This window comes from Lytechinus variegatus, chromosome 3 (genome assembly GCF_018143015.1).
Source record: "Lytechinus variegatus isolate NC3 chromosome 3, Lvar_3.0, whole genome shotgun sequence".
NCBI classification, from domain to species: Eukaryota; Metazoa; Echinodermata; class Echinoidea; order Temnopleuroida; family Toxopneustidae; genus Lytechinus; species Lytechinus variegatus.
Window position 1 is genome coordinate 60309777 of NC_054742.1, and position 124409 is coordinate 60434185.

At 36.2% G+C, this 124409-nt stretch overlaps 1 protein-coding gene across 1 annotated transcript; it reads right to left on the minus strand.

The window, feature by feature from the left end:
- Positions 1–6148: 6148 nt before the first annotated feature.
- On the minus strand, positions 6149–99005 carry LOC121411541 (plexin-A2-like). The gene is made up of 37 exons (XM_041604326.1): positions 98895–99005; positions 81388–82538; positions 80507–80686; positions 79874–79999; positions 78908–79023; positions 78192–78324; positions 66464–66623; positions 61486–61582; positions 56878–56992; positions 44702–44809; positions 42733–42831; positions 41447–41537; positions 37349–37545; positions 36582–36736; positions 35041–35152; positions 34167–34303; positions 32210–32377; positions 29794–29899; positions 27467–27733; positions 26603–26773; positions 25292–25526; positions 24291–24436; positions 22875–22996; positions 22285–22350; positions 19284–19358; positions 18858–18924; positions 17749–17895; positions 16748–16904; positions 15976–16085; positions 15460–15562; positions 13333–13427; positions 12114–12239; positions 11466–11629; positions 10814–10961; positions 10228–10368; positions 9635–9709; positions 6149–8304 (listed from the first exon to the last, which is right to left on the minus strand). Exons 1-37 carry the CDS (start codon positions 98980–98982, stop codon positions 8206–8208), a joined length of 5853 nt encoding a protein of 1950 aa, XP_041460260.1. The 5' UTR covers positions 98983–99005; the 3' UTR covers positions 6149–8205.
- Positions 99006–124409: the final 25404 nt, after the last annotated feature.

The window sequence follows — 124409 nt, forward strand, 5'->3', positions numbered from 1 at the left end:
TTGTGTTGTCACCCACATCCGCGTACCCTGCAAGGTACCATGCATACGGCTCTTTGACAGGGTATATAAGGCCTGCTTTTACAAACTTTGCTCATTCTCCTGAAGACAACAAGAACACACTTGTCGAAAGGTCGAGATTGGGTGGTCATTTTCAGGACCAACACTTGCCCAAGAAAGATACATGGTGTACTGTGAAACCTACTACACTATTCTTCTTCGCCATGAAAACCATCAGAAGTTAAACCAAGAAAGGTTACACTGATGAGGGGAGGATCACATCCTATAATTTATAAAGCAACACCAAGGCATATTGCCTACTTAATACTGCCCTGTCTTACCAAAGGAAGCAAATCACATGTAAAACAGACATCTTCATTTGTTTAAGATTTTCATAACATACACAGTGTAATATTTTCCTTGTTAATTTATCTTATAACCATTCACACTGGAAGATGTTTTGTATGACATTCACCATGGTCTTTCACTGACATAGAACTGGGGCCTGCTTCATAAAGGCTTCCAACTTTAGTAACTTTGCCATATGGCATGGTTAAGTAGCCAATCACCATCAAGGTTTCAATGGAAGTTTAACTAATGGCTAAGTAACCATAGCTGTAAGTGTTCATGAAACAGGCCCTTGGAAAATGAGACATTTTTGATCCAGGAAATTACTTTGGCACTTACTACCTTTTGCAATAAAGTAATAGACATCACATCACCCAAACACCAAACCAAATCTTAACCAACGGACAAAAAAAATCTTTGGTTGCTTGTACTGTGTAATTCTTGGATCCGTATTTAGGCTTGGCCAAGCTTCACAGACAAAGATTTATGACAATCCTACTCTGAGCTAAACAAACATGAGGAATTCAGTAGCTCATAACAATAAGATTGTCTTATTATTGGCAACAAGGTTCATGAAATGGGTCACTGGAGTCTGAGTCCATCACTTCAAATTGGCAACACAATGAAAACAAGACAATCACTGTTTGAAAATGCAAAATGGCTATTTTCAGTAAATTTAGTCATTTATCATTCATTTGGTCTGATGTTGGATCAATATTTTATGACTCTGAAAGGATGAAAATTAATAGAAAACTGATTGTTCCCAATTCGAAGAGCAAAATAAGACTTAAAGTGATCTCATGAAAGCTGATGCAATGTTTTCTCAAACTACATGTATAGGGTGCTGTAGTTGCAATTACATCCCAGGCTTTGGGAGCATTTCCTAAAACATCTGGAGGCCGTTTCATAAAGCTGTTTGTAAGTTTAGAGTGACTGGTGATCCTTTCTTGTGGTAAATGATATTCACCATTCATTGTTGATTATTTAGGGCAAAAGAAAGGTTCACTAGTCATTTTTTTAAAGTCACTCTTAAACTTCCGAACAGCTTTAAGAAACACCCATCCGGTCAGTCATTTTGAACATAATCTGTTACAAGGTACTACTGAAAACTTGCTTCCTAGCGGACAAGAACTCATTTTGCCAGTGAAACTTGTTCATTTATCAAGACAGTAAAATACATACTCTGTGAGCTACACAAAAGTTCTGAAAAGAATTTGATGAGAGCCCTGAAACACAAAAAGATAAAATCAATATTTACAAGCATTTGAATCTTTTTGTACATGGTTGGCCAACATACTATAGTTATAATTAATGGTAAAATCAATTTTATCTTTTCTGTTTCAGGGCCGAGGCTACATAATCCAAACAGATGCTTTAGAGGCAGCATAAGAAAAAAAATAGTACTTTTAAAGAATGTCTTTAGTACAAATCTTGTACAATTCAAGAAAAACAGAGAATCATTGTAGATCTATCATACATAAAATAAGGAAATTAAGATTAAAAATAAGTCTGCATATAATATATTCGCACCTTAGAATCATTTAAAGCTTAGCTTTTCCATAATCCCCACTATCAATTGAATAATAAAAGCATCAAATATTTGGAGTTTTCATGAAAAGTAACAGGAGTATAAGAAACAATTCAATCAATAATTTATGGAAAAAAAACCAAGACTCCAATCAATAATTTTCACAAGAAAGATTAAAAGAGATGCTTGTTTACATCATGGGTAAATGCAATCATCATACATGTATTCAAAAGCATTCATGGAACAACTAAGCAAAATAAACTGAAGACACCTGATCCCAAAGATTTCTTGTGTAATAACAAGAAAATCTTCACTTCAAAAAAAAAATATATATACATACAGAAGGGGAGTTGAATGAAGACAACTTCATGGTCTGCTGAAGAAAAGGAAGTTCATAATTTAACCCACCAATATTTTGCCATTCGCAATATGACATAATGGGAAAAGATATCCAACATGAATTAAAGATTTTCACCACTACTATATAGATGCATTTTAACTATTCCAGGTGGCACCCTTGTCAAAAAAAACACACAATATTTAGGAACTGCTGTAATCTAAAGCTGGGTTGGGTGATACATGACTGAAGTCTGTTTGATACATGTAGTTCATAATTGAATTAAAAAAAATCATTTCAATATCAACATGTGTCTTAAAACTGCATTAAGAACTCTTTTCAGTAATAAAAACAATGCAATGGACCCTACACTCTCTGTTCAGACTCTTTAGAAAAATCATTTCAATATCAACATGTGTCTTAAAACTACATTAAGAACTTTTTTCAGTAATAAAAAAAATGCAATGGACCCTACACTCTCTGTTCAGACTCTTTAGAGACAGAAGGCATTATCAGGCTTCTACTGTAAGAAAGGAGTTTGAGCAGAGTAGCACTGTGCGTACAACACTCCTATATTCAACCCACTAAAGTAAGGAGTAATGATAGTGGTGTTTTGAGCTTTATATGAATAGAAAGAAAATGACCAACTTCATATTGAACAGGTTATGATGAAGTGTGACCCCTCTTTTTCAGAATAAGACATAAAAGTAACATATGACTTGAGGTTTTCCAGACGTTTACTACCTTCCGCAGATAATATTTTAAAATGTTTTCTCCAACAAAGGCATGTACCTCTATCATTATGGACAGAATGCTTGCATCAGGGCCATGTCTTACAAAGAGATACGACTGATCCAATCAATTGTAACTCTATGGAAATCCATCAGTGTCATAACTTTTTATATAGGAAATTTGGAAAGTGTCCTTTGTGTACAAAGGAGAACACACCAAGTTGTCAAGAAATCAATGAATTTATGGATATACATTCATATCTAGAAATATTTTTGAACAAACATGCATTTTATATGTTGACTTTGCTGGCTTTCCATAGTCGCGATTGATCGGATCAATTGCAACTCTTTGTAAGACGGGCCCCTGAACTACATATCTTTCATAAGGATTGAATGATAAGCCACAGTCACACCCATGAAACTGAGTCCAGACTGACCGATGGTATGCCCCTGAAAACACAGTGATAGCTTTTGTCACTCTCGAGTCAGTCTCACTGGTTTGACTGAGGCACAAGAGTTTAGGAGGATAACACTCCATGGCCCGTATTCTGAAGTCGGGTTGAATTGAAACCCTGGTTTATTAAAGTTGCGGTTTAACTATGGATAGTCAATAGTCGCATAAATCTCTAATGGCATAATGTCAATGCATCAGCTCATTTTTTTTTCTCGAATCATTTTTACCTGTTGTGGAAGGAGAAATCATGATAGCTTTCTTTAATCTTCACCATTAACAAGTTAGGAAAGAGCACAGTAAACATAAGAAATATACAATGCAAGGAAACTTTTGACATTTTTGGCTTTCCATAATTTTGGCAGAGTCAGACCATGGTCTCGGTGAAACCTGACTTCAGAAATATAAGGATCCATATGTTTCATCCATTGATTTATTCAAGTAAAACAATCTATAACAGTCATTCCAGAATATGTGGGACTGGGGATTTTAAGTATTTGCCTTCAAAATGTTCAATTGTTTACATCTTTGACATTAGTTGCAAAAGCAAAGTATCTAAAAATCCAGTGCTTCCATTTATTTTTTTCTACAAGTGCAGACAATTCATATCATGCCACCTGTCACATACCAGTTAAATTCACACCTATTTTTTGCTATTACTCTTTGCATATGATTATCCAACATTCATGTTTCCCTACACAGTCATTTCACAGAGTGCTTGCAGATGTGCAACATTTGGACTAAAGTGACGATTGGTTCAAATTTAGATTTCATTAATGCATATTAGAAAGTGAATATTCACTAATATTTACCATAATAAATACAAAAAAGCTAAAATTTGCAAGTTTCAGCACAATAAACTAGAATTCTATTTTGTCAAATAAAGATTTTCCTTGTGATTTCAGGTCAAATCGGAATGAAAAATGTTCTATAATAATCTAGCAGTGTTCAACACAATATCGGGCAGTTCTATGTGAAACCTTAACCTATGAAACAAGTTTCGAACAGGAGGTGAATACTACGCTATATAGGCAGATAAAAACTGGTCTAATCAAATACCTATATTAATATACAGACAACAAAAATCATTAAGGGCATTAGTAATAATTATACACACACAATACCTTTGGAACATGCAGGCTCAGACCTAGCTGAAGTGGTTTGGACTGTTTCAAAGGTAACAGGTGTGTGGATTATTATCATACTAGTGCCAATTTAAGTGCATTATTTGTTTTATAAAATAGTAATGTGGATTCTTGTTACAAACAATTCTCATCTCGACCATAACCAGTCATTATAACTTGCTTATGCCTGCTCATCACAGGGAATTTATACTTTAGGGGAAAAGCAATTAAAGAATGCAAATGCAATCCATCAATTTATTAGGATCCACTGTGCCATCTTACATTATTTAACTATCTTTCCATTGGAATAGGATGAATGATCTTTTTATTGAGAGTTTGTGCAGAGTGAGCACAGAGGATTACATTGTACATTTGTGAGATGGCAGTTGCATTTATAGTTTTCTTTTACATTATAAGCTTTTAGATTTATCTCAATATATCGACCTCTGGATATTGTGGTGATTTGACATTTCAGCTAAATTTTAAAACTACACAACAAATAAATGCTACAATATCAAGTTAATGGCAATTTGACTCATCGTAATGATATTTAGAATATCAATTGAGCAACTTTCATTGAGAAACCCAAATCCATCCAACTACAATATAGATTACCATAAAAAGTAAATTTAATTCCTTTGATAAAACAAGCAACAAATACCACTGCTTTGCAAAAAAAAGAGAAGAACAGCACGCATCGGAAGAAGAGATATGACAAACATGTACAGATTTGACATGCAAAATTAAATATTGCAGTAGAAAGATAATGACTTTGTACATACAAAAAAACTGATTGTAATAGTAAGAGATATATAGTACTAGCAAGTAATTTATTAATCGAGAGTAAAAGCAATGTAACACACAAAACATAACACACGTGACAACAAAGATTCATACATGATAGAATATAATAATAATAATAATTTTGCAGATTATCTTCACTTTTCATGCACATGCATAAAATATCTGAATTCAGTGTCATAGCAAAAATATCAAGACACAACAGTGCATGGGTGAAAGATTTTTTTAAGTACTGAAGTACAAATTGCAACGGCTTGTTCTTAAAAATCATGCCTTGCGTAATTAACAACAATAGATTAAATGGTTAAGTAAGTTTGTTTTATACGATAAACACACAGAACTGAGTTGAAAGAAATTTGGTACATAGCCGCTTTATACACAGTATTTCTGGTTTACAAGGTGCATTTCACTCAAATTCCACAAAATCAACAGAAAAAAGAAGGTAATGCGATTTCTGTTTCATGCCTCTGAAATCCCGAATACAGAACAAATTTTTCACCAACATCTAAAAGCAAATAACAATACATTTCATTTCTCATACATTCTAACCCAACATAGAAACTTACAATGAGTGAAAGTATGAAAGTATGAAGAATAAATAGAAAGCATTAGAGTTTCAGAATCTGTTTTATCCGTCACAGAGTAATCAAACAGTCAAGAATAACTTAAAAGTACTTGATTTTTGTATTTTGAAGTAATTGAAGAGAAATAAATTCACTCATGACTTGAATAAAAATAGGATCATTCTAATAAAAATTAATGAAAAATTACAATCCATGGTTTCAACCATCATTTGGACAGTAGCTTTGCGTCCTTCACTGTTTTTGTGAAATGTTGTCAGGAAAATCACATGGAAGGATGGGCTGGACACTGCATAATGGCTTGAATAAAAATTGAATAGTTAACATCCAAAATGCACTCGTTTGTAATCTGGGGCCCCCATTTTATAGAAATTGTTATAATAACAAAGTTTTGCAACAACACTTTAAAGCTACTGACATCCGGCAATCTGATTGGTTGAAAGTAAATTTGTTATAGGAATTGTGCACTTGGTATAACAAGTCTTTGTGAAATGACACCCTGATCTTGCATATGGGTTGGGTTTCACAAGCCACCAAGATTGAATGCAGTATGTAGCTTCTCAATTGCTGTTGTTGTTTTGGTGGAATAGGGGTCAGGCATAGGTTTGGGGGTCTGATGGTTGAAACTTGATTGTCATTAATAGTGATTTTTTTTCTAGAATGACTTTTAGAAAGTATGAAAAGAAAATCATTTTCATCCCATTGAAATTCTGATATGAGACACAGTAGCCCAGAGAAAGATGAATCATAATAGCAAATGTATGGCTGTCGTAAGAACATATACATTAAAAAAAAATCATGTTGAATGAAGATTTGAAGCTATCCAACGAAGTCTCTTCAAGAATTATAGAGATTGCATCTTCTTTCATTGTGAGACAATCGTGAGACAAAGCAAACAAATTGTTCCATGAATTTCACATTCTTTGACAAAAACTTAATCATCTGTGAAAGATATGGCAAATTCTGAATGATTCTTAGAAAGAAAAGAGAGACTGAAATTGAAAAAGACATGAGATATCGCCAATGAATATAGAGAGAAAAAAATGAATTTCGTTTTGAAAGTAATGGCAGGTTTGTGAAAGTGAACCAAACAAAGCAGAAAGAAGAATCTGAATTACTCTGCATTAAAGGCAATCTATGACACATCCATCTACTAAATATCATCTGCGCGATTACTTTGCCCAGTAAACGTATAGCTACTGAATATAGAATAGGGTAACTACCTGCTAAATATACATATCATATGGCTAGCTCATTAAATATTCACAATTCTTAAATTTCATAGTCCATTCATAATTATTAGTAAAACCACAATACCTTTCACACTTTGAAACTCTCACATGCCCACTCTTGAATTCAAATCTTAGGCACAAAAACACAGACACTAACTCTTTTAAAAAAATTCACGGTGGATCATTTACATAACATGTATTATTTTACAAAACTCTTGAAACCATGTTGGAATTCTCCACTCACAAGCATACATAGAACACTATGATCACTTCAGCTGTGCTGTTTATAAGTGAGCTGCTCTGAGAAGCAGCTAGTCACATGATTTTTCTGCATTGTTATGTGACTTTAGAGTCTGGTCACATGATATTCTAACATTCACCAGGTGACTAGTTGGCTGCCACATGCTAATCAATGTAGACATTCAGCCATTGTTACATACACTTGAATCTGGATTACAGTGATAATATACATGGTGAGCTATGAATGCTTCATGTGCCAGACACAATATTTGAGTCCAATTACACTGTGTAGAATGCAATACACTGAACCTACTTCAGCTGGGTTACATAACCTCAATTTTTTAGATTCAAGGTCATTTCACCCGAACCAGCCACCATCATTTCATGTCTGCATCTTACAATATATTTCAAACACTCTTGGTTATCACAATGCAATAGACACATTTGATGCCTCATGACAAAGACAATGACAAAGACTTTGATGGCCATCAAAGACAACAATGCTGCACAACATTTTTTTTTTTTTGGTCACAAGAACAAGATTGGCAAGTCAATTCATTTGTTTTTCAACATTTACAGAAGAACAAGGTTTTCTCAAGATAAATTCACAAGGCAGCTGACACACCAATATCAATTCTCTGGTATCTCCTGCTGATTGGCACAAACCATCTGTGTGAAGACATCAGCAACAGTTCGCCTGGACACCCGGACAACTAGATCACCTTCATGCTGTTCAGCATAGAGCTTATCACAATATCCTTTAAGAGGCAGGTATATCCGATTGGATGGACCAACAAGGTCCTAGTCCTGGTCCAGGGTATGTCTGTTCCATCTTTTAGTCTCCACCTCGGGCTAATGTCTGTCCTATCTGCTCCAGCTTGTATCCCATACTTGCCCTCTGACACTGCTCGTCATCTTCTAAAGCCATTATCAACTGGAGGAATAAAAAGAAAGATTATGAGTTTTGTTTACTGAAGGAAAAATGGTCGAGATATCCATTTAATAAGCTTAAATCAAGGGTAAGTTTAATAAAATAATGAATGCTTTGCTAGAGCCATCCACAATTTTTTTCTCCCTTCTTACTCTACTTAACGAACTGCTTAAGTTCGTGGGTTCGAATCCCAGCCATGGCGTAATTTCCTTCAGCAAGAAACTGATCCACAATGTGCTGCACTCAACCCAGGTGAGGTAAATGGGTACCGGTATGAAGTAATTCCTTAAAAAGCTGTGTGCGCTATGAACGCCTAGCTTAGCCGGGTAATATAGGAGCGCCTTGAGCACTTAACAAGGTGGATATGTCCGCAATACAAATACCCTATATTATTATCATTATTATTATTAAGCAGGGGGTCGCACGTATACATTTTATTAAATTGCCCAGTGGTGATATTTAAAATCATGAAAAATAATTAAACAACACATCAGTTTCTGTTAAAAAAAACACACAATAAAAAATTTGCATTTGCATCCTAGCCAATCTGTCAACTTCATTCAGGAAGAAATTTATCCATATTTAAGTGGGCTCAACCCAGGTGTGGTGTGAATTATTTCCTTGAATGCATTAAAAGGTGGAAACATTGGCTCAGACTTATTTCCACACCACTGAACTAGAAGGTAGCCATGCTTGAAATGCTGTATCTAAGGGGAAGTTCACACTGGGGCCTGTTTCATTAAAACAGTTAAAAACTACTGAACTCTTTCAATCTGATTGGCCGATAGTAAGATTGTTATAGAAATTGTGAATTTGTTATTTATGAAATGAGACCCAGGTTTGAACGCAGAAAGACAAAAGGATAAATATAGCCATTGCTTTCATCATTAAATCCATCAAGATTGACAAAGTTGTGGATATTCAAAAGTTTTTGATTTTGTGATGTCACATATGAGCAGCTCCCCCATTCTTGCTTGTGATACAAATTCCATAAAATGCCACTTTCCATGAAAATTTAGAATAATTTTACTTGTGCATTTAACATATCATCAGACACATCATAACATAGCCAATTCTATACAAAAAATATTTTCAGTCATCATCAACCATTAAAAAAAGTGAAATTATGGAATCCATAACGCACATGGCATATGGGGCGACTGCTCACATAAGACGAAAGACCAATCTTTATATATTCACAATTCTCTTGTTCTTTGCTGGATAATTGTAAGAAATTCACCAATAAAAAAAATCATCTCCTTATATCAAAATACCATTATTTTCAGTATGAACTTCTCTTTTAAATTCAAACACGCACAACCTAAGGACTTACTGTATCGTTTCTCTTGCTGGCATACTCGTAAAGCTGATGGAGGGTGCCAACTTTACTGAATGTTCCTTGGAATGTCTGTTATTGCAAGGGAAACAAAAAGACATTTCAAATGTAAATACAGTATTATGGTGAGATAGCTTCGGAACTGGATACAAAGGGGTCAGTGGCATCACTGAGGTAAATCAATTACTATACCTTTTGTTAATTAACATGGTGATTAGGATCCTAATCAAATAACTGGCTGAAATCTACCATATGACCGGCAATTTATTTTAGCTAACAGAAAAAATTGCTAGTAACTGGTTCTAATGAATAGGTCTATTGATCAGTCATGGTTTTGGGACGAAGTTGTTCATCAAATTAAAATAAGAAGAATCCACATATCTTTTGAATAAAACATAAAATTTACATCATTTTTCTTGGGAATTAGAATAATTACACACACTTGTTACTTTTGAAATAGTTCAAATGTCCTTGGCTAGGCCTCGGTTGTGTTCAAACGGTTCCATTGGTACCTTGTGCACATAATTTTTTTTACTGCTGACCATAATGATACTGTGCATTATTTGTTTTATATGAAAAGGATAACCTACCTCACAAAGATCTGCAAACTCCTCATCAACCTCCTCCTGCCTAACCCTGGGCTGTTCTCTGATTGCATTGTAGAAGTTTGGAATCATATCGATGTACCCAGGCAACTCACTGGCATACAGCACTCGGCTAGGAGATGTCTCCTACAGGATTCAATAGAAATGAAAGGACATAAAGTGTGCATGACAGAGAGAGAGAGAGTGCGAGTGAGGTACAATAAGAAAGAGAAAGAGAAACAAAGAGAGGCGGAGAAATCGAAGACATGTTGTGATGAAAGGCAAGTGTGGTATAAATCAGTGGCATATTTTCATTTTTTATCTTTCATTATCATCATTATCATCATCATCATATTGTTAATAATATTAATTATTTTTTTGTTAATCTTTTATTCATTCTTTTCTCAATTTTTAATTTTTAATCCATTAATTTATCTATTTATTCAATTTATTTCATTCAATTTAATTATTATTATTTATTTTTTTTTTTTTGGGGGGGCTGGGAGGAGAGGTTCCACCCAAAGGGAAGCATGTATCAGGGATATCCAACTTGAACACATTTCATTGATATAAAATGACATATTGTACTTACAAAGTTGTACTTTGGTACTATTCCCTTGCATGCATTGTCCAGCATCTGAGTGAGTACGCTGATACAAGCATCCACTGTCCTGGTTTGATTCATGTCAAAGACATAGGAGGGGTGGGTCAATACTGTCACCCAGAACCTCAGCGGAAGACTGTAGACAAGAGGGAGGGGGTGGGTTGAGAAAAAAAAGAGTATTAGTATCAGACTTCTCTCACAAATATGGCAAAAAGAGAGTCAAATACAGACGTAACCAAGAGTGAACACTCTAATCCCAACTGCTTATCATGCTGCAGCTACTGCTTAATACTGCTATCTAATACTGCAGATGACGCCTCAAGTACTTCTGATACTTCTACTGCAACAACTTCCACTACTACTACTGCTTCGGTTACTGCAATTGCTGCTGCTGATTTCTGCTAACTATTACTACTGCTACTACTGCTACTACTGCTACTGCTGCTGCTGCTACTATCCGCTGCTGCTGCTGCTGCTGCTGCTGCTGCTACTACTACTACTACTACTACTACCATTGCTGCAGCTAATTTCTATAGCTACTGCTACTTCTACATCCTCCTTCTACTAAATCCCAAAGAACTGATTCTTCAGTCAAGAATCAACCAAAGTACACAAATACACATAAAGAGGCCACACTTACCAGCTATTCTTCCAGAGTTCTGCAGTGTCTGGTTTGAGTTTGTGTCTGTCTGCCTGACGATCTAAGAAGTCAAACAGATACTTGAGGGACTTGGGAAGAGGCCTGTCATCGGAGACTGATAACATCACTTGCAAGGCTTCGTCTACAAACGTCTGGATGGATTTCTGTGGGTTCACAAACACAATATCATCACATATTACTATAAAGGCATTTCTAAAAATAATCATAATTTTTGTACTTATGACCCACCATCCCCCCCTCTATTTTACTTCATGAATTGCTCAATCCATTATAATTTGAGAGCATTATACCCTTTCATACTGACTTGAAACGGAGGCAGATCAAAAGTCACGTTAGGCACTCACAATGCTGGACAAGCTACATTGACTGTCACATCCCACCTGGTACTAGGGCCCTGTAACACGAAGATTAGTGATTAGTCGCTAATTTGAAAGAACAATTTTGATTGCTTCCTTGTCAGTCTACTAAATAAAATGCGCATGCAACGATGAGCTTGATAGGCCATTTCATTTAGCGATTAATCGCTAACCTTTGTGATACACGGCCCAGGTTACCACTTGTGTGGAGAGTGGCAAAATGTAGGTTGATGCCTTGCAAAAGAAATTGAAATAACAAAAAACAACCAACCTTAGTGGATACTAATCTTCTGAGATAGATCTCTCGTATCTTCCTATGTTTGATTCTTGTGCTGCTTGATGACTTGCCTCTGCGACCCATCGTCTTCTTCGTTGCATCATCTTCATACAGATTTGACTGAAAGCAGGAATCAAGAGGAAGATTAGTGACATATCAATCCACAGACTGAATAAGTACAATAAATGTACAATATTTGTATACCACTGTAAAACCAAGCAAGACTTTACCCTATAGTTTATATAATCTAAACACTGTGAAAAAAATAGAATCTACTGAAGCCAGAGTAAGCTAAATATCACCAACAAAGAAAAGCACATGTGAGCACATGTATTATCACTTAGGAAAAGATGGGTTTTCAAATAGAAAGCATACTTCTGTGCTTCACCAATCATTTATTAATTTTTTCATTAAAATCATTTGACATTTTTTTTGAAAATCTATGCATACTAACACTGGTTGTCATCTTGTTGGAATGTGTTTTAATTCATTTTATGATCGTCACCATGACTGGAATTCATTTTACAATTGTGCATTAAAAGCCCAAAGACAGCATTGTTGAGCTATAAAAACCTCATATCTTGAATTTGAGGAAAGCACAGAAAAATCGTATTGAGAGGAATTAGAGTGTTTTCAGACAATAGGAGGTTGCCAGCATTGCCATATTTCTTAACACAGCCTTTTCTGAGCTGACTTGATTTTAATCTTTTTTGCAAAACAAGTTTTTCACAACCGACCGACGAAATTCATGATCCAAGTGATAATGACAGTATGGCAGTATTGTGGTGCCTTGATGCTCAACCGTGGCCTTAAAGCACCTTCAGGCCTACCTTTTCAGTGCTTTGACCTTGACCTTGAGGGTTTGAGTCTTGACACCTCAGCATGGTATAGCAAGACTAGCATCAGGGCCCCTTCTTACAAAGAGTTAAGATTGATCCAATCAATCACAACTCTATGGAAATCCATCAGTGTCATAATTTTTTCTACAGGAAATTTGCAAAATGTCCGTTTTAAACGAAGGAGAACACACCAAATTGTCAAGAAATCAATGAATTCATGGATATACATTCATAACTAGAATTCTTTTTGAACAAACACACATTTCATATGTTGACTTTGCTGGCTTGCCATGGTTGCGATTGATCGGATCAATCACATCTATCTGTAAGACGGTCCCCAGTACTATAATGGATAATATGGGGTTGATTCTTACTATATGATAAAACTGGAATCCTTCTTCTAGATCACTCTCTACGTTGGTGTTTAATCTTTGAAGAGGTTCAGAGAATCTCTTTGGACTGGCAGCAGCTGCAAAGGGAATATATTGTGAATAGATTGTCAGGTTCATTACTCAACCACATTAGTCAACCTATTAAAGCCAATTTTTCGTTTGGTAAATCCCCCCAAAAGCGCATGTCACTCTTCCAATTCAGCAATGAATGTGCCCCAAAATGGTTGTAATGTGAAGAATATACATTCAAAATGTACTGGATACATTCAAAATGTACTGGATACATTCAAATGTACTGGATACATTCAAAATGTACTGGATACATTCAAAATGTACTGGATACATTCAAATGTACTGGATACATTCAAAATGTACTGGATACATTCAAAATTTATTGGATACATTCAAAATGTACTGGATACATTCAAAATTTATTGGATACATTCAAAATGTACTGGATACATTCAAAATGTATTGGATACATTCAAATGTATTGGATTTCTTTACAGATTTTACATCAGAATCTAATTTGATTGGGTGCCGGATCAAAATAGAACACCTGTGTATTTTGTCATAGAAAACACTTTCTCAAGCATTAATTGGGCTGAAAATTTCAGGATAAAAATCTTTGTCAGCAGCTTTCCAATATCCAACTAGTACTAAATACAAGTGGAATGCCTCTGGCCGTCTCACCTGCATCACGCGGTTCAATATAGCAGCAGTGCTCACTTTGAATACTACTCTAACTCGCACAAGATGTTCAGTGATACATGGTTACTCTTATTTCCCTTTTTTATGAACTAGACCAATAAACTTACAGAGATATGATGGTTATTCAACAAAAAACCCCAACATGGCCAAAGTTCATTGACCTTACATGACCTTTGACCTTGATCATGTGACCTGAAACTCGAACAGGATGTTCAGTGATACTTGATTACTCTTATGTACAAGTTTCATGAATCAGATCCATAAACTTTCAAAGTTATGATGGTAATTCAACAGATACACCCAATTCGGCCAAAGTTCATTGACCTTTGACCTTGGTCATGTGACCTGAAACGCGCACAGGATGTTCAGTGATACTTGATTACTCTAATGTCCAAGTTTAATGAACTAGACCAATAAACTTTCAAAGTTATGATGGTAATTCAACAGATACCCCCGATTCGGCCAAAGTTCATTGACCCAAAATGACCTTTGACCTTAATCATGAGACCTGAAACTTGCACAAAATTTTCAGTGATGCTTGATTACTATTATGTCCAAGTTTCATGAATCAGATCCATAAACTTTCAAAGTTATGATGGGAATTCAACAGATATCCCCAATTCGGCCAAAGTTCATTGACCCTAAATGACCTTTGACCTTGGTCATGTGACGTGAAACTCATGCAGGATGATCAGTGATACTTGATTAACCTTATGTCCAAGTTTCATGAACTAGGTCCATATATTTTCTAAGTTATGATGACATTTCAAAAACTTAACCTCAGGTTAAGATTTCGATGTTGATTCCTCCAACATGGTCTAAGTTCATTGACCCTAAATGACCTTTGACCTTGGTCATGTGACATGAAACTCTAATAGGATGTTCAGTAATACTTGATTAACCTTATGGCCAAGTTTTATTAACTAGGTCCATATACTTTCTAAGTTATGACATCATTTCAAAAACTTAACCTCAGGTTAAGATTTGATGTTGACGCCGCCGCCGCCGTCGGAAAAAGCGGCGCCTATAGTCTCACTTTGCTTCGCAGGTGAGACAATATATGTAGGGTACATGCTCAAATGACTTTTTGTATGAAAATTTAAGAACATTACAAAAAAAATGACATATTTCAACTTTAATGGGTAAAAATGCATTCAAATACTACTACACTCTTGTAACATTATAATGTTCGATGATACTTGAGTATAGTACATATTACTTAAAATTATTACCATAGTTTTAGACTGGCTTTTGAGAACAAATCAAAGTCAAATCTCACACATCCTGAAACACAATTTAATCACATCTTTACTGATCAGCCTGAATTCACCATTTCTTATTGTGGATCAAAAATCTACAATACAACGAACAGGCACAAACAAAGAATGAGAAACTTACGACTTGGTGCGAGCAATTCTGTTTCCTCATCCAAGGGAGTTGCAAGGCTTGCATTAGGATTGTCTTGCTTGTAAACTAGAGCTACGACGGAACCATCGGTAATCTGAAAAATGTGTTGAAGTTAAACCATTACAACCTAAGAACCTCTTGGACAGTGATATTACAAGTTTGGCTGACCTAAAATCAAATGGGTAATCTACAACTATAAACAAAAAATCACTTCTCTGCTGTCATCATCATCATTATTCTTGATAAACATGTACTTGCTTCATAGAGCTTTAAGTTTTGTATATTGGCTTGTGATTTTAAACCCCTTCTGTGATATTCAATATCTGCACATTTATCAAGGATGTTCATGTTTAAGCAGTAAAGATTGGACAAAGACAACTTTTTTCTTTTTATACTTTTTTAAAGAACATCTTTGTGTGATTTGCCAAAGAAAAAAAATGCCACAAGCCGTTTAACCTCACTAAAATGAGAAATTTGAATGAGACAAGGAAATATTTTAGTTCTCACCCTGTAATGTTGGATAGTATTGACCTTAGCCCATCTAGGTACGTCTGGTTTCTCTGTAGTGTTGTCAGTATCTCTCAACACTAGCTGACCAAGCTTGCCACTCCTCAAAACTGTAAATGAAATATAAATGAAAATAAGAGATATATAATCATAATCATCTTCAATATTTGTCCTAATGCACTGAAATAGTGAAAGCAACTGGCGACATAGAACTTTTCTTGCACTGCTGTAAAATTCTCAGTTTTGTGGTCTATTGGTTCTGACTCTCATGCTTCAAACAGAGGGTCATAGGTTCAAATCCCAGCCATGGCATGAAGTCCTTCAACAAGAAATTTATTTACATTGTGCTGGCCTCAATCCAGGGGGTGAACTGGGACCTGGCAGGATTAACTCCTTGTGCAAGGAGCGTTGCTGAAGACGCAGTTGGAGCTAAACCTGGTGGGTGGATCACAAAGCTGTTTGTAGATTACATGCGACTTTACGAATGACTAGTGATCCTTTCTTAGACGCTCAAACAACATCAATGAATTCTGGTGCGTATCATAATACTATCATTTACCCCAAGACAGGATGACCAGTCATTTGTAAAGTCGCTCGTAACAGCTTCAAGAAACATCCTCCTGGGATAATAGTTGTTGTTTTTGTATCCTCTTGAAAAGACGCAAAACAAATCCAGCTTTTATTATCATTAAGAACAGGACATCAGTCATGCATACAGCTACACAATACTGAACAGCTACACTAATGAGAACCCAGTTTGTTATCCACTTACCTAGATCAACTTCCGATGCAATCTTCCTCTCCGACTGTGGCTTGTTGCGGAAGACAGCATCCAGGACCTTCTCCTTGACCTGTGTGATGGTGTCTACATCCAGGACCTTCACTGTGTTGGTCTCACTCTTCAGGACCTGGTTCTCTACCTCAAGACCCTGTCAACATGGGTAAATTGAATGGGTTTATATTTGATTTTAAAGCTTTTATTTCTCTTAACAACATTTGCAAAATTATACAAGCATAAACAATATAGCTTCATCAAAATAATGACATGATCATGAAGAGTGTGTATATAATTTGTGTACAAATATGAACAAAGCAACCATTACAAGATTGGGAAGAACATGAGAAATAATAAGAAGCAATACTTGTGTAACATAAGTCCCTCGTCGGGTTCAATACATATTGCAAAACTATAAAAGGGAAAGGAATGATGTAACAGTTACATTTAATTGAAATCATTAAGAGGGCAAATTAAATAGAACACACAAGAAAATATTAAATCTAAAATATCCCACTTGGTCTTCAAGCAACTGGTGTACTCCTCAGATAGTCTAATACCACAAGGTATACAAGGTCTACTACCAAGTTGGTCTAAAATATACATAAATAATCCATAATGGAAACAAATTCATCATAACTGAATAAACTTGAAATCGTTGGCAGCCTCACAAAAAGAGCTTGACATAAATTATAAAAATATCTTCTGATCGAGTGGGTACAATGCAGGGATGGGTGGCCCAATTGATAGGTGTCTGGACTTTGAAACCGATGGGTCGAGGTCCATATCCCAGCCAAGACGTGTACACTGCACGAAAATATTTCATGAAAAGCGTGTGCAATTTAAAAGCCTTGCCGAGGCCAGGGTAATATCGTCTATTGGATATCATAAATATCATATCATAAGGCCTTTAAATATCTTACATGATATGTGCTACACAAGAACAAAATAAGCATAAACGTCTTAAAATTGTAGCAAGAGCCAATAAAGTAATTTACCACTTCATTAAATATAACATCCTCGTCCAAAAGGTACTCATAGTTGAGTGAGAAGTGGGCGTGTCCAGTAATGACGTCTATAGGACCCTTCTCCACCTGATACTTGATGGCTTGGTACAACATGTACAGAGGATAGGCAACATGTTTCTGGGTGGCAAAATTGAAAAGCATAAATTATGTGTAAATATTTTATTAAACCAACAACAACAGCAATAATAATAGTAATGCTAATAAAAAAACAATAATAAATGATGATGATGGTGATAATAATAATGTAATAATAATAATAATGATGATGATTATAATGGTATCAATAATAACATTAATAATAATAATAACGATAATAACAATAATGATATCAATAATAACAATAATAATAATAACAATCCCTCCCCGCTTGAGGTCTTTCTTTGGCCTTTCACCAACTTCCCTTTGTGTCTGCCTACTCCTTTTCTTTCATCCCCTTCATTAACCTGATTGGTCATCTCTTCTCCCTAATGCCCCTTTTGTCTCCTTGTTTCTAGTGTTGCTGTTGTATGTCTGGTCTATATTATGGTTGTTCCACCTTTTATGTTTGTCATTTTGCCTCCGAAGAAGATTCTGCTAGGATCGAAAGCTTAGGCCCCTTTTGACTCTCTTAATAATAATAATAATGATAATAACAACAATAATAACAACAATAATAATATCAATTACTACTACTACTAAATTGGACTTAAATCACATCAAATCAACTCTGTAGATTGTGGTCAAGGCACTTTTCAAGAAATTTAAAAGAAATTATGAAGAATTGAACAGAAATGTTTTAGGTGTTTATTGAAAGTCTCAGAAGCTTAAACATTTAATGTCTTCAGAAAGGCTGTTCCATAACTTAGAAGATGAGTGGACAAAATGATATTCCCCCAGGTTTTGAAAACTTTGGGGGGAAAACAGAGGAAGAAATAGATCTACATGTATCCTAAAAATATAAGTGATATTGAAAGCAACACAAATTTCCGAGACTAGTTTCAGTTCATGCGGAATGTTTCTTGTACATTTCTATTTTTACGTAAACCAACGTCACCTCGGGGCGGATTTCCCCTTAACGGGTAGTCACGATTCAGACTCACCTGTATATATTTGTACATACACAGAGATATCCAGTTGGCTAAGAGTTTCTCCACAATGGTCTCAACACTGCAATGCAATTACATATATAGACTGTTAGAATATTTGTTAATCACAGAAAGTCTCTTCTTAAATTTGCTAAATTAATAACACGTTGTGAACTGTTTTTTCTCTCTTTTTATTTCATATGAAAACGTTCTTTTCCTTTCTATTTCATTCCATTTATTCCCATATTCCGATTCAACAACAAAAAAACAAAGCATATACAAAAAATGATAAAATACATAGAAGACAATGTAAAAATTATAAAGATTACAAAGAGCAACAAGCAAAAAAGAAGAATTTTGAGGGATAAGCATGTCACAGAGGCTTATTATATTGAAATAAAATGATTTGTTCGTTCTACTCATGCCAGTTTTTATTCTTACCTTCTAAACTGCTGTCTGTATCTATCTACATCAGCAGCATTGGTGATCTGTTCTGACATCATTGTCAGCATCACACTGTGGAGAATGAAAATAGGAATGTTTTCTCACAAAAATAGATTCAGTCAACAGTCAAAAAACATTTGACATAAAGCTTAGTGATTGATCAATGTACATAAAGCACGAAAGTCGGCGCTATGATTAAGCACCAAGTGCACTGATACAAGGCCGAGCAATCAATTTCACATTAGAATTCAATTGCAAGACTTATATTATGGTTGATTGGTGACCGACATATAAAGAGAGACTTGTCATTGGTTTGTTAAAGTTCCCCTCAAAGCCCCACAAGGCAGACGTCTTGTATTAGTTACAGATTTATAGATTCAAGGTTTATTTGAAATTGATGACTGACTCATCCATCAATACATGCATCAACTCTGATGGTCTGTCGGGTCCTCAGTTGTTGAGACTGTTTTCGGGGGGTGAATCAAGGTTTATTTTGCTGAAAACGACAACACAAACAGTCTTGGTAATGTGATGCCTATTCAATATATCAAGGCAAGTGCATCCTCGAAATCCCCATCACACATTGCCACAATTTGGCTATAAAGTGCACCTGTATTCTTTTGTTCATCTGTGTAAATGGCCAGTAAATCTTGTGCCAGGCAGGAACCTTTTGTCTACAATCTGTCCTAAAATTGAGAGGATTTATTAGCAGAACGAAACAAGGCATAAGCGATTTTGTGTCTCGCCCACTAATGAAAATAACCAGAAATATCGTTATTTGCGAGGACACGCAACAGAATTGTATCGCAACTTCATTGTGAAATGACTGGGATGGAATAACACTTGTCATAAGAGTCTTGCATGTAAACTTTAAAGCCTGTGTATAGCTTTGGTAAAGGGTCAATAATGTGATTGATAATCGAATATCATCTAATATGACAGTCTTACTGAAGCGTAGAGACCGTTAGATATTTTTCCAACTGCACTTCTCTGAGAAAATTTCAAATATTCAAATCTTGGATATATAGCGCCCTCTCTCGGCGATGCTTGTTTTAAATAAAAAAATGGGCATTCAAGCACTTATCTTATAAATTTAGTGATTAGATATCCAAAAGTTACAGACAAAGAACATATCTTGAAAGTTTCAGCCCATTCCATGATTTTGGAATAGGATTTAATTGAAAGACAAAAACACACAGATATTTTAATTTGATCGGGTGACCCGATCAAGTTAAATTTCCATGTAAAATCGCAAAATTTATCCTGTAAAACACATTTTCATTTCATATCCTCCACATCATAACTGTTATAGGGCATATCAATTCATATTAGCTAGCAATGAATTGGAATAGTGATAGGTGCATTTTGGTGGATTTACCAAAACTATACACAAGCTTTAATGTTGACCTCAAAATGAATTTTGACCAGAACATGTGACCTCCCAACACAATAGCATGCTGGTCCCCTGAGTACATCTACCATCCAAGGTTTAGTTGAAAAGTGACATACGGTTGTGGAGTTAGGTGTCATAAGAGCATACTTGCCAACTTTAGAAGAAAAAAAAGAGGAATCCATTTTTCACGCAGAGTAACGAGCGTGTGACATTTTGCGCGGGAAGGGTGTGGGGTACCCCCCTGCCACGGTTAGAAATTTTTGGAATTTTAGAACATGAAATGGGGGGCTTTCCTTCACTTTTGAAGTGCCTTTTACCTGTCCACAAAGAAGAAAAATATCTTAATTTTGTCCCAAAGTAATGAAATATGAAACAGGAAAATCAACAGGATTCATTTCATGAAATTGTACCATATTTTTTTACTTCAAAAACATGTATTTCCATTACAATAATAACTGGATATTTCTCAGAATACTCCTTGTATTTCTAAATAATTTTGACTTTATTTCACGAAAACAGACTAACAGTCTAAATGCATATGAAACTTACACATGAACTTATTATGCAATTGCAAATGCACCGGTACGGTACTCACTAACCCAGGGAGCTCCGACCGGGAAGCGGGCGGGCCGCGACTGGGCTAGGTACCGGTAGTACTCAGTCACTGCCCACTGCACTCATGCACTGTCTGTATAACGATCGGAATCACAGTCACAACTCACATTCACAATCCAAACGACGCATTGGCGACGGTATCCAGTTTCCACACACTAAATTTGTAATTTTGGCTTCAAAATTTCACGGAAAACTATATCCTTTGGCCATTAATCCGACGATCGTTGAGCTGGATCTTACGTTTGCACACGTATGCACTTGCAGCGCGGTACCCACGGAGCTCCGGCCCGTCAGTAATCCGGCACAGGCCGAAGCTCCCTGGGTTAGCAGCGAGGTATACTCGCGCTCGCGACGTCGCAGCATGCATTGTATTTGCATGTGTTGTCGCTCTAGCTGTGTTTGCACGCGCTTCTGCAATGTGCGCGCCATGTGAGATAGGCAAAGTGAAAAACTACGTACAAGAGTGTGTTCAGTTAGTGGAAAAATAATGCTATTTGGGATATCGCGATATCCAGGTGTCCACAAGCTTCAGATTGGTCTAACCTTCGCTCCAGCCGTTTTTTCAATATTATCAATGTAAAAATTAATGAAAATCAGAATTATGGAGTTGATATTCGTAATGCGGAATTGGCAATAAAAAATCGGGATGATTCCGCCAAAATCGGAATGGTTGGCAAGTATGTAAGAGTCCTGCATGTACACTTTGAGATTGATATGAAAATTAGCTTTGACCTTACCATGTGACCTCCGACTGCAGCACAACATGCAGTTCCCCAAATCCATCTACAACCCAAGTTTGGTTGAAAATTGATTTATGGTTGCAGAGTTATAGGTCATAAGGTTTGTGACGGACGGACAACGAACAACATTTGGATCCCTAAGTCTCGCCCTCACCTCTGGTGGGCGAGACAAAAATGGTAACTTTCGAAGGCTTAAACAACTGTCAACCATCGGAAAAACATCCCAAAACAGAAGTTACTTATTACTTACTCTGAGAGGTAGGAAAGTTTGCCTTCAAGAACCAAACACACCGTCAAAAGAGAAGCAATGTTATTCCTGGGTGAACAGAAAAAAAGAGGAAAAATAAAAAATTAATGAAAATCAGAATTATGGAGTTGATACGAAAAGTAATATATTGGCGAAGAGGCTCAAAAATAATTTGACACCTGAAAAGGGACAAAACTTTTATTAAGAGGCATATCGCACATACTGTATTGCATACACAAATTCACTAACACATTCTCTTCAATAATCGAACATATTCCACTCCTTTCTCTGATTGCTGTCCTCAAGCAATCTAACGGTTTAAATCCGCCAAAAATCGCTGTGAGGGTTAGCAATGACCGTTACCCTATAAAATTACTAAATGATTTTCACGAATTCTGAGGACCATAGTGAGGCTCAATCAAAGCTTTCACAAAGAAACAAGGAAGTACAAAAATACAATGACTACATTGTACAATTGAAATTTTAGATGACACTCCTTGAAAATTGGCATTAATACTATATTTCCAAAGCTTAACATGGCTTTATAATTTGAGATCCTGCCATCCGAAGCATAAATATAGTGTATAAATTACCTTTCTCTCATACTGAGCTTCTTATCTTCGTCTAGACACCGGATGAAAACAAGAAGAAAGTCCTTGTTGTTCAAAAGTTTGGAGAAATCAGTCATGGCCTTGTCCAGGTTTTCTTCAGGACGCTACATCGAAAAACAAATAAAGAATGTCTCAATCTCCCTTTATAATCATGCTCAGATTATAGAGAGAATTTTTTCTCACAATAGTTTTTTAAATTTTTTTCAAAGAAACAAACATAATGTTAACTGACCTGAAATATTCTAGTTGTGATTCTTGTTGTAACAAAAATTGAACTTGAATAGAAACTGAGTTATTTAAATGATTGCAGATGATAAAAAATGTCATGCTGCACTCTTGCATTTGTAATTAATAATCAGCAAAATCCTACACAAAACTAAGTCATCATACATTGAAATCAACAGCTTCATGAAATCTCAATTATATTCAAGTATTATAAATCTACAATTATCATACAATATTCAGAGGAAAGGCCAAGATAAGTTGATTATACAGTGGGTGATTTCAAGTTCGGTGTTGGCCTTGGTGTTGGTGTTAGTGTTGAAATTTCGGTTGCTTTCCCTAGCTCCAAAACTTATTCAGAGCTTGTAAAACTGATCCAGATCACATTATTGACATCTCAACAACTAGTGAGTGACTTTTCGGGACCATCCTCATCTTATGTTTGGTGTTATAATCGTGTAAAAATTGACCCAACACCAACACCAAAAGGTCAACACTGAACTTGAAATCACCCAGTGGTGCTCAAAAGTTAGTGAACCCCACAGTAAATGAACATAATTAGTAGTCTTTGATATTTAATTGGGAAGTCAGGTGATTAAATATTACTTTAAGAAAAATTGTTTGCGTGGGCTTTGCCCAGCATTGCAGTGCTGTTCTGTGAATCAACACTTGGCATGACGGACTGCATTTTGTGGTGGGGTTCACTAACTTTTGAGCACAACTGTTTATCATTGTCTCAGAAGCTACAATTTTTATTGGAATTTCCATAATCCTAGGATACATGTAGCTACCAAACATTGCTGAAAGTGAGGAATATTAAGGATTAAGTTAGATAAAGAAAACGGTGCGTTCTAATAACACCTGTATTAAGTGCTTTTTATGCAATTCCAGTCAAATATATGTTACACGTATATTATTGTCTCAAAAGCAATAAGAATGGATTTTCTACTTGCTGACCAGGAGGGTGTTTAATAAGGCTGTTCGTATTAAAGTTAAAAATGACTTAACGCTTGACTGGTAACTCTTCCTTTCTCCAAAATGACACAACTCTATGTAACTGACTTAATACTTTAGAGGACGTTCCAGTCTTGCGAACGGTTGTGCATGAAGTTATGCATAACTTTACAAACAGCGTAACGAAACATCCATCAATTTTGTATGATCACTATTATTAACCTGTGGGTCTACCATCATCGGCTGGACGTCTAGTCCTACAAAGAGCATGTTCCTGATGTAGTCTTGAGGGGTGACGAACGGCATTCCACCAAGATCATGAAGTTGGTCCTTGATGCCAGACATGTCTTGCTGAATGTCAAAGAATGCTGGAAAATACAAACATTTTATGACAAAACGTGCTAAAACAAGTAATAATGAAAGATATAAAGTATGATGCAGGAAACATTCAAGATTGATATTTGATGATGAAAGCATTTCATGTGGGTGCCCAAACGTACTAATCACAGAAAAAGTTTGGACAGAATTTTACACTCTATTTGCTTAAGCATAAAATATCCTTGAATAGGGAGAGCATTGTAGAAAAGTTAATCCCTCAAATGGTTTTTCATTATCTTGAGAACCAAATAGGGACAGACAAAAGAAGGATGCAATAAACACAACCTCTCATGCAACCTCCTAACAGCAGGCAGAGGAATAATACATTGGACAGAAAACATAATGCTCCACTTGAAAGAAATTAAAACTAGCACATAAATGATGTGGTGCTCATCCAGCATCTTGCAACAAAATTTAACACAATTTTTAATTCCAGCCCAGTTGACACTGGTGAATTATATTGGCAACATAAATTGAGAAAACAGAATTTCAAAATTCTGTGGAAAAGTTTAAAGGACCTCATGAAGCTCTACCAGATGGAAGCATACAAAATCAAAATTGGTCAACAAAAAAAGAAGAAGTGTTTTTTTGTGAATTTAAAAAAATGTGTATAAATTAGCATATTTGATAAGTTTCAAAATTCTGTGTAGAAGTTTTGAATCCCCCACCTAGTGCTTTCATATAAAGCAAACAGAACTCAAATCAGACTTGAAATGACAGATTTTTGTTTTAATTGTGGACTGATGACGGACGCCATGACACGGCATAAGCTCATCCGGCCCTTTGGGGCGGATGAGCTAAAAATAGCACAGGGGAATGGGTCATATCCATTTTGTTCCTTTTACCTTTTGTAGCCTCGTTCTTGACAGCATCTTCGAGCTGATCCATCTCCATCTTGACCTCCTGGAGCTTGTCCTTGTAGCGCCTCTGAGAGGACCAATAGCAAATCACCAGGATAAGCACTATGATGAGGATCAAAGCTCCTACAGCACTCAAGATGATGATCATCATCATCTGACTGTCCTTCACGGCAGAGTAATCTATCCATCCGATCTGGGTGACGATGTGACCATGCTTGACCTGAAAGAAAACCAGAATAGATACAATGACGGGTGATGATATCTACAAAGGTCAAGATCATGATGATGATCATCATCATCACTGGACAGTCCTCTACCGCAGAGTAATCTATCCATCCGATCTGGGTAATGATGTGACCATGCTTGACCGAAAAGAAAACCAGAATAAATACAATGACGGGTGATGATATCTACAAATGTCAAGATCATGATGATGATGATGATCATCATCATCAGACTGTCCTCTATCGCACAGTAATCTATCCATCCAATCTTGGTGATGTGATCATGCTTAAACCTGAAAGAAAGAAGGAACTAGGACAGACATAGCGATGAGGTCATGGAACCTACAGCATTTAAGATGATAGTTTACAATATGATTATCCTCCATAGCAGAGCGATATATTCATCCGATCTTGATGAAGATGTGACCACTGAGAAGGAAGGCTACGAGTATGAACACAAGGACCAAATTCTTTTTACCTTTTATAGGAAATACAAAACAAAGACAAATATATTCTAAGAGGTCCTACATAGGGGATTGGATGTCCATAAATTTACAAAATTTCCCAGAAGCTTTAGAGCTTAATTCTGTCACCCATGGACTGTTGGGAGAATGAGACAGTGAATCATCCTTTGCTGTGCACAAACGTACCATGGGTGTGTTTCATAAAGAGTTAGGTATGACTAAGAGACCCACTTAAATGCAGACGCATACATGATATGCAACACGCAATCATTGCACAATAGTGTGCGTCCTCTAGGCATGATATGACCAATGCGGTCATGCCTTTCATATCGCATGCAACTAGACATTTACGTGCGACTCTAAGTCATACTTAAATCTTTATGAAACATCCCCTAGGTGTGTGTTTCATAATGCTTTTCGCAAGTTACAAGGGTCTTTACACACCACTGGTGATCCTTTTTCGTGGTAAATGATATACACCAGGCCCCTGTCTTACTTCAAGGAGAAAACAGTAAGTGCTTAAAATAGGAATCACTTTCAATAATTGGTGACAATAAAAACACATATTCATGGAAGCAGAATCTTTTAAGTCCCAAATTCGTACTTACCACTACAAGTGGCATGCCTTTGCTGCTATTATCTTGTGTTCCTAAGCCTGGTTTGACCTTTGGTGGACTGAAAATGAGCAGTTCTTTAGCCAGAGAGGTCACTGTTCCGTTCTGGTCTCCAACCATCACCTCCACATCTGCCTTGGTGCTGGCCAAATCAAGATTCTTACCCTGTATACACAAAAGGCAAGTTGACATAAAAACACTTTCTATGAAAAAACAGTAGGCCTATTTTTGGTACCAATGTGTTTTATACTGTAAAATTTTGTGCAAACCCTTCAAAAGGGTAGATAAAACTCACAATTGATGCATCACATTTTATATCTGTAGAACTTTCTCTATGATTATCCATCATCATCATCATCATATCACCCTTTATCATACAAAAAATATTCTGCCATAATCATTAAGTATAGCAAAAAGCAATAAGGTAATAGAATAACAATCTTTTTGTAAGTATTGTTTAGAGGAAGGTGGAGGTGCCATGGTCGAGTGGTCTCAGGCGCTTAACTAGACATAGAAAATCCAGGGTTGGTTGCCAGCTACATGTAGTGCACCATTGCCTGTGAGCATTTGATCAACATTGCTCTGTTTAATACACTAAAATATATAAATACACTAAACTAATTGGAAATACTGCAGTCATTATCAGTACCAATGTGTGCCCTCCTAAATGAAATGAATAAATAAAAGAAAACCTTCTTTAAGAGAAAGAAAAACTTGCCAATCAAATAAAAAAATAACTGAGGTTGAAAATTTGTTAACTATGTTCATGCAGAGGGATAATTTAATGAACTAGGACAGGTAAATACACCTAATTTAAGATGTCAATGAAAACATTTGACTCAACAAATGTTGACTAACCTGGATGATAATGTCCTCTTCATATTTGTGGATATTATCCTCATCATCGAAGCGTTCATATTCTGGGTTAGGATAGTAGACTAGATCTTCACCATATGTGAAGTTGTAGCCATCCAAGAGGAAGGAGAGGGTGGCTGAAGCCAGGGGATCCGTTTCAGAGGCACGTCTCTTCCTGGTGCTATTATTATCGGGAGAGTAGGTGAGGACACCGCCTGGGAGGGACGGAGATGTGCAGCTGATGGCTGTATCATCCCTCTTCATACATGACTAGTAGAGTAAAGATCAATGAAACGTGATGTGTATTTCATTTAACAGAGTAATAGGTCCATTAAAGGTCAAGTCCACCTCAGAAAAATGTTGATTTGAATCAATAGAGAAAAATCAGACAAGCACAATGCTGAAAATTTCATCAAAATCGGATGTAAAATAAGAAAGTTATGACATTTCAAAGTTTCGCTTATTTTCAACAAAATAGTTATATGAACGAGCCAGTTACATCCAAATGAGAGAGTCGATAATGTCACTCACTCACTATTTCTTTTGTTTTTTATTGTTTGAATTATACAATATTTCAATTTTTACAAATTTGACGATTAGGACCTCCTTGCCTGAAGCACAAAATGTTAAAATAAAGGAATTCCACGTGTTCAGGGAGGAATGAAACTTTATTTCACATGACAATGACGAGAAAATAACAATATTTCATATTTCATATAATAAAATACAAAAGAAATAGTGAGTGAGTGATGTCATCAACTCTCTCATTTGGATGTAACTGGCTCGTTCATATAACTATTTTGTTGAAAATAACGAAACTTTAAAATGCCATAACTTTCTTATTTTACATCCGAATTTGATGAAATTTTCAGTGTTATGCTTGTTGAATTTTTCGTTTTTTATTCAAATCAAGTTTTTGTTGGGGTGGACTTGTCCTTTAATATAGTGCAAAGTTCTACTACTACTACTACTATTGCTGTTCCTCATACTACTACTACAACTACTGCTACTATGCATAACATAATGACCATCATATCAACTTCATGGCTGTTGCAAAATTACAAAAATACTAGTCATTTATGAAACATTTTCTTGTAAAAATAATTTTAAGGGACTTCATCGCTATTTTTTCAATTTGTCTCAACTTTTTACCAGGCATAAAGAAGAAATAAAAAGTCTTAAAAATTGATATGTTTACATATTTGTTTCAAAACCAATGTTGTTGAGCAATTCTACAAGTCACAGTGACAGGAAGCCCTCCCACACAAGGCCAACCAACAAGCCCACTCCATCGGAAGGATGCTTTGACATTAAAGCCATAATCAAAAGTATTACAATACCATAAAAACACAATTATCCATCAGAATTGAGGACCACAAAGAGGATATTTACACAGAGCTGTTTATTATGTTACATTTTGGGGTTTACATGAATTATTCCTATTGCAATGCTTAAAGGTCAAGTCCACCTCAGAAAAATGTTGATTTGCATCCATAGAGAAAAATCAGACAAGCATAATGCTGAAAATTTCATCAAAATCTGATGTAAAATAAGAAAGTTAAGACATATTAAAGTTTCACTGATTTTTCACAAAATAGTTATATGCACAATTTGGTTACATGCACCTGAGAGAAATGATGATGTCCCTCACTCACTATTTGTTTTGTTTTTTTATTGTTTGAATTATACAATATTTCTATTTTTACAGATTTGACAATAAGGACCAACTTGACTGAACCATAAACTGTTAAACAATGGTGATTCCACAAGTTTAGGGAGAAATAAGACTTTGTTTCACAGGACAATGAGGAGAATATTAGAATATTTCATATAATAAAATATAAAAGAAATAGTGAGTGAGTGATGTCATCAGTTCCCTTATTTGCATACCGACAGGGATGTGCATATAACTCTTTTGTGAAATTAAGTGAAACTTTAAAATGTCATAACTTTCTTATTTTACATCCGATTTTGATGAAATTTTCAGTGTTATGTTTGCTGGATTTTTCTTTTTTTCTTCAAATCATTTTTCTGTTTGGGTGGACTTGTCATTTAATTATCATCACATCTCATTTTTCTTTTAAAGGGGTGCTCCGGGCTGGAAATAACATGGTTTGAAGTTATATTAACCCTCTACCTTAGCATTAAGACAGGTGGCTTTGATTAATTTCACAATATATTTGGTCACAATATTGCTGGTACCCAACAATAAATCTACACAACTTGTTAATCATGCTAGAATAAAGAATAAAAGATGAAGATAAGATTGAAACAGGGATCAACAGAAATGGATATTGTAAACTCTAATAAATTAAAGTTAAGTTAAGTACCTCTTCAGCGACATATTCTCTTTCATTAGCTGATATGGATACTCTCATTATTGGAGACTGAATCACACCAAAACCGGTTCCTGTTACTTCTATACGAGATCCTCCACTGTCAAATAGAGATGAAAAAAGGAGAAAGACAATAAATAATTACTAATATACAATTAATATGTAAGAATCTTATTATTAATTTGGCCTGTGAAATATATTCATATCAGTTACAAAATCAATGTCAATACATCAATTGACATAGATCATCATCGAGGAGGCGCGATAGCTCAGTCGGTAGAGCGGGGGATTTGTAATCCAGTGACCTGGGTTCGATTCCCACTTGGTGTGCTTAGTGCCTTTGGTAAGGCATTAATCCTCAGTACCAGGTCCTTTGGAGAGGACCTTAAGCATCAGTCCTCTGGTTGCTTGCTTACAAGCATTCATGCTTTCATAGCAATCATGTGAAAAAATAAAATCAAATCACCACCATCATACAAATGCAATTTGTAACAGCAGTTGGTGACCTGAGAAGAGGAGAGCAGACTTGATCACTGCAATATGATGGTCCCTCCGTAGAACTTATCCGATGCACTAGGAATAGTGGTAAAAATATAGCATGAGGAATATCAAAATGACAATTATAGATAAGGAAGTACAAAGATGTGAATGGAAGGAACAATTAATGACTGTTCATTGGGTTTCAAGAGCCTAATTATGACAAGGCAAAAGATATTAATTTGACCCAACCCAAGATATTTAATTTTATATAGCTGATTGACGAAAGTGTATTATGATTCGCCAACAATGATTCTAGGGAGGGCAATCACTGAACTTCCTTTGTCCAAATGGGGAAGAAGTATCACTCAGTATTTTAAAATAATTCACTAGTGGAAGAAATAGGGATATTTACCATTTCAGGTGATGAATGAGATCTCCTCACGCGTTTTTTTAATGTCGATTTATTTTCGAAATGAGTCAGTCAACACACCCTTTATTGGTCAGATATGAAATGTTAGATATGTTTCCTATCCACTGGTAGTAATCATTCCGCTCTCTTATTTCATCCTTATTTTGTATGATTTTTTTTAAAGTGCCATTACAAATTCAGATTGAACAGAATGAGTTCCTAAAAATAGGTGAACTAACAGTTTGAAGGGATATTTACCAGAAGTGGTATTAGCAGGTAAATGCTTTCACTTGAGGTCAATTCCGATAGCTCTTTTTCATTAAGAACTACCAAACACTCTTTATTTACTAGATTTAAACGGCAGTTTATCTGACAGAACAAAGGAAGTGAAAGTGCTGAAGAGGAAACAACCACGGGGCTATTCAGGAAGGATATAAGAGCTGATTGACAAAACAGTCAGGTTTACAAGACCTTCTTTAGACATATTCAGCACTGGTATAGAGAGAAAAATAAACCCAAGTATTTGGAAACTGTTTGATTTCTGAGAATCTATGATATAATGTATTTTACAGTTTCTATGTAAAACTAGACTAAAGAAGTCTTGTTCAACAGGCTCATGTGATGAATCGACGCAGTTTGTTTGAGCAGTATGGGATTATTGATAGTTTTTAGAGTAGAGAGCTCACTTATTTTTACCAGTTTTTTGGCAAGGAGAAATGCTGCAGGGAATTGCTAGTTACCTCATCCCTCCCCTTTCTAACTACTTATGCCTCTCTTTTTTTTTATGGTCTTGAATGTATAAAGCTCATTTATCTCAGGATTTAACAAGGTGAAGAGCCACAAAGAATTCCTATTTATCTCTCCCATCCTTCATCTCTTCCTACCAAACTCCCACACAAATTAAAAGTCTTCAATATCGATAGCTAGGATATCTCGGGATTCAACAAGAAAGTGAAAAACCTCAAATAATTCCTAAGCAGCTCCCTTTTCCCATTCCCTCTCTATTCCCAACCCCTTGTCTTGTCTTCCTGTTGTTGCCTACAATCTTAATAGTTGATTATTATGCCAAGACTCATCAGTTTTACCTAGTCTGTAAAAAGCTACGGGGAAATCCAAGTCCCCTCTCCCAAATCCTTCCCTTCCCTCTCCCAAATACTTCCCTTCCCCAACCCCACTACTTACGCCTTGATGGTCTTCAGTGTAGAGAGCCTGGTTATCCTAGGATTTGGTAAGAAGGTAAAAGCCGCAGGGAATTGCCAGTTTTCTTCCCTCGCTCCCACAATCTTACTTCTTACGCCTTGATGGATGGTCTGAGCGTAGAGAGCTGCGTTGTCTCAGAATTCAGCAAGTAAGTGGAAAAGCCACAGGCAATTTCTAAATAAATTCTTTTTCCTATTCACTCTTTATTCCCATCAGCCCCTTTTCGCTTAACACTACCTACAGTATGCTGTGAAAAGCTAAAAGGAATTCCTAGCTACCTGTCCATCCCAAATCCTTCCCTTCACAAATCCCACTACTTACGCCTTGATGGTCTTCAGTGTAGACAGCCTGGTTATCTGAGGGTTCGGCAAGAAGGTAAAAAGCTGCGGGGAATTCCTGGTTGCCCCATCAAAGACCATGGACAGATATATACTTATCTGAGGCTTAGATGGACTTGTGGTGCACACGCCCTGCGTACTTGTTGGAGGGCTAGACATTGATTTTAAATGAAAAAATAGCAACATTCATATTTAAGGATTAATATAATCATAATAATCATAAAACTGATAATGACAATGACAAAAACAACAACAACCACATAATATTGTCTATTGATATAATGCAGCACCATCTAAACCCTCATCCTATGCTTCACAATGTACCGGTATGACATCAGAAATACAAGAGTTCTGATTGAGGTATATAGTAAACATAATAACCTAGGGTATTTATATTGCGCACATATCCACCTTGTTAGTCGCTCAAGGCGCTCCTATATTACCCGGCTAAGCTAGGCGTTCACAGCGCACACAGCTTCATTAATCATAATCATTAAAGAAAAATGTTTTCTGGCTATTTTGAAGTTAGTCCTGGTATCATACAGACTTACAAATAAACGTAACTTTGCCATTAGAGCACCTACACCATGGTGACACGGCTCAGCAGCAAATCACAATCAAGATTTCCATGGTAGTGGGAATAATGGCAGATACCATGACTCTTTGTGAAACAGGGCCCAGGTTTGTTATACTCCCAGAGATACAAGTTCTGCTCATATCACAAAAGAGCAATACAAATGTTTTAAATCTTAATGAATAAATAATAACAGTAATACAAGTGGAATGCCTCTGGCCGTCTCACCTGCATCACGCGGTTCAATATAGCAGCAGTGCTGACTTTGCATACTACTCTAACTCGCACAAGATGTTCAGTGATACATGGTTACTCTTATGTCCTCTTTTTATGAACTAGACCAATAAACTTACAGAGATATGATGGTTATTCAACAAAAAAACCCAACATGGCCAAAGTTCATTGACCTTACATGACCTTTGACCTTGATCATGTGACCTGAAACTGGAACAGGATGTTCAGTGATACTTGATTACTCTTATGTACAAGTTTCATGAATCAGATCCATAAACTTTCAAAGTTATGATGGTAATTCAACAGATACACCCAATTCGGCTAAAGTTCATTGACCTTTGACCTTGGACATGTGACCTGAAACACGCACAGGATGTTCAGTGATACTTGATTACTCTAATGTCCAAGTTTAATGAACTAGACCAATAAACTTTCAAAGTTATGATGGTAATTCAACAGACACCCCCGATTCGGCCAAAGTTCATTGACCCTAAATGACCTTTGACCTTAATCATGAGACCTGAAACTTGCACAAAATGTTCAGTGATGCTTGATTACTATTATGCCCAAGTTTCATGAATCAGATCCATAAACTTTCAAAGTTATGATGGGAATTCAACAGATATCCCCAATTCGGCCAAAGTTCATTGACCCTAAATGACCTTTGACCTTGATCATGTGACCTGAAACTTGCACAAAATGTTCAGTGATGCTTGATTACTATTATGTCCAAGTTTCATGAATCAGATCCATAAACTTTCAAAGTTATGATGGGAATTCAACAGATATCCCCAATTTGGCCAAAGTTCATTGACCCTAAATGACCTTTGACCTTGGTCATGTGACGTGAAACTCATGCAGGATGTTCAGTGATACTTGATTAACCTTATGGCCAAGTTTTATTAACTAGGTCCATATACTTTCTAAGTTATGATGTCATTTCAAAAACTTAACCTCAGGTTAAGATTTGATGTTGACGCCGCCGCCGCCGTCGCCGTCGGAAAAGCGGCGCCTATAGTCTCACTTTGCTTCGCAGGTGAGACAAAAATGAAGAGGCTTCAATATGAGGAAATTATCTTTTTTTTTAATGAAAGTGCAATGAAATACATTCTATTTTCTATCATCAACCTACCTGGAAAAGATGCATGGAGAGTCCCCAAACATGGCTATGGCAGAATTACCAGTGTTAAGATGCATTCCTGTGACTGTGACTTTAGTACCGCCGGCCTCAAGACCTTCAGTGGGGAATATACTGGTGATTGAAGGGTCCTAAAGAGATATGATCGTAAAGATAGTATTAGGAAAAAAGGAAACCCAACATTAGTGGCTTTTCATTAGAAAAATGTAATATGACTGAGAATGAGAATCATATATCTCCTTAAATGACATCTTATTGGCATTCAAAAGGTTCCTTGATGGTTTTTTCTAGAACCACACATCACTGCATGCCATTGCTTTAAAAATACTATTCAGAACTACATTTGATTCACTGCATGCTAAACATAGTGAAAAGGAATCCTTATCTTCCCTTCTCCATGTCTCATAATCCTGCTTTGAAGATGTTGTATAAATTCAATTCAAACACATAAAAGTAACTCTTTTTGGAGGTTAATGGTGAGAGAGTAAAAGCACAACTCAGGCCTGCCAGTCAGTTTTACTTACCAAGCCTGATAAGACGGGTGGGCGTTTCATAAAGCTGTTCGTATGATACAAATGACTTTACGCATGACTGGTGAACCTTTCTTGTGCTATGTCATACACCTATATAATTGATTTGTGATGGAAGAACAATTTCCAGTCGTTTGTAAAGTTGTGTGTAACTGAACAGCTTAATGAAACACCCACCAGGAAACATTTAACCCTATCTAGGCCGGGGTATTTTGTGTATTTTGGGAGTTCATATGGCCATAATAGTGATGATAGCGATTTGATAGTGATTATTTGATAAAAAAAAGACTAATCATCACACTGGTATTAAGAGTCATAATACCATACATTGTTCATACCTCATAGTTGAAACTTGGGCCACCTGTCCCTTCTACTGTTTTGCCATTCTGATTCAAAACGATTGTAGCACTGACTGGACCGGCGACTCCTTCGGATGTCCTACAACTCACACTGAGAGGAATACAATAAAAAAAGACAAGAATTATCCCAACTAGCCTTTCAACAGGGTTCAACCAAAATAAATTTGTTTTTACCATGGCAAGGATATAAAGACATTGCATTATCAAGAGCTGTTGAGCGAGCCTATTGTATCTTCTCAACAGGGTTGATACACAAATATTCATTGCTCTGCACTGGATCACAAAATAACGGTGACTGACCAACTATCTGTGCTATTAATAATTTGCATTGTCCAAAGTGAATGTGCATGTGTCTGAGCAGTAATGAAACAAGGCTCCTGATTGGCTCCTACCAAATTTGAATGAGTTGCCAAATATAATTGCACTCCATCACTAACAGATTTGCAGCTCATGAGCATAGTCTTTGCGCATCGGAGCCTATTACGCACTTCTAACCTTTCACACTAATTAAACATCAGAAGGCCTTGACAAAAGGCTATCGTGGCAGATGTCGCACAACATTCACGGAAGTAGGGAAATACAATAAGCAAATTCTTTCTTTCTTTTTTTATGCTTCCATTCTCCATTATTTTAATCTAACAATAACAGATTCCCTTGTCAAAGTCTGCAACCGGGGGAGCGTTATGTGAAACAAAGAGTCAGTGATTATCACTGACTATTGTTATAAGCTACTGAAAATCCTTGCATATGATAGGCTAAGAGAAAATTAGTAAATGAAAAATAACCTACTCTCTTTGCTTTTTCTTCAAAACAAGCATCCTATGAAAAATTATATTTGAAACAATTTCAATAGCACAAACTTTTAAATTTTCATAGCAGGAAAGTCATTAACACCTTCTATATTGTAGATTTGCATGAGTCTTCAGACCAGGAATAAAAGTTCTACGTAACATCCTTCTTGGTGTTTGTTGATGTTACAAATGTCCGCTGGGACTAGTTTACATTATAAACACTACTTTTTTCACCACAAGGAAATGATCAATATCATAAACACAACAAGTTCTCAATGATATGAAACCACTTGAATTAGGAAGATGGCTTCTTGAAACCACTTTTCGAGACATTTATTTTTATAAATGCTTTTGCTCCACAAAAGCAAAACATGATTAATGACTAAACTTCAGACTCTGGAAAAAAACACAGCTTTCCTCAAATGATCCGTGGATTGTCTTCCCTATGGTCTTGAAGAAACCCCAGAAAAATTTATCATGAACCAACGAAAAATGTGAATTTATAGATTTTACATTACATGACATATGGGGCAGCTACTTCGTATTTGATGTCACAAATTCATATTTTTTCAAATTTGCTTTTATTTTTTGATGGATTTTTGTCAAACCTTGACATCTTATCAAAACACATTTACCATCAGCAGCAACTTTCCCTGTACAGATGGTGACTCTCCTCTACAAGTGGCCTCCAATTAACATCCTATCCGAGGGACATTTTTTTTTACTAACCTCCTTCCTGGGTTGTAGGACTCTTCCATGCCTTCAAAAGAGCAATCAGATTCGCCTAATGACACCCTGACCAGTTCATTAAACGACTGACCAATGTCTGTTCCGAAAATCATCACAACCGTGTTGCCTTCTATTGGCCCACTTGTTGGAGATATCTAGAATAAATTATGCAAATTTAGTTTCAAAATCATATCCTGAGTGTGATCTGATTACGAAACAATTTAATGTAAAATAATGCAATCACACAATTTTATGTTCTGTTTTATATCATTTCTTATACTAATCTTTACCAAAAATGTATGTTCTTTTGTTTAATTTGTTTCCTGTCAAGTTAATTGGCAATCTATTATCTGAAATGCAAATATCTTGCATTATACCAAATGAAAATCCAGTTTGTTGATACTTTTTTTAATCCTGGCTTCTCAAATAATGTAAAATTATTCTACATTGTATGTGCGCTTTAGTGTGATTTATTGATGTTCAAACAGGTACTATTGTTATCATTACTACATCTAAATTGTTTACAAACATTACTACATGTAGAACTAGCAGCATCCATTACTGTTGAACTTCACATAATTTTCTGTATGGTAAACTCAAGATGGCGCTTCATGCCGCAGTACCCAGGGTAACGAGTGGTGCAACATAAACATAAAGCTTTGAAATTTGATTATGTACAGGTACATGTATACTTGAATGTTGATGTCACTTTGCATTTTACATCAAATGATAATTCACCACAAATTAATCAAATAGAAACGACTTACATCTGTGATTCTTGGTCTACCACAAGACACTCCCGAGGCCTGCGAGATAGGCGTGACACCTGTGGCAGAGCAGAAGCTGCTGCCCATCACCGCGCAAGTACTTCCGCACCACTGACACGACAGGCCAGCTGGGGTGAAGAGAGGGGACAAGCAACGACTGCAGCTGTCGCGGTCCACCGAGCAGTTGTACAAAGTCACTGGATTGTAAATTAAAATGATGGACAAGATTTCAATATCAAGTGACAGCACAAATAAACAGCTTAGTTATGGGGAGCATTTCATGAAACAAAGTAGTTGGACTACTGTCATAAGCTACTGAAATCAAGTCAGAACAAATAGTGCACCCTTACATAAGACCCCCTCCTCAGGTCAACCTGCCAAAAAAAAAGAGAGAGAGATGCTAAATGCAGCCCTTTTTAAAAGCATGTTTGTGAAGGCCTTTGGAGGTGTTTCTTACTGGAGAAAGTTGATAAACCTAGCCTATAACAGGCACTGTCAGCTTCATTATAATTATTTAAGACAATCTTTACAATTGACCTGAGGGGCAATGGCGATATCAAGTCAATAATTATAAATAGCATACATGTAGCACAAATATAAACGGGTCTGCAAGTGGTTTAATCCCATTAAAATCCCTATCTGTGTTGCTTGAGTCATACAGTAGGACATATCACCAGTTTTCCAAATTAATCATTTTGACTCAAGTTGTCAGAATATATTTTTTAAGATTTTCTCTGATGTATGTCCAATTTTTAGAATGCAGACCTAAAGGTGGCTCATTAGCACACACACACAGATGACACCATCAGTAATAAAATATCCACATGGGTTTACATGTATATCTGGGTTACATTAATTATTTTGTGTACAATGTACACTTTTAACAGTACATGATAGTGGAGAATAAATAAATTTCTTTCAAATTGGTGTGAATGCAATAAAGAATATTATCACCAGAAATTAGCAGTCTAGTAGCTTGGTTTCAAAACTCATCCATGGATTGTGGTACCACAGATATACCGTGTTTACACAGGGACACGGCTCGGGGGTTCGACACGCGAGCCGTGCTCAACACGGCAATTTTATGCTGTGTAAACGCGATCAGTGTGATCCGCGAGCCGTGTCGAACACGGCTTTTTCGATCCTCCAAAATCGTAGGTTTCAACCCGCGAGCCGAGTCAGACTCGGCAAATTTTTCGTGTGTAAACAGAAAGCCGTGTCGAACTCTCTTGACCTAGGTCACTGCGCGCGCTTTCACTTTTGGCATTGTTGTTGTTCGCACGGACAAGATTCGATTCCGGCGGTGAATTTCCCGCCTTTAATTTGCGACGTCATAATTCTTCCGTTCGAGATACGCGAGCCGTGTTGAACTCGCCTTTTTATTATGTACGTATAAACGCGATCTCTGATCCCTTCTTCGCAGTGTTCAACCGGCTCGCGGATTCAACACGCGCGAGCCGAGTCAATGTGTAAACACGGTATTATTTTTCTTTTTCAAAACATGAGACCATGTCCTTTTTTCCTCTTGCACATCCACAACCCACTGGCAAGGTCAAAGGAACTATTAAGTTTGACACATGGTAAACACATACAATACATTGGGAAAATTGTGAATGACTGATAGGAATGTAAACAATTCCTGTAAATTTAAAGGAAAAGTCCACCCCAACAAAAAGTTAATTTGAAAACAAGGAGAAAAATCCAACAAGCAAAACACTGAAAATTTCATCAAAATCGGATGTAAAATAATTAAGTTATGACATTTCAAAGTTTCGCTCAATTTCACAAAACAGTTATACATGTATGCACATCTGGTCGACATGCAAATTGGCAGACTGATGATGTCATCCACTCACTATTTCTTTTGTATTTTATTATATGAAATATTCTAATTTTCTCCTTCTTGTCAAGTGAAACAAAGTTTTATTTTTCCCTGAATATGTGCAATTACCATTATTTTAACAGTTTATGGTTCAGTTAAGTTGGTCCTTATTGTCAAATCTGTAAAAATTGAAATATTGTATTATTCAAACAATAAAAAACAAGAAAGGGTGAGTGATGGACATCATTGACTCTCTCATTTGCATACCGCTGATTTACGCATTGAACTGTTTTATGAAAAATAAGCTAAACTTAAAAATGTCATAACTTTCTTATTTTACATCCGATTTCGATGAAATTTCTGGCTTTATGTTTGTTTGATTTTTCTCTGTCAATTGAAATAAAAAAAATTCTGGAGTGGACTTGACCATTAAATTTAATCAGATGAATTGCCTATCATGGAATATCTTAGAATTGCATACATTTCCAAAAGTATTAAGTGTTTGCCTATTATATATTCCTGTTAATTCCAGTCAATTTGCTTTTTTTTGGAAGAACATCTGCATGTGTACTATAAAGACAATACAATTTTTGAATTGTTAATTTTTTGAAATTCATATAACTACATTCTTTCATCTAGCAATAAAAAACACAAATTTGGTTGCAAAGAATTTGCAAACAGTAAAACAGTCCCTTTAAATGGTATGACATTTTTAACAAGTCATGGTGACGGAGTACTTGTGGTTACTATCACACAATATCTTAAAAATATCCACGTTATAATGAACCTGGGTTTAGCCGCAGACAACCATGGAAGCTTTATCAAGTACCAAGTATCTGCCCACTCCCGATTAATCTACAAGAATCTTTAACACCGAAGGAGGCAGAATGAGAACTCGTTTTTTTCACACGGGCTAATTCCATATTTAATAATCTGTTCACTAAAGCTGTGTGATGGGATAATTTTTGTTTTCTTCATGAAGTAATAAATTACATAAAACCACACAGGGGCTTGAAAATAAGATAAATAAGAATAAAATGAAGGCTAAGGGTGACATGCATCCAAAATAAAAATAAAAATAGCACTCTCTGTTACACAACTCCTGTTCATTGCAATATGAGTTCATTACAAAAAAACAAAAGTAGGAAATAAGCCTGATACAATATTGTCATAAATCTGGACCACATCCCCCCAAAATCGACAAAAATGTCCAGAATCTTGGCAATAGGCATAAAGGAACAAACAAAGCCCATTTTTCAATACCTTTTCTCCAAATGAAAATTCTTTCTACATAAGTATTAGGTTACTGAAAATTTTCCCCAAAATAAAACATCACATTTGGCAGAAAATGGATTCAGTTCCTTTTGGAAAGAAGTGCTCGTGATTGATAAAGGAAGTATGTAATGTCGAAATTGCATTTATCAGTGTTTCACAACATACATGTATGACATGGCACAAAACCACAATGCTGTTCAGAGTTGTAAACACAAGGTCCTGAATAAACAGATCAGATGCTGCCAACCCACAAAACCCAGTGTAAGCAGAAAGTAAATGATTAAAAAACAACTCATAAGTGGAGAGATCTTTTATTTAAAATGAAATGATGTATAAAATATGTACGACAATTTTCAACAAATAAAACTTCTTAAGACAAGGAGAAGTTAGGACATCATGATGAAACCTGGAGACAAGACTATATGAAAGCAGGCCATCATTCCGAACCCCCCCCCCCTGAAAAAAAAAAGAATCGGGTATTAGATAAGGTACATTTATGCTTCCAGCAAGACGTGCATTTTGTAACGTTCATCATAAATGTACTTTCACAAAGAATTGTTTTTTTTAATATTTTTTTTACATTGACCCATGGCAGAGGTAACAAAAAATTTCTTCGAAATGAATATATTGTTTTGTGATATTTTGGTCTTGATCAAACCAAAATGACCCCTTTTAAACAATTAGAAAATGTGTTAATGCTTCCTCACAAGCCATTTTGGGGGAGAAACACATAAATTTACAATTAGCATTTAAACAAAAATTCTAAAGGACGCGACAATGTTTTCAACTAAAATGTGTAATAAAAGCCAAATTTTTACCTGATAACAGAAAAAGTAAACTGACATAGATACGAGCAGAAAAAAATATAAAAGGGGGTGGGGGGAGGGGGGAAGTGATCGATTGTGTCATCCCCCTTTTCATATAAAATAAGTAAATATATACAGAATCATGTCGGCAAGGTTCATGATGATGCACTACTTTCAGGAGAGATTTTTACTAACCTTTGATGTCATCGTCATCAATAACGTTCGATCTGTTCCATCTTACAGATAGGCTGGCCTCGATTTCTTTAGAGTGGGCATTGTATGTATACTGTAATAATGACAAAAGTTGACATGAAATTACAAAACAAATTGAATTTTCAGTATACAGAATAAACATTACAGAATAATGAGTTTAAATAAATTTATCATCTACACATGCATGATAATGACCTTCAATAAAAAAAGATTTACAAAATTTAAAGGCGAAATATAAAGAATATATCACAATGACAATAAATATACATTTAAAAGCATGGAGTATTAAAGAATATAAAATTTTATGTAATAGAAGAATACAAACAAGTATAATTTTTCAATTTCTCTAAAAATAGAATTTCCAGATATTACAAATTTACTATTCAAGCATAAGGCCAGACCAATGTTGCAATGAACTAATGACTTTTCATGCTCACTACTTTACTATTTGAACAGATAATACAATTGTATCACTTTCATGTGCACAATAACTGAATGATTATCATTGTATCGAGGCATGATCTTTTTCCGCGTCCGATCAAAGCGGAAGGCTAGAGGATATATCAGGGGGATTACAGGAAGTAATTATTTACAAAAGTAATTCCAGTAGTAGAATGGAAGCTTTCATTTCTCATGGATGTCAATTGATTTCTCAAGGACTGTTCATTGTTCAACTATATCATGAAACTTTCCTGGATTACCACTACATGATAAACCACTCTGCCATTACATAGCTCTTTAATTTGTATTTCCAATGCAAGATAAGTCTGGAGTAGGCAGATCAGCATGGAAAAATAAAAGTTTTCCGGGTTTTTTTTTTGGGGGGGGTAACAGATTGTAATGTGTCAGTGTGGTAAGATGGTGAAAATGTTCTATGAGAAGGATAAAAATATTTTTCTTTATCCTAGAATCTTGGGAAGAGAGCGGAGAAATCAAGATGAATGCACTGTAAATAACTAAGTTCTGGCATTTTTTTACCTTCCTCATGAAGCTACAGATTTAAACCACTGTTGAAAGTTAACCATGGGTTCAAACATATTTCAGAATAAATATATGGGCAACACATATACCTACAACTGTTCCATCATATCTCTTAAACAAATCCACCCAAAGACAAATGAAGGTAAAAAACACTTTAAGTTTAACTCACATCTTGGCAATTAAGAACAATCTTTTAATTACAGAAAATGTCAAGGAATTTGAATAATTAGGGAGAAAAACAACAATATTTCAGACAAAGCATTTTCATTTTAAAACATGGTACTTACCACATTATTTTCACATCTAACTTGTGTAGGTGACTCCACAACGGCGTCAACAGGATGCTGTTTACCTTCGTATTCCAGTACACACTCATAAACTATGAACTTCATGAAAATAGAAATGATTTAGATATTAATATCCCAATATATATCATTACAATTGAGTATGAGGAGGAAATCAGGGGGGCGTTTCATGAAAGGACTTGTCGGACATTTTATCCGACAAGTCCTATTTTATCCGACAGTTACCATAGGAAAAATGCCTCCCAGCCAATCAAAATCATGGAAAGATGTCAGATCTGACAACTTGTCGGATGAAAATATTGATGAAACGCTCCCCAGGATAAATGAGAAAAATTGGATGTCAAATTTCAATATCAAGTTGGGTTTTCAGAGGAATCTATCTGGGAAAATTATGAATGTGGTCACCTGGCTGGTAGAAGGGCATTAGGATTTACGTGTTTATGTCAATTCTTATTCCTGTCGGTCTAGCGGAAGGAATAACTCTTGCCCGCACTAAACACTTGGGTAGCGCAGGCTTGAGCAAATGCCCTTATGCCAGTCATACAGGAATCGAAAATCACAGCACAAGCGCAACCTATACAGCACTTTTTCCAGCCAGGTTACAATTTCATCTCTCACAATCACTAATTTATTGACATCTACATTCAAGCACATTAAAAGTTTTTTGTATAGGGTCAATAATATGAATTAACTCAAGTGTCAGCTATATATCATAAAGGGCTGCCACGCCAGGGGGTGTTTAACAAACATTTAAGTATGACTTAGAGTCGCACTTAAATGCCGGCGCGTAAATGATATGCAACACGCAAACTTTTGATTAATACCAGTAGTGCGCTTCCTCTTGGCATGATCTGGCCAATGCGGTCATGCCTTTTATATCGCACGCAAATGGTCATTGAGGTGTGAGTCTAAGTCATACTTAAATCTTTATGAAACACCCCAAGGGTGTTTAAGTCAGCGTATGCGAACGTTCTGTAAGGTAGCCAGCCCGTTTTTTCCTTTAATCGTATTTTGTGATATCAAGAACTGTATTTTGATAACACCACAAAACATCAAGAATTAAAATTCTTTAAAAGAATAATTTGGCATACATCAACAAAAGGCAACTCTTGATATTAACAAAATGGAATTAAAAAAAACATGTGGGGCGCATCTGGCAGTCTCATCTGCATTATGCGATTCAATATAGCAGCAGTGCTGACATTGAAAACTACTATAAAATAATTCAGAAAAATTACCCCAACTTGGTCCAGGTTCACTGACCCTAAATGACCTTTGACCTTGGTCATGTGACTTGAAACTCAGGCAGGATGTTCAGTAATACTTGATTACCCTTATGGCCAAGTTTCATGAACTAGGTCCATATACTTTCGAAGTTATGACAAAATTTCAAAAACTTAACCTTAGGTTAAGTTTTTTATGTTGATTCCCCAACATGGTCCAAGTTCATTGACCCTAAATGACCTTTGACCTTGGTCATGTTACCTGAAATTCAGTGATACTTGATAACCCTTACGTCCAAGTTTATGACTAGATCCATATACTTTCAGAATTATGATGATTATTCAACAAATACCCCCACATTGCCAAATTTCATTGACCTTAAATGACCTTTTACCCTCGTTGTGTGACCTGAAATTCGCAGAGGATGTTCAGTAATACTTGATTAACCTTATGGCCAAGTTTCATGAACTATTTCCTTACACTTTTAAAGTTATGACAAAATTTCAAAAACTTTATCTTCGGTTAAGATTTGAAGTTGAAGCCGCCGCCACAGCCGTCACCGTTGGAAAAGCGCCACCTATAGTCTAACTCTGCTACAAGTATGCAGGAGAGACAAAATACACCCTGCCATGGCCTATATCTGCATACGCTGGATAAAAGTTTTAAATTTGACAGCCATTTCACAAACCATCAACTGAAGAAAAGGGGAGGGAACTGACAAGCTTACCTGTGTTATGGGAAGATTCCTGGCTTGTAATGGAAAGCCAAATTCTTTTCCGACTGGAACAAATAAATTTGGAGTGATGATGAATGGACACTGATCACTCGCATTTTCCTAAAATATAAACAAGAAAGAAAATACAGGAATATTCATAAATACCATTTTTTTTATAATGATTGCACATAAATGACATAAATACACAAAATTACTTATATTAGCTGAACCAGGGGGATACATATCATCCTGAGACTATATTTCAAACATTACAAGCATGACCATCCTTGGATAAACTTGAGTGCCAGAATTAAGAGGCAGCTCCAACTAAGGCTGGGGGTAACATTAGTTGTGCTTTATATACTCTGAAATAATACTCTAAAAAGGTACTCTGATATCAAGCTAGGCTGACCGTATCTGTGCATGATGAGATTGAAGTGCAGGATAATACTTTTAAAAGATTCTCAGCTAATCCTGAGAGATCACAACACTAATACAACTCAATATCTTTTGTGTGGAATATCAGCACTCGAGGTAAGATTTTAAAAAAATACATGCTTCCAACTGGAGTCAATGCGATTAAATATCTAAATATCCAGTGGCTTGTCTGAAATACACCTTTATGCCAGCCTGACACTTGCACGATTTTGTTTCACGCATAGTCGTGCCAGTGCGCAAACTAGTCGTGAACTGGCGTGAAGTGTGCGTAAACACGTCGTGACATGTCGTGACTGCGTGCCATGTCGGGACGAGAATTTTGAAATGTTCAAAATTTTGGTCACGACAAAATTTAGCCACCGGGTCGTGAACTATGCGCAAACTGTTCAAGAACTCGTCGTGAACTCGTCGGGACGATGCGGGAGGATGCGTGCCAGTGCGTGGCAGTGCGCGCCATGCCACGACTGTCACGAATGGTTCACGAACAGCTCACGTCGTGTTCACGAATAGTTCAGCACGACACCGTCCGAATTGCGCAAACTCGTCGTGCCAATGAGGGAAGTGCGTAAACTATGCGCAAACTATGCGTGAACTCGTCGTGCCAGTTCGTGTCAATGTGGACACTGACGGGCACGCATTCGTGAACTATGCGTGAACAAGTCGTAAAACAGTGCGGGAGCCTCCCAGTTCGTGCCCCAAAATGGCACGACTTGCCACGACAAAATCGTGGCCAAAAGTCGTGCAAGTGTCAGCCTGGCTTTACACAATCATGATGAATAAAAAAGAGTAATAGATGAGGATTAGAATGCAGCCACCCCCCAAAAAAGGGGGGTGGGGTGGGCTTCCATCTACTTTGATATCAATTCATCCAAGTGAGGTAAATCTGTACCAGCAGAAGGAAATTCCTAAAAAAACCGTGGGCACCGGAATCGGGAGACTAGCTTTAGCCAGGGTATTATAAATGTAGTAGCGCCTTGAGCACCTTCAAGTTGGATATGCTTGCTATACGAATACCTTATAACATTCTATGTCACAATATATTTCTGTATTGACTCCTGCCATTTGTTTTGGTTCTTCTCAAATACCACACCCGATTTCACCACATAGCTTTACCTTATTCTCTTTTCTTTGATCTCCCCTACAGAGCTTGATCAGTGTATTATGCCAATCCAAGTTATTAAATGGTCTTGACAGACGATAATCTGTGATAATCATACAAGGTACGTATGTCTTCCACTTTCTCAAGTCCCCCTTCTCTCTCGTTCTCTCCCCATAACATTCCCCCTTTTACATTTCTTTCTTGTCCATGTCATACTGTACATTCATTATCACACCCACCCTAGTTACAGTAAAAACCCAGTTTAGAGTAAAAACCATTTTCTCTATGTGAGAAAATAATCATACAATGTATGTCTCCCGCTCTCAATTAAAAGCTCCCCCCCTCTGGTTTCTCTCACCCCCCCTTCTCTCTTCCCCATAACCTTCTCCCCTTCCCTTCTTTCTAATCCATGCATACAGTACATTCATTATCACACCCATCCAGTTGAAGAAAAAAGAAGCACCACACGTTTTTCTCTAAAATGCGAGAAAATACAGCATCGATCAAGACCCAAACACACATACACTCAAAGAGGGTTGGTTGTTGCATCTACATCCCATTGCTGTGAAGTCATAAATATTCTGTCTTCGGCTGGTTGTGAGGGTGTCTTGTGTATGGGGGTGTGTGTGTGTGGGCAAACACTCGAAATGGTTCATGCTTGGCAGGCTAAGCATCGCTGGAGACTGTCTCAAAAGGTCTCTACGATTAATCATATCAATCACATTTGCTTTATTTATCATGGAAGAGGAGGGTGGTGGAGGGGGTATCAAATACAGAATATTTGCCTAACAGGGATTCCCTCTTCTCCTTTTACATTTGTGGGCAAAACATGTTGATTTTCAGCCCACCCTTGATTCATTCCCCCAAGAATATTGACTTTCATCATGCTCATAAATCCAGGCCGAATTGACACAATGAATGATGCACATGAATTCGTATGAAATATCAATCTAGATAGTTAGGCATGTATTGCTAGTTCACAGCTTGACATTATTATGTAGGTCTGTATCTTCAAATGACATAGGGCCTGTATAGGTTAACGTCATAATTCAAGACAGTGTGACTGACTTCAAGGTATATGCCAGGGCTCCACACTAACCCATTTTTTCTACTGGTCCAACCTATTCATGTCGGACCAGTAGATACCCAGTTTTTTTAAATTTTTACTGGTCTGAACCTAAAAATCTACTGGTCCCAAAAAGTAAAGAAAACATAAAAAAAGGTGCAAGTATATTTTTCTAGCCTTTCGTGACCCCCCCCCCCCCCGTAAAACGAAGGAATGAAGGACAAAAAGAAAGCAAGACAGAAACGAAGAGAGTAAGACAGACAGAAAGAAAGAAAGAAAGAAGGAAAGAAGGAAGGAAGGAAAGTCAGAAAGAAAGGATGGAAGGAAAGAAGGAAGGAAAGAAGGAAGGAAGGAAAGAAGGAAGGAAAGTAAGAAAGAAAGAAAGGATGGACGGAAGGAAGGAAAGTAAGAAAGGATGGAAGGAAGGAGGAAGGAAGGAGGAAGGGAGGGAGGAAAGAAGGGAGGAAAGAAGGAAAGAAGGAAGGAAGGAAAGTAAGAAAGGATGGAAGGAAAGAAGGAAGGGAAGGAGGAAGGAAGGAAGGAAAGAAAGAAAGAAGGAAGGAAAGTCAGAAAGAAAGGATGGAAGGAAGAAAAGAAGGAGGGAAGAAAGGATGGAAGGAAGGAAAGAAGGAAGGAAAGAAGGAAGAAAGGATGGAAGGAAGGAGGGAGGAAGGAAGGAGGAAAGAAGGGAGGAAAGAAGGAAGGAAAGAAAGAAAGGATGGAAGGAAGGAAAGAAGGAAAGAAGGAAGGAAAGAAGGAAGGAAAGAAGGGAGGAAAGAAGGAAGGAAGGAAGGAAGGAAAGAAGGAAGGAAGGAAGGAAGGAAGGAAAGAAGGAAGGAAAGAAGGAAGGAAAGAATGAAGGAAAGAAGGAAAGAAGGAAGGAAAGAGAGGAAGGAAAGAAGGAAGGAAGGAAAGAAGGAAAGAAGGAAGGAAGGAAGGAAAGAAGGAAGGAAAGAAGGAAGGAAGGAAAGAAAGAAGAAAGAAAGGAAAGAAGGAAAGAAGGAAGGAAAGAAGGAAGGAAAGAAGGAAGGAAAGAAGGAAGGAAAGAAGGAAGGAAGGAAAGAAATAGAGAAAAAAAATTAAAAGAAAGATTGAAAAGAAAGAAGGAAAGAAAACAGGAAGAAAACAGAGGAAGAAAGCTAAAACTATTATCATAAATAATTTGTTTCTTTTTTGGCTCAATTAAAATAGCTACGAAAGAAAGTCAGAAACCAAGTGTATCAACACACACATAAATGCATATGTGGGGCTAATATGTATTCAGACAATACCACCCGAGACCCGATCTGTTTGAACCAAACAGAAGTGAAAATTTACCCTTTTACTGCTTACTTACGGATGACAGAGTTACTCCAATTTTTAGGAAATATGGACATTATAAGAGCCTTTCATGAGTATGAACCGTGAATTTTGACAGTTCTGTGAGAGAGTTTCTGCCAGAGTTTAGCCAGGCTTCGTTCGTGCGGCCAGTGGAGAATTCACCATGTGGATTGTGTGGCTGACTACATGTACACTGTGCATGCTGTATACTAGTAGTACTCTAGTAACATGTGCGATTCATTCTGTGTGTATTCTGTGTGTGAATTGCAGAATTTAACGGGGGGAAATGGTTTGCTGTGAATTTGACCATTTCTGGAAAAGTTATTGGCCCAACAATGGTTTTTATTACTGGTCATGTCGGACCCTTAAATCTTGCTATTTTTGGAAAAATTACTGGCCCGACAATGATATTTTTTACTGGTCATGTCGGACCAGTAAATCTTCCAATTTCTGAAAATCTACTGGCCCAACAGCGATTTTTACCGGTCTGGGACCGTCGGACCGCCGCTAGTGTCGAGCCCTGTATATGCTTACGATAACCCCCGACTATCCACATTGATATCATTTGCAAAAAACATAACTCTTTCAAATAGTATTTTTGGAAAGGAAGAGGAATAAAAATAAGCCTAAGGCTATTGCCTATTGAGTTTTAGTTACCGAGGATCCTATTTACAACTTTGTCATGCTTTTTAGTTGAGTGCCCCCCCTTCCCCGAAATATAGCTATCAGTATGCGTATTACATGTAGTTCACTGTAGTTCATCCTTCACAGCACTGATAAAAACAGATGATAAAAGTAATTACGGTAACAGATATGTTTCCCCAACTGGTTTCACATGAAAGGATTTCAAGGCCATAGTATTTCAGTTGACCTCTTTAATAAAAAGAATTTCTGAAAACAGACAAGTGCCTCCTAAATACATATAATATAGATTGACAGGAAGCCTTCAAAGAAGAATTATAGCTTTTCGGGAGATAACTATTTATCATTTACACATACCTTGTTACATTTCGAATGTGTAGTATTTTTTTCTTGTCTTATTTGCTCTGAAGTGCCTTGAGCATCTAGTTAAGATGGAAAGTGAGCTATATACAAGTCTTATGTACTATCATTAGTATATACATGTATGTAGTAAAGTTGGAGTGGTTTTCATACTGTGTTATAATTTGTGTTTCATTAAAACTGAACCCAGCTGTAAAAAAAATATAAAAAACAAGCAATATAAGGTCTTGATGGAATGTTACGTACATAAAACCAAATTTCATATACATGCCTATAGAGGCCATAAGGTTGCTGTTATGCTAATAACATGAGCAGTACTTCTGATGCATTAACTACCTAGCCTATAAGTATCGTTTTGTCTTGAAGGACAAGTCCACACCCCCAAAAATGTTGATTTGAATAAAGAGAAAAATCAAACAAGAAAAACACTGAAAATTTCATCAAATCGGATGTAAAATAGGAAAGTTATGACATTAATAAATTTCGCATAACAGTTCTATGCTTATCCTAGTCAGTATGCAAATTAGGAGACTGATGACACCATCCACTCACTATTTCTTGAGTATTTTATTATATGTAATATTCTAATTTTCTCCCCATTTTCAAGTGAAAAGAAAATAATTTCCTCCCTGATCATGTGGAATTGGCATTGTTTAATATATTGTTCAGCCAAGTTGGTCCTAATTGTCAAATGAAATATTTTATGATTCAAACAATAAAGTGAGGAACATCATCGACTGATTCATTTGCGTGAAACTGACTTGTGCATATCACTATTTTGTGAAAAATATTTTTAAAAAGCGAAAATCTAAAAAGTCACAGGTTTCTTATTTTACATCCGATTTTGATAAAATTTTCAGCATTATGCTAGTTTGCTTTGCCACTATTTATTCAAATCAAATGTTTTCCTGAGGTGGACTTGACCTTAAAGTCATTTTCTCTTTTATTGGCTATGACTTGGTCCTAATTTTTTTAAAATCTACAACAGCAGTTGTTGGTAAAAAAAGAAAAGAAAGCAAGACAGGAGGGTTTAGGTGGTGGGCTGCACAGCAGCAAGTGATTGTATTCTCCCCACACCAGAAGTATAGATTACATTTAGCGTAACAGCACCATACTTGTAATAGCAAAGACGATAGCCACAGCATTCCCCTAAAATGATAGGTTAGCACAAGCCGCGAACCACACTGCGTTTAAATTGACACCCTTACTGCATCAGCAATAGAATTGCATCAAAGTTAACAAGGACCAGGACTCAATTGATACAAAACAGTGGTGAATTTACAACAGATGCATGATATTGACAAAATGAGACCTCAGTTAAAATGTACAGAGCTGCTCAAAGGCCCAATAAGACCCTATAAATAGCCTATGAAAATATGTTAACAGTGCAAAGTTCTTTCAAAGGATGCATTTATCTTTCTTATTCACTTTTAATTTAAAGGACCATGACCGAGCAGGTGAACAAAGTGTGTGACATATTTCCATCAAGTCTTGAGCGCTGCTCAGGCGCCACCAAACACTGACAGAGAACTTGGTATAAATTTGATGCACTTGTTATCATCAAGTCTTGAAATGAAGTGATTATCAATTATGGCTTGAGATGAGGGCCAGTTGCCATGGGTTCACCTCAAAAGCCATCTGTCCAGTCAATACAGTGCATGTAGCTGCTTCTCCATCAGCCTGCGTCCAATCAGCAGCATTTCGGTCTACTTCTCAAATGGCGACACAACATTTGCACCTGCGACAATTGCTCCGGGCTTAATTTTGTCTAAGATGTAAGGTTATGGTTAGGGTTGCAAAAGGGGTTTTATGTTGGCTTAGGTTTAGGGTAGGGTATAATGTTGACCCCAGGGTTTAAATTGGTCATTTGATTAATACTGTGTGGAATTTACAGCAGAGCAATTGTTGCCAGAGCAACTGTCAGGAACCTTTCAAATAGTCTTATACCACATGGGCAATAAATAAAACCCATTTGGACAGTCCTACATGTCATTTGGTCCACCATCAATTTGGTCTAATTGCCATGTAGTCTACACTACACTTGGTCTAATTTCACTTTAATTACATTAGCATAATGCCCAGATGGTCTTATTTCCACTTCTAATGATCATTTTGCACCTTGTCCTTGTCAAATATAAATTTGATTTTATACAAATACATGTAGTTCAACTTATTACAAGTGGTGTTAGACCAAGTGATTATGAGATAAAATGGGTATATTGCCACCAGGGGGGCCACTCAACTCCTATTGCTGTCTTCACAAGCGACCTCAGGTTTTACAAACCCACCCTATAGTATAAAACAAGTTTTATCCATCGGTAAAATCTACACCCCTCTCAAATATTTTTGCATGCATTTTTTGACAATTTTGTCCCCGTAACGAGTAGGGCCTATACCCCGTAAAAAGTATGTGTTTACCCTACAACCATACCCCTTTTTGCCTGATTTTGGCCTTCTTCTACAACTTAAATGCATCATGTGCGTGCTGTGCCATGATCAGCCAAATCTATCCTTTTCAGATGTTTTTGGTCGCGTGTGTGTAAGAGTGCCCCCCACCCCCGGAGATTGCATAATGGGAAATTCAAACAAAAATGTAAATGGGCTTGTCTTGCTGTATGTTTGTAAACATACCCAACATGGCAACAGGAGGAGGTAGAAACCTGTAGCAGGAACAGTTGACTAAGCAATTTTTTCTGATCGATCACCCCATCAGACATCATGCACGAAATACATCCAAATGACTGTTTATGCATCAAATAATGTCCCTCAGGCCCTATGAATCATCCATTTAAGAAAGCCCGACACCCCCCTTCTTCCAACCTCATGACATCACCACAGCTTTATATATTAGTTTTATTTTTATATATTACAGTATAGGTAGGTACATACATGGACTAGAGAGCTCAACCAAGGGGAAAAAAGAGAGAATATTTCGGATTAATAACCACTCTTGGACAAAAGTACTTATTTTCTCACCTCCTTATACCTTATGTTAGAGAAATCAATCCCCAATGTTCGTGTTAAAGTGAATACCCGTACGTACAGGTAGGCCTACATACACTGTATGGAGCTGTAGGGCCTACAGGTTATAGAGTTGTATTGGAGGCAGGCAGATCATCATTACCCATCAAATTTGTGGGAGAGGGAAAATATACCCTGGAGATGTACTAGATAATGAGATCATCGGCTACTTCACATCACTCCTCATACTCACTCTAGACTCTCCTACTCAGACAAAAATTCAGATTATTAAAGTGGAACACCCACCCTGGAGAGTATTTCATCAACCTTTTCAAATACCATACATGTATACCGTCTTTACACAGTGACATGGCTCGGGGGTTCGACACGCGAGCCGTGCTCAACACGGCAATTTTATGCTGTGTAAACGCGATCAGAGTGATCTGCGAGCCGTGTTGGACACGGCTTTTTTGATCCGCCAAAATCGTAGGTTTCAACCCGCGAGCCGAGTCAGACTCGGCAATTTTTTCGTGTGTAAACAGAAAGCCGTGTCGAACTCTCTTGACCAGGTCACTGCGCGCGCTTTCACTTTTGGCATTGTTGTTGCTCGCTCGGACAAGATTCGATTCCAGCGGTGAATTTCCCGCGTGTAATTTGCGACGTCATAATTCTTCTTCCGTTCGAGATCCGCGAGCCGTGTTGAACTCGCCTTTTTATATGTACGTATAAACGCAATCTCTGATCCCTTCTTCGCAGTGTTCAACCCGGCTCGCGGATTCAACACCCGAGCCGAGTCAATGTGTAAACACGGTACATGTACTTGACATCTTTTCTTGATTTTGATTAGCTATAAGGGCTGTTAATATGATAAAATTTGAATTTAATTGAACGCTCCCCTGTTGATCTTATTTAAAGCACATGAGAAAGTACATTATGTAAAAAAAATACCTGTAAATTTATGTTTTTTCTATTTGAATTTTGTGATGTCACATTATGCAGTCATGTCAATATAAATTGTACCTATATGCCCTATAATACACTTGTTATTGGGCTTCACACTATAAATAATGAATTTAGTGGCTCATCATGATCAATAACATATACATTTATATATTTTTTTAATGACATGTTTTGTATGAAAAAAAGAAGTACAGCATACTCTGTATGATAGATCAAATGCAGCCATTTTCTATTTTCTGAGAATTATGCAATTCATGGATGTAATACATGTAGGGTAACAGGTCACTTGTGACACCCCACACTAAAAGTTGGTAAGAATTCATAACTTTTGCTGATCATCTGTGAAGGGTATTCGCTGTCACATTTCTCTAGCTTTGAAGTGTTCATTTGTGAACACGAATTTGACTTCAGGGTGAACTACCCCTTTAATTATATGACGACAGAGCTCTGCGATACATACATGTACATGTACTACATAGGCCTACAGGACAGAACAAATTACGGTAATTTCTTCTTACATGTATTACATGTAGCAATTATATGTTGTATGGAAACTGAACAAGAATGTCTCAGTATCCAATCAGGCGGGCCTTTCAAATCTTGTGAGTGCATGGCCCCTCTTCAGAAATACTTTTGAAGACTTTTTTAATGATATTGGTATCCGGGGGGGGGGGGGGGGCACTTCCATTCACGAGTGGATACCATGCGCGACCATGGGGTCTCGAAAAGCACCCTAAACACGTAATTTCAATATTCTGAAAATGCACCCCTTAACAAGTATTGGCGTGTGAAACCTTACCCTTAACAAGTATTGGAAACAAAAGATACTCTTGGCAAATGTTCCCTGAAATGAACCCCTAAACAAGTACAGGAATGTTTTATTGTTAGGGGTCCTTCGGTCGTCGGTTTTACCTTATTTGGTTTAGTACGACCCCACCTTCTACACCTCGCGCAAATCGGACTCTAAACACGAAGTCATTGGGGTAAAAAGGACATCCTGTTTAAAATATTTTAATTTTATTTTATTATCCCCGCAAATTCGACCCTAAACACGTAATTTTCCTTGCGAAATAGATACCCTTTTTTCATTATTTTTGTGTTTTTGACACCCTTATCACGTTACGTACGTAACGTGCCCTATCGTGAAAAAGACATCCTTTTTACGTGTTTTTTTGGTCGCCCATGGTATCCACCTCGTCAATGTAAGTGGCCCCCCTGGGATTGGTATTGAATTCCCATATCGAAAGCTCTAGATATATCACGGCTTTTGTTTGTTTAATATATGATACTAAATGCTTCTTAAACACTATGTTTAGTTTCTTTTGAAGACCTTTTTTATGATATTGGTATTGAATTCCCATATCGAAAGCTCTAGATATATCAGGGCTTTTGTTTGTTTAATATATGATACTAAATGCTTCTTAAAAACTATGTTCAGTTTCTTTCTTACATTATGAATTTTAATATTTCATAAATCATGTGAAACTACCCCTTTCAAACCTACATGTGTATCTCATTTTTCATTGTAGGCCTACTGGTTCTTTCTAGTATATACATGTAATGTGATTTTGGGAAGTTCTCTCTTCAAAAGATTTTTCATTTTGTCTCCTCTTAAAGCCTATTAAAAGATTTGGAAGAGCTCAATAATGTGATTATAATTTGTTATCATTTTTCGTTTACATACATGAACCATTCTTATGAAATTAAATTTCTGTTAAAAAGGACCCTTTGAGCAAGTCCCAGTGCAAGAGCCAGATAAACACTGTTACAGCTATGAAAAGCTTTTAGGTAACTCAACTCTTGAGCTGAATGGGAAAAGGGGTATACCAAGTTTTTGTTTGTAAATTAAGTGAATGGATCAAAACCAAAAGTCATTTGTAATCGATATTTAATTAATACTATAAAGAACTGAAACAGGTATCAATCATGGTAATCAAATAAATCAACTAATTACAGGTGCATGTACTTATCTACTCTTCAGAACTGGACTGCGAAGAAGTCTGCTCAGATGCATCAATATAAACATTCAAATTACTGACGATTAATTGTCATGAAACACAACTAATTTTAATAGAAGGTGATTTACAACCCTCTATAAAATAATGATATGGAATTCTACCAATTGATTTGACGACCATTTAGGCCTATGCAAGAGTTACTAATGGACAATTATCATAAATCAGTCATACCTCACACAATCTATTAATGATTTAAGATGAAAACTGAAAGCAAATTTATTACATTGTCCATTACACAGCTTAACACAGGGTATATTCACATGTAAAAAATAAAACCATTCAGATCTGAATAAAAGAATCAAATCACAATTTTTGCAGCTTCCACAGCTCGTCTAAAGCTGTGGTCAGGGACTGGCTGATTAGCAGATTGGACATTCACCAGTGGAATTAAGACATCACCCATTGGTTGTTTTAAGAAAGTCAAAGAGTCTGTGGAAACTGAGTGACATTCTGTCATTCAGCGTGTTTCTACAGAGAATCGTTAAAACGGTTTATCTTTTCCGGGAATTGAAAAACAGTATCGCGCTTAAACCAACCTATTTCTACAGCGCGAATAATCCAATTAACTCACATTCTGCGTCGTAAATGCAGCGTCAATCGGAAATTGGGAAATTCAACCTATAGGCCTACCTCGCAATGCATTGTGGTATGTCAGCTGGTGAGAACAAAAAGGCCAGAACGTGTAAATGAACTGCAAAACTGCACTTCTCGGTTCACACACTTCCGCCAGACACGATATGCTATTTTTCGCCGTGTGTTTCTACAGAAAAGTTAAACGTATTAACACAGCAATAACCACCGCCCAGAGGTGGTTATGAGAAAGGGTATTTTGCGCGATGCGGTTTATCAATAAACTGCATCGCGTCTGTTTCTACAGGGAAGTTTTCCGGAATTCTTGATACTTGCGTGGGTAATACTGCTACAAGATTCTCTGTAGAAACACGCCGATAGTCCCATCACCCAGTCAATTGATACAAACAAAGTGCATTGGCATTTATGCAAGACTTATGCCCAAGATATTCTTTGTCATATATCACCCCTTCCCCTTCCTCCACTCCCTGATATTGAAAGGTTTAATAACTATCAAAAGGTGACAGGAAACTCAAGCTTTCAACAAAAATATATATATATATATACATGTATATATATATATATATATTATATATATATATATATATAATTAACTTGGTCTCTTCATAGATCATTCTTGTTCATTCATCATTCTAAACATTCAAACTAAAACATACTACTGCTTTATACCATGAGCACTATGCTTCGAGTCCTCAATGGAAGATAAAATAAAGAAATATTCATTTCCACTTACATCATTTGAAGATATGACGATGTCATTTTGCTGGCAGGTCGATTGGTCATGAGTACACTTGTTGTCATAGATACACCAATCACAGGCCCAGGGGCTATTCATACATGCCGTACAGCTGGAAAGAGGGAAAGCGATACTGGTCATTTTGGGTACCCTTATGTAAGTATTACATTGCTATCATGTCCTTTTCAAATACCATACATGTACTTCTAACAATCTCATGGCAATGTGTGTAAGTTTAATCAAATTTCTTTAAGGACAAGTCCACCCCAACAAAAAGTTGATTTCAATCAGAAATGAAAAATCCAACAAGCATAACAGTGAAAATTCATCAAATTGGATGTACAGTAAAATAAGACAGTTTTAAGTTTCCCTTTATAATTTCACAAAACAGTTTGCACATCCCAGCTGGTATGGTATGCAAATGAGGGAACTGATGGCATCACTCACTCGCTATTTCTTTTGTATTCTATTGCATGAAATATTCTAATTGTCTCCCTATTGTCCTGTTAAACAAAGTTTTATTTCTCCCTAAACATATGGAATTTCAGTCAAGTTTGTCCTTATTGTCAAATCTGTAAAAATTGAAATATTGTATAATTCAAACAATTAAAAAAGAAATAGTGAGGGGCATCATTGATGTGACTATTTTGTGATATTATTGTAAAATAAGCAAAATTTCATAACTTTCTTATTTTACATCCAATTTTGATGAAATTTTCTGTGTTATGATTGTTGGATTTTTCTCTTTTTATTCAAATATATTTGTTGGGATGGACTTGTCCTTTAAGCTAGAACCACAAAAATAATCACAGATTGAAATGCATACACAACAGGGGAAAATAAAGAGCCCAGGGGCAATTTAGCCCCCCCCCCCTCAAATGTTCAAAAGAGCCCTGGAAATGATCATCTCAACGTCAAAGCTTATGCAATGTTGCAGATTAATTCAGTAAGTTGTGAAAAATAGCCCCCAAAATAATTATTTTTCATGAAACACTACTCGGTTACTTTAGGAGAGCATTCAATCTCATCAGTTGTTTTCCCCTCTTCATTCCACTCATCTGTTTAGGGCCATTTTCAGGAACAACAAATATATTTATTTTTTTTTTCTAGGTGGGAATATCTAAATCTATCTATACATATTTTTTTTCTGATTTCATAATCAACCTAACCATGTATATTACATGTATATATATATATACATGTAGGGAGTGATAACTCACAAAATGCACAACAACACAGTAGGTGGTGATCAACACAGAAACTTTTTATATGTATTTAAGCATTGATATATATGAATCTGATGTGCCAAGGGGAAGGAAATCTATTTCATTCATACATTGTACAAAATCAATTGGTTCTAAATAGGCAAATGATTTAAATTCCTCTTTGTTGTTTCCTCGATGAAACAACAAACAAATGCCACAAAGTATAGATGAGTTTCCTTCCTTTTTTCCAAAGAGGAACAGTCAACAGAAATTATAGACTGATAACTTTCACATACAGTTGAGGCCAGAAGTTCACATACCCACGAAATTCAAAGAAAAGTTGACAAATTTTGCCAAACATCATAAAATTTACTGTATCTTATAAAATATTTGTGCTATCATGACGAATTTGATATCAAACAAATGGGTATGTCATGCCCCTTCATCACATTGCTTTGCCGTCAGGAGCTGAAAAATATATGTTATTTTTTCAAAAAAATCTTCAAATTTAAGACAAACTAAAAATTAAAACTTGACAAAAACATTTCATATTTGTGCTGTTACTTCTCAACACAAACATTTGAGATAACACTTTTTGGTTCAGTGGTGACATATCAAGATAGAATTTTACAATGTTTCCCAAGCGAACAAATTTCACAGAATTCCATGGGTGTAATTAAACTTTTGGCCTCAACTGTATACCACAAAAAACACATTCAGCTGAATTAGAGCAATAAATTCTCAAATCAACACTATTTGCTCAACCTCAAAATACATATATTCTGTAGCAGGTAAAATCTTTGGTACATATCCAGTATTACTTAAGTTTATACTGCATGATTTTCACAGGGCTACATCCTGATGTTACATGTACATCAGCAGGGAATAATTTTGCTTTACAAATTTCTCAACTGATTAATGTACAGTCCTATGTAAAAATATGCTACACAAAAGATTTTATGCATAGCAATCTTTCAAAAATGTGGAGCAAATTGCGATGCGAAACCAGGAAAAATTATTCCCTGCATTAGAAAAGGTGTTTCAATGTAAAATGTATTTCCTCATCTCTCTCTTATTTTTTATTTGAAATCTGATACCGAGTACTACAAGTAGGGTATTAGGGCCTACATGTAGATCTACTTGTAGGCACATTTTTCACCAGTACACAATTAAACAAACAAAAAACATGGAAGAAAAAATTATCATTACCTTTCCTTCCCTTTAGAAAGGTACTGGCACTTCCTTATAGATGTACCAGCAGATCTCAGAATAATAGCTCTTGTTAAAAAATTGATATATACTAAAAAACTTAAAATCAAAGAAACTGCCTCAAACTACAATTTGAAATTATTGATGAGAAATTGATTAAATCAATTACGGCCATATATCTCTACTACTAAACATCCTCTCATGAAATATTTTATTTCAAAATTCCTTCCTCTTGAAAGTACACACACAAAAAAAATAATCATTATCAGAATTTTTACAATTCCTTGTTTTAAAAGGTACTGCCACTTCCTTTTAGACATGCATGTACCAGCAGATCTAAAAATAGTAGCTTCCGTCAATAATAGATAAAATCAAAGAAACTGTCTCAAACTACATACATGAAAATATTGAAGAAATATCAGATATCAAAACATTCTTTATAGAATGGAATAAACATTTGTAGAAAAAGATTCCATATTATATTCTACTATGATTTATTTTGTTAAAGACAATTCTTGAAGGCCTGAAGTTGAAACAAGAGCATCTTTATTGTAAAAAAATACCAACATGATAGATAAAACATAAAGTGGGGCGGCTCACATGTGTAATGAATTAAATCAAGTTTAGTGCAGTATTTAAGCACTGACTGAAAATCATTTGCACACACCCCTGGAATTGGAAATAATAATATTTGTTCTTTAATTTTGCAATACTTGTACATGTATTGCTAGAATGTAGACCTACATGTATACCATGAGTAATTTTTTAGTGTGCATGTGGGCCTACAATATGATAAGAGAAAATTTACGTTTTCTGGACAAGGCCCATCCCCTACTGATTTTTTGTTTTCTTTGGTCCACTCAAAATAACATTTTGTATCAGTTGACCCATATAAGCATTTCGAGGGTGGGGGGCTTTTGCAAATCACATTGATATTTTTACATTCTGGGGGCAATGATCCTTTATCTCCATGTATGAACACCCCCCCCCCCCTGTAAAAAGTCTGACCTTGACTTATTTCAAGACTTTCTAACCTTTCCCCATTTATTAAAATAACATCATCATCGCCAGTGCATCATGATCTACACTGAAATCACTTTATGCAGCAGGCTCCACACCATCCCAAATAAAAGACTGAAAACCATTCATATTGAGAAAACTGAAAATCGAAAGATAACCAGAAAATCAATTTTACCTGAATTATTACAGATAATTGCAGAAAATGTGATAAAGAGATTATAAATGGAATCCCTCACAGCCAAATTGATTAATGAACTGAACAAATCAATATGAAAACTAATGATTGAAGACATGTGGCACCGTGTCTAATGAGGGATTCTCATCAATATTGGTCTTAAAACAACAAGAAAAGGGGGAATTTACAAATCATGTAAGGAAACTAAGGGTATTTTATAGTATATTAGTAAATAATGAAATACACATGTATAGAAATGACTTTGAGAATGTAATGAAAAAACACTGAAAAAGAAGTTCACAAATATGGTGACACAGCATTTGCTCCGGCCTTGCTATCTCAGAAGGCATAGGGTTAGAGTGAGGATTGTAATAGAGTTTTTATTTCAGAATAATGTAAAGAAAAGGATAGGGTTTATTTAGTTTTGGAGGTTCAGCTTTATGGTTGACTTAATAACATGCAGATTTTCCATTGGAGCAAATGTCATGTGACTCACAAAAAATAGATGGTATACTGCATGGCCAGGGCCCAATTTAACACAAAGCACAACATCTCAAGTTTAATACAACTGAATTATTATTATTATATTGAAGTATTTTCAAATGATGGTGACGATGAAGATGATGATGATGAATATTGTAGAGCTAATGATAAGTGATAGTAGAAATTTAAGAACAATGATTTCCAAATCAACAAATTGTCTTTTCCATTCCTGAAAATTCTGTTTAGTCATAGAAAATGTACACAGCAAGAACACGAATTGCATTGTGCAATGGTAAATTCAATGAATTTTCACAAGAGCGAACCGATTTTCAATTTTTATCATTTTACCAGTAAAACAAAAAAAATTGTCCCTAAACATGGGAAAAAAATTTAAAAATGAAAATAAAACAAAATAGAAGAATATCCATTTATAGTGTGACAAAAATTAACAGTCCAATAAATATAGTTAGAAGCAATTTCTCTGTAGTCTATTCAAGAATAAAAAAAAATTACCTTGAGATTAGAGAGCAATCGTAGTAATTCAATTCAGTCTCGACAAAGGCTACTCCGGTCTCGTTGGAATAGATGCTCAGGGCAACTGTTACAGCAGCTGCAATCAATACAAGCCAAGACGGTTAAACAGCGGAGAAATTATATGAAAGGCCAATTGAGGGGAACAGCAATAATAGTAATACAAAATGAATCTTGAGTTGTGGTAATGGAATTCCATTCAGACAGAGACTAGCCTAAAAATACATATGTACATGGATTATACATACATCTCTCAGAAAATCAATAATTGGATATTTGCTCATTTGTTCATGAAAAAATATGTTAGGAACTGTCAGTGCATTTTCAGAGGTAATACTCATTTTGGGAGCAGACATCCATGTGCTTGATCTTTAAATGAATGTTTGTTTATTAAAATAAAATGAGTAAACGGGGAAGTACAAAGAAGTCACAGATTATACAATATTGACTTCATTTTATGAAATCAATAATGTATAATCTGCGACTTCTTTGGGCTTCCCCGTTCATGAATCCATTTATCGGGATACCAGATTCCGAACGGCGCAACACCGGCAGATTCAGGAACAAAAAAATTCTGACATGACTCAGGCCTACATGTATGTGGGTGTGAAGGCACATGCATGTATGACAATGATAAGAATAATCTAGTTATTTATGTGTTTTAGCAATTTTGCAGATTTATTATTACCCTGGTCATCCGATTCAATCACTTATTCCCGCACACAATGTATGCACAAGCTCCACTCCCTGGGGAGTATTTCACGGAGTCGCCATTGACAGGCGCGTAGACAGGGGGGGGGCGGTCGCCCCCCCCAAAAAAAAATGTCCCCAAAAAGAAAAAAAGAAGGGAAAAAAGAGAGAGGAGAAAAAAAAGGGAAGGGAGGAAAGGGAAGAAAGGTAGCTTTGTGTTTTTCATTCTTTTTTTTTCTTAAAAGAGAAACTCCATCACTCTTGCTCTAAATTTATATATGAATTTTTCTTCCACGCTACACGCCGTTAAATGACAATATTGCAATTCTCCATTGTTTCACCCACCCTTTCTCTAACCCTGTTTTTCCACCTCAGGTATATGTGTTTCTTACCGGTTAAAGTTTAAATGTATCCATTAGGGCATGGAATTAGAGTGAGGCTACGCCAAAGTATATGAAGTTTTTTTTTTTTAAATTGATCGCGCAACTTCTGGTCGGGTCGGCTCCGGGCGGGTAAAATTTTATATCAATTTCTGCCGCCACCTCCATAAAGTCAACTTCTCCTGCTTTTCAGCTCATTACCAAACAACCATAATTCTGGGGCAAACAGGTTCCTAAAATTCGCGTCGTATTAAATAAAGAAGTACAATATTTTTTTTTTTATTCAATTATATTAAACTTCATGTCATTTCCCTTCACATTCATCTCCTGCCCTGTTTTGCGCCCTCAGTTTGAAATTTTGAATGACACTTAAGTTTCTTTATTATTCAAAATGAAGCACTTCAGGATAAGTCAAAGAAATTAGGAATCCTCTTTTTTAAAATTTAATTTCAATAAATCACAGAAGTTTCAACTTTTTGCGCACTATTTCCTCATAAAGAAGTTCAATAATCTTAGAAAATCATTTTAATTAGAGCCGACGGTGGTTTAGACGTATCTGCATTATTTTGATGAAACGTCCGCCCTTTGAAATTTCAGAGTTTCATTGCTCTGCGCGGGGCTGAATATCTTTCTCCCGGCATATATACACTTCTTCTCCTCTGTTTTGCGAGTTAAAGATATGCACTGTCGCTAAATTGTTTGTAATCAAATCTGATCTTTCCAAGGGAAGTATTCAATATATCTTTGAGAAGACCCTTTAGTCGGGACCCTTTTCATGGCAAAAAAAAATGATAAAATCCTTTAGCTTCCGCGCTTTGCGCGAGGGTTTTATTACTTTAATTTCCTCCAATGTATTCCTTTTTTGTGCGTTCACAATCACTTTTTGAAAACAAATTAAGGTTCATGAAAACAATGTTCAAAATCACAATGAGTCAACTGAATTGGAGCTGAAATAGGCACTAGAGACAAGAGAGAAGGCTCCTTTTCATTTTAATTTATGAAACAAAAGCTTCGCGCGGGAGGGGAAACTCCCCCTCGCTGCACCCACCCCCTAGGTAGCGCGCTTTGCGCGCTCTGTAAGTGTTGTTACCGCCCCCTCCAAAATGAAATCCTGGCTACGCGGTGTCGCCATTGAGGTGCAAACAATGCTTGACATGCTACAATGACTTTCACATCCTAAAAGGTACCCATATTGCACCTTGAAGGAGAGTGGCAGAGTGTGGATTAATGCCTTGCCAAAGGATGTAAGGCTGTCATGGAATTCGAACGCATGACCATCTGATTACAAGGCGATAGACACCACAGCTCTTCCAATGATCATTCAAGTGCCATTGGGTCACACTGTTGTTCCTGTCATGTGCAGTATCATGTGACAGCACATTGTGGCCATGACAAGTTTATGTTCAACGTTTTTACGATGTTTATGAATGGGTTCTCCTATAAACATCATGGCCACTGTTTAAATCATAATCTGACAGAGACTATAAACAACAGTTTTATTATACACTGCCTGCATAATTATGATGTAGAAAATAATAAAATTCAATAAGCAAGAAGGTTTAATGTTGATAAATGTTTACATCTTAATCAAGACACACACAAAAAACATTGGATACTATTTTTCAAAAGTGTGGATGAGGAAGGGGGATGAGGGCAAAGGGGATTCAGTACCCCTCCCCAATATCAAATTTTGAGAGTGGGGATGTAAATCAATACCTTGATGGAGTGTAATGTAGACCTTTTTTCTTTATGTTATTTTATTTTTCATTTAGGGGAGCCTATATTTATAAGATTGTGTTCTTAGGTTTTTATATCTTATGATCTTTGACATACCTATCTACTCACTTTATCCTTTTATGGGGTATGGGGTAATTGTCAGTTTTGTAAGGATATAAAGTATGACAATTTTTGTACTTATTTTAAGAAAGTAATATTTACACAATTTCGGCAGTAATAATCTTCATTTGTTCGCTTTTCAAAAATCAATTTTCTATGCTCCTCACCTTTAAAGAATCCTGGATCCACAATTGACTTAAATAAAAAAAAATCCCAAACATTCCTGAAGCCTGTATTGTGTTTCGGTATTCAAAATCTATTCATTTTTATTTCAAATAAAAGAGTATAGACATACATGTACATGTATCCCGAAACATGATTCATATTTTCTGAAATTAAAACCAGGAATGGGTTTCTGCCAAAAAGGAAAATGAATGATCAAATCACTTTTCAAGCATGGAATTTGTATCTCACTTTCTAAAAGCAATCACTATTCATGGTAGAATATGTTTTTGAAATTGAATGCATTTTATTCAGATATATAAAACAAACTTAGTGAGGGCGTTTATTATTCTCAGCTGTAAAATTCAAATTTTATGCATTAATTGAAAATAGAAATCAATGTCAAACTATAAATCATACTTACTGACAAGTTTTAGAATAAAAAATGTATACTGTATATGTCTATCAAATACATATTGCCTATATTGTGAAGAATTATCCATCAAACTTTGAGAATATCTTTCTTTTCATCAGGAAAAGAAAATACAATGTACTTTGTATCAATACCGCAACTCAATTCCTTGTTTATAAAGAGACAAGGGACACTAATCATTCATTCAGGATACACTTATGGATGCCCCTAATTCAGTTTATAAGTGTACTTGACATTATGATAGTGAGCTCTTGTCTGCTATGGAGCCTTGAGGCTTTCACCTAGTATTCAACTCGATACTTGTGAATGACAGTGACAATGACAGATAAACATAGAAATGCTCTGGTTTATGAGAGAGATGTGAGAAAGAAACCGTTAATATTCCCTTGGTCAATCCACAAGCAGTTGGTCTTCTTCTGAGATAGTTATTACCACTTGGGTTAGACCCATTTGGTCTATTAAGATTGTCCTGTGCTCTAAACTACACTTGCTTTACTACCAGACCTGCAAACCTTCTACAACCAAAAAATTACTCTTGTAAGGAAAAAATATATTTGACAAAAAAATGAAGAGTATTTTTTTTTTAATTCTCAATGTAACAATCGCCAAACTGTTGTAGTGAGATCAGTGAAAAAAAAATGTGAAATGACTCACTTGAAAACTTGATAATTCACCCTTTTAAACATGGGTTCGTAGACAAGAATTTATTTTTCTTTTCATGCAAAAGTTACTGGCCCGACAGTGATTTTTAATGGTCTGGGACTGTAGGACCGGCGCTAGTGTCAGGCACTACATTCAATACATACTCCATGATTGGAAATAAAAAAAAAGTAACAAATCATACAAAAAAGGTATTGGTGTATTCATAGCAAAAAAGAGGTACAAATACTCAATAAATGGGAACGGTTGGCATGTCTGTACTACACACTTTGTCCAATTCTCATTTCGTCCAGAGCCCACTTCTTCTAATTTTTACCTTCTCATTATTTCTTACTTTGTCCAATTCTCATTTTTTCCTTATAATTCAGCTTGAATTATCTACTGCAATGAGGCTTATCGATTATAATTCTCATTTTCCTTATAATCAAAACATGATTTAAAACCATTCTGCTCACCATAAAGACTAAATGGTGGTAGACCAAATGGAAACTAGACAAAATGGTGAACAGGCTAGATGGCAGTCATACCATAAGACGGACCAACCAGATGGGTGTTTCATAAAGCTGTTCGTAAGATAAGAGCGACTTTAAGAACGACTGGTGATCCTTTCTTGTGGTAAACGGTATAATCATTGGTGATAGTTTAGCGCGTAAGAAAGGTTCACCAGTCGTTCTTAGCTGCTCTTAATTTACGAACAGCTTTATGAAACGGCCCCCCAGGATTAGACCATGTGGGATCAGATGAAACAGTATGTAGACCAAGCGGGTGTAGACCAATCAACGATCTACCATGTACTTACATTCACCCGGTTCTATATCAGGGATGCGATCAGGGGCAGGAGTCTGGCATGTGATCCGATTGCCCTGTATACTGGTTACTCTGGATGGCATCTCATCAAAGCGACATTCATATCCAGCGACCCTTGAGAGGGGTGGTAGTTGACTCACAGTGATCTCGATCTGGATAAATAGAAAACAAAATATGGAGTGATGCTTCCTTGACTACATGTACATGTGGGCTATTTCAGTGTCATACTGTATATGCACAGGTATTGCTATTGAGGTGTAAAAAAATTATTACACTAGGCAAACCACATCTCTTGCTTTAAACAAAGATAATCACATACATATATGTATAATTTCATAAAACACTCCACTCAAAGAGTAGGCCTACCACATGTACATGTAAATAAACCACCATACAGGTAAAACAGACGTATCCAAAAATTCTTTAAGAGGGGCAGATAATTACTCTGTCTTTGCAGCAAAGCTTGAAATTACATGTAGCATGCATAAGAATAGCCGGGCCTGCTGGAACCTCAGTTTTTGGAACTGAAGAGGTTCCGATTAATGCATCTCTGATTACATGTATGCACCCAAAACAAAGGTTCAGGGGAGCGTTTCATTAACGTTTTCATCTGACAAGCTGTCAGATCTGACATTACCTAATTTTAATTGGCAGAGAAGCACTGTTACTGTGGCAACTGTCAGATAAAAGGGGACTTGTTAGAAAACAAAAACGTCTCACAAGCCCTTTCATGGAACGCTGTCCAGCTAGGTGCCCAAAACTGAAAACTTTTACTTTTATAATTAGGATCATACCAACTTTTACGATTTTAATCCGTTGTGACCAATTGAGAGCACCATGGGAAGCCAGGGATTACATTTTAAAGGACAAGTCCATCCCAACAAAAACTTGATTTGATTTTGAATAAAAAGAGAAAAATTCAACAAGCATAACACTGAAAATTTCATCAAAATCGGATGTAAAATAAGAAAGTTATGGCATTTTAAAATTTCGCTTCATTTCACAAAACAGTTATATGCACATCTCAGTTGGTATGCAAATGAGGAACTGATGACATCACTCACTCACTATTTCTTTTGTATTTTATTATATGAAATATTTTTATTTTCTTGTCATTGTCATGTGAAATGCAGTTTCATTCCTCCCTGAAAACGTGGAATTCCATTATTTTAACATTTTTTGCTTCAGGCAAGGAGGTCCTAATCGTCAAATTCGTAAAAAATTGAAATATTGTATAATTCAAACAATAAAAAACAAAAGAAATAGTGAATGAGTGACATCATCAACTCTCTCATTTGGATGTAACTGGCTCGTTCATATAACTATTTTGTTAAAAATAAGCGAAACTTTGAAATGTCATAACTTTCTTATTTTACATCCGATTTTGATGAAATTTTCAGCATTGTGCTTGTCTGATTTTTCTTCATTGATTCAAATCAACATTTTTCTGAGGTGGACTTGACCTTTAAGCCTATTCCCCCAAAGTTAGTGTGAGGGCCTGTATTACATCATATACTTAAAAGGCCTTATTTCTATAAATCATTATGCAATAATTCAGGATACATGAGGCAACCAAATCGCCGTTTCCTGGGTTTTAGGATACACACTGATGCGAATAACATCCCAACCGGCATCACGGAACCAGAAACCACAGTCGCCATGACAGTTCACCAAATTAAAAAGAAAAAACCAAACAATTCGTTTTCAAGAAGAAGCGTAATGGACTATTCCCCTGATAGCCGGTTTCCTGTGGTTTTCTTTGTATCATTGATACGACCGACCAACGAATATACCAATGAACTTTTGTACATTTATATGATCGGATATGACATTACCACGTGTTTTGGTGATTGCTATACTACTACTTCAATGACACTTATAATATTTCACGGCATGATATTTATAATCCATACTTGTACTCTGCCTCACATCTTGAAGATCTATGTGCATTGTTATTACCGCGATCCAGACAAAATGTGTGACCTGGAAAAGATTAATTTGCCTGACATCTGACAATATCAACCGAGGTTCAAGAATTGTAGCTGTCATGATGGTTTTCGATCATGGCAGAACTCTGCAATTAGGAGTTCATCATCTAGATACAAGCACTCTAAATCCAGTATCTCTTCAATCTCTTCACAATTGATGCTTTCATACCCGACCGTTTCATGAAAAATACCTGATATTTAGACATATTGTTAAAGAAAAGTACAAAATCCCCAAAAGAAAAATACACGTATAATTATAACAACTTTTCAAAATAGGGAGAACTCTCGCTAGTCACAGAGATATTTGCAATGTGATAGCAAAGAACTGACACCATATCAAGGAAGTAATGAATGAATAATGCAATAGGCCCACTTAATTCTATTGAAAAATATGCTTTCACACCTCAAATTCACAACAGAATACCTTTTTTCCAGTTTGAAAGTAAAGTACTTGTATCAAGGGGCACACAAAGGGTTTTAAAAGGGGGGGGGGGGGAGGCGCTAACCAAGCAAAAAAAATCCACAATCAGATAAAAGTTTTTTTTATGTTTTGCACACAATTATTGAAACATTGAGGGAAGGGGGAGTTCTGAGCCCCTGTGTAATACATCCTTTCCATACAAAATCTAAAAAGAATAGAAAAGTGCATAAAATGTCTTAGTGCACTGTTGTTAACTGTGTTGACTAATCCCGCAATCCTTTTGGATAAATCTGAACATTTTTATTACCAGTATTTCTCCTGATCAGGAATGTATGAGAACACCTACTTAACTGCAGTATCAGTTCATTACGTGTACAGACCCTTTCCAACAGAACAAAATACACAAGAGGTATTCGCATTTTGTGGAACTCTCTGCGGAGATGGCCGATAATGAAACTGGCTATTGGGGGGCAGACAATCCACAGGCTATTCAATTACCCGTAGTTGACATTTTACGTTTCTGGGGCTCATTAATGATTTTTCCTTGAGACAAACATCTGGTTGTTCTAGGCTTTGTTCAATCGATGCTTCTTTACCATAGGAATATGTTTTTCAAAGATGTTTAATTCAAACTGCTTCTGCATTCCTCAAATTTTCATCAGTAAACAGAAAATTTGAAATAATGTCTAGCAAAATGCGAACATGAAGCGCTGATATAGGTGTGTTTAGAAAGGCAATTATGCTATTAGGTTAAAAGTCAACTGAATGTAGAAGGGATGGTACGGGATGGAAATAATCTAAATAAACAAAGTAAAATTCACAGAGCAAAATGCTGAAAATTTCATCAATATTGGATAACAAATAACAAAGAACTTTTTAATTTCAAAGTTTATCAATATTTTGTGAAAACAGTATGTACATTGTCATGAATATTCAGTAGGTGGGCTGATGAGGTCACATCCCCACTTCCCTAATATTTCATTAAATGAAATCACAACTGTTTAATTTTTTCATACTTGTGTAATGATGTGTCTCCATTATGATAAAATAAGTTGCAGCAATAAATAACTAATGTACTCAATCAGTTGTCAATCAAATTGTTTTTAATAGTTCTTGGTAGAAAATTTTTGAATAAACCTAATTTCATATACCGGTAATAAAATACAAAGGAAAAGTGGGGATATGACATCATCAGCCCACCTATAAATGCATATTCATAGAGACATGCCTAGAACTGTTTCACCATAATTTTGAAAATCTTTAAAATTCAATAGCTTTGTTATTATCTGATTTTGATCAAATTTTCAGCATTTTGCTCTATGAATTTTACTCCATTTATTGAGATAACTATCTCCTGCCTGAAGGGGATTTAAAGCCCCAAAGTTGACCTTTTACTTCCGGTTGAAACTTACTGTTCTGCAATGAATGGGCTCCCGAAATATTACATTTTGTGCATGGATTTTGCTTTGCGATTCTTACATTGTGGTTCAAGCTTCAGAAAACTGGTTGAAAAGTATGAACACAGCTCTCGTGCAAGAAGACGTGTAGGTAGATTGGATGATGATAATGAAGTTAGCAGGACATGACAACACTGGTTGCCTGGTTTCTCATCTTACCGCATCTTTCAGGTTATTGAATTCTTCCTCCAACATCAATACAGTTCCTTAGTTTCATCAAACTCCCCTCAGTCATGGTATACAGTCAGGTAGTCATCCACACCATTTCAGGTCAAACTACAATCTCATTCACAAATTATGCAAACTAGATGGAATTCTGGTGTTTTTTTGTCATGCAACTTCCTGTAGGTAATTCATGACCATTTCAAGTTTCACTTAATTTCACAAAATCGTTTTCTTATACCCCTTTCATAAACCTATCCTCCAATTAGCCGTCTAAGAGTAATGCGGATAATTCAATAAAAATTGCGTTCATAAACTCACAAAAATAATCCGCACTATTTTTACGAGTGCCCGTCCTGAAAAAGGAGGATAATCGTCATGGCAACCACACACACCCCCTCCGATGCGGTCGCGTTGGAAAAGGGTGACTATGTGACCGCTCCATGGCAATTATCCGCATTACTTTCGAAATGCGTTCATAAAGTCAAAATCTGGTCCCGATGCTGCTATTATGCGGATAATTGCAGCATCAAAATAATGCGGATAACTCTGGTCCTCCTCCGATTTTATGACCAAATTATGCTGCTATTAGCCGCATAATTGGGTTTATGAAAGGGGTATTAAATAGGTCTACATTTTCAAGGTCGGTATCAGCCACGTTCTTATTTTTTTCTTATCTGTTTACATGAAATTTCAGATATTTTTCTCATGAAAGATTTGAATCTGAATTGATTCCTCTCTATGAAATGACTTCATTGTATGATTTTGTTGAAATTTTAGGGTTATGCTGGTTTGACTGTTTCTCATCTATTCAAACTGACTTCTTGTTGAGGACAAGGACTTGAATATACATGTACATGAATATAGGACTACACAGTATATACAGATATACATAAATTTATCTAAAAGGCTTCCTAAACTTCTAAAGCCCCCAAAACAAAGGAATTTTGAACTAAAACTGAAACAAATGCTAATGATAATCAAAATATCTTTACATCAACATATTTCCTGGAGTTACGAATGTTTATCCACTATGCATTGTACAATATAACGTAAACTCAGTGGAACAAGAAATGAAAATGGAGTGTGTACTGTTTCATGCAGGGTTGGTAAACCAAGGTCATGAACTTTGTTGAAATTCGTTTTCCAAGTGATAATTCCAAAAATGTTGTTACCAGCACAGACAGTAATCAATCATCTTGTAAAAATTGACAGCCTTGAAATGTTTATCCCCCAAGGATATTCATGATAAACTTAATTTTGAGTCATTTCACATTTTCAGTGACTACATTGGAAATGTACAATGTACATGACTATATGTACAAGACTGAACATACATATTATGGACTACATGTATAAAATAGTAGTCGGAAATCCAAATATACATGTATAGTGGGAGATAAAAATCACTGTGCAAACAGGCCCCTTATATTTTCTTACACTAGTCTACAATGTACAAGTCCAAGATGATTTCATACATCATAGGCTACAGTATTAAAGGGGACGTTCACCCTGAAAAAAACTTTGTTGTAAAAATAGCAGAAAAAATATTTAAAAATATCGGTGAAGGTTTGAGGAAAATCCGTTAAAGAGTAAGAAAGTTATTAGAGTTCAAAGTTTTGGATTTGTGACGTCATAAACGAGCAGCTGCCCCATATGTTATGTAATATAAAATGCATGAATTTCAAATTTTGTATGGTTCCTGATGACTTAATTTTGTTTTCTATTCATGATCGGGTGTGAAATGATTCGTCTATTGATATACAAACTGTATAGTAAAAACCATTTTCAATTTTCTGAGAAAATGACATTTTATTGATTTTTTACAATTCGCTATGTAGGAATGCTGCTCGCATATGACGTCACAAATCAAATAATTGAAATTCTAATAACTTTTGATTATTCGATGAATTTTTCTCAAACCTTTGGCAATATTTTTTATTTTTTTTTCTGCTATTTTTACAATAAACTTTTTGTCAGGGTGAACTTCCCCTTTAATGTCTATGATCCAAAGTCTGATTTCAATTTGCAATACATGTCATGCATATGTGATGAATGTTTGTACCTTCATACACCATTCAGTAAACAAATTGTGTTGGTTGAGTGGCAGAAGGGCATGAGCCTAGACTTGAACTTTGACTCAAGGTGGTGAGGCAGGTGCTACAAGCAATGTACATTATATGTGCAGCAGAGTCGGAAATAAATTTTCATTTTTTGGGGTTTGTTTTTCAAATTGGGGCAATTGCAGAAGTATGGGGGCCAGGGTTGGGCTCAATTAAAAGGTAATTGATCAATTACTTAATTACATTTTTTGACTAATTATAATTGTAAATAAAATTTTGAAAGGGGAAAGTAATTGTAATTGTAATAGAAAAAATGTAATTTACTTCAATTACTGTCAATTACTTTTACATTCCATTACTTTACAATAAACTTAATTTATTATTTAATTTCATGACCTTTTCATGTCAACTGCTTCAGCATCAAAGAGTGTAATACTAATAGGCAGAATCGGTGCTCTAAAAACAATCAAACCTTCACTTTGTCAGTTTCTCTGTAACTTTAGAGTTATGTTGAAATAGGTGGTGCTAGTACATACAGAGTACAAGTTTTATTCGTGATTTTTTATGAAATTGTAATTGACAAAAGTACTTCGTAATTGAAAAAATGTAATTGAAAAGTATTAAATTGTAATTGAACATTTCTTTGATTACGTAATAGTATTTTATAATTATAATTGAAGAAAGTAACTGAACCCAACCCTGTTGGGGGCTATTTTTTCATTAAAGGGCTACTTTTTAGGGGCAACAAGCAGTTATGTAGAAAATGTTGATATCATTATTCTACCATTATTAGAAGACTGGTTTTCGAAATAATCTTGAATATTGTTGTGACGGATCTTGGGGCAACTCTAAATAGAATGTTTGCTCCGAAGAATGCATTTTGGGGGAAATTTAGGGGCAATTTTAGCTGTCATGAGAGCAAATCCTGTCGCCTCATGAATTTCCTACACTGATAGGCAGCTTGCACTTCGAACAATACCCTTTATACGACAGCAAAACAGAAACTGGAAACATGCTGCGCATACAAAATCTATCCCCCATCTGACACCCAGACAACAAAGTATACAATGGAGGTAGAGTACATTCATCATCTCCGAATCTCACTCTGTCTTAAGAAGAGTACCCTGACATTGGCATACAGACTGTGTGTCATTATTAAAGGTGCACGATCCCCGGATTCATAGGTCACTGTTAGACATTCGTATGTGCTGCGTACGGCACCGGCTGCCTATTGACATCAACGTATTCCGCATGTACACGGATGCAACATCCCGAATGCCCCAACTCTGATGAATCTTAGTTCACGTACGCTTCGGCCGCTGTTCAAAGATTTTGACAGGCTGGCTACGGCTCCTGCTGTGTAAAGTGATGACGTCAGCAGATCTTTGGGCTAATGCAGGTGTAGCCAAAAGCGGCAAGGCATATGCGTACTGTGCATGTGTGCACGTGCTGCGCAACTGCACTGGCTACTGATTGACAGCTGCATGCAAATTACGTAGATGATCTTCGGAATGAAAATGGCGGCAAGTACACAGCCGTCCAACAGCCCTGGGAATCGTGCACCTTTGATAAGTTATTCTACTCATTACAGATTCATTCTACAAGTCTTGCTTTATTCCATCTGCTTATCACAACAGACTGCACTGCATTGCAGTGATGCATTCCAATGTATTGTTAGTTGCCATGGTTACATGAGTAGTCTAGTGGAAGAATCTAGAAGTAATGCATGCAATCAATTCATCATGCTCCACAGTTGCATCATATTCTTCAGCTTATACACTCTAAGATGACATACTGTACTATAAGGAGTCAGGCTGTTTACTTCAATGATCATCAAATTTTAGGCATTATACGTCTCTTTTTTTTCCAATTCACTGATCTTCCTGATGCTCACAGATTATTTTCTTTTTTTAAAGAGGAAAAGATTTCCATAACTTTCCATAATTTTCCATCATGAATAAAATTTTCACTTCAAATCTCCTTTGCCTTTGTATAATTTACATAATTGCAAAAAATTATCATTTCTTCACTTGATCTTTAAAGAAAAGTACAAATAGGCACTAGACACATAATGTCAATTACGGTATCTCTTTCTTAAAGCATTTCCTTTTTTATTTGATTTGATTTGGACAGCAAGCATTTCCCTTTTATAAGATTTGATTTGGAGAGCAGTTGTACTTTTTGTCTGTCTTTGGTTTCTCTTTCTCCATCACATTTTCATTCAGTTCTCTTCCACTGAGCATAATTCACTTGAGATGAAGATTTTGCACAAACGACCTCGAGCGACATCACTGCCAACATGTGCAATATAAAATATATAAATATAACATGAAAATGTACACTGTAGTCTACCTGTACCATTCGCTTACCTTCACAAAGTTCAAGGTTCACTTCTTTGGAAATTTGCCAGCTTTTGTCATTTTTGGATTGTACATGTAAAAGGGAAAGACTTGCTCAGGATGCAATGGAGATTATCCTATAATAATCAATAACCTATTGTTGATCTTCCTTTCATACATGTAGCCATTTTCTAGACAGACTTGGAGTAATGAGCGGTTCATACACTTCAATTACAATCAAAAAGCCAGACTGATATAGAAGTGTACTTATATACATGTAGACTTGTACAAATTTTCTGTTCCAGTTTCTGAGGGGTTGGAATAGGCCTTTCATCATGGCTTTGTATTGTAATAAAATGTATATTTATTTTTAAAAGGGCTTAACCCTATCTAGGCCGGGGGGGGGGGGGGAAATTATGCGATATTTTCGCCGTGCGAAATTTTTTGACCGCGCGCTCACTGACTTTTTACTTTCAAGTCTTGCGCAACTTTTGAGATCAATTTTGCGTCACCCGGGTACGTGGTTCCGAAATTACGCAACATTATGTAAGTGCATGTCAGACCAAAAATTGCTCAAAAACGTGATTTCGTGTACAAAGTCAATGCAAATTGTGTTTTCAACCAAAATTCATAAATGCATGATTGTTTTTAGTTTTGCTGGTCTAAATGTAATTATTTTATACTTTTATGATCACAGAAGAGTCCCCAACAAATTTCATTGAAAAAAGAATGAAAAACAAAAGGTCAAAAAACAAAGAAATACATAAGAAATTGCAAAAAACAATATAATACATAAGAAAATGATTTGATATCGCAATTTTTTTCATGTACACTTGCTAAGAACAGCACAAAGAGTTTCTAACTTTCTATACCAAGAATTAGTACATTTGGAGCTTTATTTAGGGAGTTAGAGGAAAAAGTATGATTTTGCATACTAATTACGCATGAATTAGCATAATCGCGTAATAGCAATTCGCATGAAATAAATTACTATACGATCTTGTAGATTATGTCCCAGGCAACTCGCGTGCCAATTTTCGGCGCGGTCGACGGCCAAGATCTTAGGGGGCCATTTGAACTCCCAAAATACCCCGGCCTAGATAGGGTTAATTTGCACATCTCATACATGTACATGTATCTCACTGAATATAAGTTCATACATGAATCTCACTGAATATTGACTGGATATTTCAAAGCTATCTACAGGCAAAGATTATATCCTGAAATTCTCAGCTCATTCTTTGCTTCTGTAGTGTTTTAATATCAGAGAGAAAAAAAGGAGATATTCTATTTTCATCATGCACTCAATCAAGAGTTTTGTCCCCTGAAGTGATCATCGAGAACATATACAAAAGAAAGTACACCCATTATAGACTATAAAAAGTTTGTTCAGAACAAAAAATAGCAAGTACTGCCATGCAACTCAAGTTGAACTCTTTATAGTATGCTGTAGAGTACAACTGCATGTTCAGCCCATAGGAAACTCAATCGAAAGCAAATTAAACGTTTACAATGATTGAATGAATATTGAAGAGGTGGCATATAACTACCGATAATGACCATTTTAATCATTGAGTGCCCAAGAATATCAAATACATGTATACACTCTCGAGCCAAACAGTGAAATGCCTGGTTGCAATAGTAGTATTAGTACCAGTTTTGAAATAGTTGTACAAGAACCCGGGATTTCTCGGATGAACCTGTCCAATGCATGTACTGTACATGAATATGCACAGTGTATGTACATGCAATCTGAAAATATTTGTTTGAAATGTAAATTCCTATTCCTACCTGAACAAAATCCGATTGAAAAATGACAAAGTTATTGAATTTTAAAGTTTAGCAATATCTTTTGAAAAATTTGTAGACATCGTCATGAATATTCATTAGGTGGGTTGTTGGCGTCATGTCCCCACTTTGGATTTTTTGGTTTTATTTCATACTTTCATACATGTACATGTGTTTTTGATAGGTCCGTCTTGTAGCAAAATAAATTGTAACAGTGATCATCATACTTATTTAATCAGTAGTCGATCCAATATTTCTTTCATTATTGGGGATAAAATCTGAATAAATCTTTTTTTAAATTAAAGTGGAGATATATGACATCATCTGCTTGCTCATTGCAAATTCATGGAGACATGCACAGAACTGTTCTGTTTTACTTTAAAAAAAAATGCAAAAGTTTGTCATTTCAATTCCTTGTCCAACTGAAATGATGAAAGTTCCATATTGTACTTCATCTGTTCAAATCATATTACTTTCAGCCTGGTGTACACCTTTAACCCTAAATAGACTGGGCTATTTCAACGCCTAAGAAGACTGGGGGGGGGGGGCTGAGCCCCCCCCCCCTTATGATCTCGGCCGTTGATCGCGACGAAAATTGGCACACGCGTTACCCATGGCATTATCTACAAAACTATAACATCAAATTCTGCAAAAAAATCTCATGTCTCATTAATTATGCTAATTTATGTGTAAAATCATAAGTTTGCTCTAATTAATAAAATAATGCCCCTGAAATGCTAATTTTTGTTTCACATACTCTAGATAGGCATCTGATCAAATTGATTTTAAAAAAATCTCAAAATCACATTTATTTTCTTATGTATTCTATTGTTTTCTAAATTTCATATGTATTTCTCTGTCTTTTGACTTTTTGTTTTTTATTGTTTTTTCAATGGAAATTGTCGGGGAATTTATTTTGACCATAAAAAAGATAAAATTGATTGATTTTAAGCAGTAAAAGGAAAAATAATGATACATTTATGAATTTTGGCTAAGAACACTATTTGCATTGGATTTGTACACAAATTCACGTTTTTGAGTAATTTTGGGTCTGCATGCACTTACGAAATGTTGCGTAATTTTGGAACCACGTACCTGGGGGTCACAATTTTGGTCTCAAAAGTTGCGCGAGACTTGAAAGTAAAATGTCAGCGAGCAACGCGGTCAAAAAATTTCGCGCGGCGGATTTATCGCGAAAAATGTTGATGTTTTTAGGGTTAAACATAGGACTTTAATTGGAATTTGAGGGGGTAGTTTTTAGTTTTCCATGGCCCGAGAGCACATTTTGAGGGCGGATTCGCCCCAAGCCCCCATGTCACTTTTCCCTCTAACAATGCATGCATATCACAAAAGAGCAAAATATTCTCGTCACAAAAAAATTGAAATCCTGCTGATTCATACATAAGAATATATATTCTTGCCAACACGAAGAATTACAATATTGCAATCAATAATGGAGCAAAAAAAATGTAACCCTGAAGATAAATAAAGTAGACACTAACCTCTTGAGATGGGGAAGACTTGGGGATACTGAAATCCACAGATGTATCTGAGATACTGATGCACTGCTGTGAATCATAGGGAAGCCATCGGTTTGAGACATCCCTTTTCTCACATCCCTGATAACGTGTACATCTGAGAAAGAAATACAAAGAATACTTAGAATACTTCATTAATAAATGAATATATAAGGATAAATTTACATAAAAGTTACCAATTTGATTTTTTTTTGTTAGTCTTATTTTGTTTTTATCTTATTGCTTATTTCAGAGAGTATCATAATATTATGATAAGCTCAAGTTTATGGATTTCAATTTTCATTCATGAATGGCACCATCTGCTATATTGGGAAAGTGGGAATGGTATCAATTTCTACAGTACATTTTTCACTTTCAAACTACAGATATATTCCATTTGTTATTCCTAAGATACAGGACTAATAAAAACTAGACATTGTATCCCTAGGAGTTTAGCATCAAATAAACAAAACAGACCATATTCCAAACTCCCGTTTAAAACAAAAACTTTTGGTCTACACTAAACTATGGATAGCCAACTATGACAAACATCTCTACATGTTCAATTTGTCAGCTCATTTCCCACTCAAATCATTTAAATCAAATATGAATTAAATGCAATTTCCAAATATTTGGCTCCCCATAATTTGGACACAGAATTAGACCATCACATACTCCTGACTTCAGTCTATGAGCCATACCTTGCTTCTAGTGTACACCATCCACAGTACGGGTCTCCATCGCCATCGCCATTGGATCCAATACATGTTTCACAGCTGGTGTACTGACTACAATTGGCCACCAAGAAACGTACAATCTTGACATTTAAAGAAAATCAAAAGGGTAATGTTAAAAGCATTAGACCCCCCAAATTAACAGGAATAACTGAAAGGATTATACATGTGTATTCAAAGGTTTCACAAAGTTTAACCTAATAATCCCTTTATAAAGGATTAATAAGGATATTTGGTTTGGGCTCTTACTGTAGTCATAATGTCAGAGGTCTAATGCTTGAATGAGTCCACTCTTGAAAAGAACTTTCTTGCTGAAAAAACCTGGCTTTACAGGGTCATTCCATGGTCATTCAAACAGGCTAAATTAGCTAATATGCTCAGTAATCTTCAGCTGACAAGAATCTTAAGGATATCAAAAGGATATAGAGCGAATAAGAGGTACATGGGTAGAATTTCTTAAGAGCGGAGGTACAGGTAAACCTTTAAGAGCACTCAGTTCTGCCATAAAGTGTTCGTGGCTTTAGTGATAAGTGTTGGGTCAAAGTTCTACACTGCACTAACAGAACGACACAGGTTCGAATCCAGCACTTCTTGACTAATATTTTTTTCAGTTGTGAATGAAAACAATAGCGTTCATTCCATTGAAAAAAAGAGATATCATATCACCATACAAAATTTCAATAATATTCAGGAAACTAGATTAACTATTCACTTGGTCTTGCAGATTTTAATGGTGAATGGGTATACAGGTAGAAATCACTTTTGACTAGAGCTAAAAAATGTCACAATTAATTGTCTCTCAACCATCTATAAGTCTTCAGCTTCACACCATTACCCAGTGTCTGTGACAATATCATACATGTAAATGAGTAGGTTAGCCCCCCCCCAAAAAAAAAAAAAAAACAAACAAACAAAGACAAAACAACAACTTACCTTTTTTTCAGTGAGAAGATATATTTGATCATCGATTGGGTTGAAGTATGTATCCTGTTGGATTCTGGTATCTCCTACTTTCAAATCTTCATACAGTCTAGCATTTGTGGAACTGCTGATCTGGACCTTTAACGTAATGAGTGTATGGTATTGGGAACGATATAAGTGTGCTTCACCAGGGGCCAGTAACACAAATAGCACAAAGCTTAGCAATGATCGCAGAACATTTTTCGATAATTGATTGCATTGTCTATGTATGTCCAATCAATCGTGAAAATCAAGCATAAGATACATGTAATTGCTAACCTTTGTGTTACAGGACCCTGGTTTCATAAAGTGCATTAAGGCTCAATATTTTGCAGGCAATATTGCATTAAAAAAATATATTCATTCATAATGTGGCAATCCAGCCAGCATTCATAAACAGTTTTTGTGGACACAGACAAATCTGAGCATCAAATGCTGCATGCATGCTACCTGTTGCTTATCAACAATGTTCACACACACGCCCATATAAAATGTACTGTACAACCCAATATTAGGTGAATGCATATCTAGGATTATTAAAGGAACATGATATTGATTACCAATAAAAAGAAATCTAGAAAAAATAAAAAAGCGCAAAGAACCTACCTTAAGAAGATTTCCATTGCCTGTACCTATGAGGGCTACTGTGTTGTCTTCTTCAGTCACTGTAGTGATTGAAGTCGTCAGTTTATCATCAAATGTAATGACAGGATCAACCTCAAGGGGTGTGGTTCCTCTGGCGTACTTGTACCACAATGTGTTACACACGTCAGGGTTGGTGGTAGACTGCAATAAATGACAGTATTGGAATTACCAGGTCAAAATCATAATGTGTGAATCATCAAGAAATATCAGATCACCAAGAAATGATGAAAAACAGTTAATGGGCATTTTCACGCTAAATGGCGTTACATGGCACAATTTTACACACTTTTCATTGTGTGTATGATTATCTCTTATACAACAAATGATTGGAGTTTGCTTAAAAGCAAACTCCCATCATTTGTTCTTTTAGAAATAACCATACACACAATGAAAAGTGTGTAAAATTGTGCCATGTAACATTAGTTACCGTGAAAATGCCCTAATGATGATTAATAACTAGACAATGTGCATTTAATTAAATATAAAATCTTATATCTGGATCTCTAAAAGATACATGTACTTTGTACATTTACATTTTTACCAATTTAAACAGATTTTAAAATTTAAAGGCAATTGAAGTCGTACCTGACATCAAGTACATGTAGCACCTGTACATGAATGTGAATAATCAGAGTATCCATAGACAAGAATAACCTTAACAATTTCATCAAAATCAGCCGTGAAAGTTACAATGTTTGCTATCTCATGCATGAACTGAACGATCCCACTTACATGTACAGTTGAAGTTTAAACTCTGGTAAATTTATTATGATCTATTTAGTCATTATAAAAAATATCTAATAAATGCCTTTCTCATGTGGTTTCTATGTGGTTTCACTTACAAAAGAGCTGCATCTGGATTGTAAATGCCGTACTCCATGCATCTCAACATTTCCTTTACTCATACAATCAATCGCTGCCGTTCGAAACTTTTCAATGATATCAGACATCTTGTATATACACAGAGCAGAGTTAGCAGGATCAGCAATTCGATCTGAGCGTCCATCGGCCTCGGTAAACACAGCATACAGCAGATGATCATCTTCACTGATGTTGAAAGATTCACGAAGATCTTTCCCAGGCAGACTCACCTCAATGGCCTGAATAAGGTTGTAGGTTCTGCCGTTACCTGAAGAGCACTTCAGCTGAACTTCCGTAAATGAATCTAGGCTGTCGGCCCCTTGACAAACCCTGTTGATCTTAGATATATAATCATGATCTTCCGTTGGATCATTGCCGATAAGCTGCTGCTGATATGTCACAAAATAAGTGAACCCATCCAGTTCAAATCCATCAACAAACTTTAGTGCAAATGAAACCGCTTGTGCGGTACTGCTCTGCGCACTGAGTTTTTCCTGCAGGGTGAAAGGATTCAGGCCTAGTTTGGTGATGTATGTGAGAGATTGATCAGGTAAATCCGGACTTACTCCGACGTACATGGAACTCTCGTGGAGAACAGCCACTGCTGGGGTCTGTGGGTTGATCACTGTCCTCTCGTACTCGTCAAAATAGGATATGTTGGAAAGATCATGAAACCGGCATTGGCGTGAAAAACTGTCACAGCTGATCAGCTTTTCTGTAGGAAGGGGCGCAACGACCAGGATCTTATTGAAGTTATCACAGGTTTCCGAGGCTAGACATTCTGGTGCAGTACTCACATTCTCCCGTAACCTCAAATCTGACTGCAGATGAAACAAGGAGTTTTTAGCTCCTATGTAAATATCCCTTGTACTTACATCCACCGCAAGGTGGGAAAATTGTGGATTGTCTTCTCCGCTGGTGAACTCTACGGGTCCGTATGCATCCAGAGACCCGACAACACCATAGGGGTGCTGTGTAAAGATGATGAAACATAGAACCATGCTCATTAGCATATAAAGTTTGGTAGTTCTTTCATTGTGTGTTGCGTGTAGTAATAAACTGCGCCGCACTCTTTGCTCCAGCTCCATGATGCCTTCTAGCACCTCCTCTTGTTTTCTCTGAAGATTGTTTCCTGGGTTGAAAAAGAAAAAAAGAAGAAACATTAGTTTGTACTGTTTTTTTTTACTCATAGCTGCATGTAAGATGAATGAGATAACTAGTCGGCCTTCATGTGACTCTGACCAAGTAGAATCTCTTGGGACCAAAGAAATCTGTTGGACTCTCAATAGGTAAAAAGAAGTTGTTTGATGTGCATAATTTCTGGTATGAATATAATGTTTGGCAATTATGGCTTATTACAGGATGCCTAGACTACCCTATTAAAAGGCACAATCATGCATGTACAGTATTAACTTTAAAATCATTCATTGTGAGTTACATGTACTCAAATATTTGAACCAAAAATTATACATTAGCAAGAATTGTTTAATTTTTGAAGGGGGGGATTGATTTTCAATCAAAATCAAAACTGATTTTGGAAAATTAGGAGTTTAGACATGGTCTTATAAAAAAAGATTTGAGCCTGTACAAGTAGGTTATTAAGGGGCTAACATCCTACTTTCAACATCCTACTTCTGTCCACTACATGAGCAAAATCGTTTTTTCTTATTTGGTGCTCAGATTTATCTGTGTCCCCTACAGTGGACATACAATGAGTCTCAAAAAGCTTTTTTTTGGACCAGATCTGTATACAAATACATATACATGTACATGCAGGTGGTTTAAATAAAGAATAAATAAATCAGCTGTTATTTACTCCCCATGCTGGTACATGTACCTCAGATGAAATGTGACTGCAGCATAATGCGCTGTTTCGGCATGGGCATTACACTAGAAAGTAGAAAGTAAATCTGATCATTTCAAACTGAAAAGTTAGTGATAAGCCAGGGTGAGTGACACTGGCTGGAAGGATACGGTCATGGTACATGTACCTCCATGCATACACTGTACATCAGCGCGCCACACAGGCACTAGTCTGACGGTCCCAGACCAGTAAGAATTGCTGTCCGACCAGTAACTTTTCAGAAATAGCCAGATTTACTGGACCAACATGACCAGCAAAAAATATATAAAAATTAGATGATATTTTCTGCTCTTTCTTTTGTAAATCACAAAAATGGCTCTCATGAATGTTGCGTGTGCATACCGTTGGCATAGGTTGTTTTTTTTTTTGGGGGGGGGAGGGCAAGGGGTAATAAAAGCAATAAAGACAGCAAAATAAACTCAAAGTTCTTTTTTATGTTTTTCTCTACTTTTGCGGACCAGTATTAAAATTGAACAAGTGGAATGCCTCTGGCCGTCTCACCTGCATCACGCGGTTCAATATAGCAGCAGTGCTGACTTTGAATACTACTTTAACTCGCACAAGATGTTAGTGATACATGGTAATTCTTATGTCCACTTATTATGAACTAGACCAATAAACTTACAGAGAAATGGTTATTCAACAAAAAACCTCAACATGGCCAAAGTTCATTGACCTTACATGACCTTTGACCTTGATCATGTGACCTGAAACTCGCACAGGATGTTCAGTGATACTTGATTACCTTTATGTACAAGTTTCATGAATCAGATCCATAAACTTTCAAAGTTATGATGGTAATTCAACAGATACACCCAATTCGGCCAAAGTTCATTGACCTTTGACCTTGGTCATGTGACCTGAAACGCGCCCAGGATGTTCAGAGATACTTGATTACTCTAATGTCCAAGTTTAATGTACTAGACCAATAAACTTTGAAAGTTATGATGGTAATTCAACAGATACCCCCGATTCGGCCAAAGTTCATTGACCCTAAATGACCTTTGACCTTAATCATGAGACCTGAAACTTGCACAAAATGTTCAGTGATGCTTGATTACTATTGTGTCCAAGTTTCATAAATCAGATCCATAAACTTTCAAAGTTATGATGGGAATTCAACAGAAATCCCCGATTCGGCCAAAGTTCATTGACCCTAAATGACCTTTGACCTTTGTCATGTGACGTGAAACTCATGCAGGATGTTCAGTGATACTTGATTAACCTTATGTCCAAGTTTTATTAACTAGGTCTATATACTTTCTAAGTTCAATGTCATTTCAAAAACTTAACCCCAGGTTAAGATTTCGATGTTGATCCCTCCAACATGGTCTAAGTTCATTGACCCTAAATGACCTTTGACCTTGGTCATGTGACATGAAACTCTAATAGGATGTTCAGTTATACTTGATTAACCTTATGGCCAAGTTTTATTAACTAGGTCCATATACTTTCTAAGTTATGACGTCATTTCAAAAACTTAACCTCAGGTTAAGATTTGATGTTGACGCCGCCGCCGTCGGAAAAGCGGCGCCTATAGTCTCACTTTGCTTCGCAGGTGAGACAAAAACCCCAACATGGCCAAAGTTCATTGACCTTACATGACCTTTGACCTTGATCATGTGACCTGAAACTCGCACAGGATGTTCAGTGATACTTGATTACCTTTATGTACAAGTTTCATGAATCAGATCCATAAACTTTCAAAGTTATGATGGTAATTCAACAGATACACCCAATTCGGCCAAAGTTCATTGACCTTTGACCTTGGTCATGTGACCTGAAACGCGCACAGGATGTTCAGTGATACTTGATTACTCTAATGTCCAAGTTTAATGAACTAGACCAATAAACATTCAAAGTTATGATGGTAATTCAACAGATACCCCCAATTTGGCCAAAGTTCATTGACCCTAAATGACATTTGACCTTAATCATGAGACCTGAAACTTGCACAAAATGTTCAGTGATGCTTGATTACTATTGTGTCCAAGTTTCATAAATCAGATCCATAAACTTTCAAAGTTATGATGGGAATTCAACAGAAATCCCCGATTCGGCCAAAGTTCATTGACCCTAAATGACCTTTGACCTTTGTCATGTGACGTGAAACTCATGCAGGATGTTCAGTGATACTTGATTAACCTTATGTCCAAGTTTTATTAACTAGGTCTATATACTTTCTAAGTTCAATGTCATTTCAAAAACTTAACCCCAGGTTAAGATTTCGATGTTGATCCCTCCAACATGGTCTAAGTTCATTGACCCTAAATGACCTTTGACCTTGGTCATGTGACATGAAACTCTAAAAGGATGTTCAGTAATACTTGATTAACCTTATGGCCAAGTTTTATTAACTAGGTCCATATACTTTCTAAGTTATGACGTCATTTCAAAAACTTAACCTCAGGTTAAGATTTGATGTTGACGTCGCCGCCGCCGCCGTCGGAAAAGCGGCGCCTACATGTATGTGACATGAAACTCTAATAGGATGTTCAGTAATACTTGATTAACCTTATGGCCAAGTTTTATTAACTAGGTCCATATACTTTCTAAGTTATGACGGCATTTCAAAAACTTAACCTCAGGTTAAGATTTGATGTTGACGTCGCCGCCGCCGCCGTCGGAAAAGCGGCGCCTATAGTCTCACTCTGCTTTAACAGGTGAGACAAAAACTGGGTATCTACTGGTCCGACATGAACAGGATGGACCAGTAGGAAAAAAAGGGTTAGTGTGGGGCCCTGCATACTATTAAAGCAGCGATTGAAAATCCCCCCCCCCCTCCCCTTCCTCGATGTCCAACTATGCATGTGGGCCTATACAAAATATGCAGATGCTTCAGAGGTCTCAATGAAATACATGTATATATATACAGCACAGTAGTTCCGGAACAGTATCAACCTTGGTCATCAACTCACACATAACAACAGAACTCAGTGCATGAGGTTTGAATCATGTACATGTAGTTTAATGTTCGTCAAAGAAGTGAGTTGTTTGGTATTGGCCTAGTACATGCAACATGGAGTTACCGTTTTATTCTGATTGATATAAACTCCATGCATACATGTACTTTTGCAAAAATTGTACAAACTGTGGTGTTTACTACATTTATTTCCCCCATTTAAAAAGTTACATGGCATTTTTAGAAATTCCAGTGAAATACTGTATGAGAGCTTGTGCTGATCACAGTGCACACATAATGCATAGTCTATGGGATTTTTTTAAGGACCCCCCCCCCCCTTCTTTCCCTACATGTAGCTACTTAAAGTCCACCTCAGAAAAATGTTGATTTGAATCAACAGAGAAAAATCAGACAAGTACAATGCTGAAAATTTCATCAAAATCGGATGTAAAATAAGACCCCTGTTACATCTGAAAGTTTCCTACCCGAGACCCGACCGAGTCCACTTGCAACCTTGACTGGATTATTGGTGGATTAGCTTCGCGAACGGACCGAGTCCGAAATGTGGTCTGTTTACATTACAGTGTTCATTCCCTCCCCTTTCGCCCTATCTGTACTGTTTCGAGCGGCATCCGATTGCTGACACTTTTAAAAGGCACTTTCGATCTAGGCTCCGAATAATTCGAGCGCGCTAATTGAAGTTACCCAAGATTCTGAAAGAATGCTGATGATCCCAGCAGTCGTTGAAGATATGATCGACTTGAAAAGGAAACGTTTAAAATGCTTCTTTTCACTAAATCAAAGACTTTATCAATCACAATTCACATGTCGCATGCCGCAAAAACATTCGAAGAACGACGGGGCTGGGGAGGGGAAAAGCGCGCGCTATGACGTAATTTGACAGCTGGCGAACGGACCGAGATAGGTTCGAAAGCTTGTGTGCGTTTACATCTACGAATCGGTGGACGGGGCCGGCCCGATACCTACCCGAGACTACCTCTGGATGTGGTCTCGGGTAGGTTCGCTAAAAGGTGGCCAGAGGTACATGTAGGTTTGGGATGTTTACATCTGATTTCTTTCCCACCCGAGGTAGGCCCCGGGCCGGCCCGAGGTAGGGAATCTCTCAGATGTAACAGGGGTCTAAGAAAGTTATGACATTTCAAAGTTTCGCTCATTTTTGACAAAATACATGTAGTTATATGAACGAGCCAGTTACATCCAAATGAGAGAATCGATGATGTCACTCACTTACTATTTCTTTTGTTTTTTATTGTTTGAATAATAAAATATTTCAATTTTTAAGAATTTGACAATTAGGACCTCCTTGCCTGAAGCACAAAATGTTAAAATAATGGAATTCCATGTGTTCAGGGAGGAATGAAACTTCATTTCACATGACAATGACGAGAAAATAAAAATATTTCATATTTCATATAATAAAATACAAACAAAATATTGAGTGAGTGATGTCATCAACTCTATCATTTGGATGTACATGTAATTGGCTCGTTCATATTACTATGTTGTTAAAAATAAGCGAAAATTATTTATCATAACTTTCTTATTTCACATCCGATTTTGATGAAATTTGCAGTGTTATGCTGTTGAATTTTTCTCTTTTTTTTCAAATCAAGTTTTTGTTGGGGTGGACTTGTCCTTTAACAAACATCCTGATTTCTTGTTACCAGTATTCAAATTGACTTGATTCTAAGAACCAGGAGAATCCACCTGGGATTCAGAGAAAATTCCAAAGAAACAAACAAACTCGCAAATCATATCCACCTGATGGCTTTGACCTCATTTCTCTGTTAGTGGGTAAATCCACAAGTCAATGTTAATGACCCTATGATCAGGACCTATATTTCACCCCCCCCTCCCAATATAAAGAGGTCTTGTAGGTTCCCTATAAAAGGGGAATCAAATTTATATGAAAAAATTGTCTTAAAAGAAAAAGAAAAATAAATGTAGCAGATGAGTGTGGAGCGGACATGAATTCCACTTTATGATTATAAAAGTTTTGATTTTGTTGAATGTCACTCTTTCTTCAAGCATCAGGTCAGTAGTGGGCAATTCCATGGAAAATGTTCACTTTAGAGAAAAAATGAAGTTTCAGATTTCACTTCAGCAGTCAAATTTTCTTAAAAAGTAATCTATAAAGTCTCAATTTCCAATAGAAAAATCGCAATATTGATAAAATTTTGTCGTTTTTTCCATCATCAAAAAAATAGAATAGTAAATTGCAAAATGTAAAAAATGTGGCTATTTTTAAACAATTCATCTTTCCTGTCTTTACTAAAAGCAAACAAGGTCCCAGAGGTCTCTTTTAACTTTTGAATAGTTGATTAATGTTTAAATCAACAGAAAATAATCGTTAAATTTTATGCCATTCATCAATTTTAGAGAAATCTGTCTTCAGATTTGTGTGATTTCTTTACCATTATCAGTGTCATGTCCGTTACGTTTTTCACTTAAAGTTTTCACAGCTTACAGGAAATTTGTCTAAAGGTACTGCAGATTCAGATTCTATGTTAGAGTTAAACCCCCTACCATGTGTAGCAATCATTTTCCCTTACCACTTCTCATTTTCATAAAAATGGCGTAACGGACATGACAATTCGCGTAACGGACATGACGCCTTATATATGGCAAAAGGCAGCATTCACAAAAACAAAATATTAGGCTCAGTGTCACAGACTGAGGTCAGCCTCAATTGTTTGAGGATAGCTGAATGTAATATTTCCTAGAATCTGCATGTCATTCAAGCTATTTTTAGAAGTTGGTGAATGATGAAAGTTCAGCTCTTGTTCTGGTAGATTTTTCTGAGAATTAACGGTATGCCACATAATATTAGGATAAGATGCAGCTAGATCTGGCAACATACTCAGATCACAATCTGCATCATTTGTGTTTGAACAAACATTTGATTATCTTAGGTTTTTGCACTGACAGTTTGGAGCATTATAAAACTCCAACTTGTGAATTCATGATCATTGATGATATTACTTCAAAGTATCTGACTTTCACCAACCTCGACATACTTCTTCAGTGATGGCATGGGCTCACATTTAAAAGCAAGTTTGTATTCGGATATCTGTGTTACATGATGTAGCTCTATGAATCCATGAATCTACAGTGGCACTTCTTTGCAGTATCACAAAGCAAAGGGGCCGTGGAAAGAATGTGGCGCGATCAATAAAGTATGTCATCATAGTAGTATTTTGGTCAGCCATAATCAAGATTTGAATGATGTATCTTCAATTGTACACAAGCAGCGCGGACAATACAACAAAATTAGATACAGCCACATTTGTCAGCAAGCAAGATCGTGCGATTAAGAACATCCAAGATTTGATGAAAGGATGATTATACTCAGGATGATAGTTATTTTGAATGAAAAAAAAAATCTCAGATAGCTATTTACAAATATTCCGATTACTTTTAGACTCATACATAATCGATAATGAAAGACTGGTTTCCAGGTACTGCTATTTAATTTTTATTAAAATACTTTTTAATACCATTTTTTGTAATCTTAAAACTGACATTAATACGAGTACATGTTCTTTTAATATCATACAATACATTCCATAATATGTTCATCTTGGATTTATACAGGTCTGGTATATTTTGTTTTCTTCTCACAAAAAATGAGATTTGGTCTGCTCAGTGTGCAGTAGTGGTATGATAAACATTGTATTCAATATAAAATTATCACTTAGGCTATAGCTATTAAATTAATGATACCTGCTAATAATATCTACATATTTTTCTTTAGAGTGTTAGTAAAGGTACTTTGCTGTTACATAATTACTTTCATTATTCATATTTCTTTCATTTTCAAACTAAGAAGTGCTGATGAAGTTCACTTCATAAGGGTGTCATGTCCGTTACGCTAGTATATTATCAAATATTAAGGCATGAATAAAAAATAATCTTTTCTATCAACTTTTTCTCCTTTAATTAGGTGTGGTGGATGGTAGTAACTTGAAAATACTCATTAACTGTTGTTAACCGGTGTAAAATTAATTTTTCTAAATATTTTTTTGTTTTATAAATATTGTACAAAAAGACCCCCTCTCAAATTGCAAAATAATAGGAGATATTACAGATTACCAGTTATGATATGTCTCTCTAACCTCTAGCCTTAACATGTAAACAATTAGACTTGTACCATATCTTGTAACAAAATAATTATATTCGCTTACAAAAAGTGGACGAAACTGTCATGTCCGTTACGCTTCGTGTGTCATGTCCGTTACGCTACATTTTGAGCTAGGAATACAGAATGCACTGCAAAACTGTTGTTTAAACACCATTTTATGGATAGAGCATGATCTTAAGATTAAATTAACACTAACGTCAGGTGCATGCAATCTAAGAATTCACAGGAATTTTGATAAGCAATAGGAGGTAAAAATGCTTCGTCCATTTCGTGTCATGTCCGTTACGCTCACGAAGAGTGCAATTTCTCCGCAACTGTTCAACGAAACGATTTGACATTTTATGTGTATGTAACAAATACTTAAATGTGTCTGATAAGCTTAGTAACAATTATCAAAAGACTGCTAATTCTACTGTATAACTCTTTGAATTACAAAAATTTGTCTGAACGTCATGTCCGTTACGCTGGAATTGACCTAGTACATGTACTCTGGCTTATTGTAAAAAGTTCTACTGTACATGTGGGCATTTCAAATACATGTTGGTGCTTTCAGACTGTTCAAGAAGGAATTCTCTATAATATATCAAAAGTTTTCCTCTGTCTGATGTAACCCAAATCCCCCATCACTAAATACCCACTTTTTGGCATTGTGAAAATAAATCACTTGTCATGTACACAAGCACTCCTGGCAAAATTATGAAAACTTCGCAGGACGTGGGTGCTGTAAAATACTGTACATGTAGGTTGTTTCCCTGAGCTGGCGATTTTTGATTCACATGCCTGTGACTTCTGTATTGACCTGTTTCATACATACACACCCTTCTCAGTGTGGAAATGTTATATGTACACAACCATGTATTGAACTTTTAATTTCTTGAAAATTGATTCTTTATTAAAAATGGTGCTTGGACTGATGTCTTTCATACAAATGTAGATCAGTTTGCGGAACATGGAGAATTCATTTAATAAAAAAAAAAATGGTGAGTATTGTATGTGACGTTATTGTTTCCCTCGTTTGCATATTGTCCAAGTTGTCCACAATACATGTGAATGTATTCCTTACTTGCTTTGTAGGCCCATCACATATTTTACATTAAATACACTGTTCAGCTTTTTCTAATTTCATTTAAAAAATGAACTTTTTGATATGGTGAACTTCCCTTTTTTTAAATAGAATATACTTCCATTTGAATTGTGCCTGGAAAACACCTGCCTGCAACTACATAGACCCCCCCCCATCTCTCCTCTGATTGTTCAGCCCCAGCAGCTGTACAGTATGAACAATCACAGAAGTCTGCATTTTATTGGAATGTCTAGAATTAGCTTGTACTTTGTAACCTCCTGGAAGAAAAATACAAGAAAACTCTTTGAAAGAGCGACCCTGGGTCTCTTTGAAATATGTCTGTCATTATGAAGAATTGTGTTCATCCATTGTTAAAACCTATTCTGATTAGCACAGATTTCATCAACCTTGAACTTATTGACAAGATTCAAGCTGAATGATGGCGGTGACTGCACTGTACTTTTTAAAAAGCCAAGCTAGTCTAGCCTATGTCTGTGTGAAATAGAACAGACTTTCCTGTGACTGAATGCATTCATTTCGACCCCCTCTCCTTGCCCCCCCCCCCAACAAAAAATAATAATTGTAATTAAATGTACACTAAAATTACATTGACACATTCTCTTTTTCAATAAACTCTACAAAGTCTGCATACATGTAATTGCACAGGGTCTACAAACATACATTGAAAGTGAAAATACCTGTGGGCCTATTTAATATGGGTATTGCTTTATCTTCAAGAAACCATACATGTACAACATGTCTACAAACTGTTGTACACATGTATGACAATGGTCAATTTATGCTGGCCTTCATGATGGCTTCATCGCATGAAAACACATGCAGGGCTACTATACATCATACCAAGGAGATACATGTATTTCCTACATGTACCTCTTAATAGTACAGCACATGATACAGAATGTACATGTACATGTAGGTCTGTTGGCACCAATATGAAGTGTGAGTGTACATATATACATGTACAATGTAGGCCTAAATGTAAATAGGATTTAAATTCTCTTTGCCTGAATCACCATGGATCCAAATTTAGAACAGCCTGGACTTGTCCATTGTTACAAACAGACACAAAATGAAGGTACACTTTAAAGTTTCATATTGTATTTGTATAAAGCAAGAAGCTCCTACTGTAGGCCTACATTACGTATTTTCCAACATTACAGGTACATGTATAGGCCTACACGTTTATCAAACTGACAAGTTCAAGGTATATGTGCAACTATACACTTCAAAATTCAGTATGAGCATGCCCAATTATAATGAAGACAACAATGATGATTTACTGAGAGCAAACAAGACGCTTGCACAATACACACGTGGGGAATTCCAAGCAAATCACGATAACAAGTAGACCTACATATTTGTAGGTCCCGGTTGGTGCACATTATATAGTCTGTAAAAATAATATTCTTTAAAAATTATGTAAATATAGGCCGACATGTGATCCTTTAGCCTTTTTGATATGTTTAGGATTATTTATATAGGCTGTTAAGGCATTTCAATACAGCATGAAATGATCACGACTTTCCAAACCAGTACCCACAGATCTACATCCATGGACATAATTTTTAGTATGAACACTATACAATCAACATTTGAAAATTGAGCATTATGTACAGTATTAGCCTACATTTTTGTGCAAGCTTATGTTCCACTACTACATGTAGTACTGCATATACATGGAGGCTCTATTTTTCAAGTGCATCAAGAAATTGAGAATATAATGTGGTTTGAAAAGGCAAGCCTGAATTTTTTTTTAGCTCTGCCAAATCTACTTAATGATTTATAATAGTTTCACAGTATTAACGTACATATAGGCTTGCATCTACATGTACAGTACATGTAGGCCATGTACATGAGATGATGTCATACATTGAACACCCCCCCCCCACCACTCAAACAAAAAAATGTTAAAATGTTGAGGATGATCTCCATTCTTCAACAAGTTTACAATTGTCCAAGGTTTTCAAAAGTAAGGTTCTGACTTCAGAGGAACTCTGCACCTGAATAGAAATGAGATATATGTAGGCCTAGATTTGAAAGTTCCATACATGTAAATCAAAACAGTCTACAAATGTTTTTGACAAAGTGCAATGCCCTCCCAATGGAAATGGACACAAATGAAATACTTCCATTCCTTGTCCAAACAGGATATTGGGTTGACCCACAAAATGAACAATACTGCATGTACATTGTACTTACATGTACTACATGTAGTGCTTATTAATTACATGATCAGCAGGGGCATTTCATATCATCAATTCAATAGTTATAAACATAGCCCTAATCTGTCTTCTGAGATGGTGAGCATGTACATGTAGGCCTTCATGTACGGAAGAGTCGAGAGTGGGGTAATTGAGGCCCTGGGGTAAATGAGGCCCCCATTGAGTTTTTACAATGTAGTTCACTGCTCAAGTGTACCAGTATCAGTGATTGCTATTTGCATGGTATTTGAGATAATTCCTTAGCTCATATCTTGAGCACATGGTTCAATATACTGGCCAGGAGGAGCGCAAACCCACCTGCATCTCAAAACCACAAATTTTGAAAAATTAGCATCACCACTTTATAGAGAGGCAAGTTCAGTACCCACCAAGTTTAACTTTTTGTATTAAGACATTATTGAACATGCCACTGACTACTACATGAATATATACATGTAGTTGTATGGTAAAATTCATCACTTTCCCTTTCTTTCTGACTGGAAGCCTATGAACTTAATATGCCCAATGATGGGGCAAAGGAGCCCCCCCCCCTCCTGACTAAAACGTTGTTAACACTGCATGGTATTACCGGTAAACAGTAAAATGCAGTGTAGACATCTCCACACTTGTACACTAAAAGTGTCCATTTCCAATAGAACATGTATTAAAAATGAGTGAGTGGCCTACTATCTACACAATCAAATCATTGAAACAACAATGATCATTTTTTCCAATGATATTGAATATATTAATAAATAATATTAATAAATGTGGGCCTTTGGGAAAATAATCAAATTAATCTTGAGATGTTTTATAAAACCAACTGAACTACATGTATATTTACTTTTGACAAAGCCTCATTTGCCCAATTTTGATGGGACAAATAAGGCCTTCTGACAACAATGTTTAATGCTCTTTAATAAGCAAATGATACCCCTTTCATAAACCCCATTAAAATGAATTAGGCGGCTAATAGCAGCATAATTTGGTCGTAAAATTGGAGGAGGGCAAGAGTTATCCGCATTACTCTGATGCTGCTATTATCCGCATAATAGCAGCATCGGGACAAGATTTTGAGTTTATGAACGCATTTCCAAATAATGCGGATAATTGCCATGGTGCGGTCACAAGGTCACCCTTTTCAAACACAACCGCATCGGAGGGGGCGTGTCCAGTTGTCATGGCGATTATCCGCCTTTTTCATTACGGGCGCTCGTAAAAATAATGCGGCTTATTTTCGGAGTTTATGAACGCAATTTTTATTGAATTATCCGCATTACTCTTAGGCGGCTAATTGGAGGATAGGTTTATGAAAAGGGTATGAGATTGACTACTTTTCATATTTCTATTGGATAATGTAGGTCTACTGTAGTGTAGAACAAGTATTAGACATGTTTCTCTTGCAGTCCTACTATGCATCTTGGAATTATGGAAAAGGCCTTTACCCCCACTCTCCCCTATACATGTACATGTACATCCCCCATAAATTGTACAGTGTACATACATGTAGCTGGGTTTAAAGATTTTTTTTTTTACATAAAACGTGGTTAGAATAGAGCAACAATAGAGGTGCCGTTCATTTACATGTACAAATGTATGTCTAGATCAACAGATGCTAGAACTTTGTATAGACAATGATTTGAAATCATATAATTGAATCTCAAATTAAATCTCTTAAACAAATATAATGACAACACAAAAACAAACGTACAACAAATAGACAGAACGAACAAATCACAAACATGCAGTAAAGATACACAAATGACAAAGGAAAATCAAAACATGCCACAGAGGGAAAACAAACAACTGTCTAGTGTCTAGCCTACAAAAGTATTAAAGTACAAACTGTACACACGAAGCAGTACAGCCTAACGTCCTTCTTCTCCCGAACTGTTTGTGAGTGAACCTGCAGGCTGCACTCCAGTGTAGTCCTACATCTTTCTGCACTCCCCTACAGGAGATCAATGCAGTGAACTTTGCACGAGAGACTCCCCGAGGAGACAGCTGCCTCACAGTCTGTGCAGTGCAAGCTTCAACTCCAGCAAACAATCACATTCCCTTGCTTACTCACGAGACATCTATTTGGCGTATGAATTCCAGCCCCCTTTGGAAAATACATAATGGGTTTTTCTCAGGCAATAAATATTGTCAGTTTATCCTTTTACAATGTTAGGGCCTACACTGTACATCAAAACATACTGTACAACATACACGTAGCAAGCTTTTTGTGGCAGCCAAGAACCCTACATGCTACATGTACAATGCAAATTAATTTTCAAGAATACATGTAGAATACACTACAGAGATTTTTGTTTGTAAACTTTTTTTAGGCCCTATAACAAATTTGAACCCAGTGCAGCTCCATGTACATATATATCACTGCACCAGTTGCACAGAACAAAAACAATTTCCAAATGGATTTTTCTCTCTTTACTGTATATGTACTACATCAAACTGGAGATTATTTTCACCAAAGCAGAGCTGCCAACCTGAACAAGAACATTTCAGTATTTTCAAGGCTGAAATCAGTATTTTGGTGAGGAAATTACATACTGTAATGTAGTATTTTCACAGGAATACCATAGGACAACACATAAACTGAAAATTAAGAAATTAGTATTTTGCATGAAACCATCAGTATTCTTCTCTATTTTAAGTACTAAATACGGAAAATCAGTACTACTTGGCAGCTTTGCCAAAGCTTGAATTTACCTTCAGGTACGTAATGAGGGCGATCTCATAAATCATGTGTTGTGCACAAGTTTCATTAAAAAACTGGTATGCAGAATAATATGGATAAACTCATTTGTGTGTGTGTGTGTGTGGTCTCTTGACAAACAAGTTTATTATTTTCTTTACAGTTCTAAAGAACATTAATTATGGTGCCATCGACTTAACATGTACCTTGCCAATATAGCGTTATACATGTACATGCATTTATTTCAAAATCAACTTTGCCCTTTACTTCATGTCTTGCCCCTAAAACTTTAAATAAGACTCATTATGCCACTGACCCTCCCCCCAATCTATTTTTAAAAAAGAGCCCCCCCAACAATGAATATCAATCAACACCCATATACCACCAATTTTGAGTGCCCCCCCCTCCCGGAATTTTAAAGTGGGTCATTGCTCTTTTAATAGGGGTTAAAGTTGTGAATGTAAAGCATCATGGACATTATGGTGCATTAGTATGTAATGTCCATGACGCTCATTTGCATATTTTGCAGTTGGTTATAATTTTTTTTTCTGCTCAAGAGATTGCTTGTGATAAACTTAAATAGATTTGAAGTATCAATAATATAATCCTTTTTGCTGAGGAGTAACAAAACTAATTACATGTAGCATAAAATGTTATGGACATTTATACATTATACACATTAAATGCATAGTAAATGGAAGAAAATTAACAAAGAAAAAATACCCTTCAAAACTAGTAATGGCATTTATGGAAAACGGGGGAAAAGAATTGAATTAAGTTTAGATATGAATGGCCCAGACATTATCTCACTTTATACCAGTTGAAAATAATGACTGGAAATAAATTTCTTTTTTTGTTTAGGTCAGGACCAAGTATCTTGGAATGGCCCATTTACAAATTTTGGCAAAATACACAATTTGCATTGATTTCTACATGAATTCACATTTTTGAGCAGTTTTAGGTCTGGCATGCACTTACATATGTACAGTGTAGTAACACTGCATAAATTTGTAACATCATACCCAGGCATCCAACAAGCATTTAACAGTAATACTGAAAATTTCATCAAAATTGGATGTAAGATAAGAAAGTTATGACATTTTAAAGTTTCACTTAATTTCACAAAACAGTCAAATGCACATCCTGGTCAGTATGCAAATGAGGAGACTGATTACGACAGAACGTCATCCTCATCACTCACTATTTCTTTTGTATTTCATTATATGAAATATTCAAATTCCTCCTAACAAGTAACTACAGAAGTAAATAAGGAATGATTATTTTATGATTATAAATTTAATATTACATGGTTCAGTCAAGTTGGTCCTTATTCATTGTAAAATCTGTAAAAATCGTCTAGATCTAGGACTAGGCCTAATTTAAACAATAAAAACACACAAGAGATAGTGAGTGAGGGACATCGACTCCTTCATTTGCATGTCACTGAGTTGTGCATATATTTTTATCACTGTTTTGTGAAAAAGAAGCGAAACTCTAAAATGTCAGAACATTCTTACTTCGGTCTGCACATCCGATTTTGTTGAAATTTCCAGTGTTATGCTAGTTTGATTTTTCTCTATTTTTCATTATCATCGATTGGACCGAAATAAAGATTATTATTCTGTTTTTGGCCTAAAACGCACCAAAACAGGAAAAAATAAACTGATATTAGGGGGTAAAACAGTGAGTTACTTTGGCTGTCACGCAACTCCCACTTCCCTGGCCTGGTTGATCTGATTTTGATACATAAACATAAAACATATGGCCATTATCCCTGTACAGATCGAGATAGAACTTCAGGGCCCCGTCTTACAAAGTTATGATTGATCCAATCAATGTTAACTCTATTGAAATCCATCTGTGCCATAATTATTTTTACATATTTTAAAAATGTCCTTTGACTGTAAACAAAGTCAAAGACGAACACACCAAATTGTCAAGAAAACAATGAATTTATGTAATTTACGTCATATCTAGAAAACATTTAGCCTAGAACATTCATGCATTTTTGATGTTGATGTTCATAGTTGTGATTGATCAGATCAATCGCAACTCTTTCCTTTGTAAGACGGGGCCCAGGGATTTGCTTCTCGCGCTCGACCTCTACTAGTATAGAGTTACCCACTTGTTGTGTGTCCGGATGATCAATTTTACTTTTTTTAAAGTCATTTGGAAAAATTTACAAGCTACAAGGGAATTTTCATCAATTTTTAGTACAAAATGTTAGGAAATATTAATATAGAGAACAAAAGAGGAGATGATTACAAGTATTGAATAATTGAATTAATATTTTTAGTGTAATCCAAAGACAAAAAAGGAAGGCTTCAAAAGGATAAAGTGTCCGGACACCCGACCCCCATCCCACTGATCCCTCATGCACCTCGCCTTGCCTAGCCTAGCTGGCGCTGGCTTGGCCTTGGCTGCCTGGCCCTGCTGAGTCTGGAGTGGAGCCGTTTGCTTCACGACACAATCACCTGCAACTTCAATTCTACCTTACATTGCTCTGTCACTTCAAGGAATGAAGGTTTATTAGGAATCAAGAGTCAATGACAATGAATTTTCAATGAAGTTACTCACCAGTGCGGTGTTCGACGGCAATCACCCTAAACAGACAAAGTAAATCCAAACTAGAGATCCTCTCATTCACGTTACTGTGCTTTGGCATTGGCTTCAGGGCGATACTAGCCGACTATAGTGCTAGCTAGCTAGCTAGCTAGAGCTAGAGATCGAGTATACGGTACATACAGTACAGCGTACGCGTACCGTACCCGCGTCATAGAGATAATATACATCTCTATGACCCGCGTACGTTCGTACGCTGCAGGGCTGCGAGCTTGCTCGACGTTCGAGCTATCTTCTCTCACGATGCGCGTGCGGGCGTCTGCTGCGCTGCTGTACAAACCCTTGAATCGAGTTAACTTAGGGTCTGAATATGAAGCCTACCTTATCATGCACAAAATTTTCACTAAATCTATCAGAAGTTTTGGATTTGAGGCCGGAATTTTAAGATACCTATATATATATATTATATAAATAGTGTACAATCTATTGTACAATATACTGGATTATATGTACGACAAATATAAAATTATCCCGAGTGCAGGTTTATTTCACCGAGGCCGAAGGCCGAGGTGAAATAGGCTTGCACGAGGGATAATTTTATATTTGGAGTTCATATAGTCCAGTAATATTGTATGATAGAACGTTCACTATTTATTATAGTAAATAGATCCCTTAATCTAAGCCCCCCATCATGGATTTTGCCATCCAAAAATCGAAAGTTATACATATGTACAATATAACTTTTTGAAGGGAGGTCACGTGGTACAAATCCAGCCAATCACAGCTCGTATTTTACTACCACTATTTACTATATATTTATAGGACTGATTCTTATATTATAAAATGCAGGGGCCGAGGAAGACGGGGGGGGGGGGCATCAGCACTAACCCCCACTTTTTTCCCTGAAATGCAACAAGAAATTAATCATAGATTCCTCATTAACGACAGTGAAAACAAGGGGAGAGGGTATGGTATATGAAGTATAGAAGGGGCACACGGGTATTGACCCCTCCCCTCCTCCCCAAGTCAAGTACCCTAAGCAATCCAAATATACACCTCAAAAAGGGCTTTAAAACTTTCTCACTTAATTGGTCATTGTTAAGATCCCTTGAAGTCTTAGAGGCCTTTATCTCTATCCCACAATTCAATTTTTAAAAGGTAATTTTTAAGCTTACTCACTTTGCTCTTTCGTAGATAGAGTTTGCCCGTACCGTACGTCACGGTGTGCCCTCTATTTCGCTAATTACGCTGAAGGGGGATGGGTGGATCGGAGGGAAGGTCACGCCCTCCCATTTGCACCCCTGCTTTAAAAAAATCCCACAGTGCTGCGCCATTGGTAGGCCTACACGAAACCAAAATGAGTATGACAATTCTGCGGTATTTCCCATTTCTGCCAAAACCAAGACCCTTTAGGACACGGGTGTGGATTAATGTCCATGGCATGGTGGGGGGGGGGGGGGGTGACTGACACAAATATTGTTCTCTGTGAGGCCTTTTTGAAGGGGTCAGTGGCATTACGGGTCTAACATTTTAGGGGGGCACGGCATAAAAGGAAGAATGTATGATTTTAAGCAGCTGCGAGCGAAGCAAGCAAATAAAAAAATTGACCATTTTAATACAAAATCTAATTTTGTGATAGATTTAGACATGATATTTTAAAACATATAACCTATTTCACACTTTTCCTTTCTTGGTCGGGAAATTTTCTTTCGGGATCATGGCCTCCGAACCCTATAGGGCCCTGGGAATGATTTTTAGATGGGGTTCATAAGTAAATTTGACAAGCAAGCAAGCAAGCAAAAAAAACCCCACTCTAAATGGTCGTTTTGGTCCAAAGAATTTTTTACAAGTAAAAAAAAAGGTTTTCACTCCAAATTGAAGGTCAATTGGTTCCCAAAAATTTGACAAGCAAAAAGGGGCCGGTCAACAAAAAAAATGTTAGTCTATTTACATACATTTCTCAAATTTGACACACCTACCAGAATTCCATGGGGTGTTGCCTATGGAAAATAATACGCGCATCACCCCCTGGGAAAATCTTAGGGGAGCTTCAACACAACGTCTGTATGCCAGCCAGTGGGGAGAGGTAGTTCTTAAAAGACTTAAGTTTTAAGTACAATGTATAACTTTATTTCTACAAGACTCAAACTTCTAAGTACTGTATCAATAATGTGAGCGCGAGTTCCAATTTTTGAAAAAAAAATTACTTGAAAATAAGTTATTTACAGGAAACTTTTGTCTTTTTTATACACTCTTTTAGATTTCAATTCTCATTTCATTTGTATTTTCTTCTCTTATTTAACTTGAATAAGGAAAACTAACAAACATGAAGTGAATTTCAAATGATGGTAAAATAAAGGAGGCACACCACATGCGTTTGGTTGCAGGATGGAGTAAAGTTCAAAAAAGATAATGTCAAGTATAAAAGCATAATCATGAACATGTTCATGTTTTACTATTTCATCCTGGATTTTTTTTCTTTCCCTTTTCCAAGCATCTGTTTGTAACACTTTCTGAAAGAAATTTGTTTCATTCACCAGCAATAAACGTAAGAAAGTCATTATACGTAAATAAGATATTATTGCTAACATCATTATGATAATCTTCATAACTATCATTGATATTATGATTATGATGATAATGATACTAATAATGATAACAATTATTATAATTATTATAACTTGTCATGATTATGATTTATCAATAAAAAATATCATATTCGACATCAATTATATTGGGGCATCTGTAGGGGGGTGATTGCACAGGCAATCCCATCCTACCTGAAATATATATATATATTTTTTTTTTTGTTGGGGGGGGTATATCCCCCATTCCCCCGGGATCGACAACCACGCTTTCGGAGTAGAAATCATCGACAAGTGAAAAAAATCTTCAAAATGCTACATGGCTGTAACCAAGGGCCCAAGGGCTGCTCCGAGGTGGAGATGGGGGGGGGGGGGTGTTTTACGACTTGCAATTTCTTCCTCCCTGTCGATGGGGGTGGAGTAATTTCTTTCAATCTACCGGAATTTATGCCATTAGAGAAAAGATTTTTTTTTAATGTTTCCAAAATACCATAATTGTCAAGAGATGGCGCTACACCACTAATTTAAATAAGAACCATCCACTGAATTCCAATTAAGGAGCCATTTTTTCCCTTTTTTTTAATTTCATGCATTTTGTCCTGAAATTGAACATTCTGAGCAACGTATAATCATGAACAAGATGCGTATGTAACTGAATTACTGGGAGCGAGGTGAAATTTTTCATATACTAGCCTGATCGAAAAGGGATTCAAAGGACAGTGCACTGTTAGAAAACTTATCCTTAAAATAAAAAAAGTTCATGCAGCAAAATCTCGAGAACTGTAATCTTACATTATTATAATGCAAAATTACAGGAAATTGGTATTTGGTGTATTTCCTTAAATAAAACACAATTTTCCCCCTTTAAACAGACCTGTTAACGTGTAGACGAATTCCTGTTTTATGAATTTCTGTATGATTCTGTAAAATCAGGTTCTTTTTTTTAAGTATATGCAGTTATATACCCAGTAACCCTATCCCAGGCCATATCTCAACATTCAAATAATACGATCGCGAATTGCGAGCTAAAATTTTTTGATATTCCGACCTGAAAAGTGGACATTCTAGGCACCTTTTTATAATCCCATACTGGATACGTACATAATGTGAGCGCAAATTGCGGGCAGAAAAAAGAGAGATTTAGACTTAACAAGTGGAGCGCCTTTGGCAGTCTCACATGCATTACGCGATTCAATTATTCAATACAGCAGCAGTGCTGACTTTGAAAACTAAATGATTATTCACAAAAACACCATACATATAATGATGAAATACGAGGTTCATTGGCCCTAAATGACAATTGACCTTGAACATGTGACCTAAGACTTGTCAGTGATACTTGATTACCACTATGTCCACAATTCATAAACTATATCCATAAACTTTCAGTTATGATGGCAATTCAACAAATACCCCCAACTTGGCCAAAGTTCATTGACCCTAAATGACATTTGACCTTGGTCATGTGACTTGAAACTCAGGCAGAATGTTCAGTAACATTTTATTATCCTTATATGGCCAAGTTTCATGAACTAGGTCTATATACTTTCTAAGTTATTATGACATTTCCAAAAACTTAACCTTAGGTTAAGATTTCGATATTGACATCCCCAACATGGTCTATTCATTGACACTAAAGGACCTTTGACCTTGATAATATGACCTGAATCTCGGGAAGGGTGTCCAACAATACCTGATTAATCTTGTATCTACGTTTTATGGACTAGGCCCACATACTTTCTAAGTTATGCTGTCCTTTCAAAAACTCAACCTTCCGTTAAGATTTGATGTTCATGCTGTCGTCGGAAAAGCGGCGCTTAAAGTCTCATTTTAGCTGATATGCAGTTGAGACAAAAACCGGACACTATTCACATTTCGTAATCATGAAGAGGATGGGTATTTTCCTATATACATTAAGAATGTGAGGAGAAATTATTTGATATTCTGATCTGAAACTGAACAATTTAAGCACGTTTTAAATTTAAGAAGAAGAAAAAAAAGAAAACAAGCTCAATAAACATATATGCGAAGAGGATTTGGATCGCCTAAATGATGCGAGAGTGATGTTTTTTTTTAATTATTGTATTTTGACCTATAGGAACAGGACAGTCTAAGCACATTTTGTCATTATATGAAAATTATAATTATCTTCATATTCCTCTTCCTAAGGGCAAGCTTTGAATTATTGATATTCCAAGGCTGAAAAGGGGAAAATTTCATGATATATATATTTAATGATTAAGAATTCATTAAAGGACATTATCTCATGTAATAATCTAACAGGCCTATATAATGAGAGTACGAAATTTGTTGATATAAGGCAATGTCCTTTAATGAATTCTTAATCATTAGATATCAATTTCTTGCGCGAGCCGAAAGTTTTCATAAAGTGACATAGTTTGTTAAAAGAAGTATACATATCTCAATCAAAATGCGAGCGCGGATGCAGCGTTAGCTGATAAGTTTTCATAATCATATACTTGAAAAGGGATATTTCCATTCCTAATCCTTTCCCCTTTTCTCACCCTTTATTTTCTTTTATTTTGTGCCTCCAATAAGGGGGGAGGGGGCTGGATCCACATAATATGAACAGACCACTTCTCCCTCTGCACTGTCTGTTACACCTGCACGACCTGTTATCCTGGACATGCTGGAAGGGAGTTTCTCTAAATTTAAAACAGGGCGTCAACTCGATCTGTCACGATTGTGCTCTGAACTGAACGGGATCCCCTATTCTATGAATTAACATTGCTCCACTGCCCCCACAGACTGCATGAAATGAAAATATTTCATAATGCATTCCCTCATTGTTTGGTGACATTGCCAAGGCACTCCATGCCTCTTTTACTTTTTGCTCACAAACGCATTCCACAATGATTATCGGTCGTATTGAACAAAATAATGCAGTATTTTTCACAATAAATGACTCAGCCATCCGTGAATTTGCAAACGATCATTCTAGCATGGTCATTATTTGACAATGTAGAATTTTTGTCGCATTGATATAAAATATGGCTTTGCCTGCTGTTTACGAGAAGCCTATTATGTTGGATCATGCAGTTAATCAAACACTGGTCTGACTCGTTTTAGTTTCGTCTCTGCCGAAGTGCGAGTGAGATTCCCCCCAAAAAAAATCATCCTCGCGTTCATAAAAAAACTTGTGTTAATTAACCATCTTCTGATTTCGATGAAGGATGACTTTTAACGTACTTCAAAGTTGAGGATAAACTTTGACTCCCGGTAGAGTTTCAGGATTCACTTTGAACATACTCACAGGGACAACGTTGACTACTTCCAAATTTGACGTGTGTATAGGTTTACTCCAACAACTTTGGCCATAATGTGTAACATCCATTACGAAACCGTAAGTCGACATATCATTTCGCATTATTATTATCAACAACTCGTTATTTAGTGTATTTTTTATGAATCTGAACGGTAAAAGGTATTAGTCCGGCAGCCCAGGAGGTTTATTCAACCGAAAGCGGACAAGCAAATGACCCCATAGCTGGATGGCATGGACCTTGAAGTTTACGTAAATGCATTGCTGCCGGGTTCTATGCGTGGTCTTCCCTCCGAAATGACGAAATAAATGACGTCACTACAAAATGGCCCTATTTCACAATTTTTCAGACATTCTACACATAGCATGAAGTCAAGGGAGAATATCTCAGCCAAATCATGCTTGTTTTGTATGAAACTTATATATATATGTTCAAGTAGTGCATAAGAGATATGCAAAATTTCACGACAGAAATTATTGTTTACATATGCAAATTACGTAATGAAATTTGCATATCATTAGTTTTGGAGATTTCTTGCATAAAAATATGTCAAAAATCGATTCAGAAATTTATTTTCTTTTTTAGTGTACTTTATTTGATATTTTTCCTCTCAAGCATAATATCATTGTCTTCATCTAAATCTCTACTTTAAGAAAATATATGTCAGTAATTGGAAATGACATTATAGACTGTGATTTCAGCCCCCTTTTCAATATGGTGTGCACATAGAAATCGTGCGTTTTTGGCCTATTTTCACCATATAGCTGAGGTGGGCGACCGATATGCCTACTTTATTAGTGCTTCTTGCATTTTGCATGATATTAAATCTTCCAAACAACATATTTTCATCTTCATTTTGACTCTGGTGATACATCAATGATTTCAGCACAGATTGATTGCCCATTAGGCAGTCTATAGGCTACGTTTTCAGCCTAGTTTTCAACAACGAACCTATACCATGTAAGACTGCATCGTTGTAGTCGAGTCCTGTGTCCTGTTGTAGTAAGAGGTTCCTGTGTACCATCAAAATATTTTTCACTAAATTTTTCAATCAACGTTTTGGTATTTGTCTAAACTGTCTCGTTAATGAATCTTGATGTTCCCTTCCCAAAATCGTGTCCAACGGGGTTCAAAATTGATATCTTTGGCGGCCCTCTTGGACTTTTTAAAAATGAAAATCAATTATTTTCATATTTTATTGCACAGAGTCTGACAATGGGACAATCTTTTAATCAATACGCATTTCTCTATGATTGGGATAGTAGAAATAGATTTAATTCGTTTTCTGATGATATATTTTGAAATAAAATTTATCTCGAAATGGGCATGATTTTGGTCAAAAATTTGCATGTGCATTGATATCTATCTGTTCAATCATTAACATCAACAACTATTTCAAAATATGAGCATTCGACACGAAAGAGGATGTAATATACCGATAATACTGTAACGCTTCATGACAGTATATATGTATGTCTTTATTTGCTTAGTTAAAGGGCAAATACCATTATTACCCATTTATTGGAAAATATGCCACTTTGGAGCCCATATTAAGGCAAAAAACGTATCTGATATGGAATAAAGCCACTTTCATTCTTTTTAAACTACATGGAGATAAGAAGGGTAGAGTTTCCTCTATCCTACTGCTACTAGCATACTGAAGCATACCCCCTTCAGGGAGCGTCGAATCACCCACCCTTTTTCATATTTTACCTATTTGTGGGAAAATATGCTTTTTCAAGCCCCCATTGAGGCAAAAAGTGTTGCTGCTATGTAGTACGGCCACTTTCATTGTTTTTAAACTATGTTTGGAGACAAGAGTAGAGTTTCCTCTATCTGCTACAAGAAAGGTGTGCTGGTACAGCAAAGCCTACCCCCTCTGAGGACTGCTGAATTTTCCCGATAATTATACGTATTTTGCCCATTAATGGGAAAATATGCTATTTTCGAGCCCCCATTGGGGCAAAAAATGCTTCTGCTATTTAATAAAATCACATTTATTATTTTCAAACTGTATGGAGACGAAAAAGTAGAGTTTCTTCTATCTGCTACATATAAAGAGGTGTTGGCATATTGGAACATACCCCCTTAGGGGGTCTCCGAAATCACTTACCCTTTTTCCATATTTTACCTATTTATGGGAAAATATGCTATTTTCGAGCCCCCATTGAGGCAAAAGTGTTTCTGCTATGTCGTAAGGCCACCTTTATTATTTTCAAACTATATGGAGACGAAAGAGTAGACTTTCCTCTATCTGCTACATATAAGAAGTGCTGGTACAGTAAAGCCTACCACCTTTGGGAACTGCCAAAGTTACCCGCCCCTTTTACGTAATTTGCAAATTCATGGGCAAATGTGCTATTTTCGAGCCCCCATTGAGGCAAAGGTGTCTCTGTCTCTGCTATGTGGTAAAACTACTCTTATTGCTTTAAACTATATGGATACGAAAGAGTAGAGTTTCCTCTATGTGCTACATATAAAGAGGTGTTGGCATATTGGAACATACCCCCCTTAGGGGGTCACCAAAATCACCTACCCTATTTCATATTTTAATTATTTATGGGAAAATATGCTATTTTCGAGCCCCCATTGAGGCAAAAGGTGTTTCTGCTATGTGGTAAAACTACTCTTATTGCTTTTAAACTATATGGAGACAAAAGAGTAGAGTTTCCTCTATCTGCTACATATAAAGAGGTGTTGGCATATTGGAACATACCCCCCTGGGGGGTCGCCAAATTCACCTACCCTATTTCATATTTTAACTATTTATTGGAAAATATGCTATTTTCGAGCCCCCATTGAGGCAAAAGGTGTTTCTGCTATGTAGTAAAACTACTCTTATTGCTTTTAAACTATATGGAGACGAAAGAGTAGAGTTTCCTCTATCTGCTACATATAAAGAGGTGTTGGCATATTGGAACATACCCCCCTTATGGGGTCGCCGAAATCACCTACCCTTTTTCCATACTTTACCTGTTTATGGGAAAATTTGCTATTTTCGAGCCCCCATTCAGGCAAAAAGCGTTTCTGCTATATCGTGAAGCCAGTTTCATTCTTTTGAAACTACATGGAATTAAAGGAGTAGACTTCAATCTGCTGCTAATAAGTGGTTGCACAGCAAAGTCTATCCCCTCCTAAGGTTCCGAAAGTCACCCACCCCTTTTCCATATTTTTTCCAATATGGGGAAAATCTGCCAATCTTGGAGCCTCTGAAGAAGGTAGCAGTCTATGTGCCAGCACTTTTTTTTTACATGTAGCTGATAGAAAAAAATGCCTCTTCTTTTATTTCCAAGTGGTTTCCAAAATCAAAGCTAGCTTTACTATATAGCAGAAATGCCCTTTTGTCTGAATGGGGGCTCAAACATTGCATTTTTTTACAATAAAGAATGAAAATAGACATATGTAACTGATAAAGAATATCCTACTTTGTCATTTTTATGTGGTTACAAAACAAAAACAAGGGCTTTACCACAAGGCAGAAACACTGTTTGCCTCAAAATGACTAATTTTCCGAGAAACTGGCAAGATACGAAAAAAGATTGGGTGACTTTGGCAGCCCCCTGAGGGGTAGGCTTTGCTATGCCCCAATTTCTTTATATGTAGCTGATAGAGAAAAGTGATTTAAAGGAAAAAATTACATACTCAAAACAAAATTTTACCACATTGGGGGCTCCGAAAAGCACGATATCATAATAGTCAAGCTATGGATAATGGTATGGTACTGTATGTAACATTTTACTGGTTCTTGTGGGACTATGCTTTAAGGTGCCCGAGAGTAATTGCATGCAAAATGAAAATGCAGAGCAATGCCTCGAACTTCTATCTTTTTCAAGAGATTTAATTATCATAAAAATTGCTTTGTGTAGAAAATGCCTTTTACCCTCATACACATGATACAAGTAATACATACCTTTCTATCGATCGCTAAGTACGTTATTTTCTGCATGTTAGGCACATCAACAAAGGCGATCGGATGCAAGATGAAACAGATAGATGTCAATGCACATGAACATTTTGGTTCAAAATTTTTGATGAATTCTTTTTTTTTATATATTAACCGGACTATTCAGAAAACAATTTTCAACCGATTTCTACTATCAAAATCCTAGTGAAATGCGTATTGATTTAAAATTTCCCATTGTCAGACTTTGTGCAATAAAATATGAAAATAATTAATTTTCATTAAAAAAAAGTCCAAGAGGGCCGCCAAAGATATCAATTTTGAACTCCGTTGGACACGATTTTGGGAAGGGAACATCAAGATTCATTAACGAGACACTTTAGGCAAATACCAAAACATTCAGTGAAAAATATTTTGATGGTACATAGAAACCCCCTTATCCGACTCGACTACAACGATGCAGCCATACATGGTCATGATGGTATAGGTTCGTTGTTGAAAACTAGGCTGAAAACGTAGCCTATAGACTGCCCAGTGGGCAATCAATTATTGCTGAAATCATTGATTGATCACCAGAGACATAATGAAGAGGAAAATATGTTGTTTGGAAGATTTAATATCATGCAAAATGCAGGAAACATCAATAAAGTAGGCATATCGTTCGCACACCTCAGCCATATGGTGAAAATAGGCCAAAAACGCACGATTTCTACGTGCGCACCATATTGGAATGGGGGCTGAAATCACAGTCTATAATGTCTTTTTCAATTACTGTCATATATTTTCTTAAAGTAGAGATTTAGATGAAGACAATGATATTATGCTTGAGAGGAAAAATATCAAATAAAGTACACTAAAAAAGAAAATAATTTTCTGAATCGATTTTTGACAATTTTTTATGCGAGAAATCTCCAAAACTAATGATATGCAAATTTCATTACGTAATTTGCATATGTAAACAATAATTTCCTTTCGTAAAATTTTGCATATCTCTTATGCACTACTTGAACAATATATTTTGAAAGTTTCATACAAAACAAGCATGATTTGGCTGAGATATTCTCCCTTGACTTCATGCTGTGTGTAGAATGTCTGCAAAATGGTAAAATAGGGCCATTTTGTAGTGACGTCATATATTACGTCATTTCGGAGGGAAGACCACGCATAGAACCCGGCAGCAATGCATGTTTGTAAACTTAAAGGTCCATGCCATCCAGCTATGGGGTCATTTGCTTGTCCGGCTTTCGGTTGAATAAACCTCCTGGGCTGCCGGACTATATGAATAAATATTTTATTGTAACCACTGGTGTCGATCCGTGACGTCATACTACTAGAGGTGAGGGGGGGGGGTGGGGTGTGACACAATAGATCATCCCCCTTAAACGATAGATTCGCAAACTTAAATCGACACCCGTGATTGAGAGAGTTTCAGTTTAAATTATTGTATAGAATAGTCTATACGAACCATCATCTACACAGATTCAAACTTCGGATAAATGGGTTGTGTTCATATTGTAATACTTTAGAAGAAACATATCAACATGTATTCTTTGAGTGTGATATAATTAAAAGACTGTGGGAGAAATGTGCTGATAAATTAAACTTACCTTTTCTTAGGAGAATATCTTGGAAACAAATTCATATTGGAATAAATGGGACTAATGTAAAAACAGAACAATTATTAAACCGCATTATAATTTTGATAAAATTCATGATCTTCCATGATAGGGAAAAGGGGTTACCTCCAAATGTAAAGGAAATGAGAGGTAAATTAATTGAAAATAGAAGAGAAGAGAAACGGCTTGCAACGGAAAGGGGAACCTTGGCATTTCATTTAAGAAAATGGGAGCACTTTGACGAATCAGCCTCACAGTCTTCCACCACTAAGTTAGGTTTATTTTTTTTTCTTTATTATATTATTATTCTTTATTAAATTTTGTCGTTTGTGGGGGTAGCGGGGTTAAGTGTAGCTAAGGGTCTGTCTTTAAGTTGTGTGTATGTTTTTTTTCAATTAATATAACTTCCTCATTAATCAGTTTGAATAGTATGGAGAATCTTAACTTTAGTTTTATATACAGATTATAAGTGTATTTCCGTAATTTAGATTTTTGCTGTTGTCGTACCTGGATTCTGTTCTGTATTTATCCCTTCGTGATTATAAGTTGTTAAAGAAATGTGTGCAGATTAATTCTAAGTTTACATTTGAAATTCATATATATTCCTTTTCTTACCATGTTAAAATGTTTATGTGTAAACTTGAAATAATTATATTTTAATGACGTCATGTTACATATATATTTTTTACATGTGATATGAGGAAGAATAAATATGATTAAAAACAAAAACAAAATGATTGTAACAACAGATAGGACCAATGGCCGTATATCTTTTCCCCGGCCAGTTTTGGGAGACCGGTGCTAATATCTACACGATTAGCATGGGATATTCGTATTATTTTTACTGTATCACGTTGTATACCAACCAGTGATTTTTGGCATTAATCAATAATTCAGTCCCTTTCTATAAACTTTCGATCTTGAATTCAGCCCTGTCCCTTATCGCGTACGATTCAGAATGAATAATTTTCTGTGAAGTGGAGATGGGCGAACAAATTCAGAGTCGCATCCTAATGATGCCCATTTGAAGGTCACGCCCACTCCAGAAATTTGTTGATTTGAAATGATAGAGACAAGCCTAACGGAGTAACGGTGAAAATTTCATCAAAATCCAATGTAAAATAAGATAGTTATGACATTTCGCCAGTTTCGCTTATTTTTATTTTTTTTACAAAATAGTTATATGACCAATTTAGTCACATGCAAATGAGAGAATCGATGATGTCCCTCACTCACTATTTCGTTTTTTTATTGTTTGAATGAAAGAATATTTCATTTTTTTAAAATTTCATAATGTGGACCAACTTGACTTAACCATAAAATGCTAAACATTGGTAATTCCAGGGAGAAAGGGAATATTATAGAATACAAAAGAAATAGTGACCGAGTGATGTAATCAATTCCCTATTTGCATACCAACCGGGATGTGCTTATAACTGTTTTGTGAAATCAAGGGAAGCTTTAAATGTCATAACTTTCTGATTTTATATCCGATTTTGATGAAACTTTCAATGTTGTGCTTGTTGGATTTTTCTCTTTTTTATTCAAATCAACTTTTTGTTAGAGTGGACTTGTCCTTTAAGTTATCGTGGATAGTCTGGTGTTAGGTGTATGAGCGGGTGCCGTGCGTGTGAGTTGTGTAGGAGAGGTGGGGTGGGGGCAGGACAGGGGCGGATCCAGCTTTCGCCAATAGGGGGGGGGGCCGAAAATATTTTCAGCAAAATTTTTCTCGATTAGCGGCTATAATCTGATTGTTTGTTGGTTTTCCATGGGGTAGTCCTAACTAAAGACTGAAGTTTTAAATATATGTTAGTTTTTATTGTTATAAACAAGATAGGGTATCTCATATGGTCTTGATATATAATGCAAGCGCGAAGCGCGAGCTAAAATTCTGTGATATTTTATGTCCTTAGAACTGAAGAATTTGAGCAGTTTTTATAATCATGAAAAACAGATAAGTATCCAACTAAACAATGCGTGCGCGAAGCGCGAGCCGAAATTTGATTATAGTATTGTGAAAAGGGACTCAATTAGGACTGTTTTAGTGATTAATGAAGAGGATATCAGCAATAAATAATGAGAGTGCGAGCTCGAGCTCAAAATTTTTGATATTCCGACCTGAAAACTGGACTGTCTAAGCGCGTTTTTATTTAAATAAAGAACAAGCTGTGTGTCTCAAGCAATTAAATGGGAGCGCGAGCATATGAGCTTAATTTTTTGATATACTGACATGATAAAAGAGCATTTTGACAAATTTTGGAAAGAATTTCCAAAGCAGATAGGTATCTCACAAATCAAACAATGCGAGCGCGCAGCGCGAGCTGAGAATTTGGATATAGCAATTTGTGTAAGTCAAAACAAAATAATGAAAGCTTGATGTGCGAATATTGTGAGCAAATTGATTTCAGAAGTGGATATAATAGGAAGTGTCATTTAATCCTCTTGAATGGGATTCATTACACAGGCAATGCGAGCGCGAAGCGCGAGCGAAATTTTTCATATAAAGTCTATTTTACAATTGTTTCCCTAACCTTTTTCTTGTTTCCTTTCGGGGTCGGGCCGGCCGGTACGAGACTGTAAGTTACACATCATGGGTATAATACCTCTTTCTTACTTTTCTTTCTGTTTTTCGTAGTTTCTATCAAGATAAAGTGTACACTTTTTCTGCAGGTTGTCAAAAAATAGGGGGGGGGGCCGGGGCCGGCTCGGCCCCCTCCTGGATCCGCGCCTGCAGGAGGCACCAATACACAAAATTATTCTTATTTTCACCATATCACCCCCATTTCGTATTTCCCAATATAATCTAGTAAAGTTCACTTATCCAATTTATATTGAGAAAGGTATCATTATAGCTCCTTCACCTCATTTGCTCATTTCCTTTTTTATTCTCATGTCAGCTATGTTACTCAGTCATTTCCAATTGAGGCATTTTAAACAAGTTTTTTTTCATAAAGAATGAAAGTTGTTCTTAATTGATGCGAGACTGAGCGCAATCTTTGTTATATTCCGATCTGAAACTGCACCGTTTTAATACGGATCATTATGTATTACTTAACAAAAAAAGAACAATTTGTGTGTCTCGCCAATCATGAGCGCAAGCGCGAGCTAATGGTTTTTTCTCCATAATTCCTACCCGAAAACAAAGAATTTTAAGCATGTCTTAAATAAAACCTTAAGAGGCGTATCTTACCATACAATAATGCGACTGCGAAGCGCGAGATGAAATTGCATGATATTCCGATCTGAAAATGGGACATTTTATCTGTTTTGTATTGCTAATGCAAAGTGACTTGTCCAAATATCGATAGGCCTATCTTATCTATAAAGAACACAAATGCAATGAAATGACTTTAATGTTTTCTTGGTCTTACTCTCTTATCAGATCTTGGCTTGGTCAAACATGTTGGATAATTATGGATAATTTATAACCTAGAGTCAAATTACTAACTGTACATCCTCCGGTACCAAGTTGAAAGTAGGAGCATGCCTCAATGATTTCACAGAGGTGGAAAGAAAACCTATATATATACCGCCCTAACATTGATTCGATTCAATCATCAAGATCTACCTACAAATCACATATTATCTTAAAGATCTTATGATCAAACTTTACTACCATTTTACTGTTGAGCATCGTGCATATATTTTGGAATTGTGCATAAACCAGCAATGGCAAATTTAATGTATAAGTTTCTTTGGTGACAACACTTAATTAAACAAATATGAATAGTAACCATAGGCGGAAGTAATGAACAAAATATGCTCTCAGTGTGTGTGTTTACATCATAGTATTTTACATAACTTGATGTTTCTGTGCCCTATTGTGTTTTGTTCGCTGACGTGATAACATGCTTTCAGGGTTCAAAGTCACTATCTTTGTTCATCGAAGAGGTTATTGTCGTCGGCCAACAAAAACAGCCTTATAGCTGCTACAGTGGCGTACCGTGAGTCACGGCATTGGAGGGGGGGGGGGGGGGGGGCACCAGCAAAAGTTTTGATTCACCTAGTGAGCGCTCAGTTGCTAGGTATACTGACCTATAGAAACATTTTAAGGACAGTGTCATTAAACGAATATGTATGTTACTGATCACATAATGCGAGCGCGAAGCGCGAGCTGAAATTTTTGTATATATTGACCCCAAACGGACATTTTAAGGACTATATTGTAGGAATTTATTAAAAGTATACAAATCTCACCATAGTAATCTAATGCGAGTACCAAGCGCTTGCTGATTTGTTTATAATTATATGCATCCAAACACATAAAGCACCTGTAGTCATTGTAATCATGATTAACATGCACATCTTACTAATCAAATATTGCGAGCGGAAGCGCGAGCTGAAAATTTAGGAAATTCAGACCTAATGAGGGACATTTTAAGGCTTGTTTGTAGGAATTCACGAAGACCATACGTATTTCACTCACCAAATGAAGCGAGCGCGAAGCGCGAGCTGAAATTTTTGTATATATTGACCCCAAACATGGTTAATTTAAGGACTATTTTTAAAACCATAGTCATCTAATGCGAGTGCCAAGCGCATGCTGATTTTGTTAGAATTACACCTAAACACATACTTATTCTAGTCCTTGTAGTCATGATTATCATATACACTCATTAGTCATTGCGAGCGCGAAGCGCGAGCTAAAAATCAGGAAATTCACACCTGAAGAGGGGCAGTCATATGCTGGCCTGACACTTGCATGACTTTTGGCCACCATTTTGTCGTGGCAAGTCGTGCCATTTTGGGGCACGAACTGGGAGGCTCCCGCACTGTTTTACGACTTGTTCACGCATAGTTCACGACAAGTTCACGACGAGTTCACGAACAGTTCACGAATGCGTGCCCGTCAGTCTCCACATTGACACGAACTGGCACGACGAGTTCACGCATAGGTTGCGCATAGTTTACGCACTTCCCGCATTGGCACGACGAGTTTGCGCAATTCGGACGGTGTCGTGCTGAACTATTCGTGAACACGACTGTGAGCTGTTCGTGAACCATTCGTGACAGTCGTGGCATGGCGTGCACTGGCACGCATCCTCCCGCATCGTCCCGACGAGTTCACGAACGGTTTGCGCATAGTTCACGACCCGGTGGCTAAATTTTGTCGTGACCAAAATTTTGAACATTTCAAAATTCTCGTCCCGACATGGCACGCAGTCACGACGTGTCACGACGTGTTTACGCACACTTCACGCCAGTTCACGACTTGTTTGCGCACTGGCACGACTTGAGTCGCGCCAATGCGTGACACAAAATCGTGCAAGTGTCAGGCTGGCATGATGCCAGGTTATGAAAAAGAGTTGCTTTCTCAAAAGATGTTAATGATGTCTTTGGTGTATTCGTGCCTGATTAGGGACCCATTTATGCCCAACGATTTTCTAGAGGCGGATGCGAAGCAGGCAATGCGAGTCCCTTACCCCCCCATCCACTGATAGATGATTCATAAAGATGATGAGCATTTGTACAGCGCCATTTATCTATGGAAAAGGGCACTGGCTCCCACAACGTCTCACATATCATTCACAAACGACTGTACGATCAACTGGAACATGCTATTAGGAGCTACCCACGTTAAAGGTATTGTTTAACTTTGTGAGCAGCCGATTTAAAAAATTCTCAAACAAAGATAAAACATGTGAACAAGTGCATGTATTAGAACTAATAAACCCTGAAAACAACCATTATTGAGAATGAAAGGCTAAAACTACAAGGCAAACCCCCGATTTTGTAAATAGGCGTCTTATAGATGCCTAAATAGTACACTTGAGTGTATGGGATGAAATTGAGATGGTGTTTCCGGTCACTTTATACATGTATTTTAATTTTTAAAGCACTAAATAATTACTTTTCGAACGCAATTTTTTCTGGGCTTCATTTTTGTAACATATCACAGACACAGGTGACAAGTGTGACCTTCCAGCTCAGATTTTTTAAAGGTCAAACCATTGTTAACCAATCATAGAAGGATATTTCATTTAGTATATGAAAGGGCCATGGACCAATCGTTCGTAAACTCATTCGTTAACTTACGAAGAGCTTTATGAATCAGACACCCCCTTGCACTGTCTGTTTCTGTCCTGCGTCCTGGAAGGGCGTTTCTAGAAAATATTCACCAATTCATAGAGGGCGTACGTCAACACTGTCATGAATGTCATGGAATAAACATTGCTCCATTTCCCTACTGAAATTAAAATGATAATTCATAAAGCACTCACTCCACAATACCTTGGTGACAATGACATGAACTGTACTTTGCATCTAAAGTTGTTTGCACACAGGCGTGCCGCCGCAAATTTGCATTTACAATCAGTCGTATGGAGCGAACCGAATGCTTTAATTCTTTTATTCCACCAAGGACTTAGCCATCAATTTGCAAAATGATCCAGTGCTCTGAATATTTTTAGGGTATATAGCAATTGTATGAAATCTGGAATATGCCCGCTGTTTAGGAGATGTTAACTTATCAACGCTGGACTGGATGGATCGTTTAAGTCGTCGAAGTGAGACATTCGGGGAAAATCATTCCGAGATTCTGGTGTCGAGTTATAATTCTCTGCGTGGGTTTTTTACGAAGGATGACGTTACGCAGCCTCCGAAGTTTCGGATAAACTTTGACTTCTGGTTCATTCTTGGGATCCACACATAGCCTACTCACAGGGACAACGTTCGCCATTACTTCTTTAAGGCAAATACCATCCTCAGTCATGATGGAAAGTATCACTTGGTCTAGAGATATCGTAAGTACATTGGACACTCATTCTTAAACTACTTAGTTGGTTTGTTTCTCCATTACTATTCTTGGTAAAAATCCTGGATAAACTGCTACGACTGAGATTAACAATGGTTGTACGTCCTATCCGCAGGTCGAGAGAAGAACCTGTGTTATTATCCAAGCCTTGCAAAAATAATTTGAAGAGAGGGGTTCGAAGTCCATACCAGAGGCATACCAAAGGCACGAATTTATACAATGCAGCAAATTAGATAATTCAAAACACAAAACTCAAGGGGCGTTAAATTCCTTTATAGGTCATCTGACCGTCAAACATTCATGTTCATTATTTTTACTTTTACTGGACTTATGTCCAGTATTTCAGTAATAGTTATGGATCTTAAATTTAAAATTCAATTAAAAAGGGGTTGCATACATGATGGATGTAGATTTCTATAACTGAAGCTACTCTTACTCCAAATGTTATTATTCATACCATGTAATATGTTATAATAAGTTGGTTGTATATTTTGTTGGAACCCGGAATATCAAACGCAATTATCATAATACAGCTCTATCTATCCCCACGAATGGACTCTATATACCAGCGAGCCTTTGTACGTAATAGCCTGCGATTGTAATGCAATCATGACAGCTATGAATCGTCGAATCAATATAAACTGTTTAAATTCACAGGTTTTTATCACGTCTTTTCCAGTGAATGAAATTCTATCATGGCGACCGAAACAGCTCTGTATACACAAGATCAATAGACAGAATAGTTACACATGCTTTTGACAAATAAGCCTATATATATATATATATATATATATATATATATATATATGGATGAAGAGAACAATGGTAGGCGTAGCTTAAATCAAGATTCCCCAGAGCTATCTACCCTTTGGAAAACTTGGTGATGCCGAAAAAATGTCTCTGCCGGAAATCGAACCCAGGCTCCCAGCTTTGAACGCCGGTGCCTTAACCACTAGACCACAGATAGACAGATTTTCGACACTATACCAATTGGTATATTTTCGAAAATCTGTCTATCTGACAGTCAATCGGATTGGGTTCGCCCTAGCCATTAACCCGTCTCTGTGGTCTAGTGGTTTCGATTTAAGCTACGCCTACCATTGTTCTCTTCATCCATTTCTTTACAATATTTACATAAAAAAGAGTTGCCAAACGCTGTTGTACATGTATAACTTTACACACACACACACACACACACACACACACACACACACACCATATATATATAATATATATATATATATATATATGTAAGTACATATATCAGCTGTGCAATCCAGCGTCGGCATACTGATTAGCCGTAATCATGACAATCATGGTTTCTTTCTTCGAATCCTTTAAAGGTCAAGTCCACCTCAGAAAAATGTTGATTTGAATCAATAGAGAAAAATCAGACAAGCACAATGCTGAAAATTTCATCAAAATTGGATGTAAAATAATAAAGTTATGACATTTCAAAGTTTCGCTTATTTTTAACAAAATAGTTATATGAACGAGCCAGTTACATCCAAATGAGTGAGTTGATGATGTCACTCACTCACTATTTCTTTTATTTTTTATTGTTTAAATTATACAATTTTTCATTTTTTACAGATTTGACAATAAGTACCAACTTGACTGCCACAATGCTATCTACACATATTCAGGGAGGAATCAATCATTGTTCCACTTGATGAGGAGAAAATTAGAATATATCATATTTCATATAGAAAAATACAAAAGAAATAGTGAGTGGATGACGTCATCGGTCTCCTCATTTGCATACCAACCAGGATGTGAATAGAACTGTTTTGTGAAATTAAGCAAAACTTTACAATGTCATAACTTTCTCATGTTAAATCCGATTTTGATGAAATTTTCAGTGTTATGTTTTTGGGATTTTTCTCTTTTTATTCAAATCAACTTTTTGTTGGGGTGGACTTCTCCTTTAATCTTAAATACGTACAAGTGAGCAGTTTGTTTCTATCAAAGAAATTAAATCGTAGGAAATATTCTTTTTAAAATTTCATTTCAAATTTAGGTTTTTTATTTATTCAATCTGACATTTCCGTTTGTTTTTCATTTGAATATATTAAGGCACAAAGCTATATTCCCCATATTACCAATCCCAGTTACTGATATATCATTTTCGCTTCAGACAACATTTAACATTTTCTTTGATTTTCAATAGATTAAAAAAAAATATATATATTGCTGTGCAAAGGAACCATCACAACTCTAAAAAACGTTTCATGAACTTTAAAGCAGTATTTTTTTCAATTGTTCTGGATTTAATAATATCATGTGAAAATATGATGTAAAAAGGTCGCAGGAGGGGGATATCACCGGTTAGAAGAAAACTGTGGTATGTAAAACTGCGCTCTTGGGGGAAGAGGGGAAAAGGTGATGAAGAAAGGAAAATTACACGTAGAAATAACCCCCTAAAAACGAACAAAAATATTAAAAAGGAAAACAGAAAGTTAGATCAAACAAGAAAATTAAATCATATCACAATTTACAAACGAAGGTTTTCTAACTGGGGGACGTACTGTCGTGGCCTAAACTACTCCAACTAACAAAGAATATAGGGGCATAAACACGCCTGTCCAACAATTTCGGACTTATACATGGGATCACGGATGTGCATAGGCGTATATTATACATAAAAAGGGGTTTCCCCGAATTTTGTTTAGTGCTACCTGAAAATATGCTAGGGCATTGTGACTGGCCTTAATCAAACACAAAGCCTTTGAGTCGGTCCATTGTCCGAGGTTACAAAAGCGACGTCAAATGTTTGACCTTTCAGAGTTTGGGAAATATAATTCAGCCATCCATTCCTTTCAACCGAAAGGAAAAGGCGCTATATCAAATGACTTTTGGATTGGATTGGATCCATCTAAGCACTCGTTTCGCATATTATAGGCCATTTGGTAATGATCAAATCATGCCTGATGACGAAATAAACATTAAAATGTTAAATATTTAAAAATGCCTACGAACTTTGATATTTGCAATTTTTAAGTATATTGGCATAAGATCCTGATTGCGTAAACGTGTGTGACAAAAGAGATATAATTGATGGCAAGGCGGATCTTTATTGTTCGATTAGAACAAATATTTGATTTGGCAAATGGAATTTATCCAGGTGGCTTGTTTACACCAAGGTCCAAATTTCATGTTTTTACTAATTGAAGATTTTCAGATTTTAATCATTTTCATTAACCCTCAGAACCAAATTCTTTATGTATGAGCGGGATGGGGCATTGGAAACGAAAAAAGAGGGTTGTTTACTTGCAAAATATGTTTTTTTTTACATGTCTCATTTGAAAAGCGATACATACGACGCACAATATGGTGGTGCAATTCGCTGTAAAATTGGAGTGCAGATCTTAACAAGCAGAAGTTGGGTGTGAAAGGGACCAAGAGAAGTTTTTTTCTCATTATGCATGACTGTTTAATTAGTGTCCAAATTCAATATTGTCATATGTTTATATCATATTTCGTACCACAATATAAACAAAATTTAATGCATAACTACTTGAAGTTCGTAGATGAAATAATTCACTTTGGCGAGAGAACACTATTCTATTTCCAGTTGTAAGGAATACAGTGTTCGAACTTGTCCAGATTTGTTTAACATGTAAACGAGCACAAAAGGGATGAGTAACTTTCTGATTGTTCGTCCCACCAAGTATTAATCTGAACAACTTGTCTCAAATATCAGTAGGCCTAGATGTTATCTGTAAAGATTGCAATGAAACGAGGTTAATTTTTTCGTGGTCCCACTTATAGATATCTTGCTCAAACATGTTATTAGTAACTCTACCATGTCTACAGTTCATTGTATGACATCCTCAAGATTCAAAGTATCACTGTCAGTCGACTCTTGCAACCCTTGCATGTCGTATAGTGTCCATGGTTATTCAACGCCACGTTGGCACACCTCGTGAAGTTTACCGAGGTGGAGAGAAGATATAACCAGCCGTAACGTTAATTCGATCCAATCACCTTAGTCACTTGAACAACATAATCATGGAGTCATGACAATCAAACTATATATAATTTTAGTTATATATAGTTTAAATGTAACAGCCGTAACATTAATTCGATCCAATCACCTTAGTCACTTGAACAACATAATCATGGAGTCATGACAATCAAACTATATATAAATTAGTTAATATAGTTTAAATGTAGTATACTACATTTTGAATGGTGACTGAGCACCCTTGATCTTTGCATACAAAGCAGCTCTGGCAAAATTCATGTAATTTGCTTTGGTTGCAATACAAAATAGGGGTGAACATGCACAATTGAATGGTACACGCCCTAAAATCCTTAAAACAACAAAAACACAACTAAAACGACAGTTGTCATGGCTTTGCTCAAAAGGTAGTGAACCCCACCCCACCACATATGGGCGGAAATCTGCCCCGATGGGTAGGGGGGACCACAAAGGCGGATCCAGCCTTCGCCAATAGGGGGGGGGGGGGGAATTTTCATCCATATGTTAATCCCCGATCGACCGCTCGAAGATGATATTTGTAGTTTCATTGAAGGGGTAGTCCTCATGGTCACTTCTTAGCTTTATTCTTATAAATAAAATATAGAATATCATAAACCTTATTTATATAATGCAAGCGCGAAGCGCGAGCAAAATTGTTTTGGGGGGATTTTTATGTATTTTTTCCTAAAATTTGAACATTCTGGGCAATGTTTGTTATCCTAAAACGATGTGTATGCAACTATACGAACGCAAAGTGCGAACAGAAATGAACTGATGGAAAATGTACCTGTTGAAGACTGCTTGCAGTTAGCCATGAAGACTTTACATATTTCGACAATCAAATAATACGAGCGCGAAGCGCGAGCTGATTTTTTTAAAAAATTTTACCTAAAGAATGAAAATTCTAAGCACTTTTTGTAACTGAAACATAATAGGTATATAACTTAACTATTGATGCGAATTTTGAGATTTATACCTAAGAATGAGACACTCTATTCATGTTTTGTAGATCATGAAAAGGATGAGTAATTACTAATGCGAGCGCAAAGCGCGAGCAGAATTTTCTTATTTGCATTTAATTTGAACTGATCGAAAGTTACTTGTTAAGGACTGCTTGCTCTTAGCCATGAAGACATTACAAATTTCAACAATTAAATAATGCTAGCGCGAATCGCAAGCTGAAAATATTTGACATTTCTACAAAAAGAATCGAAAATAATCAATTTTTGTAATCGTGAACAGGATAGCTATACAGTGCGTATCAAAAAAAAGTTTACACTTTGAAAAAACCCTGGGAATTAAAAAATATACAACATGTGGGTAACATTTTCACATATAATTTTGGGTTTGGGTCTCATCTATCCAATGAAAGTAAACGTTTTGACAGAATGTTACACTTGAGTGAGCAATGTCCAATTTTGTAAAGCTCGCAGAAATCTGTTTGCGCAGAAATGCTCGTTTTTATGATGTGTCAAGGGGAAAGGGCGAAATCAAACTTACTTTGTGAAACATTTCTCATACATTTTCCTTGCACTTTTAGTCAATTGAAATAAAACGGATACATTCAAGCATTTTGTAACAATTTTGCCACCCAAATTGACATTTTAACACTTATTAAGCACAACCTTTACCCTTTTTGTGCCAGCTGGATCTGAGGACATACCTGAATCTGAACAAAAGTTTATATTAGACGTCTCCAGCATTTTTTCACTAAGTTTTTATCATTTAAAGTGGGTTTACATGTCATTTTTCATTTAATACTTGTTTATCCACACTTTTCCGTAGCTTGAGAATCATTAACAAAATGAAAATCAAGCCTACGCCATTTCATGTAAATTACAGCTCAGTGTAAAGCAAATATCGTCACGATGGCCTCAGTGTGTGGGGAGTGGGATGGAGCGCAATGCACTTTTTTTTCACTAACTTTTCAAAAGTATCGTCATTTGCTTTAATGGATCTGTACCAGTGTTAAAATGTGGAAAAATCTTTAGGATATTACAAATATATAATTTTACAGGATTTTTTCTAAGTGTTAACTTTTTTTGATACGCACTGTATAACTAAACTTTTGATGCAAGCGAAGCGTGAGCAGAAAAAAATCGAGATATAATATATATATATATATAATTTATATATACCTAAAACTGGACGTACTATATTCATGTTTTGTAAAACGTGAAAAGGATGAGTGATAGGGGATCTTTCTACATTAATAATGCGAGCACATAGCGCGAGCAGAAAATTTTTGATTTTTTTATCTGAAACTGTATAATGATTAAAAAAGAGAACAAGTTGAATATCTGAATAACATGCGCGTGTTTCAGATTTAGACCTAGAATCTAGGCATTCTACATATCTTTTATTATGAAAAATCAGAGCAAGCACGAAGTGCGAGCTTAAAATATACGATATTCCGATCTGAAAAAAGATTTCAGATATATATTTCATGCACCTTGTAAGAAAATTGTGAGGTAGATATGGATCGCACTTAATAAAGAGCTGATATTTTTCATCATTATTTGAGTTTTGACAAAGGACCGGGACATCCTTAGGACATGTCATATGTAAATGATGACTATCGTCCCATTCATCTTGCTAAGCGCGAGATGAAACAAAAGGGACAATTTAATCATTAAATTAATATCTTATTTATTAATGCCTAATGTGGGCGAGAAATCTGATATTATGGCCTGAAAACTGGACTTTTCAAAGCACTCTTGTTATTATGAATAGAATGCATCAGTTAAAAAAATTTTAACCATTAATGCGAGCGCAAATCGAGAGCCAAAATCTAAAAAAAACTGTCATGAAAATTAATATAATATTTAGACGTACATAACTCGTCAATCAAAATGCGAGGTAGTAACGCTATCTCATACGTTTTGACAATCAGCGCGAGCAGAAAATGTCAATATTCAGACCATAATTGGAGTTTTAATTCTTTTATTTGATATATGTCGACTTATTGCATAATTATTTCGACATTGTAATATACGTTATCTTGCCAAGTAAACACTCGGAAAGAGTTACATGTCGACATTGCGAGATTATATTGTCGTTTTCAACAACCTATCTCGCCTTAGCGACATGTAACTTTTATAAGTCGGCTTATGAATGGAGAGATTCTTTAATCAATTATGTTACGGGGGGGGGGGGTAATGGTGTCTGACAGTTACCGTAATTAGAAATAAAGATCAAACTGTCAATTATTTTCATTTCATTTCATGCATTGCATTTTTCATCAAGAACCTAGAATTTTGATGGAAATATATCACTCTCATTTCACAACTTATACAATTGTGAAGGCTTCGACCTTCAAACTTGCAGCCTCAGTACGCCAGTGAATATAGGCCACTGTATGAAATTGTGGCAGTAATGAAATTAACAGTTGTCTTTGTTGTTATA

Bases quoted from the DNA above. Each gene is read 5' to 3' on its own strand.
- LOC121411541 (XM_041604326.1), bottom strand. From the start codon at position 98,982: ATGCCAAAGCACAGTAACGTGAATGAGAGGATCTCTAGTTTGGATTTA. The intron at 24,437-25,291 runs GTAAAAGGAACA...TGTATTTTCCAG, and splicing joins CAAGAACGAGGCTACAAAAG to CATTCTTTGACATTCAGCAA. The intron at 15,563-15,975 runs GTGAGAACTAAA...CACATTTTTCAG, and splicing joins ATACTATCCAACATTACAGG to ATTACCGATGGTTCCGTCGT.